The 131,038-nt window shown below is 37.5% G+C and overlaps 5 protein-coding genes across 8 annotated transcripts; all 5 read left to right on the top strand.

The window, feature by feature from the left end:
* Window positions 1-10,195: 10,195 nt before the first annotated feature.
* On the top strand, window positions 10,196-65,399 carry clip1a (CAP-GLY domain containing linker protein 1a). 3 transcript variants are annotated; one of them, XM_079608120.1, is made up of 31 exons: window positions 10,271-10,407; window positions 15,507-15,703; window positions 18,964-19,463; window positions 23,640-23,764; window positions 23,851-24,067; window positions 24,672-24,869; window positions 28,266-28,369; window positions 29,557-29,617; window positions 41,405-41,509; window positions 44,121-45,011; window positions 46,893-46,988; window positions 47,452-47,509; window positions 47,622-47,705; window positions 47,830-47,986; window positions 48,830-48,995; window positions 49,504-49,719; window positions 50,065-50,205; window positions 51,979-52,064; window positions 52,214-52,334; window positions 52,624-52,676; window positions 54,972-55,089; window positions 55,609-55,694; window positions 56,979-57,099; window positions 58,295-58,347; window positions 58,457-58,574; window positions 62,249-62,301; window positions 62,430-62,547; window positions 62,645-62,783; window positions 62,934-62,986; window positions 64,315-64,442; window positions 64,855-65,399. In XM_079608120.1, the coding sequence occupies exons 2-31, from the start codon at window positions 15,613-15,615 to the stop codon at window positions 65,078-65,080; spliced, it is 4,683 nt and encodes a 1,560-aa protein (XP_079464246.1). In that variant the 5' UTR covers window positions 10,271-10,407; window positions 15,507-15,612; the 3' UTR covers window positions 65,081-65,399. The 3 variants fall into 3 exon arrangements, with proteins under 3 accessions (XP_079464247.1, XP_079464246.1, XP_079464248.1); XM_079608121.1 differs by lacking the exon at window positions 41,405-41,509 and having other exon boundaries at window positions 10,196-10,407; XM_079608122.1 differs by lacking the exons at window positions 52,214-52,334; window positions 52,624-52,676; window positions 54,972-55,089; window positions 55,609-55,694.
* Window positions 65,400-67,531: 2,132 nt separating this feature from the next.
* On the top strand, window positions 67,532-73,601 carry cdca5 (cell division cycle associated 5). Its single transcript, XM_079605912.1, has 5 exons — window positions 67,532-67,976; window positions 68,190-68,269; window positions 70,888-70,950; window positions 71,042-71,548; window positions 72,560-73,601. The coding sequence occupies exons 1-5, from the start codon at window positions 67,922-67,924 to the stop codon at window positions 72,638-72,640; spliced, it is 786 nt and encodes a 261-aa protein (XP_079462038.1). The 5' UTR covers window positions 67,532-67,921; the 3' UTR covers window positions 72,641-73,601.
* A 2,891-nt stretch (window positions 73,602-76,492) lies between these two features.
* LOC306995092 (uncharacterized protein) lies at window positions 76,493-87,833 on the top strand. Its single transcript, XM_079606346.1, has 8 exons — window positions 76,493-76,715; window positions 77,025-77,275; window positions 78,615-81,390; window positions 81,496-81,524; window positions 81,761-81,922; window positions 83,666-83,732; window positions 83,933-84,040; window positions 85,162-87,833. The coding sequence occupies exons 2-8, from the start codon at window positions 77,160-77,162 to the stop codon at window positions 85,954-85,956; spliced, it is 4,053 nt and encodes a 1,350-aa protein (XP_079462472.1). The 5' UTR covers window positions 76,493-76,715; window positions 77,025-77,159; the 3' UTR covers window positions 85,957-87,833.
* A 3,708-nt stretch (window positions 87,834-91,541) lies between these two features.
* rom1a (retinal outer segment membrane protein 1a) lies at window positions 91,542-100,587 on the top strand. 2 transcript variants are annotated; one of them, XM_079606353.1, is made up of 5 exons: window positions 91,542-92,106; window positions 93,556-93,986; window positions 95,451-95,697; window positions 97,720-98,955; window positions 99,262-100,587. In XM_079606353.1, exons 1-4 carry the CDS (start codon window positions 91,957-91,959, stop codon window positions 97,939-97,941), a joined length of 1,050 nt encoding a protein of 349 aa, XP_079462479.1. In that variant the 5' UTR covers window positions 91,542-91,956; the 3' UTR covers window positions 97,942-98,955; window positions 99,262-100,587. The 2 variants fall into 2 exon arrangements, with proteins under 2 accessions (XP_079462479.1, XP_079462480.1); XM_079606354.1 differs by having other exon boundaries at window positions 91,558-92,106; window positions 97,720-98,711.
* Window positions 100,588-103,223: 2,636 nt separating this feature from the next.
* rps6ka4 (ribosomal protein S6 kinase, polypeptide 4) lies at window positions 103,224-129,314 on the top strand. Its single transcript, XM_079606347.1, has 18 exons — window positions 103,224-104,080; window positions 105,152-105,223; window positions 105,777-105,844; window positions 106,551-106,701; window positions 108,120-108,235; window positions 108,899-109,006; window positions 109,127-109,207; window positions 112,083-112,186; window positions 112,333-112,483; window positions 114,238-114,399; window positions 114,948-115,073; window positions 115,168-115,301; window positions 117,845-117,938; window positions 118,220-118,390; window positions 121,284-121,481; window positions 121,708-121,867; window positions 124,315-124,478; window positions 128,350-129,314. The coding sequence occupies exons 1-18, from the start codon at window positions 103,993-103,995 to the stop codon at window positions 128,560-128,562; spliced, it is 2,361 nt and encodes a 786-aa protein (XP_079462473.1). The 5' UTR covers window positions 103,224-103,992; the 3' UTR covers window positions 128,563-129,314.
* Window positions 129,315-131,038: the final 1,724 nt, after the last annotated feature.

Here is a 131,038-nt window from a genome sequence, read left to right as displayed (position 1 = left end):
GTCCAACTCCCCCGTGGTCTTCCAGGTACTTGTCAATGACATGCTGAGAGATATGGTCGATCAATTATTTATGCCTACCTGGATGACATTTTGATATTTTCTCCATCTCTCCAGGAACATGTTCAGGATGTCAGACGAGTGCTTAAAAGGAATTATGTCAAGGTGGAGAAATGCATTTTGGGGTACATCGTGTCATATGAGGAAGTGCACTTGCATTCCGACAAGGTTCAGGCTGTGGTTGATTGGCCAACTGCAGATTCCTGCAAGGCGCTACAGAGGTTTCCCAGCTTTGCCAGCTAGCCGCCCCTCTGACTGCCTTGACCTCCACCAAGACAGCGTACAGGTGTTCCAGTGCAGTCAAGACTGCATTCTCCATACTCAAAAGGTGCTTTGTTTCAGCTCCCATTCTTGTCACCCCTGATCCTTCTTGTCAATTTGTGGTTGAGGTCGACGCATCAGAGGAGGAGGTTGGCGCGGTTCTCTCCCAGCGCTCTTTGGCGGATGACGATGCATCCTTTCAGCAGCCATATCACCATGTAGCCCAAGACTGGTTGCCCACTGAGGTAAGCAGGGCTAAGCCTGGTTAGTACCTGGATGGGAGATGACCTGAGAAAACAAGGTTGCTGCTGGAAGAGGTGTTAGTGAGGCCAGCAGGGGGCGCTCACCCTGTGGTCTGTGTGGGTCCTAATTGCCCCAGTAAAGTGACGGGTAAACTACACTGACAAAGAGCAAAAATTTTGGTCATTAAAAATCCCATGGCATTTCTCGTAAAGAGTAGGGGTGTAACCCCGGTGTCCTGGCCACATTCCACTAATTGGCCTAATAATAATCCCCATCTACTGAATTGTCTCTATCACTCTCTCTCCTCTCTCCACCTGTATCTGGTGTGTGGTGAGCGCACTGGCGCCGTTGTACTGTAGCTTCTGTCGCAATCCTTCATCCCCCGATCATCGTCTGGACCGATCATAAGAACCTTGAGTACATAAGATCCGCTAAATGACTAAACTCTAGGCAGGCTCGGTGGGCACTTTTTTTCGGTCATTTCGATTTTTCTTTTTCCTAACGTCCGGGTTCTAAGAACATTAAACCCGACTCATTGTCCTGTGTTTTTGACCAATCTAAATGCCCGTTTTCTCCCGGGCCCGTCTTACCACATAAACTTGTGGTTTCGATAATGACTTGGGAGATTGAGTCGAAGGTCCGCACGGCCTTACTTGGGGTAACGCCTCCGCCTGGGTGCCCACCGGAGCGTTTATTCATGCCTGAGAGTTTACAGCCCGACGTTATTTGATGGGGTCATTGTCTTCATTTGAATGTAGTTACCAGCCACATATTTTTCAGAGTCTAGAATCCAAAGTTGCGGTTCTCTCTGCCCACGCCTTTGTCCAGACATGTCAACACACCGGCCAGACATATCCTTCTCCAGGTGGGCTTGTACACCAAGGCTCAGACAAAAACCTGGCAGGACTTTCCATAGCGCAACCTCACACAATGACCTTCTCTTGGTACCTGTAAAAGGTAAAGAAGTGAAGGTGGTATTGGATACAGGGAGTACTTACACCCTGATACAGGAGAACCTGTGAAGACAGTTGGGAGGAGAGACTTCATCGGGAACTCCAGTTTCCTCTCAAATATTAATCATGGCTGATGGAAAAGTACACCAGGCTATGCATCAGGAAACAGTCAGTTATAAGTGGCATGATAAAGTATGCAGAGTGGACACCTATATAATGAAGGATGCCCCCTGGCTTTTCCCATTATAGCTGGCTTGGAGAGCCGCTGAAACCATCGTGGACGTAGGCCAAGGCAGATATGGCCTGAAAATGGAGAGAGGTTATATATAATACCCTACACCTTACCTCCAACCTGGGAACTAACACTCACTTCTCAGAACCCTGAGGTTGATCCAGGCTGGGACTCCAACAATCAAAAGGAGTGACAGAAGCTGATGGCTACCTGGCCTTGAAACACTTCCAATGTCCTGGGTAAAACACCTGTGGAACAACATAAGATCTTTCTACCTGATGAAATGCCGATTAAATCCAGGGCATACAGGGTCTCACCTTTCAAGAAAAAGATCATTGATGAACAAGTAGACAGTGAAAAGTGACAGCATCATTGAGCTATCCTTCTCTCCATGGTCATCACCCGTAGTCCTCGTCCCCAGACGGTTCCTGCAGGTTCTGCGTGGACTATTGGAGGCTTAACAGCAAGACTATACCTGAAGCTTATCCAATGCCGCTTATTCATGACATCCTGGAATCCATGGATGGTGCCACCTGGTTAAGCACATTGGATTTGCAGTCAGGATACTGGCAGGTTGATATGGAGGAAGGGAGTAAAGAAAAAAACTCATTCATCAACAACTAGGGGCTTTTACCTTTTACCGGCATCACTGCTCCTTTAAATCACCTGAAAAAGAAGGAAGTAAAATGGGACTGGACCCTGGAATGCCAAGCGAGCCTTGATGCCATCAAACAGGTGGTGCAAGACCCACCTGTATTGATGCAGCCTGACCTCAACCAACCTTTTCAGGTGCATACTGATGCCAGTGATGTAGGACTGGGAGCTATTCTCACCCAGCAAACACGTCAGTGAATTTCAGCACCACCTGATCAACAAAACAAAAAATGGAGTTGTGTTAGAATTAGTTACAATGTGTGTGCAGAGTTCATATAATTTCAGTCATTAACCTTGAACAGACATCTTCAGTTTCATGAATTTAAATTCTAAGCATGTAGAAGAGCATGTCTAACAATTTAAAGAGGTCTGAGGTCAAGTGCTCTAAGTAGTGAACATAAAATACACTGAGAATGCTAGAAAAAAAAGAGAGTGATTCGAGTATAAGATAGGGCAAGAACACTTTGATAGACAAACAATTTAAGGAAAATAAGTAATACCTTAAGGCTATCTTTCAAGCGAATCCCTGCATAAACGCTTCCAAAGCCTCCTCCACCGAGCTTCCTGCCGATTTCATAGCGGCAGAAACTGACGTCTGTTAAAAAAAAAATAGGAGTTGACGACATGAGTAAAGACAGATATAATACCAAAAGTTTGTCTGTATTGTGTTAAGTTGGAGGCATGACAGTCAACTTACTAATAATCTCATAATCCTCCAGTTGCTTCGATTGAGGTGATACAGTGTCCCGTCGGTCCGACATGGGGGACATCATCTCTACAGTCTGATATTGCACAGACTGTAACTTGAGGGACATCATCTCTACAGTCTGATATTGCAGAGAACATTGTCACTAAATTTAGCAAAATTCTGTTTAGTTACCAAATGTTTTGACAATCACAATTACACCTATTGTGATGCAAGGTCTTTTTTTTTACATCCACCCAATCCATCCGTTTCTCTTGTGCAATTAAAATATCGTGTGCTCAATCATTTAATCGCAGCGTGAAAATTTTATACCGGCACATGCCTACACAGACTGGAATTTGAGGGACATCAATACAACAGTCAGCCACATCCAAGTCTGAAGCTGATGTGTTACTGATTGGGACTTGAGGGACATCAAAACAACAGTCAGCCACATCCAAGTCTGAAGCTGATGTGTTACTGATTGGGACTTGAGGGACATCAAAACAACAGTCAGCCACATTCAAGTCTGAAGCTGATGTGTTACTGATTGGGACTTGAGGGACATCAAAACAACAGTCAGCCACATCCAAGTCTGAAGCTGATGTGTTACTGATTGGGACTTGAGGGACATCAAAACAACAGTCAGCCACATCCAAGTCTGAAGCTGATGTGTTACTGATTGGGACTTGAGGGACATCAAAACAACAGTCAGCCACATCCAAGTCTGAAGCTGATGTGTTACTGACTGGAACTTGAGGGACATCAACACAACAGTCAGCCACATCCAAGTCTGAAGCTGATGTGTTACTGATTGGGACTTGAGGGACATCAAAACAACAGTCAGCCACATCCAAGTCTGAAGCTGATGTGTTACTGACTGGAACTTGAGGGACATCAAAACAACAGTCAGCCACATCCAAGTCTGAAGCTGATGTGTTACTGATTGGGACTTGAGGGACATCAATACAACAGTCAGCCACATCCAAGTCTGAAGCTGATGTGTTACTGATTGGGACTTGAGGGACATCAAAACAACAGTCAGCCACATCCAAGTCTGAAGCTGATGTATTACTGATTGGGACTTGAGGGACATCAAAACAACAGTCAGCCACATCCAAGCCTGGAGTTGATGTGCTACTGATTTGGACTTGGAGGACGTCCACACTGCAGTCTGCCACATCACGGACTGGAACTCGAGGGACATTGGCTCTATAGTCGGCCACATCTCGGACTGGAACTCGAGGGACATTGGCTCTATAGTCGGCCACATCTCGGACTGGAACTCGAGGGACATTGGCTCTATAGTCGGCCACATCTCGGACTGGAACTCGAGGGACATTGGCTCTATAGTCGGCCACATCACGGACCGGAACTCGAGGGACATCAATTAATTGCAGCGTGAAAATTTGATACCGGCACATGCCTACACAGACTGGAATTTGAGGGACATCAACACAACAGTCAGCCACATCCAAGCCTGGAGCTGATGTGGTACTGACTGGGACTTGTGGGACGTCCACACTGCAGTCTGACACATCACGGACTGGAACTCGAGGGACATTGGCTCTATAGTCGGCCACATCTCGGACTGGAACTCGAGGGACACTGGCTCTATAGTCGGCCACATCTCGGACTGGAACTCGAGGGACATTGGCTCTATAGTCGGCCACATCTCGGACTGGAACTCGAGGGATATTGGCTCTATAGTCGGCCACATCTCGGACTGGAACTCGAGGGATATTGGCTCTATAGTCGGCCACATCTCGGACTGGAACTCGAGGGACATTGGCTCTATAGTCGGCCACATCTCGGACTGGAACTCTATAGTCGGATGTGGCACAGACTGTAGCCTGGAGGACGTCGACACTCAAGTCAGTCGCAACACAGACTGGAGTTTGGAGGGTATTGACATTAAAGTCAGGGAAGACACAGCTCAACAAGTTGAGGACGTCGGCACCCCATTCTGGCGAATCTCCGACTAATTCCTGGAAGGCGTCATCACTCCACTCGTCATCGACTTCAGCATGACCAGGTTCCTCTGCAATGCTGAGGACTTCAGCCTCACTGGTAGGCCTACTGGGGATGACATGCTGAGGAGTCTGATCTAAAGAGGGAAATTATATCAACCAAAAGATGATTTTAATGAAATACTATTAATAAAAGATTGCATAGCCGTATACATTAGACACTAATATTACTGCAACTAAGCTTGTTGTAGATTATGAAGTGAGTTTTTTGGGGATTTCACACAGGTCTAATTTGGGCATTCCGCTTTCTCAGTTGCCGTCAGTGAGCACATGCGGGAATGTTAAATTAAAAATAGTTCAAATTTCAAAACATACACCAAAACCACATTAAGTTTCATTCAGTTGTGTGTGTAATTGTCTGATGTAATTGATGGCCAATTAATATATTAATTGGCCATCCAGATGTTGCTTGGCATCGTTCTGTGCATCGTGTGTGTCAGCTGGGCATGCACAGACAGCACGTCTTTCGCGCTTGCGTGGTTTAAAAGCATTTGCATTAAGAACGTGATTACCGTAATGTAACACCAGCCAAAGGATTACAGAAAAAAACGGATGCTGCATTAATTCCGTTAAATATTTGTAACGCCTTAAACTGAAACACACTTTAATCGCATGCGTTACCGTTGACAGCAGCACCGATGTGTTTGGACGCACTGGGAATCATGCGCAACCCCTGCAATTCTTAAACTTATGATTGGCATTTTTATTATAAATTTGTGTGCATTATTTGTTGTTGGAGACTTCCGGCGATCCGAGATTGATGGTATTTTTCTTTTCTTTTTTTAACACATTTTAGCAATTTTAAAAAATTTGATGGAGTTTTTACACGGCACCCCTGCTCTCGCCAGAAGGCACCCCGGTTGGGAAACGCTGCTTTAGGTAACCATACATGCTCAAATGTAGAATTCATTAATTTGCCATCTGATTAGCACATCTTCAATTTCAGACAATTATGAATTTGGCCTACTGGGCAAACGTCACGCAGCATAATTAATCAGTAGGCTATTATTCTTGAGAAATTTCACCTTGTTATGACTTGTAAACACAAACTGTATCTGAGGTAATACATTTTAAAGTCTGTTTAAAGGCATTTACGCATCTGTCATCAAAGGTGTGTGTAACGTAGTGTCCATTATATGCCAAGTATCATGTTACTGAATTCTCTAAGGTTTTCAATTAATGGTTGAGCATTATTATTAATTAGACTTTAAAAACAGAACTTTACATATTCTACATGTCTGGTCCTCTTTCTTACCTTGACTTGAGCTGGTCTTACTGGTGTTTGCCTTCCTCTTGCCTTTCTCTTTTTTGTGTAAATTGTCCACACTGTCAGAAACATCTACACGTTTAACAGAAGAAAATGCTGCACCCATTTTCAAATGCTAACTAACTACGCTGCGAGAAATGCCAGTAGAAAACTGTCAGCAAACTGAGCAAAGACGTAATGAAGAGAATCTGCGAAATTGTGCTTTAATTGAACAGTACGCGATTGTGGCGTCACGTTCTATGATGCATTCCAATATGGAAGGCCAAATATGGAAGGCCAAAAGGGCCAAAACGTGTGAAACTTACGCGTTAACACGCATTTACGCGTTAACACGCATTTACGTGTTAACACGCAATTTACGTGTTAACGCGTAAATTGCGTGTTAACGCGTAAATGCATTTTTGGGACATTAGCACCACCTGCTGGTTTGCTGCTCAAACACAGAGAAAGCTTGTAAATACCACTTTTTAATGTGTAATACATGTTCAACAATGTACTTTTCATCGGTTAAAACTAGGCATATACATATAAGTACAGCATATTTTAAATAAGCCTCTAAAAGTCATGCCATTTTCACAAAGTTTTGTTTGGATAATTACACATTTCCTTAACGCGTAAATGCGTGTTAACGCGTAAGTTTCACACGTTTTGGCCCTTTTGGCCTTCGATATTCCAATCTCCAATGTAGGCTCAGCGTCACTGGTCATCGTCACTCTGTGGGCGGGGCTTCTGCGTAGGCGATTTGAACTTGGAATGGATGTGGATTAAAATGCGTTTAGGAAGCCTATCTGAAATAACCCAGGTTTAATCGGATTTAATGTAAACTCTTTTTAATAATGATGTCTAGCCTGAAAAGAGACTGAGACACATATTGTATAGCAGCAGCACGATTAATCATTAAAAGATCGCGATTTCGATTCAAACAAACACGCAATTTGACTTACTATACAACATTCAGCTGTGTCTATTAAACATTTGACAAGTAATAATAGCTAACGTTATAACGTTACACGATCACAGCGAACATTTCAAATCTTCATTTGCGCTGCCGCTGATGTTATCAAAGTTATCTTGCCGTCAAACATACACCAAACCTTGTTAACTCGAGTACGTATCTGGTTTTAAATACTCGTCCGGGAGTAACATCAGCCAACCTAGAGTATGTTCACGGTTTATTACTCACAACAACAAGACATTCTCAACGAATCGACGAGTCACCATGGAAACACTCGTTAAGAAAAACAGCGCCTTTCTTTTCTTCTTCTTTTGTTTAATGCCGAATTACATATGCCTACTTAATTATATCGCCACCTATTTGGTGGTTATAATATTTTTTCAATCTTTTATTTTAATAATATTTAATCGCTGTGAATAAGAACTAGGCTATATTCTTTGTTTGATGCTAATTATATAATAAAAAGAAAGACTGCTCAACTAACATTCTGTGCTTGCAAATATAACATGGCTGTGAAGTTTATTTTTTATGTTTGGTAATTTTGCTTCCATATTGCTTGAAAGGTATAAGATATATCATGTGTTTTTATTATAGAAACACATTATGCCTAGAAAACGTCCTGTTGCGAGGAAAAAACACGTCTGAATGCAATCAACAATGTGTGAGATGATAATTATTTATACGGCTATATCTGTATAGGCCTATAAATAGGCTACAGTATAATATAAAAACATTTTACCTTGTTTTAATAGTGCTTTTTTATATATTTATATCAGCAGTCCTCAAAACAAAAAAGTATATAAAATAATAAACATCACATTTCAACCATTTTAACCATTATTTAAGAAAATGAATGAGTCAATATTATTATATATTAAACACATTATTATTAAAATTGTTGTGATTTTTAGAATGCATATTAGCTTCCCTTTCCCTCAAAACTGGATTCACCTTTAATGTTTAGTAATTGTTGATTTCCAAAAATTGTTGATTTCCCTTCACTACAGGTCATCATCCAAACATACTAGTTTTCTTTAACCTGAGGACAAATATTAAGTTTGTTTGTGTGGCCTGTTAAATTTTGCATGCATCACATTGCAGATTCTTACACAAGTGTATCTTAAATCGATCTAAAATCGCACATTATCTCCAAGCAGAGATATCAATGTTTGTGCAACACACAATTCATAAATGTTGTTCATTAACCTGTAATTTTCCCATCTTGATACTCAAGAAAAAAAAGTTGTTGAGGAAACATGAAATGTGTTTAATGTTATCATTAATAAGATTATAGAATATTTTATATGTAATACATCTGAAAATGAAAAGTCATTGAAAGAGATAAAAAAATATATATAGGTATTAATACGTACGTATATATAAAAACATTCCCAACTAGAATCCCCCCAGTGATTGATTTCTAGCCCTGGTCGTCAATAAAAAAAAGATGCTTTGGCATGCATAGGCTAATGTTATAGTTACACCATCTAGCTGGACTATCTCACACTAACCCTAACCAACTTAGAGCTCATTGGCTGAAATGCAAGCAAATCTTAAACCATGGAAACAAAATCGTTTTTTAAAGGTATCGGGGTTGATGTGAATACTTTGCTAGATAGCAGAACTGTATCGTTTGCAATTATGTCTTTGAAATACTCTGTACTCATTACTTTTTGACAGGCACAAATACATGCACTATTTTCTGGTGTCTTCTGTACAACCATTTTCAGAAACTGCCGCGCCATTGCTTATTTTTTCCACTCCATTTTACTACTGAGATATAATCTAATTATACGTTTTCCCAATCTCTGTTTGTCTTATGTTTGACTTTAAATGTCATTGTAAACTTTCAAAGTTGAAAAAAAAAAGAAAGAAAAAGATAAAGGCCCTAATCTAATTTAGTATTTTGTCAAAGGCGATTTACATTCAGAGAGTGCCTATCGCCACCTTGTGGAGCAAAATGCGGTATCCATCTTTATTAGAGCATTTGCTCTTGCTTATATTATGCTACCGAAAAAATTGATAATAGGCCTGTATTTTTGATAACTTCTAATGTTATCCTGTTATCAGATTCCAATGACTCTGGTTTATAAGCTACATCACTGAGACTTCTTGTTCTTGACTTCTTATTATTGTTAACTAAAACCATAAACATTTAATTTATTGAGATACAATATAAAGATAAACTTTATTTCAGCTATTTGCCAAGGCAACATTTCTCATTTTAGTTTAGTTTATATAAAACAAATAAACCTAAAAAATACAGAAAAAATAAATAAATAACAAAAACACAAAATTGGGCCAACTAAAACTTATTAAATATATAAATATATTAGGGCTGTCAAAAGATTAATTGCGATTAATCGCATCCAAAATAAAAGTTTGTGTTTACATAATATATGTGTGTGTACTGTGTAAAATTATTTATATATATAAAAACACACACAATCATGTATATATTTAAGAAAAATTGGTTATATTTATATATAAAATATTTATATATAATATAAATAAACGTATATACAGTATATAAATGCAAATATTTCTTAAATATATACATGAATGTGTGTGTATTTATGCATACTAATTATACACAGTACACACACATATATTATGTAAACACAAACTTTTATTTTGCATGCGATTAATCTTTTGACAGCCCTAAAATATATATAAAAACTCTCAAATAATAAAAACTTCCCCCCATTCAATTAAATAGACCACCTTACTTTGTTGTGTGGCACATTTCAACTTATTTTAGTCTTTGATTGAACAGACGTTATACACATTATGTGTAGTTTTGAATTACATACTTCTATGATGTTATTAATACTACATCTTCAGCGTGTTTAATCCTCGCGCCGACTGACCGCATCCGCCCGCCTCCCGTTGGCCACGAGTGGGCGGGGCCTAGAGAGACACGTCATTACGCTACTCGTGTCACTGCTGAAGTGGGTGCTTGAACGCACCAGGTTAAATCCTTAACCAACGCAGGCGTCAAGCTAAGTAGATTGAAGAGAATTCAGCGCGATTGGTTTTTTGATAGCGCCACGCAGCCGGGAAACAGCAGGTGAGTAACGCGATTCCTGGGTTAAGTGCTGGCTCAGTGGGTGTCGTGGATCTCGAGGAGGAGATCGCGTTTTCCATCGGAAGTTGCTAAGTCAGAATTCCCCATCTAATACATACAGGTTGCTCCTCGGCCCTCGGTAACATTACCCGTGTTTGCTATCAGCTGGTCGTTGTAAACAGAACCTGATGTTTAAATGCGTTGCTCGTAGATGTGCGCTGACTACAGCACTGCGGTGTGTTAGTGAATGCGGTTCTCTATTTTTGGTCCGATTAGTCAAGATGTGACATTGCGGAAAGTCGTCATAAGGACTAGTGAACTTTCTCCATGTTCATTGCGTACTGGAACTTGCGTGTAAGTTACTTGAAGTCATATGACCACGAAATATATCATGTTAATCTGTGTTACGTCGTGATGTTTTTTAATGGTTGCTTTATACTTTTATTGATATTTTTTTATCATGGAAAACTGACTCATTAAAGCTACTCATTTGGGCTTTAAGGTGGAAACTTTTGGTTATTCCTCGCCAAACAACCTATAGTATATATATATACATGATATTCTGTTCTTCATATTGGGTCGTTGTTGTTTTGGTTGAAATCCTAAAGCAGATTTGGTAACTTGTCAAGCTCTGTTGTAAATCGGCTCAGATTTTGAAGCCCCAGATGTGGCGCCTGAATGATTACATGCAGCACTAGATTTAATGCCATAAAAAAATCAATTCTAGTTTTTTTTAATGGTATTTTGTAAACTGCGCAGCATGACAACATGTACAAGATTGAGTTTTGTTAATGGCTATTGAAGTTGGAAACTGTTTGTCGTTGTTTCCAGTGTTTAGCATGGAGCTTGTTTTGATTGAAGAGCCAGATAGTGCGAGAGAAGCACATTTTAATGTTGTCTGTCGTCTTTTATAAAATTTAGTAGGTTTTTTAACTATTTGGATAAAAAAAAAAAGAAGTTATTATGATGTGTAAAACTCTTGTGCTGCTGTTGAGGTAATATGGTTGGGTTTAATAATTTCCCACCAAAATAATATTTCCTTCAATTGTTAATGTTATGCGGATGATGTACAAATCTATTTGCCCATCAAAACAAATGACAAAGTTTCAATTTAGCCATTGCTTTAAAAATATGGTTGGATCAGATCTTCCTCTGTCTGTAAATAAATAAGACTGAGGTTGTTGTGTTTGGTAGTCCTGGGGATTTAAGTGCCTGTGTAAATGCTCTTGGTTCTTTGTTATTGTATATTTGTCCTTATACCAAGAATCTCGGTGTAATATTTGACAGTGCTTTTATATTTGTAAAACAGATTAGTTCTGTTTTAAAAGCAAGCTGAGACTGGTGTTGACAAAAGTCAAGCCCTACCTGGCGTGCAAGGTTTTTGAATGAGTAATTCATGCTTTTATTATGTATAGACTAGACTACTGTAACGCTTTATATGTTGGATTGGATCAGTCATCTCTCCATCGTCCAGAATGCAGCAGCTCGGCTCCTAACTGGGACTGAAAAGCGTGAGCACATTACCCCAGTTTTAGCCTCGCTCCACTGCTTTCCTGTACGCTTCAGGATTGATTAAGATTTTAAATGGGTCGACACCTTCTCATGCTTCTCGATGTTGTGAGATCCAGGTTAAAAAAAATAAAGGGGACAGAGCCTTCTCAGTGGCTCCTCCTAACCTCTGGGATAGTCTAGCCGTTCATATAAGAACAGCTCGGACTGCTGACATTTTCAAGTCGTTGCTGAAGACTCTCCTCCTGTATTCCTTAGCTTTCATTTTGAGAGTTGAGTTTTGATACTGTGACATTCTCTACTGTGTTTGTTTTGTTTATTTGTTTGTGTATCCTGACATTGTTGGGCACTTTGGTCAACTATGGTTGGTTTTAAATGTGCTATACAAATAAATTTGAACTTGAACTTAGTCACTCTTAAAAAATGCTGGGTTGTTTCAACCCAATTTTGGGTCAAATATGGACAAACCCAGCCGTTGGGTTAAATTTTTACATTACATTTTTAACCCAACAGCTGGGTTTGTCCATATTTGACCCAAAATTGGGTTGAAACAATCCAGCATTTTTTAGAGTGAAATGGAAGTGTTTTTTTTGGCTTTTAGTATGCATTACAGGGTTATCTATAAGCTAGTGTGCTCCAAAATAATGAAAATTAGCAAATATAAGATAAAAAACCAAACTATCGGGATTGGCAGATATCATTCTGAATAATCGGCTATCGGTGAAGAAATTTGGTATAGCTTCATCTCAATAAGTAAAGCAAGCCTATGTTTTTGAAGTGCACTGAACAACCCATTATTTCTCATATCTCCTTGAGTTTGAGTCTCTGCATACAGCGGACAATAAACGGTGTAGTCACATTTATATATAACACTTTATGCAATACAGATTGTTTCAAAGCAGCTTAGTACAAAACAGGAAAATAACAATATTAATGTTGTAAAATGAATCAATTATGCAACAAATTCATTTTTAGCTGTAACAAAGCAGCTCTATAGAATATTGTCATTATTCATTTCAGCTCAATTTAGTTCAATGTTCTTTCAATTCAGCTCAATTACAGTGTTAATGTTGCAAAGTTAATCAATTATGGAACGAGTTGAATTCAGCTATAAGCAGTTCCACAGAAGGATATAGAGTTATTATAAATATAATTTATTATTTACTAAATGCCTCATTCTATTCTATTGTCGAATCACTTCAGTTCGTAACAGTGTTGATGTTGCAAAGTGTCAATCTCAATTCAGTTCAATGTATGTTCTCGTCCAATACTCTCAGTGCAGTTTAATCGAATAATGTTAGTGAATATTAATTGTATTTTAAAACCCAGTGTTAAAGTGTCAGAGTTAGAGTTTAAAAAAAACTATAATATTATCTGCCCACCAAAATATGAGGCAATTTTTCATGTCAGATATACCGGTATGTCCACGGTGTGAGTTCCGAATTGAGGATATGTTTCTGATCTACTGTATTGTTATATTGCTGAAATGTACAGTAGTGGTTTGGACTCGTACCTGTTTACTGATTGCGTAGCCTAACCTGTTCTTTTTGAAATAGTCAATTGAAGTAGGCAAACAAAGTGTAACTTTTGTCTTTGTTTAAATGAAAACCTTTTTGAGGTTTCATTTGTGCTGTTTTTCATGCACTCATCTGCCCTGTTTATGACACACAGTGGAGCAAAAAAGAATAATACTGTTGCTGAATACAAAAACACACAAACAGAGATCATAGGTCCCAGAAAACCTTTTTACAGATCCACAATCCATTATATACCAGCGAGAGTCTAATAATCACACAGGTGGACTTTTGCCAGTAAATGGATTAGATGGATTAGGATTAAATGCATGTCTGTGAATGTTACATTTGGTGAGATCTGAGAAAAAGTCATTTCTGGTACTTGTTAGGGATCAAATCCAATTACTTTACAATAACTGTAATCCATTACTTTGCCCCTCTGATGGTGATAAATATGGAGGACGAGTGGAAAAAGTCATGCGACTGAAACTATGGCTTTGAAAGCTCGCAGTTATCCTGGAATCACTTTGATAATGAAAACACATTTAAGTACAAGATGTGCAGTGCCAATCTACATAACATTATAATGAGAACACTATTGCAATAGATTGTTGTAAAAAATTGTTGCCCGTGTTTTTAGCATTGTTGTTACAAGAACATATCCACAATGGTCGTGAAAGACCTTTCATATTCTGACTAGCATGCTCCAGTTCATTCATTATCGTCATAATGCTCATACCCCCCCCCCCCCCCCCCCCCCCAATGAATCCAAAGCTTTATCGTTTAGCTGGGCTGTCCAGTACTTATTATATATATAAATGCCAAAAATGGCCATCCCTAATTTGAATTGTAAACATTTAATCTCACATGAAAACGTCTCATATTGGTGCTAAGACATCCAAGCAACTTTTATATTATTATTTTAATTGTAACTAATAATAATAATGTTTAAGAAATGGTTGTAATTCACTTTGTAAAAAGTAATAGCCTACTTATAATACTGATACTTATGTCGTCTGGTGGAAAACTGCAAGGAGGCCGTCACGTTTCTGTGTTTATAAACTATTTTCAGTCCGGGGGAAATAGTGTAAACCACAAAAATATTGGAAAATCCCAAATGCTGCTGCGTTCTCAAATACATGTTATAAGTGGCTCAAACTCAAGCTGCACTTCTCTAATAAATGCAGTGCAGGAAGTTAAGTTTTTTACACAGCCTTTTGTGATTTGATAATCGCACTAAGTAGAGGTATACAATATATTGAGAGAGATATATTGGCAGCCGATATATTATAATAAAAAATAATTATTATAATTGCGTCAAATTAATTTCACTGATCTGTAGTTGTTAGTATTTGTGGTCCATGTGTGGTTATCATGTCACTTTATTTTTTGGGGGTTTATCTAAATCATTCATGATGATCTGCTGTACGTTCGGCTGCAAATTGCTATAATCAATCATTGTTTAAATCAATAATCGATTAATTGTTAACCATAAACTCTTAAATCCGAAGCTACTAACTCAAAATCACGGTACTTAACCTTTCTGACTCGTCCAATTTTCAGCATCAATTTTTCATCTTGCATCAAAATCCTGTCTATTCATTGTATGCATTTTAAATATAGAGTTGGTTTCTGTGTACCTAACATAAAAAGAGTTTAATATACAGGTTTATGGCTCTAAATAACTCCGTTCTTTTTTTATAAATATAGGATTTTTAATAAATCTATATTCATTGAGTCGAATCGAAATGGAATCGGAACATCTGAATCGATACCTAGCCCTACTTTTTATATATATAATGGCCTTAAATTGAAAGAAATACTCACTGTAACAAATCTGTATAGAGTAACATCTCTGTTTCACAGCAATAAACAAAAACGGAAACCTGCTGTTACATATTGCTGATGTGTGCAGTGTGAAATAAGCTTTACACTTTCAACTATACCAACATACCAATGGAACAAAATGTGTTGCATGAACACACAGTTACTGAAATGGCAAAAAGCAAGCCACATCCCTGCACTGTTTAAAACAGGCTGACATGTTTCTCTTTTCTTTCTTTCTTTCTTTCTTTCCAGAGACATTGCTGCCCCCCTTTCTTCCTCAAATATTTTTTATTTAATTTTCAATGTTTGTTGGAGAGGAAAAGTCCAAGTTTAGACAGACGGAAATTTCAGACCTACAATGAGCACATCAAAACCCAGTGGACTCAAAGCGCCCAGCAAGATTGGTAGACCAGCCAATGCGGGCGTCACGAAGACGACGACTTCTGCTGGTAAGGGCCATCCCATTTTATCATATATAAAATTGTATACAATATAACAATATGAATAATATTATTGCAAACTTCCTAATGTAGCCCAGCAGTGAATGACTATGTTTTGATTAGGAATGTAATATTCTGCATAATATGTATTATTTTATTACAATTGGGAAAAAAGCATCTGCTAAATTAACACATGTAAATGTCATTACTCCAAAGTGCAGTGTGTTGCGTATGCCATATGCTGTGGTTATTTCCAGAAAGATCATAAGAAAAGCATCAACAAGAACAGGCAATGCCACTTGCATTTAGTTCGTCGTCCAGTTTTTTTTATAATGTGCACCACTTTAAGATTCACTTTACTTGCATGTCATTTTAAATTTAATGTAACAAAGTCTTTCAAATAAAATGAAGGCTCAAGTGTTTAAAGGGCTTTTTGAGTAAACATACGATCCTGTTAAATGTTTAGGCAATTTTTTGCCCTAAATTGGATTAAACCTTCCCCAATTTGAGCTTTTATGGATTCTAATTTAATGGTTTAATTCAATTTACATTTTTATAATCAAAAAACATGTCTTAAATTTGATTCATGAAACTTTAACACTTTACTAATTTATTAATTTTTCTTTTTGACAATAATAGGGCCCTATGAAATGTTAAATTTTTTCAGACATTCTGTGTTGTCTGAAAAAATAACAAATGCTGCACACAAATAAAGTTCCCTTGGCCTCTGGAATTAAAATAGCCGCACATCATCACACACCCTTCACCATACCTAGAGATCGGCATTAGGTACTTTCCATAAGATCATCTCTCAATGCAAATCAAACCAGCTATTAGGCGAACTGAAATAAAACCATGGCAGTCTCTAGGTATGGTGAAGGGTGTGTGATGATGTGCGGCTATTTTAATTCCAGAGGCCAAGGGAACTTTATCAGGATGCATAGTATTTAAAGCCTTTAAAAATAAAAATCTGCCTGCCTCTATGGGAATTTAACATGGGGGTGTCCTGACGTATGCACCCTGTACTTTAAGGAAGAACATTTATTTATTTACGATACATTATTCATTCACAAAGAAAATTGGTGTCCGTAAAGGTTGGAGTTTTCCTCATTTTTTAATTAAGGCATTAAGATCAATTTACAAAAGATGATTTTTTTTTATTCCTCTTTTTAGGCCCCGTTTACACGAAGGGAAGACGCAGATATTTCCCTGCGGTTTGGCCTGTCATTTACACGAAACCCCCGTTTTTATCACAGAAAACAATTATTTCTAAAAACTCCTGCCTAAGTGGAGATTTCTGAAAACGCCGGTTATATGTTGTCGTGTCAACTGGGAGAAACGGGGTTTTAGGTTCTCTCTTGTCGATTCTGAGGATTCTGATTGGCTTGCATGGCTTTATCCTTCTCCCTACACTGCCGCCCATAGGTTTGGCATAGTTATGATGGCGCTTGACGGTGTATTTATGCGGGTTGTGTGCACAATGTTATTATTGAAAACGGAGGGGGGGAAATATTCGTTTCTCTAAATACCCGGCTATGTGTAAATGTGGCCTTAGTCAACTTTAGCATGGGTGTGTTCACTTATGCTAAGCACTGTGAGTGTGTGTATGTATATATATACACACACACACACTCACACAAACACACACACACAATTTCTTCAAGTTAAACCAGACCTTTATTTTGACTTGTTGTTGTGAAGACCTTTGAGTTTTTGTGGCTGCATCCAAAATCACAAATTCTTGAGTTATTTTGAATACGTAATTACTTTTACGACCACTAATAAAGTACCTTCTATATAGTAAGAAAGAATGTAATTCTTCTTTAATTTCCCAACTGGGATCAATAAAGTACTACTACTATTAATCCGGACATACTACATTCACCATGCCATCACTATCATGTGACCAGTATCATTTGTCGCTTCAGTGTCATTCATAAATTCTCCCGTGGCCTCATGGGATAGTATGCACACTTCAGAATGTCTCGGGAAGTATTAAGCTGTCTGTGTACTTTTTGCCTACTCTTTAACCCTCTGAGGACTAAGCCCTTTTTGGTCCGTTTTCTCTATTTTTACATTTGGGCTTATGTAAACCATATGTAATGGAGATGGAACACCATGTGTTTGGTATCTATGGATTCAGAAGACCCTAAGCTAACATAATCATGCATGTAATGTGTTTATAAAGGAAGTATGAGTGAAAAATGTACAATAATCGAGAGAATTTCAAAAACGAAAATTAGATTTTTGTCATTTATTACTGAAAATCACCCCTCACACAACAATAATGAACAGTTATTGAACCAAAAAAATATTTGTCAAACCCTTTGCTTGACAGCCACTTGTAATTGTTTAATCAAATGTTTTAAGAACAATGAAATAAGGAACTTTTTTTACAAACAGTCCCAGGCGTGAAAAAGCGTCTGCTTCGAACTAAATGAGAACTGCTTGCTCTGAAGAACAGACACACTCACAACCTGGCAGATTTACTTTCCACTAACTGTTCCAGAGCTTGTTCTGCCGTAAATCTTACTGCTAGCCATCATAACAGTGCTAAAACAATACAATAATAATGCTATTTAAGTTATTCTGTCTCTCTCTTATATAGATCTCTGTGCGCTCTGTAATACTCCGCTCCGTTCGCTATCTGTCTCATTCTCCGTCCACATGACGCTGTTTGTTTGTACATGTTGAAGGCTACAGAGTCCTCTGATTGGCTAGAATACGTCATGGTAACCTTCCTCTGATTGGGTAAAAAAAAAAAAATCCTCCCAGCGGCAATTTTTCCATTGGTGGAGTTTGCCTAACAACATCGATTTCATTGGCCTTTTTATGCAGTGGTATTGCGCAACAGCGAAGTGTGTGTCTAATACAAACGGGACATCACTGTTTTCAGCGGAATCTGAGGAAGACGGCAAAAAAGACCGCACCTCTCTATCATTAATAGTTTTGAAGATAATTGCACATTTGTAAAAGTATGCCATTTTGGGCGGTACCGCCCAATTCGTCCCCAGAGGGTTAATGAGTACTGTAAAATCAGGCATACTAATCTTGTCACATATGTTTTTTCACTTACTATAAAGTAGGGAAGTTTGCGATTTCGGATGCAGCCTGTATGTGTGTGATATGACAATAGTTATTTATCAAATGAATACAAATTTGATAAAAAATCAATGTTTATAGCATGCACAGTCTACATACTACATACTGTATGCTGTAGTAGTTTGGAATTCTGAACAAAGCCTATTTTGTTTCTTCCTTTTGAACAGGTGCTTCAAAACCAACTCAAAATGACAAATACTCAGCCGAAGCCCAAGATGCAGGCGAGCAATACAAGATGGGGGACCGTGTCTGGGTTAATGGCAACAAACCAGGCGTCGTTCAGTTTTTAGGAGAGACTCAGTTTGCTCCGGGCCAATGGGCTGGCATTGTGCTTGATGAACCAATTGGGAAAAATGATGGTTCGGTGTCTGGTGTGCGCTATTTTGAGTGTGAAGCGTTAAAGGGTATTTTCACACGTCCCTCGAAGCTTTCACGCACTGAAGGTGAGGCGGATGACACAACGACGGCCCCTCCGTCTCGTGCCGGGTCACCCACTCCCTCTAATGCATCAGTATCGGCTTCAGCCCAGAAACCAGCCTCACCCACTAAAACATCTGCACCTACCTCAGATCTGGTGCGGTCCAAAAGCGAATCTGTGTCAAATCTGTCCGAGTCCGGGTCGGTCAAGAAAGGTGAACGGGAGCTGAAGATCAATGATCGAGTGCTGGTGAGTGTGTTGTGATGAGCATTATTGTGTGTCAAGTTAGGATAATTCAAGGTTCTCAAGATGGTCAGACTCGCTTTTCCATAATAGTGACTGTAAGTTGTTGTGCATTACACTGATTGCATGTATTTGGAATGAGGAATGCATGCGGACGGACATGCCAAGTTCTGAAAACTACCCTTAGTTTAACTACCCTTTAAGTTCCCTTAAAGGGGTAGAATTAGGATTTCCTGATAATTTACTTACCCCCATGTCATCCAAGATGTTTGTCTTTCTTCAGTTGAAAAGAAATTGAGGTTTTAGGAAAACATTCCATGATTATTCTCCATCAACGGAGATCAACGGGTTGAAGGTCCAAATTGCAGTTTCAATGCAGCTTCAAAGGTTCACCTTTTTTCTGTCACGGCACACTTTTGATATGTAAAAAAAATCCAACGGCACACGACTATCACATTAAGGGTGTTCTCTGTCAATTCTCTGTCTTACCCCTTCCCCTTCCCCTTAGTTTTGCACTTTCATGTGAGAGTAAGGGCTATCCCAATTCTCGTTTTGATCAAGGTCTACCACTTCTCCTTAGCCCTTCCCCTCAATCAAAACGAGAATTGGGATAGCCCTTACTCTCACGTGAACGTGCAAAACTAAGGGGAAGGGGTAAGACAGATAATAGGGATTCACCCTAAGCACTAAAATATAACAAAATTGCACAAACATGCATTGTAATGATTCAAATGGCATATAATATTTAAAGTAGACTGTACTCAGTGAAACTTGAGCTTGTTTTGATGAACACAAATATGATATCCTTTCTGGAATTGATGACAACGACACACAGAGCTCTTGGTCAACTGCTCTTAATCTTTCTCTGTTTTTGTTCTTAATATATGTCAGACTAGAAAAGCTGAGCTCACATAGGTAAGTTATGGAAAATGATAGCAAGACTGAGATGACTGGATACTCTTTGGCCGCAGTCAACCAGAAACTTTCCAAAGACAGGTCACTGAATTAAATTTTTAAACCACGGTCCTGTCTTATTTCGGCAAGTTGCTCTTGTTGCCGCAATGACAATCCATTTGCGTTGTCCATTGCAGCTGAGCTAAATGGGTCTCGCACCCAGTCAAAGGCTTCGGATGAAGTTGAGGGGAAATAATAAGAGAGAGTTTTTAGATGCTTAAAAATGACCTCACATAGGCCTCGTTTACACTGTCAGTGAAATGTGACCCAATTCTGATTTATTTTGCTAATTTGTGACACAGATCGGATGTGTTCTATGACCGTGTAAACAGGAAAAAACGCATGCATCCGGATATTTCGAGATCGGTTTCAGGCCTCGTTCATATATGGAAATAAATCAGAAATAAATCAGATATGTGCCAATGCTACTGTCATGTAAACAGGCAGATCGGATTTTCTGAGGCATTAGGAGAGAGGGGGTAAAATCTCTGCGTGGCAGGGGCAGCTGCCACTCGACCCGTCACCGTTATATGCGCCTGCCTCGGGACCTTACACAACATATAAGGTGTTTTTTAAACAAAACGCAGCGCGTATCCCCTGTAGCTAGCGGGCAAGAACGGACTGCACAATAGGTCAATATTCACCATTAACTAAACGCTTTTCACCTGCCTCACAGCTACGAGACCCTCCGACTGATGCATATGATCAAATAGACAGTTAGACATGTATCCCGCGTTTACTTTTACCTTCTATCTACCTATTTGCCACCTTACTTTCTGCCGTTTTAATCCGGAGCGCGAGTCTTGACACCTAATAAGCGTCGCTCCTGCCTCTTCTCTCACTGTTTAAATCTACCAGACAATCAATTTGATGCACGTGTGCAAACAGGCAGTAAAATACTGCTCTTATTTGCCTAGTTATCTTACGTTTTATTCACTCTTTTTGTTCATAATTTGGCTCCTACTAAGCGTCGCGCCAGACACAACCTAACGGTCACGTCTGCCTCAAGATCTCTCACTGTTTACATGTACCAGACACTCCAATTGATGCACATGTGCAAACAGACTGTAAAATACTGCTACCGTTGAAGCAATAAAGTCTGATAGTCTTCTGCACCCATCTCCTTACATAAGGTGGCGATGGCGAATAAATGGCTTTTCAAGGTCTAGTTTTTATAAAGTTGACAATCCGCAGTGCACTGTCCAGCACATCCGACAGCTCCTTTAGTAATTTCTTGACAACAAGTGCCTCGCGATGCAAAAAAACAGTGCGTGACCATGACACTTGGATTTTTCTCTTTGCCCATGCTGACGAATCCCTTCGTAGGCCTGGTCATGGATGCTGCTCTATCGGTACACACACTTACAGTTTTCCCATTTTAGTCCTTGTTCAACATATTCGGATGTCACCTGTAAATTCTCTCTTCGCAATCGCCATCCAGAAAGCGCACGTTTGCCAACAGCTGAGCCTGTCCACTTAAGTCTGTTGATTCATCAACCTGAAGTGCAAATTTTCCACTAGTAATGATTTTTTCCAGTACAAGTTCAGCGGACATATCATCAATACGTCTGGCGATTGAATTGTTTAAAATGGGCAACAGCATCTTGACCCAACATTGTTCTTCGCTTTGCGTGCCGGCAGAATTAATGACTCCGCGACTGTATGCGGCTTTATTGACTTTGCCTCAGGAAAAACTTTGAAAAAACTTTGCTAGTTTACCTCAGCAACTAGCTATAGCTTCAAGCGCTTTTTCAGACACCGTGGTACTCTTTCTCATCAATGTTTCTGTTTCTCCATTTATTCCCTCAAATGCACAGAATAGTTTCTTTTCCAATGAGTGATGGGTGTTTTGTTCGGAGATGGCATTAAAGCTTATATATTTTTTGTAAAAGGCGTTTGACTTGGTCTTTGCTAGGTTGGTACTTCCTCCTATGTCACTTGTGGTTAAAAGTGTATAAATATATGTATTTTTTTTAAAATAAAATGACAGATCGTTTTATTAGATAAGACCCTTTTTCCTCGACTGGGATCGTGTAGAGCCTTTGAAGCTGCATTGAAATTTGGACCTTCAACCCGTTGATAATCGTTGAAGTCACTATATGGAGAAAAATCCTGGAATGTTTTCCTCAAAAACCTTCATTTCTTTTTGATTGAAGAAAGAAAGACATAAACATCCTGGATGACATGGAGGGGAGTAAATTATCAGGAAATTTTCATTCTGATGTGAATTAATCCTTTAATGTAAACGGAAGCTCAAGCATGTTTGCTTGAAGTGCAAGAACCAATGAGGTTCATTCTCGTGTGTCGCACAGCACATTTGAGCACGTTTACATTAACTAAGGGTAGTTTTCAGAACTTGGCATGTCCTGCAGTGCACTATTCTCCATTTAAAACTATTTTGAACAGCATTTTACAAGTTATTTTGTACTTATTCATGCAACTTTTTTGCAAATTCATGCAAACTCATTTGTCACACCACAGGACCATTCAAAATGAACTAGTAAAGACAAAAAAAAGTTTGTAATATTTTCTTAGATGCCTGTATTTGTAATGCATTATAGGGTATTCTTAAGAAATTATAATGCATATGCAGTTCCTTATAAAAAAAAAACGTATTTTGTATCTTTAAAAAAATAATCGTGACAACTTGACTATTTGAGAGTATGATGATTTACAATTCAAGACGAGCACCATGTTATTATATCCACTTAAAGTGATAGTTTACCCATCCTTCATGTCGTTCCAAACTCGTAAGACTTTCGTTCATCTTCAGAATACAAATGAAAATCTTTTGATGAAATATGAAAGCTTTCTGTCCCTTCATTGACCGCTATGCAACTACCACTTTTTTACACTTCAAAAAGTTTATAAAGAGTTCGTAAAACTAATATCTAATTGTAGCGGTTTAGTCCAAATTTTCTGAAGAGACTCGATCGCTTTATATGATGAACCGATTTAATTCAGGCTTTTATTCACATTTAAACTTTGATCAGCGAACATAAACAGAAGCTCAGCCGAACGCGAGAACAAACCTCATTGGTTCCACATCAAGAGAACATGCTTGAGCTTCTGTTTACCACAACTGATGTGTGAGTTGATGAATGTTAATATGTGGATAAAAGCCTAGATTAAATATATGTAGTAGTGTATATGAAATAGAGTGAAGCTGCTGTTATAAATATTCCATAAGCACTGTTCAGGAATCCTGTGTATCTTCACATATTTTAGGTTGCTGGCTCGAAAGCTGGCGTAGTGCGTTTCTTAGGCGAAACCGATTTTGCCAAGGGTGAGTGGTGTGGAGTTGAGCTGGACGAGCCCTTGGGAAAGAACGATGGTGCTGTGGCTGGAACCAGGTAGTGTGTCCTGCTCTTGCATTAGTAAAGGTAGATTGTCTAGAAAGAACGTTAGGAGTTTTACATGGCTGGATTTGTGTCGTCAGGTATTTCCAGTGTCAGCCCAAGTATGGCCTCTTTGCACCAGTGCACAAGGTGACCCGTATAGGCTTTCCCTCCACTACCCCAGCGAAGGCAAAGACCACAGTGAGGAAGACGGTGACCACACCAGGAGGATTGAAACGCAGCCCTAGTGCCTCCTCCATCAGCTCCATGAGCTCGGTGGCCTCTTCTGCTAGTTGCAAGCCAAGCCGGACAGGACTGGTGAGTTACAAATACCACCTCACATGCATACCATACCTATTTTTGGTTACATATTTTGTCCCTGTTAAGCATGCTAAAGCTGTGTAATGTTTGGGATACTAACAGCACCGAAATGGAATTGAAAAATTGTTTCCCAAAATGGGTTTTGCCATCAGTTTTTATTTTATTTTTTTATTGTTTGACAAACTCAATCGATTGAGCCAGTCGACAATTCAAGTCGCTTAAACAAATAAAGCAAAGTTTTGATATCAAATTCATTGAACAATCTCAATATTTTAGTGTGCAGCATTTCAGGGAAACCATCGTACGAATGGCTTGCTTTTTACCCAATTGAGACTTGTTATAAAATGCACCAGATATAATAAGCAAGCAGAATTCAGCGTTTTTAGTTTTCTCGGATCTGCATGAACAGGGATCATTTTGATTTACGTGAAAAACACAAAGGAAAACCTTTTCCATTTCTTAGTCCATTTACTGTCGCAAATTAAGGTCATGTCTGAACAATAGACATGATGTTACCACATTACTGAGACAATATAAGTAAATGTAGGCAATACAGTATCTGATGTAGTTTTCAAGACCTTGATTGGATTTCTCTCTGAAGTTGACAGAGACGTCCACAAGGTATGCGAGGAAGATCTCTGGCACTACGGCACTACAGGAGGCCCTGAAGGAGAAACAGCAACACATCGAGCAACTCATGGCAGAACGTGACCTGGAGAGAGCTGAGGTTGCCAAGGCAACCAGCCATGTGGGCGAAGTGGAGCAGGAGCTTACGTTACTAAGAGAAGGCCAGGAGCAGGTTAGACCCAGCGATTTCTTCTTTTTTATGTATATATTGATCAATTTATTAAATAATTGATGACGGGCCATTGAATTGTGGAAAATAATGCAAACCTAAGGTGGTAATGCAGCCACAAGGCAGAGCAGGTTGTCAATGACATTTTTAGGTGCTTTATTTAAAATGGTTATTTTAAAATTAAGTTTTTGTCCTTAAAGGGTTAGTTCACCCAAAAATGAAAATAATGTCATTAATGACTCACCCTCATGTCGTTCTAAGCCCGTAAGACCTCCGTTCATCTTCGGAACACAGTTTAAGATATTTTAGATTTAGTCCGAGAGCATTCTGTCCCTCCATTGAAACTGTATATACAGTATACTGTCCATGTCCATAAAGGTAATAAAAAGATCATCAAAGTAGTCCATGTGACATCAGTGGGTTAGTTAGAAGTTTTTGAAGCATCGAAAATACTTTTTGGTCCAAAAATAACACAAAATAAGACTTTATTCCGCATTGTATTCTCTCCCGGGTCTGTTGTCAATCCTTTACAGTTACGCTGATGGCGTAAGACGCTGATGACGTGTATTTCTGGTGCGCCCGAGCTTCATTTATAGACTGAGGGAAACGCACGCTGTAAAAGTGTCTCATCCGCGACATGCACATTTACGCACTATTAAAAAAATGATATCCACGCAAACAATGTAGAATAGCTTGAATATAGCGTGCGTCTCCCTCAGACTGTAAACGAAGCTCGGGCGCACCAGATAACACGTCATCAGCGTCTTCCGTCAGCAGCGTCACTGCGGAGTCGTGAACGCAGATTCACAACAGACAAGGGAGAGAATACAATGCTGAATAAAGTCTTATTTTGTGTTTTTTTTTTGGACCAAAAAGTATTTTCGATGCTTCAAAAACTTCTAACTAACCCACTGATGTCACATGGACTACTTTGATGATCTTTTTATTACCTTTATGGACATGGCCAGTATACTGTATATACAGTTTCAATGGAGGGACAGAAAGCTCTCGGACTAAATCTAAAATATCTTAAACTGTGTTCCGAAGATGAACGGCGGTCTTACGGGCTTAGAACGACATGAGGGTGAGTCATTAATGACATTATTTTCATTTTTGGGTGAACTAACCCTTTAAAACACTCTTCTATTAGAAGTAGCTATTTTATTACGCATTTAATCTCAGGACTTAAGTGCTATTTCCAAAATGGCTATTTCCATTTTGAAATGTGAAAATGTAAATTTAACATTTCAAACGAACAAAATTTTTTTTTTTTTTTTTAATAAACCTGAATAAAACAGAAGTAAACGGTGTAACCAATGGCTAGTTGCATAAAACGCCTAGACTGGTCTTACAAGTGAGTCATCTAACTTATTTCTTTAAGACTGGTCATAACTTGAAGTCAGTTGTATAAAAACATAGGTTGGGCTAAGTAAGACTGATTATCCCTTGGTTAAATGCTGTTTAGTCAAACTAGTTTTTAAGGCACAGTCTTAATGCAGTGGATGTGTTTATGCAACTGGGTTCAACCATAGACATATCTATACATAGATGCCTCATTAATGGCTGTTTCAGTGGGCTGCGATACATAAGCCGTCCGCCATATTGGAACAGTCAAAGCCTGTCTGTAAACATTCAAGAGCAAGTTGACTGAGCGCCTGCAACCGTAGTTAGACGCATATATGAATATCTATCTCTGCAATAGACTTCAGCAGATGATTCCTCTAAAACTAACACAATAAAAAAAGATGAAGGCGTCAGCTAACACAACATCAAAAATTTAACACAGTAAAAGTAAAAACAATAAAAATTACCATTGTAAAAAACCTGTAATATTGTAACTCAATATTATATACATATATAAACAAACCAACACATTCTCACCTGTAAAAGTTTATCCCATTTGTCCGAGAGATTTAAATCTCGGTGGTTTCACAACCTGAAAATGTGCGATGTTGTGGCATCATTGATTCTTACTGTGAGTGACGACACGCTGACCCTCCAAGATGGCGGTGTTGGCGCGGTCAAATGTGGATTCTATGTATAGATTTCTTTGGGTCCAACAGTGGACTTTGGTAAATCTGTGCACACTGGAAAAAGACCAAGTAACACCATTTTCCATACAGACAGTGAGTATGACATTGAGGCAAAATTGATATAGTTTAGCATACTTTGAAACCTAGAAATGAGTGTGGACGTTCAGTGACTGCAGAACTCTTCTCTCCGCATACAATTCACACGACTTGGATCCTTCATGCACAGATGGACCATCATGCACAGAGGACACGTTTTTATGCAGGCTTTAATGCACAATTCAGAAGATGGATTTGCCAGATTTTGTGCTGTTTGTGTTAAGGGCTTATTAGATATTCAAAGGCTAATTTAAGTTATATGAATGTCTATTTTCTGAATGCTGATGGTATTTGGAAAAAAGTATTATAGCCTTTGACTTTCTGTTATTAGACAAAACTGTTATAAACTAATGAAAAGGGAAGAACGGGCACTCCTGAAGTTCTAACAAGTCTCACTTCCCTTTTTTACTTCCGCTTGACACTTGCTTTCTTTTTCTTTTTTTTTAAAGGCGTATTTGTTTTGAGATCAATATATAAAGATCATATATAAGTCTGTCTTTTAATCGACCAAAAATTGACCACATTAATTTTTACTACACTCTAAAAAATGCTGGGTTGTTTCAACCCAATTTTGGGTAAAATATGGACAAGCCCAGCCGTTGGGTTAAAAATGTAATGCAAAAATGTAACCCAACGGCTGGGTTTGTCCATATTTTACCCAAAATTGGGTTGAAACAACCCAGCATTTTTTAGAGTGTATCTATCATCTTTCATGGCCAGTAAAAAACACACAATTGACCATATTGACCACACAATAACGTTCCATTTATTTATTTGTGACCCTGGACTTTAAAATTAAGATTTATACATAATCAGAAAGCTGAATAAATAAGCTTTCCATTTATGTGTGGTTTGTTAGGATAGGACAATATTTGGCCGAGATACAACTACCGGTATTTGAAAATCTGGAATCTGAGGGTGCAAAACAATCTAAATATTGAGAAAATCACCTTTAAAGTTGTACATTTCATGTTAGTGATTGTGACTGCATCCACTCACAAAAATATATATTTTATATATTTAAGATAGGAAATTTGCTAAATATCTTCATGGATCATGATCTTTACTTAATATCCTAATGATTTTTGGCATAAAAGAAAAATTGACCATTTTGACCAATGTTTTGTTGGCTAGTGCGACTTATGACTGGTTTTGTGGTCCAGGGTCACATTTAGTCAGTCAGTTCAGTTAGTTTTTCTTACAGCTATGGATAAGATTGATGCAAGTTTTTTAATTAGATTAATGTAGTTGTTTTGAATTGTTCATGTAGTATGTGTTGGAGGTTGATGCCAAAATGGACCAGCTGCGGGCGCTCGTGGAGGCTGCTGACAGACAGAAGGTGGAACTGCTCAACCAGCTGGAGGAGGAGAAGAGGTGTAGTATTATCCAATCCACTTATGAAGATCTAATCTGAACACCCCATTATAGCAATTAGCATTTTGGGGCTTGTTATATATGTTTGCATACAGATGGCCTTAGAGCTAATAGACACAATATTCATTGATAAAGAACATTGATACCAAACCAAACTGTTTTGGTGACCTTTTGACTTCAAACAAAAAACATTTTTTTAAAATGTTTTTTAAAGACATGAGGGTGAGTAAACTAGGACTATATTTGATGACTGTAAATGATGACTGTGTTCATTTTTGGGTTAACTATCCCTTTAATTTATTGGTTTGTTGTTGGTAATTGTTCTCCACAGAAGATCATAAATTCACAATCTCTGGTAACTTTATAAACTGACATTTACTATGACAATACAAGAAGTTATTTTAAAGGGTTAGTTCACCCAAAAACGAAAATTCGTTCAGTTATTACTCTCCCTCATGTTATTCAAACCTCGTAATACTTTCGTTCATCTTCAGAACACAAATTAAGATATTTTTTATTATATCTGAGAGACTTTATTTAACTATTAATTTTCTTCTGTGTGGGCCTCTGAGTGAGTTCATGTAGTGTAACAGCGCAGCGCTTCTGTGTTGTACGTCATAACCATAGACTGTAAAAAAAATAGAGCGGAGGCTCACTATTGGCCGACGCTGGTCACGTGTGTGATGCTGGCCAATAGTTGAATAAAGTTGTTGTTTTTGTTTGTTTTTGCACACAAAACTATTCTCGTTGCTTGATAAACATATGGTTGAGCCACTGTAGTCACTTGGACTGTTTTAAACATCATCTTTACAAACTTTATGGGCCGGCAAGTTTGGATCCCATGGAAGCCTACGGATCTAGCTCTCAGATTTAATCAAAAATATCTTAATTTGTTTTCCGAATATGAACGAAAGTCTGACGGGTTTGGAACAACACGAGGATGAGTAATTACTGACAGAATTTACATTTTTGGGTGAACTTACCCTTTAAGGTTATTATTACTGACATCTGGTCCCTTTTACTTCGGTTATAGTTTGTATATGCGGTCTGTTATTGTCCCTCATATTTGTTTTCTTAATTTTTTTTTCTTGCCCTTCAATGAAACAAAAAACTTACAATACAACTTGCGTAAGAACATAAAATGTAAATACAAGCTGAAAATGATAAAGAATTATTGTCCCAAACAGGAAGGTGGAGGACCTGCAATTTCGGGTGGAGGAAGCTTGCATTACCAAAGGAGATTTGGAGGTATTTTAAGATTTATGATTTTTTGCTCTACATGTCTTAGATGATTCTTAGCTGAATTCAGAGAACACAAACTTCAAAGCTGCAGGTTTGCGTGCTGTGGGGAAACAGATTTTTCACATTTTGAAATGTATTCATGTCAATTTTTTATATATATTATTCATTTGAAAACAGAAGCCCTAGAGTGTGACATCTTGTTTAAAGCCCCCCGCCCCATTTCCTCCTCGTCACATGATCCTTCAGAATTTGAAAAATTATCAGTTTCCACAAAAAATATTAAGTGTCAAAAACTATTATTAAAATATTAAGTGTTTTCAACATTGATAACAATAAGAACCATTATTAATAATTGAGCATCAATAATAATTGACTATATATAATTGAACAGCAAATCAGCATATAACAATAATTCCTGAAGGATCATGTGACACTGAAGACTGAAGTAATGATGCTGAAAATTCAGTTTTAAAGGACAAGTTCGGTATTTTACACTTAAAGCCCTGTTTACAGATCGTATCTGATGAAATAGAACGGTTAAGATAAAAATTTGGACACATGCTGCTGTCCCGAGAACATTCAATACAAGTCAATGGAGTTGGACAAAAACTACGATAAAACCTGTTGGAAAGCATCTTTTTCAGCGATTTTTGAGTGCGCATATCAGTCAACATCCCTGACCACTCGGTGAGTTTCACGTCTTTGTAAACGAAAGTTTAATGTGTTTTTAGGAAGGAATCTTCCAGTGCACATAGAACAACCATTGTGGGGGTGGGGGGCGGAAGCTAAATAAACCTAAAATTCTCGGGACAGGAGCATGTGTCCAAATTCTAAATCTTAACCGTTCTATTTCATCAGATACGATCTGTAAACAGGGCTTTAAGTGTAAAATACCGAACTTGTCCTTTAACATCAGGAATAAATTGAATAAATAGATTAAAATAGAAAAAAGTGATTTGCATTGTAAAAGTATTTCACACTCTTTTCAGTAATTTGAATTGCTGTATTTTTTTTATCAAATACTGTAAATGCAGCCTTGGTGACTTTCAAAAACATAAAGTAGTAGTAGTGTATGTGTCACGTGAGAAGTACACAGTCCACTACACCACAGGACTGACAGTAGCTGCCTAGTTTTGATTGATCAACTATTCCCTGATTTGGATTTTGAGCCACATTAAGATGAGTCCATAATGACGTTACCATAACGAGAAAGTTCTTGAATTAGACCAGAGTATTGTGATGATAAAGTGCTTTGTCCCAAGTTAACCTATACATGCATTTAAATATGTAGTCGTACACTTAAGCACCACATTGCTTTGTCTCAAATACTGTAAAAATTCTACAATTTGTTGGTTTCAGTCATGAAAGTGTACCTGTTCAAATTTAGGTGTCTAAATTGGTGCTTCCTAAGGGTCCCCCCCCCCCCCTCATGTCGTTCAAAACCCTTAAGACTTTCGTTCATCTTTGGATCACAAATGAAGATCTTTTTAATGAAATATGAGAGATTTATCTAGTTGCGTAGCTGTCAATGGAGGGACAGAAAGCTCTCCGATTTCATTAAAAAGATCTTCATTTGTGTTCTGAAGATGAACAAAAGTCTTACGGGTTTGGGACGACATGAGGGTGAGGAATGTGTGGGTGAATTAATTCACCCTTTAAATTGTTCTGATGGACCACTAAATATAACCAAGCACTCACCTCATCTGCAGTTTTGTCATGTGTGGTTTATTTATAACAAATGTCATGCGGATGATACCCAACATACTAAATGAAGTGAATAGCTAAACCGTTATCAAAATGGCACAAAGAAAATATGTATTTTAGTTTATACGATGGTTTTGACTTGTCCTCGTCTTGTTTTCTCTTGTCCTGTTTGGGATGTTCTTTTGATATGTGTTTCCAGCCTTCATTATCATTCATTTGACTTGAGTTGTTTTCATGTCCTGACCTACTTATTCAAAAATAGCTTTTAGACTTTTAATCCACTCAAGCACTCACTTTTGGCAAATGATTAAAAAAACACAAATAAAACATGCAAAGCAGCAACCTAGACAAGGACTTTTAGTGCAGATGCTTACATACTTGAACAAATTCCTCATCTTTATCTGTTCTTGAGTCCCTTAAAATCAGAAGTGTGACATTTAAAGACAAGTGTAGATTTTGTATGATGGAAAAATTGTATAGGGTTAGTTATTGTATAGTAGTTTTTTTTTTTATATAACATCAAAGCCAGGGGCCAGTTGCATAAACTTAGCCGTCAGTGTCTTAAAATCAGTCAGTCAGTCAAGGAACGGTTGGTTAGTCTTACGTTAGACTTACTTTTTGGTTAAGAAAAGTTATAAACTGTCTTAAAGAAAAAAGTTTGACTAACTTGTAAGACTAGTCTAAGCTCTGGTCATCCAAAAAAAATAAAAGAATTCTATCCATTATGTACAGTGCATTCAAAAAGTATTCATGCCCCTCCTTTTTTCCCCGCTCAGTTGCATCCTTTTTCTCTGGATCATCTTTGAGATTTACATTTATGCATTTGGCTGCTTTTAACATTTTATACATTTGATCAGTTCTTGTTATGGAAATCGAACCTATGACCTTGCCGTTGCTAGCGTCATGCTCATCTGTTTGAGCTACAAGAAAGCCAAAGATGTTTCTATACTTTGATTGGTGTAAATCTGTGGCAAGTTTCAATTGATTGGCCATGATTTGGAAACAAACACCTGTCTGGTTCCAAAGCCATGAGGTCAAAGGATCTTGACTTAACGATTGAGTTGTCTCGTGTGATTTTGTTTAATGCTTCAAAGATCCTGAACATAATAAGCATCGATGCTCCCTGGTTTTCACGGTGCATTGTGGGACTATTTAGGGAGCGAACGTTGAAACTGAAGTGCACAAGGATTTTGCGATTAAGTTTAAAATGGCCGACACATTGATCAGTGCCTTGACTACTAAACTAGGGAGCTGATTGAGACGCACCCTTTTACTGACTGAGACAGATCAGACATGCAATTATTTGTTATATTTAACAAATAATCCACAATACCCCTCACCCAACAAGCAAACTATGTGTAAAGTTTCTGTAAACGACTCCCAAAACTGCAAATGGAGAACTAGACCTCATCAAGAAGAATCATCAAGATAAGATGGTTTTACAACTTTAAGGAATTAAGACCGTTTTACTCACTTCACTTTGAAAGACTGTTAAACTCTTTCTAATTCTATCTATAAAATGACTTGATGTATAAACATGCATCCAATTTTCCTTTCTCATGATTTTCGTTTTACATTGTTTTGTGTATGCATCAATTCAAACTCATTTGAAGGAATTGTTCAGAATTGCACACTGTAGTTAACCAAGATCACATGTATAGGATGTTGGGTATCTATGAACTGCAATTGTAATTCATTTACATTACATTTAGCTAACTCTGTAACATATTAGTATTATAAGAATCTTAAAAGTTTCTTTTCTTAACACCCAATCCAATTTCATATGCAAAACACCCTGCTAGAAGACAAAGGATCGTAAAATTCCTCTCCGAAAATACGACTCCTTATTGGCTCACTGACATCTTGAGTGTGTGACGTCCTCACATGTGGTCACCGATCACAAAGGGGATTCTGGGAAATTCTGATGTGAAGATGACGCTGAGCTAGAAGTCTTTTAAGGACCCCTAAGTTTGTGCCAGGTTACGGCCTTGTCTTTTCATTCATCAGAGATCCTCATTTTGGTTCTCTCTCATCAAGACAACTTCAGCAAAGATCAGCTGGAGCCTCATCAAATTGCATCAGATTCAAATGAGCGAGACATGCAAGTATCAAACTTAGTCTCATTATTTGATATGTTAAGTATCCCTTACCCCTTTGAATGAAGGGTGTGTTTGAACTAAGAAACTGATGGTTTGCTCAAGGCTGTTGATCTGCTGAATTTGTGATAACTTTTTTGCTTTCCTGTATTCTGCTTCTGCTCTATTTCCATTGATAAACTGTATGCATGAATGTGTGTGTGTGTGTTAGATTTGTTAAAGTGTGTACATTATCACACATAAGGTTAATATGTGGTCAGCCTAATACACACGGTCAACCTAAAAGTGTGAATTTGATAATTCTGGTCTGAATTGGATGCGACATGCAATACGCATGTAGGTTGCTGGCTTCTAAATGCAGATAAAGCAATAGCTTGAATTGACACCTCTAATGTAATTAAGGCCCTGTTTACAACTGGTATTAAGATGTGTTTTGGTCATTTGGATCACAAGTAGAGGAGGGAGACACAATGTTTACACCTGGTGTTTTAATCCGTCTCTTTTGTCCACTTTCAACCACTTCTGTCCTGATTACTTTGAAGGGAGGGTTTATGGGCATGGATATGTAAATTGTTTTGTCAGATCATTTAATCTAATGAACCAAAAAATGCCAGCAGCCATATCACCCTGTAGCCCAAGACTGGTTGCCCACTGAAGCTAAGCAGGGCTGAGCCTGGTTAGTACTTGGATGGGAGACCTTCTGGGAAAACCAGGTTGCTGCTGGAAGAGGTGTTAGTGAGACCAGTAGGGGGTACTCACCCTGTGGTCTGTGTGGGTCCTAACGCACAAGTATAGTGACGGGGACACTATACTGTCAAAGAGCGCCGTCCTTCGGATGAGACGTTAAACCGAGGTCCTGACTCTGTGGTCACAAAAATCCCAGGATGTCTTTCGAAACGAGTAGGGGTGTAACCCCGGCATCCTGGCCAAATTTGCCCAGTGGCCTCTGTCCATCATGGCCTCCTAATCATCCCCATATACTGATTGGCTTCATCACTCTGTCTCCTCTCCACCAGTGAGCTGGTGTGTGGTGGGAGTTCTGGCGCAATATGGCTGCCGTCGCATCATCCAAGTGGATGCTGCACATTGGTGGTGGTTGAGGAGATTCCCCCCTTCTATATAGCGCTTTGAGTGCAGAGAAAAGCGCTATATAAATGTAATTAATTATTATTATTATTATTATTATAAAAAAGCAATTTATATATGAACATATGGAGGCGACGGAAAAACATATGGTGGACATCAGCTTTAGTTTCTGCTCTGACAGCCGCAAGACCACGCCGAACGCTGTGAGTGTGTTAGAAATCAGGAATGGTGAGAGAACATTGAGCTTGGTACATTTTTCGTCTTCAAAGTCAAACCAAGCTTAGGTCTTCAGCCAACAAAGTTTAAATCCCTTCTTGCTAGCTCGCTTCCCATAATGGTTACGCATTAGGTCAGTAGGCGGAGAGTAGACGGTCTATTGTGGCTGTTTGAACGCATTCGACCGCATGAGCATCTGCACCACGAAAGCAGTCCGGTTGAATGAGTTTTCAACGACCTCTGGGAGTGGTTATAAGTGGACAAGCTCAAAACGTTTTAGACGCCATTTGCACCTGTATTTAGCATCGTCCACTTGTGATCCAATCAACCAAAATGCATCTTAATAGTAAGTGTAAACAGGCCATAAGAGTCTTAATGCAGGTCAGCATATGTTTAAATGGTATCAGTGGTTAAGGTTAATCTGATCTTAGTGAAGAAACCCTAATATCAGTGTTAAAGCGCAATTCTGTTCTGACAAAAGGAATCTCAGCTCAGCGGCTTGTATAAACTTTACCAGAAGGAATTATTCTGCTTTGGATGATTAAATCCCCATTGCAGAGTTTCTTAATCTGTTCAGTAGGTACAGTGTAATATAGAAGGTAGATTTGAACAATGTTCCTCATTCTACATCATAAAGGCCTTCTAAATTATGGTTAGATCGATGCCATTCATTTAAATTTTGACTGCATATCTACAAGAATATCTACCTGGTTATAACGATTGTTTCACTTGTCAAAAACTGTGTAAAACTGTGCCTGATTATTTGTGTGTAAGGGACGTAACTGTGTATGCTTAAGCAAGTGTTAAATAATAGTAAAGCCTTGTAACTGCTCCTGGCTTAAACAAGTACCAGAAAACCAAAAGCATTAGTACAATTTGGATTTTACCAAATGTAAGAACAAAGGCGTGCATTTCTGAAAGTGGCACATGTTAATGGACTGTGTGTGTGCCTTATTTGAAAGCACTCCTTCACTTAAGCTAAGCTACTTAGTGGTCCTAAGACATAAGCCTAACTATTAGCATTGTATGCTTAACTTTAAATGCAGCGTGTGTGAATGCAGTGTGAAGTGAATAACCATCTCCTCTCAACCTACTCCCTGGTTTCTGATTTTCTCTTTTCTTATATTTAATTAATCTCAGCTAATTTTCAGTGTAACCTTTTTAGGTGCATTCCTTCCTGAATGCTAGTTACTCAATTATACATTCAATTAAATTGAAACTGGATGTTTAATAGCACCCTGGTCTACTACCTAACACTAACTTAACAGTTGAGAACCAATAGTGCCAATTTCAGATTATTCCCCTGTTGTATTAATTGTATTCAGCTATTTTTTATTTATTTGCGGTTTTTATTTTTACCCCTCTTGTTCTATGGTTTCATTGTCTTATTGAACCTAAAAAGGAACTAGACATACTTTCCTTCTTGATTTGGTTTATTTGCAGCAGTTGCTCCAATTTTATGACCCTGCTACACAAGCAATCTAAATGATTGCTAAGGCATACCTAAAATTTTGAGCACCACTAATAAACACAATCTGAATAGGAAAGCTTTCCATTTCCTCTTGTTTTCTCTTCTTCGTTTCCTCAGAGACCAAGCCTTTGTTGAACCATCAGTAAGTTCAGTGTTTTAATTTGACAATAAGAACAGTCTTAAGTCAATAATTAAACCCCTGCTTTACACCTCTTTCAGCAAATCTATTCAGATTCACACAAATCTTAGCATCCTGCTATCCACAGCTAAGATAATAATATTTGAGTACGCTCTTCACTTGTTAACCACACCTGATAAAACTTAGCTGTGCATTATACGCCTACAGTGCTTAGCATAAGTGAACACACCCATGCTAAAGTTGACTTAAAAGGGGAATAAAAAAAATCATCTTTTGGAAATTGATCTTCATTCCTTAATTTAAAAAATTAGGACTTTAATTCTCTTTTGGGATTAAAATAGCCGCACATCATCACACACCCTTCACCATACCTAGAGATTGGCATTAGGTACTTTCCATAAGATCATCTCTCAATGCAAATCAAACCAGCTATTAGGCTAACTGAAATAAAACCATGCCAATCTCTAGGTATGGTGAAGGGTGTGTGATGTCACATCTGGAATCTATTTTAATACCAGAGGCCAAGGGAACTTTATCAGGATGGATAGTATCCTGGATCCATGAAATAACTGGCTTTTAAAAATAAAAATCTGCCTGCCTCTATGGGAATTTAACATAGGGGTGTCCTGACTTATGCACCCTGTATTTTAAGGAAGAACATTATTTATTTACGATACATTATTCATTCACAAAGAAAATTGGTGTCCTTAAAGGTTGGAGTTTTCCTATTTTTTTTTTTTTAATTAAGGCATTAAGATCAATTTCTGAAAGATGATCTTTTTTATTCCTCTTTTTAGTCAAGTTTAGCATGGGTGTGTTCACTTATGCTAAGCACTGTAGCTGCCCCACTACACTTTTGCTCAGTCTGTTTGGTCTTGCATTAGTCTCTTGCCCCTTACTCTCACCACAAGTGTGCCAGAATATCACAGGTGCTCAACCTAACTGTCCAGACGGGAGAATTGGAGGCCTGGCAAGGCATTGTGAGGAACATCCTTCTTCCCAGGTGTGCTGACGACCCACAGCACCAGAGCCAAAAGCAACTGGACAACGAGGGAACGGGACTACTGACACACGACCCAAGTGAGGGTTACAACCACACAGAGCTGACCAAGGTTATCATCTCCTTAGCCCACAACCTCATGGATCTGAAACAGGGGGTAAACAACCTCATGCAACAGATCACAGAGTCCCGCAAGGAGCTGTCACATGCTCAAAGACAAACAGACCAGCTAGAGATCGAGGCTCAGGCCAGACACAAGGACCTTGACGAAATCAAAATACTGCAAAAGACTCTGACAACTGCTGAACAACGAGATCAGCTGGAAAAAGCACTTTTTCACAAAGAGTCACTGTGTTAAAAACAACAAATTCTGAACTCTTGGACAAAGACGCCAGAATTGGTGCTTGTGAAAGTCACCTGAAAACATCCAGAGCTAGAATTGAAGCTCTGACGCAGAAGATGGACAACAGTGAAGACGAACTTGACATGCTCCAAAGAGAACTGAGACACTCTTAACTGGTGCAAAAGGAGTCAAATCTGTCGAGACATCTCATTCCCCCACATGCGATCAGCAGAGCAAACTCCCCTAACTAAGACACATAGGTGGGGGGTGTGTTTCCTGAAAGCCTCAACAACCACCAGAGAAATAGGATTAATTCAGAGGAACCCTGAAACGGCACTTGGCGTGTCCTTCATATACCTCAACAAATTTGGCTAGAAATGTCTACTCTACTCTACACCAACTTCTGCAGGAGACCATGATGTCCACAAACACACCATTGACTTCCACCTGCAAATGATGGCCAACTTGACCGCCCGAGACACATTCTGTCTGCTTTATCCCAAGATGTCAAAGTTTCTGAGGAACATCCACAATTCCCAGCAGACACCAGAAGGCACACAGGATTACTACAACGCAAAGTCCTTCAATAAAAAGCTACAAGAGCTTCCAGTCAGCAGAGGATGGAACCGTCACTATGGTACAGATCGACCGCTGGGAGAAGCAATTAAAGAGACCAAATTCTTCTGGAAAAATACCCTAGAAATCCCACTGGATATCCAGCAGCAGTCGACAGCAACATCCACCTCAACACTCTTCAAACAGGTACAAATGGGAGGCTGCACGAAGACGGCCAGACCTGCCTCCACCCGAGTTACAGGAGCAAGAGAGCTCCTTGAACAGAAGGACTACTGGGATGAAATAACTTCTGAATCCTGGCAGGACGACAGGTGACAATGTCTCGACACCTGTAGCACAGCCTGGACACCTGAACCTTGCGACAGCCTACACCATAACCTGAGAACAGCATCAACCACGACTGTGGGAGGCACGAATGACCAGAGGGCCCACCAGATGCCTGGCCAATGTTCCTGCTCCTTTGCCATTGCTCGCTGTTGTCTATAGTTCAGACAACAATGTGCGAAAGGGGGGAATGTAGTGACTGAGACAGATCAGACACACAATGATTTGTTATATTTAACTAATAATCTACAATACCCCTCACCCAACAAGTAAACTATGTGTAAAGACTACTCCTAAAACTGTAAATGGAAAACCAGGCCTCTGGTTACCATTGCAACAAAGACAAATCATCAAGATAAGATGGTTTTACAACTTAAAAGAGTTTAGAGAGAGTTTCACTCACTTAACCTTTAAAGACAAGTAAACCCTTTCTAACTCTATATATTCTATATATAAAATTACTTGATGTATAAACGTGTATTCAGTTTTCCTATCTCATGATTTTCCTTTTATATTGTTTTGCGTATGCATCAATACTAACTAATTTGAAGGTATTATTCACAATTGCACACTGTTGTTAATGTTAATTAAGTACATGTATAGCATGTTCATATTTATTTATTTACCTCACAGTTTGCTAACTCGGTTACATATTAGTATTAGAAGAATCTTAAAAGTTTCTTCTCTTAACACCCAATCTAATTTCATATGAAAACACCCTGTTAGAAGACAAAGGATCATAAAGTTTCCCTTGTAAAATACAACTCCTAATTGGCTCACATCCTCACATGTGAAAAAAAAAAAAAAAAAGATCTCGGTGATTCTGGGAAATTCTGATGTGAAGATGACGCTGAGCTAGAAGTCTTTTAAGGACCCCTAAGTTTGTGCCAGGTTACGGCCTTGTCTTTTCATTCATCAGAGATCCTCATTTTGGTTCTCTCTCATCAAGACAACTTCAGCAAAGATCAGCTGGAGCCTCATCAAATTGCATCAGGACACATTATTCAATTTTTACTCCGACATGTGTATCAAACTTAGTCTCATTATTTGATATGTTAAGTATCCCTTATCCCTTTGAAAGAAGGGTGTGTTAGAACTAAGAAACTCATGGTTTACTCAAAGCTGTTGATCTGCTGAATTTGTGCTCACTTTTTGCTTTCCTGTATTTTGCTTCAGCTCTATTTCCATTGCTAAACTGTAAGCATGAATGTGTATGCTAGATTAGTCTAAGTGTTTAGTCTATTTAATAAAGTCTTCTTGTCACACATAAAGTTGTTTGTGGTTCATGCTTGTATACTGGAGTCCCTGATCTTGCAGATGTTGGCTACATGCTCTGAGTAGTACTGTACAGTAAGAAGTTATTTCCAATACCCCGGCCCGGAAATGAACATTTCTTAAAATGACAAAAAAAAATGAACATGAGTGTTCGCTGGGTGAACAGGGCTGCATTTCCCAAAAGCGTTGTAAGTGTAATTTGATCTCTACGATCAACTTAGGCTTATGATGCTTTGGGGAAACGCAGCCCTGGTTAGTTCTTTGTTGTATTAATTCTGCTACATACAAGTTATTCCTACAGCTGATCTAAATATTTATAATTAGTTATAGTTCATTCATATTTCCTTTTGAACTATTTTGCTACACCCTGGATTTTGTTGCAGCACAGATCTCAGGAAGGCCATTCAAAATAACCTGATGGTCATTCTGATTGAGCTTTGGCTTGTGGAGAGATACTAGAAAGACTGCTGGGAATTAGCACAAAAAAAAAAGTAGCTCTTTATTTTACAGTCCTGTTCCCCATACTATGTACTTATTATAGTAATTGCAATAACTATGTACTTATTCTGAACCTACCCTTAAACCTAACCTGAACCCATGTAGTTACCTTATATTACCCTGTACTTCCTTAGGTAAGTACAATGTAAGTACATGTACTGTAAAATAAAGTGCAAAAAAAACACCTAAGTTTCTGTGATCTGATGAACCTCAGTTCTAAACATCATGTCTGGAGGAAAACAGGCTTTGCTTTGTGCCTATTGGTGAATGGAGTGTAGATTAATGTGAAACAAATTAAGACTTTTTAGCATAAGGCTGCAACACCACAATGTTAAAAAATGAAGGGGCTTGAGTACTTTCTGAATGTATTGTATATAAACACAGTTGTAGCAAAAATTGTTTCACTGTTCTAAATTAACAAAGGTCAGTTGTTATAGAAGTGAATTTATATTAAAATTGAAGTAGAAAGCTAAATTACCAACTTTTTTGAAGCCCACACAATTGTACATGGTGTTATTTTTATTTTTTTTAATAGTCTTGATTTTTTTTTTATGGAAAGAAATTATGAATTATTCTGAAGATGCCATAAGTCACTCACTTACCTACGTGAAGGTCTCGTTTTTTTTCCGTTTTTTTTCTTCTGAGATTATCATAATTAAGTTTCATTTGATTTAGTGCTTAGTTATTACTGGAATAACTAAGTTATCAGATTTTCCTCCCCCCATTGTTCCTTTGCTTTTTGTTGTGGTCAAAATACCATTTTTGTTACTCTTCCTAACCCTCAGTCACTATAATACTGCATGGCGTTCAGTTTCTGGTGTTTTTATTAATGTGGCCGCCATCAGCATGTCCTTAAGCATTGACCAGAGCTCTGCTGCAAAGTTTCCTCACACTTTCCTCGGCTGTGGCATTGATCTGACTTGCATTCATCACAACACCATCCTCCTTTTTTTTCTGCGTTACATTTCCACAACTTTCCTCCTCACCCCTCGTCTTTCTGCATCAGGCTGGCATGTGATGGTGGCACTGGTTGTGTTTCTTCCTCTCCCCTTTCTGTACTAACAGACGCAGACGCAGCTGGAGCATGCCCTCCTTAAGGAGCTTGAACAGAGTCTTCTCTTTGAAAAGACCAAAGCTGACAAACTTCAGCGGGAGTTAGAAGACTCTAGGGTAATGGAGCTTCACCTGGGCTACGGGTCGAGGATCACTGAAGATATGTCACAGGAGCGACAGTGCTCACTCACTCAAAAAAATATTTAGGTCTAAATTTAAGATGTATGGATTTAAATGGCATATAAAATTCCCATCTCTACACATATAGATGGAAAACATCTATTAACTAAAACTCTTAATGTTGATTCATATTCGTCAGTCATACATACAGTGCGTTGCATAAGTGAACACACCCATGCTAAAGTTGACTAAAAAGAGGAATAAAAAAATCATCTTTTGGAAATTGATCTTAATGCCTTAATTATAAAAATGAGGAAAACTCCAACCTTTAAGGACACCAATTTTCTTTGTGAATGAATAATGTATCATAAATAAATAAATGTTCTTCCTTAAAATACCTAGAGATTGGCATGGTTAGCCTAATAATGGTTTGATTTGCATTGAGAGATGATCTTATGGAAAGTGCCCCATGCCAATCTCTAGGTATGGTGAAGGGTGTGTGATGATGTGCGGCTATTTTAATACCAGAGGCCAAGGGAACTTTACCAGGATGCATAGTATCCTGGATCCATGAAATAACTGGCCTTTAAAAATCAAAATCTGCCTGCCTCTATGGGAGTTAAACATAGGGGTGTCCTGACGTATGCACCCTGTATATTAAGGAAGAACATTTATTTATTTACGATACATTATTCATTCACAAAGAAAATTGGTGCCCTTAAAGGTTGGAGTTTTCCTCATTTTTTAAATTAAGGCATTACGATCAATTTCCAAAAGATGATTTTTTATCCCTGTTTTTAGTCAACTTTAGCATGGGTGTGTTCATTTATGCTAAGCACTGTAAATGAAACGTAATAAATCTGAATGTGTTTTAAATACACAATAACCAGATTTATATATTTCAATTTTCAATCGCATTTTTCATATTGCTTATTCCATAGCTAGCCACATTTTAACCATGTTCAAACTTTTTAACTGAATACATTTTATTTTCACAATGAACATATTTATGCTGATTCTAATTAATTAAAATTAGATGCAAGTAGTTAAACTATGGTATGATTTTTTTGAGTGCAGAAATCTTACCCGTTTCTTGTTCATGTATGACTGACAGATATCACAATAAGTGTATTATTTTAATAAACTGTTAATACTGTGTAATCCAAATGGACTGGAATTTTTATATGCAATTCAAAAAATAAATCTTAAATTTAGGCCTAAACGTTTTTTTGAGTGCCTCAGCGAAGAAGTATTTTCCCCCATCTCAGGGTGTTGCAGGGATCTTCACTGCATGTTGTTCAATTATTCCAATTAATAATTAATTTGATGAATGATTACTAACACACACTAAAATATCCCATTGCTCCAATTTCATTGTGCTGTCTTAATATACATACATGTATAGGAGAACACAAATTCGTTTTTATATCAGGGTTCCCACAGTTATAGAAAACAAGAAAAAAAATCAGGGGATTTTAAAATTGTCCCATGAAAATGAGCACAAACTTAGAAAGTTGGCTAGGGAATATACTTTGTTGTATTTGTTTCTCTGCTCTAAAATGTTTCATATTGCTATTAGGGAGTGGTTGTGTAGATCCGATTGTTAAAGAAATAAAAACTGGCATACAAATAGAAATCAGCCCAACAATGTCTAAAAAAAGAATAATAAAAAAGTCCTTGATCCTGCAACCATCAACTGACAAGCTCCTGAAAATCAATTTAAGTGTGGGAACCCTGTTAGATGATTCATTTTGGGGTTAGTGGTTGTTCCCATTCTTGTAAAGACTTTATCCCATCCCATTCAATCCCAGATTTCTTGTTTCAATGATTTGTAGTTAGTCCTACAGCTTAAGACCGTGACACACCAAGCCTGATGGCAAGCCAAAGTTGGGCCGTTGTTAAGTGTTTGTCAGCTCAGCTTTTGTGGTGTGTTTTGCACCGTCGGCACAGGTCAGACTCTGGAAGCTTTTTGGCCAATTGAGCATGTTGAATCAGCGTCTGGCAGTCGGTGAAAGATATCACTCTGATTGGCTCTTCAGTTATCGAACGTGCATTAAAAAAAGTGATTCAAGCCAGCAAACAATGAAGTCAAGAGAGCACACACAGAAGGCTCTTCTAATTTTACATGTTCATCTTATCTGAGCATTCGAATACAGGAAAATTTTCATAACGACATTTCCATTTGGAAGGAAGAAAGTGATCAACATGTTCATGTTCACAATGGTAAGCACATGTTGTTTAGTTTCCTAGTTTCGGTTTTCTTTTTTGAATGACGAATACGGACTCCTGCCACCTACTGGTATAAACCGTTTTTCCCTCTTACGCAAGCACAGAAAGCACGCGCTGGTTGGCCGTTGGCTGTAGTCTTTGCGATTGTGTTCAAGTGCAACCTTTTGGCACAGAATTGGTGACGCAATGCATCAACACAGTTTGCTTTTATCACCACTAGTTCTTTGATGTCGGTTTGGTGTGTCATGGCCTTTAGGTGAACTTCATTTCTATGAAAATCTTTTAAACCTGAAAAGATGATCATATTCATACCGTCAAATAAGTTCTCAATTATCCATCCAGCATGTATAGTTCAATAAAAAACTATTTTTCCTTTTAGGTGGCCACAGTATCTGAGAAGTCTCGTATCTTGGAGTTGGAGCGAGATCTTGCGTTGAGGGATAAGGAGGTTGCTGCCCTTCGTAAACCATTGGAAGCTGTGCCGGGGCAGGATGGGTTTCCCGACTCTATCGTGGCATCACTCCAGGAGGAGCTCTGTTCCCTCCGTACACAGCTGGCCGCTCAGAGCGACAGTCACCAAGCAGAGCTGTCATCCTTGCGTGAGATGCTTGAGTCTCGAGAGAAAGCACACGGCGAGTCCTTGTCACAGCTCCAGTCAGCCTCAGGTCACTTGTCGAAGGATAATGAGAAGCTTTTAGGTCAGCTGGCAAAATCTGAGGAAGAGAACTCAAAAATCATTGAGCAGTGGCGTGCTAAACTAGTATCAGCAGAGGCCTCGCACCAGCAAGCCTTGGAGGAGCTCAAAGCCTCCCGTGAGGCGGGGGAAGCCGAGCTACGTAACGCTCTGGGACAGTTGAAATCGACACATAAACTTGAGCTTGAGGAGCTCACTAACAAGCATGCTTCTGAAGCCATGGGGAGCACGAGTGAAGCCAAAGAACACAAGGCTCAACTCCTGAGAGTCACTGAAGAGAACGAGCGACTGATCGAAACGCTACGCACCAATGTGGAGAAGGCGGAGGAGCAGCACCTGGTGGAAATGGAGGATGTCTTGGGAAAACTTCACAGTGCTGAGATCAGGGTGAAAGAGCTGGAGGACACCGGAGCTAAGTTAGCTCTGCAGTTTCGTGAAAAGGAGCAAGAAGCTTCGGAGCAAAACACAGCCCTTCAGACTCTGCAGTCACAGCACAGTCAAGGAAACCAAGAGATGGAAAGGTTATTGACCAATATAGAAGAGGCAAAAAGTAAAGCCAGATCTCAGGAAGAAAAGGTAGGCCTTCATGTCCATTTATCCCACGATTACAGGACCGCACTATACACAGTGTGCATGTAGAACATATATAACAGGGAATTTAAAACTTGACCACTGAACCTCTCACCTAAACTTTTCGGGTTTAATTTGGGATTTTATTTAGGAATGATAGGTTTTTGGGTACTTGGTCATGCCCACAATTTTTATGACCCTGTTATAGCCGTTCAAATACTAAAGTTCAAAAAATTTTGATAATTATTGGTCTGGAATCCAGAGATTTGTACTACACTGGTTTTGTTGACGTTGATTGAAAAACCTAGTACTGGATTATAAAAGTATTTTTTTTTAAAGTAATCTCAAATATTTAACAAACGTTTTGATTGGCAGCAGTGGTTCTTGAGGCAAAGTTGTTCAGAATGAGGAGATATAAAATAAATTTTGTGTGTATTAGTGAAACATACAGGCCGTTTTCTTTCATTTTTTTCACATATCTTTGGAATCGATCTGCCTCTGTTAACCTTGTCTAATGGTTAAGGGTCAGTTATTGGATACATTTGATAAGTCATTCTCTTCTTACCTTTCATTCACGGGGATCGGTGCAAGGTGGAATTTACAACCAAACGGTTTGCTAGTTTTCTAGACATTATTCTGGTTAGTTAGCTACTATCAAGCACATCCTGCTCTCCATTTTCTCATTCATTCACTTTTCATTCATCATCCATCATCCATTAATTTATCGCGCTAATGTGTGAAAAACTTTGCGATAAAGAATAACAACAAATAAGTAATAGAGCAAATTCTCTTTCTTTTGACACATTATATCTTCGCATGGAAACTAGGGCTGTCAAGCTCAGTGATAAAAGATGTCTCGTATGCTTAAGTCGTCTGAAGCCATACAGTAGTTATATAGGAGAAACAGACAGAAATATTTCCGTCCGCCATAGTTCTTACATTTTCATTTCAGTTTGCAGACATTCAAGGTGCATTGAGCCAGAATGGACATCAGTACTGTCAAATGTGACCCTGGACCACAAAACCAGTCACAAGTTGCACGTGTATATTTGTAGTCAACAAAACACTGTATGGATCAAAATTATCGATTTTTCATTTATGCCAAAACTCATTAGGATATTAAGTAAAGATCATGATCCATGAAGATATTTTTTAAATTTCTTACCTTAAATATATCAAAATTTTATTTTTGTGAGTGGATCACGAACACAAATGCACAACTTTAAAGGCGATTTTCTTAATATTTAGATTTTTTTTGCACCCTCAGATTCCAGATTTTCTAATAGTTGTATCTCAGCCAAATATTACCCTATCCTAACAAACCATACAGCAATGGAAAGCTTATTTATTCAGCTTTCAGATTATATATACATCTCAATATAAGAAAATTGACACATAAGACTGGTTTTGTGATCCAGGGTCACAAATGACAAAAAAAGTTAGCAATCAACCAGGTTTTGCTAAGACCTGCAGTAAAAAGTGCAATACATTCATTCATTTTTATTGTTTGACCATTTCATGTGTGCATTGTGAATAATAGGGCTGCATGATTAAACTAAATAAAACTGAAATCGCAATATGGTTTAGTGCGATTAAATCAAAAGGCTGCAATTTAATGAAATTAATATATTTGCTGCGTGTTCCAGAGTGAAGTGCAGCACTTTGAAAACCGTTATCATTCCCAAAACCATGCAGCCCTAGTGCATAATATATCCATGTTAACATTACCAGTGTTCTGAGATTTTGTTTTCCATAATAGTTCCTTTTGTTAAGTTCCACTTTCTATAACTGGCACTGTGGCACGTCTTTGTGAGTTTTTGTGTGTGACATTACTCATGTTTTGTCCCCTATCATTTCCCTTCATGATGGCGGTACACCTTACTTTAGGTCATTGGGTTGAACTCAGAACTAGAGGTTAAACAGCAAGAGCTGAATGGCCTGTTGCAGGAAAAGAGCACTTTGGAGCAAGAAGTTAGTGTGCTGGTAAGTAACTCTATGGAAATTTGACTAGCGAAAGTACAAGTTAAAAGCATCTCATGAGAAAAATACTTCAGCAAAAGCACTAAAGTAACTGAAAATAAAAGTACTTAAAGGTATAGTTCATCCAAAAATGAATATTCTTTCATCATTCACAATGAAAGTCAGTGGGGTCCAAACAACATTGGACATTTCAGAATGTCTTCTTTTATGATCTTCAGAAGAAAGCAAGTCCTACAGATTTGTAACAACATTAGTGTGAGCAAATGATGACAGAATTTTACATTTTTGAGCATGTGAACGGGATAAATAATGACACAGCTGGTTATAGTCTGGTTGAGTGGATTTGGTCTATGTTTATCTTTATATAGGAGTTTAAGTCAGTAACCACCTTGACTGATACAGTGAGTGAGTGAATGTCCAACTATGGTGGCCCACCAAGAATTAATTCACATTCTTCATTTTTTAGAAACAGAATCTTGAAAAAACATCTAATGACCAAGCCAAATCTTCTCAGACTAATCAAGGTATGTATATGCACATATTACTCTATTGTACAAAGTTAGACCTTACCATATGTAAGACTTTATAAAGCTCAATGAAGTTTACACTCAGTGTGATGATTATTGTCTATCTCAGAGTTACGCGAGGAGCTCAGGAATAAAGATGAACAATGCACATCTCTTTCTGCTGAATTACAGGATATAAAGAGTCAATTTGCTGGTCAGTACCAAGTTCATCAATTAATACATGAATCAAAGGACTCTGAACTAATTAAAATGTCATGTTTTTATTTGTTGTTTACGGTATGTATTTATGTATGATTGCTATCTTGTTTCATCTGAAGGTTTACAGAGAAATTTGAAAGCAAACGAAGAAAGGTGTCTGCAGCTGACCAAAGACAAGACTAAACTTGAAAATGACATTATGGACATGTCAAAGTCATCAGGAGACAGTTCTGCTGTAATAACAAAGCTGAATGAGGAAATCAACCGGAAAGAGAGGTGTGCTTTAATGTATTTTATGAAACTGCTTAGAAAACAAAACCATGTAGAAAGTAAACGGTTTAAGTTTTAAAGTGCCCATATTATGCTTTTTCGGATATTACCTTTCATGTAGTGTGTAATATAACTGTTTGTGAATGAAAAAGGTCTTTAAGATCAAAGTGTAGATAAATGGAGTTAATGTCTCCCAAAAGAGAACACTGTGTGGGTCAAAATTATCGATTTTTCTTTTATGCCAAAAATCATTAGGATATTAAGTGAAGATCATGATCCATGAAGATATTTTGTAAATTTCTTACCTTAAATATATATAAAAAGTATTTTTGTGAGTGAATGTAGCACAATCGCAAACACAAATGCACTACTTTAAAGGCGATTTTCTCAATATTTTGATTTTTTTGCACCCTCAGATTCCAGATTTATCCCAACAAACCATACATCAATGGAAAGTTTATTTATTCAGCTTTCAGATTATGTATGATTTCCATAACTACTAGAACTGCCAATTCTGAACTGCCTTAAACGTGTCATTAGTAATTCTAGTCTCACTGACTGCATGAACCTATGTAGGTTTGTAACACATTTGCATAATGCCAGCCTATGGTCTTCATTGTAAAACATGACTTCAAGGGGCTTATTGTTTTTATAAAACAGTTACTCCATAAAAACATTCATTTGAATATGTATTTAATTCATAAAATAAACACCAGCAACAAAAAAAAATAAATAACGCATTATAACACATTTATTCCTCCGCCAAGCAACACATGCAGCAACAAAGAATCACAAACGGCAGTCCTTATTTGAGGAAATCGTACCTAATTTACAAATATCTAATTTCAGGACGCTAGAGGAGCTTCAGAACCAGCTTGCAGAGGAGCGGGAGAAGGCAGCTCAGGCTGAGGAGACTCGTTCTCAAGCACAAGTCCAGGCTGAGAAGGAAGGCAAAATCCTCACGCAGAGACACGAAGCAGAACTTTCTAACCTACAGGAGAAGATTAAGCTTTTGGTGAGAACCTTTGAACTTTCAATCGCACCTGTATTGCTACCAATTGACCTATGGCTAAGCCACGCTCCCTCCACTCGCTCGGTCAAACAGTCAACACTCGGTCACAGTAGGAGACATTTCACAGGAGGCAATGGATGATTTTTGGAGACAGAAAGATTACGGTATATAATATATATCATCTCGAAGTCACCAAAAGGGCCTTAACTATGCATTCTATTGTGGTGTTTGTGATGGTCAGAGATCCAGTTTGATCGTTTAGATCACTCTAACTAAAGTTAAAAAAAGTGAAATCATAATCAACCACCCCTTTAAAATATGCAAAAAAAAATTATGGAAAAACGTTTCTATTTTTAGTACATTGTGTAAATGTGCCCTAAGTGTAATGATTTAACACTTTCAACATTATAAAAATCATTACTTTTCGACCAAGTCCCCCTTCTCACTGTTCTTGGACACCGAGTCTCTAATATAACTTGAAAATTGCCTTTTCCCCCCCATGACTCCTCAGGAGAAGAGTGCTGAAGACAATCAGGCTAAAGCCAAAGACATGAATGCATCGGGAGAGAAAGCGCTTGCAGATGCTGTGGAACGCCATTCAAAAGAAATGCAGAAATTACACAGCGAGTTTGAAAAAGTACAACAGGAGCTCTGTGTGTCTCGGGATGAAAGCCTAGAGCTGAGGAAGCAGATTGAAGAGTTGATAACCCTCAAAGAAAAAGCTGCGGTAAGACCATGGGGCTATTTTTGCTGCTTTATTGATGCACTGGGTTGTAAGTATAGGTCTGAAAAACATTTCTACATTTATAACTTGTTTTAAAAAATAAATAATAATAATTATTTTATTGAATGATTTGTTAAAAATAATAATCTATTCCGTTCCTATAAGCGGAGTCATGATGCTTTGACACTTAAACATTGTATGTAGCAGTCATTTCACTCCCACTGCTTTAAAAAACATTTCCAATTGTGCAGTCCTGGGTTAACATTGATTTAAACTATTAAAACGTTTTTTGTTAATTGAAATAAAGCTGCTTCTGTAACTTTGCCCCCACTGCTAATTTTTCCTTAGGCCTCAGAGAAAGCAGAACAGACTGCACAGGCCTCGGTGGAGCATTTGACCCAGGAGAACCTTCAACTTCAGAAAGACAAGTCTGAGAATGAGGCTCAGGTGACGCAGCTCAAAAACTTAATGCAAGAAATGCAGGGCAAGGTGAGTGCATGCCGAGGACTTATTCCAAACGTTATTACATTCAGCACCTTTGTTATATCAAGGGTAAATCCTGTCACCTCTGTGAGTTTTCTAGTCATTGGTAAGAGGATTGTGACCAGGGCTTGACATTAACTTTTTTGGTTTTCCAAAGTTATAAGCCACTCAGCATTTTCACTTGCCACAATTTTGACATCAATACCATGGGGAAAAACTGCCATATATATATTTTGTATTTTATCTCATAATTTGACAGCATGGATATTAGTCTGCAGTCACTTTAAGACCTGATGCACAGAGCCTTTACTGTTACAACGTGTCCTAACCAAACACGATGCGATAAGATCCAGCGACAAATAATTTGTCTGTCCACACTAGACGCGACGCGACTGCGAGATGTGTACAAATCAATCAAACCCCACAGCCAATCAGAACAGTGTGTGGGCGGGCTCTCGAGTCAGGTGTACAGCACCAGAGAGTAATCTTGACGGCAATCGCAAGAAAATGGATAAGTAGCTACATAATCAAATTCACAAATAGGCCTATTACACCATTTAACAGTATTCAAATACATAGGCTATTGAGTTACTAAAACAATCTTTGTTTCTTTACAGTTTGAACGTTCTTGTTTCCATTTGTTTAATTTCAAGATCTGAGGTGAATTTTCCATTGTTGCTTACAGCTACAAAGCTGGAGCACTAAATGATATTCAAAGTCACATTACACGCTTTTAACATTAAATAAAGCACATAAACAGTGCCTGAGATTATCATTGCCACACTTTGTGTTTGTTGTTCCAGCGCGACGTCGTAGAAAAATAGAAACAGCTTCTAAAATAGAATCGTCGCGGTGTCGCTATCGCGGATGGTTAGGATAAAAACTCTGATTAACATGGAAAAGATATCTTTTATCGTGTGTAGTTAGGACACGGTGTTACACATGCGTTTTCTTTCTCAAATGTTTGTTCACTCAGAATAAAACTGACCGTGTTTACGTGAATACTCGCCAAGACTGGCATTTTGACTGTGCTTTGGATTGTTTAAGCACAATAAGCAGTGACAAATAACTAAATTTAATATTGAGAGGCGGATTTGTGGTCACATTTCGGGTGTCAAGTCAAGTCACCTTTATTTATATATAGTGCTTTTTACAATACAGATTGTATCAAAGCAGCTTTACAGTGATAACATGAATATAAATAATACAACAAAGTTTGTTTCTAGAAGAAAATTGCATCATCGTCCACCTTAAGTAAGGCAGATCAATAATATTGTTGAATAATAAATGTCCCCAACTAAGCAAGCCAAAATCCAAGGCAAACTAGGGTGTGAGCATAAAAACTGCGGGAATGACTAAAATGATGCGTAATACGTGCAATCCCACGCTGAAGTTAAAGCCCTGTAACAGCAACAGAATTCATCCAGAGCGTGAAGGGAGTGAAGGGAGGCGGGTTTGTGTGTCAATCGCTGTCGGAGAGATAAGAGTGTGAGAAAGCGTAGCTGGTATCGTGTATCTATTCTGTGCAAAATGAGTACTGGAAGTGTTTTAGATATTTCAGGATCGAAAAATCAATACTTTTGACAACACTATATTGCAGTTAGTTTGTTAGTTAAGAGGCCTTTTTAAAAGACTAAAATTGAAAAATGATCATTATATAAAATTCAACCCACCAAAGTGGCTAGTAGGAGTGACTGCGTTACACGCCACTGCTTAAATCACTGATATTTACTAGTGCTTGTTTTAAGTTGCTCATGGTTTTCTCTGTACTTTTTGCAGCTGGATGCTTTAACAAAGCAGAACTCCGAGTATCAAGAGAATGTGAGTTCTGACAGTCAGAAGATCAGCAGCCTCAGTAAAGAGATGTGAGTGTCTTTACCATTTATCCACACTGCAATTCTTTATCAGTTGAAATTGTGTAGTTTGAGTCATTTCTGTGTGATATTACTTCTAATAATAGGCCAAATAAGTTTGTGTGTCTCTGTTGCGTAAACAAATGCTGGTTGTGTTTCAGTGAGGAGTTAAAACAAGAAATCACTGAAAAAACCCAGACAGTGGATGCTCTGAAAAATGAGAAGGAAAAGCTAACCGTGGACCTTGCCAGCAGCCACGAAGACAGTACTATTCTACTAAATGTATGTTAACCAAATGACATGTAATATTTTACTCCTTTATATTGCACTAGGAATTTTTTATTTGGCTTTTCAATCATATTTAAGTGACAAAAAAGTTGACCAACAGTTTATGTACATTTTATTGTAAAGCTTTGTAGTTTGTTGGCAAAGTATTTTTATACCTAACCTAACAATAACTTGAATATAATTTTGTGCTACTCTACTAGCCAATATGTACTATTAATATTATACTAGTATGTACTATTTTGTGAGAAGTAAATTAATTCTCTTCACTGTCATCTTAACGCAGCTCAAAAAGGAGTGTGACAGTCTCAATGATCAGTTGAAGGAGATGAAAAAGAGGTAAGGAACTTTTCCTAGTTGTCAAGTTTATGTATAAGTGATGAAAAGTTTGTTGGCTTGTTTGCGTGACCGTGAGAGTAGATGAACTGATCTCTCCGACCGATTCACCAGCGTTATTTGTGAAAGAGAGCCGTCCATGCAAGAGATCCGCTTCTTGTTTATTCTTTAGCATTAAGAGAGGAAATAATACTACAAATAAACATTTCTAAACTTTTATGTTAAAATGCCCCTGTTGTTATTTTAAAGGTTCCTAGTTTTCATCGGACAATAGGTTTACATGCATCCAAGATCAAAAACATTTGAATCTTCTTATAATATCTTCTGCAGCGTCAACTCTTCTCTCACAGTGTCTGAAACAGTTCGTTCAAGGATTCTGTTTCTCTAAACCCCGCCTTTTCTGTGAGTTTCCTCTGCTCTGATTGGTCGTATGGCCCGGTCTGTTATGATTGGTCTATTGCTTACAGGAAACCAAACCACCATTAGCATATCTAAATTTCAGCTCTGTATCTTCCTCAGGACTTGTACACACAGTGATATGAATAGTAACGATTGCGTCGGTTTTACCGCATCAGTTCCTCATCTTTTGGAAGTGCATGCAAAGTGGATTTTTTTGCAGTGCAGAAAACGCTGTCTTCTCAGCATGTCAACAACACAAATCAAACTCTTCCAGTCTCAGCTGCAACTACATTGTTTGAGGGTCAAAGTAGACGTTGTTCGCGGGCAGCTAATGAAGACTGTAGGCTGGCATTATGCAAATGTGTTACAAATAGTAGATTGGAGCAGGAAGTAATGCTGGAATTACTGACGACTCATTTCTGGCAGTTCAGAATCGCTTCTTTCTTTTGGGAGACATTAACTCCAATTATCTACACTTTGATCTGTGAAACTTTGCAGACCTTTTACATTCACAAACAGCTCTATTACACACTAATATCTGAAAAGCATAATTAAGGCACTTTAATATACTGTAATACCCTATTTATTATATTTATAGCACTTTATAGATACGCCAGGCGTTTTTTTTTTAATTATTATCCCAATTAAGTCCTACACCCTGAAATGCCATAAAGGGATTGTTATAATTTACTCACCCTCGTGTCAAACTTTTTTGTTTTTTTGTGTACAATACAGAAGGGGATGTTTAGCAGACAAGCTGCTCTTTTTAATACAGTGAAATAATACAGGGAACAGGAACTTTCAAACTCTAGATAGAATTTAAAGCGGTGGTATAATGCCATTTTCACAAGATGTAAAATAAATCTCTGATGTCCCCAGAGTGTGTATGTGAAGTTTTAGCTCAAAATACCCCACAGATATTTTTATATAGCATGTTAAAGTCGTCATTTTTTGAGGGTGAGCAAAAACGCACCGTTTTGTGTCTGTTCCTTTAAATGCAAATGAGCTGCTGCTCCCGGCACAGGGGGCGGAGCTTCAACAGCTTGCACTCACACAGAGTCAATGATGGAGAGACTCAAGAAGAAGTGACAACATGTAGAAGCAACAGGACATTTCTGAATGCGGTTAGTTGATGAATTTATGTAGCTTATGTGTAGTTATCTCTTCTAGTTATTGATTAGCATATTCTGTCTTGATAATCTATAAATCGTGTTCCGGGGGCGGGTTTATGTAAATTCTAGTGTTGGTGATGTCACTAACCCGGGAGGAATGTCGTGTTAGTCTCTCCCCTGTGAAGGATCCCTTTACCACTCTACAGATAAAGCGTTGTCGGGATAATTTCGGTTTCGCGTATCTACCCCGAAGTGATAAAATTCTGTATCAAAATGTTTAAGGCCAGACAAGTATTTTAAGGCTTGGTTTGTAGGGAATTACAAACCTGCGCACATATATTCAAATGCGCATAACTATAGAATTAATTCTTGATTCGCACGTGAGTGTCATCAGCGTTTCTCACAGGTTCGCGTTTAAAGTCTGTGTAGAGATAGCGGTGTCGTCTTAGCGGCCTCTAATTTAATAACTAATGATCCTTGCGACGGAAGTGAATCAATCAAAACTAACTTTAGCTGGAAAATATCTCCATTCGCTTTGAACTTTGAGCGTTGTAACTGCAGATGTTGTTTATGCTCAAACAGCAACATTACACACTAACTAAAGTTAGAAAAGTGAAATCATACTCAACCACCCATTTAAAAAGCACCATAAAAGTTGTCCATACACTCTTAAAAATAAAGGTTCCAAAAAAACTTCCAAAATGTGTGAATATAAAGACCATTTTGTGCAATGGAAAGGTTCCGTGGATGTTAAATGCACACATTATAGAACCTCTCTTCTGTACAGGGAAAACACTTCAAGAAGTGAATCCGAAAAGGAGAAAGCAGCACTCCAGCAATCTCTCCAAACACAGAGTGCCTTGGTCTCAGAAAAGGACAAAGCATTAGACTCTCTGAGAAATGAGGTATTGCGACTGTTTATATAATAACCAAAATACATGTTTACATGAGACTGTTGTGATAAAATAGTTACTCATCTTAAATGTGCAGTATTATGCATTCAACCATGCAAAGCTAGTAACCCTACAAGTAAGGATACTAGCAACAGACTGTCTACATGGGTACACATTCACACAGAAATTGTCAGTAATGCATAACCAGAAGTTCATCCATCTATAAAGTAAAGGATTTTTAGACATGTTTACAGCCCAAATAGCACACTGTTACTGAATAATTCATGTAAATGTGTTAACAAAAATATTTCTGATTTTAAACCTGCAGAATGGCTTGAATTTCCATTATTTTGGAGGAGTCAATATTATTTCTGTGTTATCTGGCAATGTTATGTAAAGATGTGTGCAAAATTATTCATAACTTATTAGTGCCTGCTTCAGGTTGTCCTTCTTCTATGTTGTGTATATTTTTTTAGATGATCAGAAGATGGCCAACAAATTTCTAAATGGTTTTCTCTGTACTTTTTGCAGCTGGATGCTTTAACAAAGCAGAACTCCGAGTATCAAGAGAATGTGAGTTCTGACGGTCAGAAGATCAGCAGCCTCAGTAAAGAGATGTGAGTGTCTTTACCATTTATCCACACTGCAATTCTTTGTTTTGTTTTTAGAATTGTGAAATTTTAGTCATTTTTCGTTGATATTTAGTCTCTAGACTAACCCACAAGTTTGTGTTAATGGGTGAAGATCCTTCTTTATTCCCTTTATGCAGGAGTCCAATATCGCTGAAGCATATTTTTAAGCATATTTTTGGACTATGATGGTTTGAACTCTAGGACTCTTTACTTTTCGGTTGATTCTTATAAGATTTTTAAGTGAGACCAGTTTTTTAAAAAAGATTGTTTTAAATTAAAGATAAACTTGTATATAAAAAAATTAATATATATAGTTTATGCCACACTTTTGGGTCCAGTTCTCACTATTAACTAACTATTAACTTAGTTAGTTAATAGTTAGTTAATAACTTTTGCCTCAATAAACTCCCAATAACTGCTTATTAATAGTTATTAAGGTAGTTGTTAAGTTTAGGTATAGGAATGTTTAACATGGTCATGCATAATAAGACATTAATATGTGCTTTATAAGTACTAATAAACAGCCAATATTCTAGTAATATGCATGCTAATACAAAACTTGTTAATAGTGAGAATTGAACCCTAAACTAATGTGTTACCATTATTTATTTATTACTTTTTCTATTTTTCTCACCATAAATATAGCTGTGCTAGCTGGCGTAATGCTAAATTATGAACAACTAATAATCCTTGATAGTTATCTTTTATATTCATAACAAGTTTTCACTCAGTTTTAAGTCTTATCTCAATCTTTTACTGGTATTTCATTGACTTTTTTCAATTCAACCATGTATAAAACTAGGGGAGGAAAAGGATTATGAACTTTAATAACCAATTATAATCATTACAATAATTAAAAATACAATTCTTCACATATATTTTAAGGTAAACTTTTATCTATCTCCAGCACAGATGCTTTAGAAATATATTCTAATGCATATTTTTTTTCCCCGTCCAGATTTCACAGTTAAATATTTGCACCCCTTTATAATGGTCAGTGTGAACCACATCCTCGACTAAACTCATGTCACCATACATGTAGTATTGAATTATTCTTGTTTGCATATATAGCCTAATTCATAGATGTCACACTCATAACGTACTGAGCAGTTTACACCCATTTACATGTGCACTACGGCTTTCTAGGAAAGCTTAGAGAATCGGTGACAACTGCTTTTATGTATAGTTGTTTTTAGAAGTGGTGTAAGAATCCTTCACACGGTTTTATGTGTCTCTGTGTTGTTTGAACAAATGCTGGTTGTGTTTCAGTGAGGAGTTAAAACAAGCAGCTGCTGAAAAAACCCAGGCAGTGGATGCTCTGAGAAATGAGAAGGAAAAGCTAACCGTGGACCTTGCCAGCAGCCACAAAGACAGTACCGTTCTACTAAATGTATGTTCACTGTATAATGTGTGTCAATTCATTGATTTGATTGAAGTATTCAGTGTCCAGGGGCCTCATTTATAAAACTGTGCGTACCCCAGAACCTGCGCAGAATTCACTTTATAAATCCCAGTCAGCGGAAGATTGAGCGCACGCGTCTCCTCGCCGAAATAACCATATATGGAGCTTACAAAGCATAGTTTTACTATGCATATCCTCATCTGCATATCATTTGCATATGATTTTTCATCCACGTGATAACACGTTTAACGGTACAAGACATTAGGAAAATATGAAATACAGATGTGCCGTCACATTACATTTATAAAAATCATTTAGTAGCCTATCCTTGCCTTGATTTTGAATAAATAAATCAAATGGTTTAAAGTACATTTCAGAGAAAGTTTTTCTCAATCTTTTCCACTGGCCAAATAGTATTATATTTGCATAATCTTCTATTATCATGATAAGCAATCTCTGTAGTTAAAACATAAAAACACAGCATGCCAGAGGAAAAGTGTTCAAAAGCATTGCATCCACGACAAATATTTATATTTATTGAATATAAGAAAAGTTTGAACTTCTCAGTAAATTTAATTTACCGGTATGTGTTTAACTCCATTAATGAGAATGGCATATTTAATCTAAATGTTTATATCATTCTTTTATTTAAACTGTTATTGTGAACATGCACTGTATTTATGATTAGGACTCATAATGAAGCTTTACTTCATCTGCCGTTAGATATGCGTCAGTTTCACTAAACGGCCCAAGTGATAGGCTTGGTGAGTGAAATTATATTTGTATAATCTTTCTGTATATGTCTAATTTTCTTTAGATTTTCTGTCTAAAAGTGACCAAAAATACATTTAACTCCAGTTCACCATCAGTGTCGCCAAACTGCTCCGTCTCCAAAACGTTTGTACGCATGGGTCAGAGTTTGCGTGCAGGTGCGCACATTTTCCCGTCAAGTGTGTTTTTATAATCACAACTTATGCGTGGGAAGTGGCGTACGCCTCTCTCCTGTTTTGTGCGTACGCATCGGTTATAAACGAGGCCCCAGATCATTGAGCTGAATTCATTTTAATGCTGATGTTGTGCATGTTTAAAGTTATGCCTTAAATCATTTTTATACTATGTTGTGGTGATTTAATGTGCAAATTTTAGAGCTAAAAGCCCTAAATGTTATTCACTCATAATGCAGCTCAAAAAGGAGTGTGACAACCTCAATGATCAGTTGAAGGAGATGAAAATGAGGTAAGGAAACAGACAACTTGTTTGTAATGGTGTCATGTATAGAGAGACTTTGTTTCAACCCCCGTATGAATGCCGAATGCACACATCATACAACCTCTCTTCTGCACAGGGAAAGCACTTTAACAAGTGAATCTGAAAAGGAGAAAGCAGCACTCCAGCAATCTCTCCAAACACAGAGTGCCTTGATCTCAGAAAAGGACAAAGAATTAGACTCTCTGAGAAATGAGGTATCACGACTGTTTACATAATCTTTAAATGATATTTGAGAAGAATTGTCACATTACACAGTGGTTATCCCAGTTTGAGAACATATTTTAACATCTAAAGTAAATTAATTTGGTGCTTTATGCAATCAAGAGCTTGGTTTAATGTAATGGATAGAAATTATGAAGGGGTCCAAGCTTTATTATATAAGCAATAGTATTTACAAAGTGCTGGAATCCTGTTGTATTTTCTTATTTGGGGTTTAAGCATGAACCATGAAACCCTATTCTGTTTGCTCAATTTATTATTATTATTAGCAGCCAAGAACCAAAGTCTTGTTATTGTTAGTTTCCTCCTCGCATTTGAGTCTATAGCAGTCCATAGAACCGCTTGCTTGAAAGTTATGAAATTTAGAGGACAGTCTGAACATTAACCACATCAAATTTAGATTCTCTAACTTAAAACCTCTAGTGCCACCAATTGCCAATATATTCACATCTATCTTCTGATTTTCAGAAAAAACTACTTTTTAAAACAATAATCAAACCAGATCATGTTAAGAGCATGTCGACAAACCGTTATGGAGTTAAAGTTGATTATTAAACCATTCTCAAATAACATGCAAATGAATTTGACGACATTTCTTCTACAGTATGTCTGTATTTATACCTAACTTAGTGTGTGTTATGACAACCATGACCTGAGGGTTATGGAAAGTTATCTAAATAATTTTGATTGGTCGAAGTGTTGTGAAGATACGAGCAAATTAAATCTTCAGGCGATGCCCATTTTGTCTAATTTACGTATATCTGGAGAATGCAATGTCCAAACTAAACAACACATGATGCACATAGACATCAGGAGATTCTGAGGACACGTGTGAAGTTTCTTCAAATTAGGCCGATATATTTGTGGGTGTGATCTATAATTAATAATTATAAATGACTATTATATATTTTGTGAATGGAATGTCCAAACTTCACCAAATGTGGTGCACATGTCCAACAGGACAGTCTGAGGAAACATGCATATTGTGATTGACAGATGAGTTCTGCAATACTAATGTTGATGGCTAATCAATCTTTTTAGGTCTAATTTTTATCATCAGTTTGAATGGCTGAATTTTTCATGATTTCCTTTTTTCAACTATCATGTATTTTTTAAACATCAAACCCAAACTCTCAGTATCTGGTGGAGATTCAAGATTCAAGTTGACTTTGCAGTAAAAACACATAATATTTGGAAAGATGCAAGGAAATCACGAGTATCACCTGTTTGTTCATATTAACTTTTAGTGCTTGGACCCCGCTAATTGCTGCTTGTGGCTATATTTCAAATATATAATAGTTATAGTAGTAAATATGTTGTTGTAGGCTTCCTCAAATATTTGGTTTATACGTAGGATTACGTTTTAAGCAACACCGTTTTAAGTATCTTAAATATTTAGTAGTGCGCAAGTTTTAACTTGCCGCTCACGTATACCATGGTCTGTAGAAAAGCGAAATCTGAAATCAAGCTTTTTATTAATAATAATAATAATACCTTTTATTTATGGGCGCCTTTCAAGGCACTCAAGGACACCTTACAATATAGAACAAAGCAATAAATATAAAACACACAAACAGATCGATGCAATCACATCATACACATCATACAGTCATTTAATTAAAAGCTATTCTAAAAAGATAGGTTTTTATCTGAACTTTAAAACAGGAAATTGAATCCATTTGGCGAATGTGCAAGGGTAGTGCATTCCACAGCTTAGGCGCCACACAACTAAAAGCTCTACCACCAAAGGAACTCATCCTGAAGTTTGGCACAGACAATAAGTCTGCCGAAGATGATCTCAAAGATCTAAGAGGTGTATACAAATGAAGAAGATCTGTAAGATATTGAGGAGCCAGATTATGAAGTGCTTTAAATGTAAGGAGTAATATTTTATAATGTACACGAAAATGAACAGGAAGCCAATGTAGATGGTAAAGAATTGGAGTTATGTGTTCAAAAGTACGTGTACGAGTTACAATTCTGGCTGCTGAATTCTGTATTAACTGTAGTCTGTGAAGTTGTTTTTTCGGAATCTCACATAGAAGGGAATTACAATAATCCAGCCTAGATGTAACCAATGCATGAATGAGAACTTCAGTACAGTGTTGAGAAAGTGAAGAGCGAAGTCTTGTAATATTACGTAAATGAAAAGATGCAGTACGTGAAATATTATTGATGTGGGAACTAAAAGAAAGCAAACCATCAAAAATAACGCCAAGACTTTTCACCTGGCTAGGGAAGTTAACTGGGCAATTATCAACGAGCAAGGGGAAAGATTGAGCTTTAGATAAAACAGACCTAGATCCAACAAGAAGGGATTCAGTTTTACCTGTATTTAACTTTAAAAAATTATTAGTCATCCATATATTAACATCCTGCAAGCATTTAGTAAGGTTCGAAGGGGGATGAGAAGCATTTGGTCTTGTGGATATGTATACTTGTGTGTCGTCGGCGTAGAAATGAAAATAAAAACCATAGAAACGAAAAATATAACCGAGGGGCAGGATATAAATAATAAATAAAAGCGGACCCAAAACAGACCTCTGCGGAACGCCGTGAGTGACCGAGACAGGCTCTGATTGAGCAGTCTTAATCATCACAAACTGTTTTCTGTCACATAAATAAGACGAAAACCAAAGTAAAACATTATTAGCTACTCCAATGCAGGCCAGTCTTTCGAGTAATACTGAATGACTAATAGTGTCAAAAGCAGCACTAATATCTAAGAGAATAAGAATAGACAGGAAACCAGAATCAGCAGCCAAGAGAAGATCATTTGTAACCTTGACCAAAGCTGTTTCTGTACTATGATTGGATCTAAAACCCGATTGAAAATGCTCATAAATGTCGTTATCTTGCAGATGTGATTCTAGTTGAGTTGCTACTGTTCTTTCAAGGATTTTTGATATAAAAGGCAGGTTAGAAATGGGCCTATAATTATTTAGATCATTAGGATCAGCACCAGGTTTTTTGAGAATTGGAGAGATAGAAGCCATTTTTAATGATGAAGGAACAGTAGCAGAAGATAATGAAGAACTTACTATAGCTGTAATAATAGGAGAGATCGAATAAGTACAAGACTTAACCAAAACAGTAGGTAAAGGATCGAGTGAGCAAGTAGAAGACTTAGACTTTGAGATCAACTTAGTGATGGAATCAACTGAAGGCAGCTCAAAGTTAGAGAAAGTTTTAGCAGGGGCAAAAATATGATTATGTCCAATTTGATAATCACTAGACATTAAGTCAGAATTAAGTAGTTCTTGATGAATATTGTCAATCTTAGATCTAAAAAAATTGGAAACAGATACACATTGATTGGGTATTACTTATACCTGATTTCAACTGAGGCATTTATGACACTGCACAGGATAATTTTGCTATAATATTGCTTAAATATGATTTTAATTTTTTTCCATGCCAGTTTATTTGTATTAATTTTCAGATAAATTCACCCTGAAATTGCTCATAATAGCAAAACAAGTTTACATGTCTAAGTGTGTGTTACTTGGGCAGAAAAAGCTGATAAAGTGCACCAGACTTTATAATAAGTAAAAAAAAAATATATATGTTTAAAGAAGCTGAAAATGCTAAATGATTTTGTCTTTTTATTTTGCATAAATATAATATTTGCTTTTCACTCTAAATGCAGCTCAAAAAGGAGCGTGACAGCCTCAACAGTCAACTGAAGAAGATAAAAATGAGGTAAGCAAGTACATGAAATGTACAGCAATTAGAAGTCCTTGCTTCATTGTTTTAATATAGACATTCTGACCCTATATTGCCGTTTTAGTGAATGCAGAATGCACACATACAATCTGTCTTCTGCACAGGGAAAGCACTTTAACAAAAGAGACAGAAAAGGAGAAGGAAGCACTTCAGCAATCTCTCCAAACACAGAGTGCCTTGGTCTCAGGAAAGGACAAAGAATTAGACTCTCTGAGAAATGAGGTAACGTCCTTTTGGTTTAGGTTTAGAGTATGTGTGTGCAAATGTCAGTTTTGCTCAATATTGTGTGTGTGTGTGTGTGTGTGGTTCTTGCAAGCAGATAGCAGGTCTGCGTGACACGACACAGACGCTTCAGTCCAATCTGAAATCCCACAAGAGTGAGAACACTCAGCTGCAGGAGCGACTGAAGGCTCTCGAGGGGAGTCTAGCTGACGCTCAGGTCACCGGCTCCGGCTCAGGTACCACTCCACACATAGTTGTTTTAAACCAGCATGTTTCTATTAAATCAGTTAAAAATAAATATCACGGGTTAAATGTCAAATTCAATTCAGTGAGACAATAGATTGTGTTTAATGTACATGATCATGTGTGTTTTACATTCCAACTAGATGATTCTGTCTTAAAAACATGGAGGGAGGCGAAGGAGAATGCTGAGCACCAGGTATGCAGACTGGACCTATCACACATAAAAGACATGATTATATTGACATACTGCTCTTTTGGCCCACTGACCTACAAGAGTGAGCATTGTTTAGGCAAACAATGAAAGTGTGAAAGGCTTGTGGCCTCTAGGGAAAGTTAAAGGTCTAGCGCCCCTAGTGGCCAAAAGTTCCGCGGTGTGCCTTTAAAGTTGTTCTGTTCCTAGAAATTACAGTAGCACCTCACTGCAATACACGAGATCCAGGGGGCAGAGTTGGATCCAGATCTAAGGGGTGGAGATTGGTAGGTTTACGGGTGGGTTTAGGGATCAGGGCGTGGAGATTAGTAGATTTAGGTTTAGTTCAGGGGTGCCCAATCCTGCTCCTGCCGATCGACTGTCCTGCACAGTTCATCTCCAACCCTAATCAAACACACCTGAAGCAACCAATTAAGGTATTCAGGATCACTTGAAAATTAAAGGCAGGTGTGTTTGATTAGGGTTGGAGATGAACTGTGCAGGACAGTCGATCGGCAGAAGCAGGATTGGGCACCCCTGGTTTAGGTATATGTAAGGTGGGAGGAGTTGGACCTGGATCCAACTCCTCCCCCTGGGTTTCGTGTTCTGCAGTGAGAACCATCTCAGAAATGAGTTATACAGTTTTTTTGTTGTTGTTGTTTGTAGGCATTTCACACACTTGTTGCATTAACCATGTGTAATATTATTTATATAATCTATTAATTCTTGATTAAAAGTTGCACAATTAAATTCAGGGTCCCTACGCAGTTTAGAAAAGCATGGAATTTGATTTGAGTCATTTACAGGTCTGAAAAAAATATGGAAAATTGAAACTGAACGGAAATTTTTTTTTGTTTCCAGACTATTTCCCCTATTCAGTTTTCTGAAATATAAAATTAAGACAAAAAAAAAATCATACAAGCAGAGTGATTTTATGGCAAAACTTTAGTGATCGTGATTGTCGAACACAACTGAACTTTGTTGAATCAAAGTTTGGATCAAACCATGAAAATTCACGAAAGTGGTCATCTTGTCAGAATCTTGTTGTCTGTTTGTCATTTAAATTTTTGGACTCTCAAAATTATTTGACGGGCTGATGTTAATTTTTTCCATGCTTAGTAAAAAACAAACAAAAACACTAGGTACTTGCATTACTAGTAATTTACGGATATCTAAAAATCCTACAAATAGAAATCTAATGTGAACAAGTTGGCATTGCAATATTACATTTCAACAATGATATCAGAATAGATGCCATAATATAATCTCTAAAAGCAACTTCTCTGGGTTTATTGAATCGTGCTAATTGACTTTGCTGATTTCTTTTGGGAAAGGTTGAATTCCTGAACACGGTTATTGTGGAACTGCAGCGGAAGAACGAAGACCTAAAATCTAAACTAGAGAAGATGGCCGAAGCAGCGCTCAATGGAAACGGTGCAACCGAGATAGACACTCATAACAGGTGCTTTTTGATCCCAGTATCCCAGCATACAACCCCAAGACTCACTCATTTAATCTTCAAACACAGCAAACGTCTCAGTTAACTTAATAATTACTATAATATATGCTGGTTTTATATTAGTTGACTAACATACAGATTTTGTAGTTCTTCAAACAAAAAGGTAATTGTGTGTACATAAATTTATAGAGGCATATACACATAAAAAGTGTTACTTTAAGGTTTATTACTTAATTCTCATATTGATTTGAATTGGATTATTTCAGCTTGGGTTAGTCATGTTTAACCGTGTTAATTTTATCATGTTGATATGCAAATAAAATGTTGTTGTACACAAGTAGGCCTATACTGGGCTAAAAAAGCTGTTATTAATTAATGTTACACAGTGTATAAGAGCCTTGTCTTTTCTACCTAGTCACGCTGAGACGGCGAAAAAGAAACCCCCTCCCCGTCTCTTCTGTGACATATGCGACTGCTTCGACCAACACGACACCGAAGACTGTCCCACGCAGGACCAGATGCTAGATTCCCCCCCGCACACCACCTACCACGGCAGTCCCAGCGATGAACGGCCTTACTGTGACATCTGTGAGGCCTTCGGCCACTGGACAGAGTCCTGCAACGACGATCAGACTTTCTAGGGTTTTGCTCCCATGATCCCGCAGCATTTATACTTGCAATACTATGCCTTGAATCAAACAGTGCACAAAAGACTATTGTGAGTTTGTGTGGTTTTTCACTTGTGTGTTTACCACCATATAAGCCTAAAACCTTTCAGTCACTTTAAAGCAAGCATCAATAGTTTACTCAGTGGCAATTTTACCTGCCTTGATTGCACTGAGTGACTGTTCGGAGGAAAGAGGACCTTGGAAGTATCTTGTAGTAAATGCTCATTGTTTTTATGGTTAACCAGGAAATGTGGAATTGAGGTTCTCTCTTTAAAGGGTTAGTTCACCCAAATATTACAGTTCTGTCAGTAATTATTCACCCTCATGTTGTTCCAACCCCGTAAGACTTTCGTTCATCTTCGGAACACAAATTAAGATATTTTTTATTAAATCTGAGAGCTGGCTCACTCCTCCATAGGCTTCTATGGGCCAGAAAGTTAGTAAAGACATTGTTAAAATAGTCCAAGTGACTAAAGTGGCTCAACTTTAAGTTTATCAAGCGACGAGAATACTTTTTGTGTGAAAAAACAAAACAAAAAAAATAACTTTATTCAACCATCTCTTCTCTTCCATGTCATTTTCCTAAGATGTTGACGTAGTGGCCAGCATCACACACATGGCCAGCGTCGCCCAATAGTGAGCCTACGTTCTGACGTAGCGCTGCACCGTTACACTACGACAAGTAAAAAGTATTCTCGTCGCTTGATAAACTTAAGGTTGAGCCACTGTAGTCACTTGGACAAGTTTAACGATGTCTTTACTAACTTTTCTGGGCCGGCAAGTTTCAATCCCATAGAAGCCTATGGAGGAGTGGGACCACTCTCGGATTTAATAAAAAAATATTCTAATTTGTGTTCCGAAGATGAACGAAAGTCTTACAGTGTTGGAACAACATGAGAGTGAGAAATTTCTGACAGAATTAAACATTTTGGGTGAACTAACCTTTTAAAGGTCTGTGGGTTCAGGTGTTTGAACTTCAGTGCTGACCTCTAGTGGAAGGGAGGCTTGACTTCTCAACAGCCTTTCACACGCCACAGAGTTTGGATAATGTAAGAGAAGTAATAATATAAAGAGTAAGTTATTCTAGGATTGTGAAAATTGTATTATTTCTCATAAAAAAAACAACGAGTAAATGTGTTTGTTTGTTTCAATTACTTATCTTTCAGGATGACTGTTAGGAAAACGTTCGCCCCAAAAATAATTGTGAAAAAAAAAACAAGTAACCATCATCTTACTGTTTTGTTACTTTATTATAAGTTGTGGAGATCTGGAATGTATGAAGGGGGGGCTGTTTTCAGTAAAGTCAGCATGTTTCCCTGGTTGTTTGCGAGACATTTATTTGTATAAAGGTCAAATGGCGAAAATCGAATTGAAAAAGACTTCATAAAATATATTTTAAGTGCAAAAAACAACAACTGTCTTGTTATATGTTAATTCGAATGTGCTGCTCTAAAATCTATGGCCCTGAAGAACTTCCTGAACTGTCTGTAGAAACCGTAGGGCTATTTGGCTCTTCTCAAAGCCAGACATGTTTTTCAAAATGAAACTGCCTGATAAACGAAGCAGTAAATCACAATAAACATCCTTTTCAAATAAAATTGTCTGATGTTGTCAATCTTAAGTGAACAGTTTTTTTGTTTTTATGTACTTCACTGCACACTGTAAAGATAAAGTACCCCTTCATCGACACTCAACTATAACTTACAATATTATACTGAATATCATTTAGCAACATCGATTATATTTATGTCACTAATGTTATTATTTAAAAAAAAAGTTTGCTGTTATTTACAATGAATCAAAATCATGATTGCATTTTCGGTTTATAGTTTTAAATGAAATTTTACTAATAATTTTAAAGTTCTGACTAGAATTCATTCCATAAATCTTTGTTTAGCAATTTAGGTTTTTTTTCTTGTCATAGATCAGTCATTGACACTATATCTATATATATGGAAGCTTATTTCCCCCCACACAATAAATAAAAGATAATTCAGACTTTTTTTCAGAAGTGAAAAAAGTGAAGTCCAATTCTGAGGAAAACAAACTTTGAATTTTCCCCTCAGAATTGCACATTTATCTTACAATTTTGACTTTAAATCTCAATTGCAACTTTATATCAGAAAATCTGACTTTATAAATAACTCAACTTTACAACACGGCTAAATAATATATTTTAAAAAGAATTAATACCACCTATTTATCTTCAGAATAAATTAGATGGAAACATAGCAAAGGGATATAACCAAGAAATAAATGTTAATATCAAAGGAAACATGTTCCCTGCACTCTATTCAGAGTTCACGTTCTGCATGTTACTTTTATACATTTTTCAGCGATATTACTTGGGCCCGTTTTCATATGTATGACAGGAAGTAACACTTCAATTAATTATATTTAATATATACTTTACAGTCTAACAGTATCAACCAAAAACTTCCTAATATTTGAGCGCCCCCCAAAGGAAGACACGCTGACACGCTTTAACCAACCGGAAGTAGTTGTTTAGCCCCACCCCCTTGCATCCGCCATGTCCTGCTACTACATGGGAAGGCGGGCGAATTTGAAAGAAGAGCAGAATCGTTTATATCCAAAGAGACGGATTTTTTTTATTACGTGTTTTTGTTTGATATTATCGCATATAACACAGTCAGATATCGACTAGTGTACGTAAAACACAGGCACAGCTCTGTTTGCATACATGCAGCATTGCTGTTGTTGTGGTTGTCGCATTTTAAGTTTCTCGTGTGTTGTTTATAGTGTTAGCTTAACGTTGCTACTGCTTTAGTGTCGGGATCTGGATTGTTTTGCAAGATGAGCAACAAAATTACGCGATTAACGTCGAGGAAAAGCAGCGATCAACTCAGAAGTGAGTGTTAACTTATTTAACATTAACTTATTTATGTAACGTTAGTGTTTACGAGCATGATATTTAGTCTTTTAACAGCTAAGTTACTGTCTTATGCTACCGAATGCTCGTATGGGAGAAATAGTGCATGGGAGTGAAAGTTAAAATGGCTTTATGATACTAAAATGTTGTACTTTGTGTTAGTAAATCACAAATATTGTTGCTTGTGCTCAGAGTCAAATGGAAAGAGTCCAGTACGAAGGAGGTCCTGCAGATTGTCTGCAAATGATGAAAATCTGGCCTGTAAAGTTGTGGTGAGTTCACCTCCCTGTCTCTCTCTTGAAACCAACACGGAAGGGACTTAAACTGCAATTCAATTCACAGTCTATGTGAGTTCACTAGAAAGTACTCGGACAAAACGTCTATAGGACTGCTAAAATGTGTAATATGTTGTCAAATATTTATTAAAAAAATATTTGACATTTTCTTCTCACCAGAAGTTACACGGAACAGAAATGTCGTGATAAAAGATAGTTCACCCAAAAATGAAAGTTGTCATCATTTACTCACCCCCATGCTGTTCCAAAGCTGTATGAGTTTTTCTTCTGCTGAACATAGGATAGATATTCTGAAGAGTTAACCAAACAGTTGATAGGCCCCATAGACTTCCATATTATGGAGAAATAAAATATCATGGGAGTCAATGGGTCTGTTTTTTCAACATTCTTTAAAATATAATATTTTATGTTCAACAGAAGCAATAAATTTATACAGCTTTGGAACAACTTTAGTGATTTTTTTGGACGAACTATCCCTTTAAAGGTAGGGTAGGCAAAACAAATAACGTGTACAGCAGGGAGGAAACAAAAGTGTCAGGAGAGACCGCATAAAACAGCCTCATGTCTCAAAGCACATAATAATGAACATAAACAACTTAAATAGCACTGACCTCTACCACCTGACAGCTGCAGATTCATTGTGGCGTTTATAGTGTTCCCATTGATGAAACGCATAAATTCAAGTCACGAACCGCTCTGAGTATAACATCACTGGTTTCCATCTTTTCCTAATGACAGTAGTTATGGTGTGAACGCAGCATGAGCTGGTTGTTTTGGCTCAGGAGGAACTGTATAAGGCTGCTGTTTGTTTTTTTGGCAGTCTGTGACTGCAAAACTCTGCACTGCATAAAATGCGCTGATGACGTGTGATGTCTGCGCTAGCAGGTGTGCGAAGGTATGAAAATACATCAGTTGACAGGCAGGTATAATTTGATCCCAAAGTAATGATTGGACAAACATTTTATGGACCTACACAGATGATATACATATACAGTCGTGCTCAAAAGTTTACATACACCTTTGCAGAATCTGCAAAATGTTAAATATCTTAACAAAATAAGAGGGATCATACAAACTGCATGTTTAGTTTTTTTTATTTAGAAAAAAAAGCATTTTTTATCTACTTTATATCAGACCATCTGACTTTATAACTCAAAATTGAGAGTTTATGTCACGAGGAATTCTGAGGGAAAAGTCAAAACAATTGAAAAACCCACTTATTGATGCATATGAATTACGGTAATTATGATTCAAAATAAATTGTAAAAAAAATTATGATGAATATATTTTAAAAAGTATTGTCTGTTCTGAATTCATGGTGACATTTACCTGTCCTACCTCAGCTAGTGTTAATAAAAAAAAGTTTACATATAGTTGTGAAGACAAAAATATTATATATTTAATATACACATTGATTTAATTCTGGATTACTGTTTTGTTACTTTTCCTGTTTGGCTGCAGTCGACGGTTTAATAGGTATTGAAGAAATAAGTCTCACTGAATTAAATGTAAATCTTGAAATTGATTTAGTTTTTCTTCCCATGTTAGTCATTATTATTAACCTGACGAGTCCCTTTTCCTGGCTTATTGTGATTAACAACACTCTAACGTTTCAATAACTTTAAGTACAGTGAAGTTAAAGAAGTGTCACACTTTAGAAAATCGATATTTGAGATTTGTGAATTGATGCGAATCGGTAGAAGATAGAATTGTGATTCAAATGTGAATAGTTTTTTTTTCTCCCCCACCCCTAGTAAATAATGTACATTTTAGATGCTCTCACTACATTAGTATTGTTTGTTTTCACGTCTATTCAAATGCAAGTAAATGTATGTGTGGTAGAACCACATAATATAGTTAAAGTAATTGTGTGCACATCCCACCTTCTGGCAGGTGCAGGACAAAAGAAACTAATGAAGTGAAAAAAAGGTAATGTCCGCAACACTGCTCTTTGCTCCCATATTTAATAAAAAATGCAACGTTTCGACCCTGCTGGATCTTCTTCAGGCAAAAAAGGCTTTTTTTTCAGAATTTTTTTGCCTGAAGAAGACACAGCATGATCGAAATGTTGCATTTTTTATTAAATATGGGAGCAAAGAGCAGTGTTGCGGACATTACCTTTTTTTCAGAACCACATAATATACATAAATACAAGTTTAGGGTTAGGATAGAAAGCTTTATCTAATTAAACAACTTAAATGACAATGAATGAAGAAAGAACTATTTCTACACTGTAAAAAAATATTTTCATGATTTATCAACTTTTTTATCTTTTGTCAAATCACCTTCGATAACTAACGTGTGAAGAAGATTACATATTATTTTGAGTTTCTGTTTATTAAACCATTCTTCTTCATTGTATTAACTCACATTTTTAATTACAAGGAACTCAAAATGTTAAGGCGACAAGGTAACTTGCTTTTTTAAGTTAAACCAACATTTTTTACAGTGTAGTCTACAGAGTCTATTATTGAGATGACACTTACAAATGAAGAGTTTGTAATTATTTACAAGTACTTTATCACTGTATACTTATTATAAAGTGTTACTGCAACAGTTAACTTAGATGTGTAATAATGTCTTTCACTTTTAAGGCTCCCCCAGTGGCAGTGAAACGCTCGATCACTGTTAGGAAGATCGCACCCAGGAAAACTCAGGTAATTCTGACAATCCCAATATCATGCTTTTTTTTTTTTTTTTAACTGTACCACCAATATATAATGTTATCATATGGAAATGTTCTTCAAGGCCCCGTCTGACAGTAACAAGGAGAATGTGGAACATTCGTCTGAAGTGCCAACAAAGCTCTCCAAAGTCTTGACATCGTCCCCAGCTGTAGCAACCGCTCTCAAGACCGTGGTCCTCTCGCCCATCATGCCTCCTTCCTCTCCGTCATCTCAGCCCAAAGAATCACAGCAGGACCCCGTCTGGTCCCAAAAAGTGCGGCGCTCCTACAGTCGCCTGAGTGTGGGGGACAAGTCCTTTGAAAGCCCCAAAGGCCAGCCTGCACCTCCCTCTTCTCCCAAGAACAGAGACACCCTGTTTGGTTTCGAGAGGCTGCAGACACCAGAGGTGATGCGTAAAACTGAGAGATCTCGAGTAGTTCCTTTAGGCTCTGCGTCCTTCTCCGTGGGGTCTTTCAACGCCTCCGCTGCGGAGGACAGTGCGTCACACCCTCCCGAAGTGGATCCAAACATCCCTGGTGTTTGTCTGGGGAAGAAGACCACCAGGAGGAAGCGTGTTCAACAGATAAAGGTGAGAGCGAGTCGGGGAAGGATTACATTTCTGCCATGGAATCAAAATATAAAGAAGCTTGTTGTGACTTTTTGTCCTGTTTAAACTGAGAATTGACCGTTCGCAAAGACCCGCCCCCATTAGTTACTGTCGCTATGTCTGACAAGCTACGCCGCTCTCACGCCACATCATCTCACGCAGTTAAAAATACATCGCGGAGCAGAGACACTGACCACAGCTGACAGACAGGACAGACCAGCTTACTTTTTGGTTATTTTTAATATTAAAAATATTAAATAAAGTCTCACCTTCAAAATTTGGTTATTTTTAAAAAGAAATGTAAAAATATTTTTGAATATTTTTTTTATACCGTTGTATAATATTTAATATTTTATATTTAAATAATGTTTATTTGATGCTATAAATGAACTAGAAGGAAGAGATGATCGGTTCACGAGCAGATTTAACTGAGGCTCTACAGCGATCTGTCAGACACATTAAAGAGACACAAAACGGTATTTATTGTTTAAATTTCTTTAAAAAATCACCAAAGTTGAGACTTTGTTTCATATAAAAAGTAACCTGGTCTGTCCTGTCTGTCAGTGTGTTGTCAGTGTCCTCTCTGCTTCCATGATGTATTTTTAACTGTGTGAGAACATGGTGTGGCGTGAGAGAGGCGTGGCTTGTCGGACATAGCAACAGTAACTAAAGGCGGCGGGTCTTTGCGAACGGTCAATTACTGTGGTGTAAACAAACAACAACAAAAAACAGAATTGCAAGTTGTCTCAGAATTCTGAGAAAAAAGTTAGAATCATGAGATATAAACTTGCAATTGTGAGAAGAAAAAAGTTTTATCTTTTTATTCAGTGGCAGAAACGAGCTTTCGTATGATGTAAAACATTTCAATCAATTTAAAGGTGAAGTGTGTAATTTCTGCTTCAACAAATTAAGTTGCGTTTTTTAAATTAAGTTTATTAAACGCTTCTTATTTATTCACTTTGGTCTGTTTTAACGTTCTTCCTTCTCTTCCAGATGTCAGAGTTGGATTTTCTTGCCGCAAAGTTGAATGCAGAGTTTGAGGAAGCGGAAAGTTTTAATCTGTTTGTTGAATGAAATTTTAAAAAGAGCTTCACGCGCTCTGGACATTTTCAGGACTCGTCATATTTTAAGTATCTTTCATTACGCTTGCTGCCATATGTTTGTTCCTGCTCGCAAAATCTTGATGGGATAACTAAAGCATGTTTTAAAAGATCAAACAAATGTAGTTTTGTTTTTATATAATTAGATTATTTCACAATGCTACAGTCATCATTCAGAGATTTCACCATTAAAACACATTGTTGAAGGTGGTCTGTATTTCACTTTCTCATATTACATGGATCAGTTGGTTAAAATAATTCAGCCCGTTGCAGGTCTCTTTCCTTAAACATGCGTTAATGTATTTCATCACTACACAACTGTAGTGGCCTTATGTTTTAATAAATAGCATTTTGGAGGAGTAAGATTGTCAAATTAAATTTTTTTATAGTAAACAGTTTTTCCTCTGATCCTTTGGCGGCAGAAGGGATGATCACTGGTACGTTGTCATACTCTTCTCATATTACATTTATATTCATAAATTATGTCTGGCCTCATTTACTTTGAGACTTTAATAGACTTTAAATTCTAGATTAGTTGAGCTATAGATATTTTAAATGTTTTTAGATGTACATAGGAACCTACACCAGTGGAAAACAGTCCCGAGTTCTGCGAGCAATCTTTGCTTCATGTGCCTCACCACTAGAGAGCACTTGATCATCGATGTGTTCATCTGTTCATCTATTGTTCTAACATGGTTTCAGAGCGTTTGTGCGGTATGTCGGAGGTTCTGTACATTAATCAGTCTGTCCATCTATCAATATCATAACCTGACGGCTCTGTAACATGCAGCTGCGGTGGATCAGTGTCTGTGTGAGGACAGATCTGATGACATTCATATTTGTTTAAAATAAATGTTGTCTTATTTAATCTTTTGTTGTCTGATCTTTTATGTAATGAGAGGGAAATAAATGAGGCTTATACTTGTGAGACCATCACACAGTTTGGTTACACTTTATTTCGATATTCCACTTTAGACATTCTAATAACTATAAATTACTACATGTCAACTATATCTTTAATTAATCTGCAACTATATGTCAACTAGCTCACAGTAGCATATTGGTAGACGTTAGGTTCAGGTTAGAATAAGTTGACATAGTTGCAAAGTTACTTAGCTAGTAGTGTCGAAATAGTGTTACTCAAAGTTTTATTGTGCAATCTATCCAGCAACTGAACATGTGACTCACTTTGTGACTCACTTTGACCACATGGATATCTTGTTTAGTGTGAATCTCTTCATCTAGCCTGGGCTGTTAAAAGGATTGTTCACCCAAAAGCGAAATTTGAAGCATGCATGAGTTTCTTTCTTCTGTCGAAACTCAAAAGAAGATATTGTGAAGAGTGTTGGTAACCAAACAGTTTCTGGTCCCCATTGACTTCCATAGTAGGAAAACAAAAATACTATGGAAGTCAACGGGGCCAGACTACTGTTCTTCAAAATATCATCTGTTTGATTTCAACAGAGAAATGAAACTCATACAGGTTTGGAACAACTTTACTAACTTGTAACCTTACTACATTTTGCACTACATTTGCACTTTGTAAATAGATTTTCTATTGTGTTATTGACTGTATGTTTGTTTATTTCCTTTGTGGTCTTGCTTTTGTCGCACTGCTTTGTCTTGGCCAGGTCGCAGTTGTAAATGAGAACTTGAGTTGAGACCTACCTGGTTAAATAAAGGTGAAATAAATAAAAAATAATGGGATGAGTAAATGCTGACATAATACAAATTTTTTGGGTGAACTATCCTTTTAAGCAATAATGGGGTGAATACTTGTCAATGAGGTGTGTGTGTTATATACACGCACGCACACGTGTGTATTTTAATAGAATAATGTAACTTAACATTACAGAATTTCTTTTGTACTGCTAAATCTAATTTGGCTGTACAACAATAATCAATGAGAAGTGAATATTTCCTGAAGACATTCTGGCAATGAAGTCATTGTCCTTCTGTGCGTTCTGCTGTTATATAATAAGAGGAAGATGAAATGATCGTCCTTGTCTGGCCTTCACTCAGCGCTCAGCTGTGTTTGGGTCTGTGTCCATTTGTTTTTTCTGAAGGGTAAATCTCATTGCGGTTTGACATTGATTATGATTGGGTGCCTGACCAGTGTTACACAATTTATCATTGATTGTCTCTAGCACGGAATGGAATGAACGAATAGGAAACGCATCATACCGGCAAACACTGGAGATCTGCTCATACGCTTATAATAGGATTTTATAATTTCCTATGATGCTGGCTTGTATTTAAGCAAAAATTATGTTTTTGGCTCTTGTGAATATGGTCATCACAGTTGAATATTGTCTTTAATATTGTCAAAACTGCACTGAATTTTTTTTAGGATAGACTTTGAAACAATTTTCACCCACAAATAATTACAAAGAAACGGCTAGAAATACATTAAACATGACTTTTTGGAGTAGAAAGAAACTTATTCCAGTAATGTTTTATTTACAACTTTTGAAAAAAAAAAAATATATATATATATTTAAAGTATTTTAGCATTAAAACAGCAAAAAGGTACAAGAGGTTGCACTATTTTAGGATTACAGTCTTCAAATAAATGGCATTGTTTGATATGGTCTCTATATTGTTTTGCAACAAATAATTAGTAGAATCATAAATTACATTTAAAATGTTTTTCGATGATGCAGTTTAATGAAACTTTAGAAAGTGCCAGAGCGGCTCTGATAAATAAACTGAAGTTCAGGTCAAATTTGCTCTCTGGTCCTCTTAACAGACATCGTCAGGTATTGAGAAAGAAGAAAGCTAGAGATTCTCTGAGATTAACGTATCCAAATTTTAGCCACTGCTCAGGAAAGACAAAACCAAGAAACTCAATGAGGATTTGCAATAGTGGAATTTTGTCCTTTTTACACTTTATTTGTTCGTGTCCCTGAGACGCAACAAAATTCATGCAAAATGCATTTCATACCTAAAGCAATAGGGCAAGTCTTGATGATATTTACATGTAGCTTTTTTTTTTCCTGTGAGATTTTTTAACATTCAGTCTATATGCTTTAAAGGTTGATTACCGGTATTTTTATTTATATGAGAATGGCTGAGTAATATGAAGTAGTACCATCTGTGTATATTTGTTATACACACTGAACTTTTGTGAAGTTATGTATTCATCTTTTTTTCTGAATCATATTTAGCTTCATCAATGTTTTTGACATGTATGACTTCAGTGAAGTGACTGATGTCTCACATTGTTAAATCTTGGCATGGATGGTGAGGGAAAACATGTGCCTGTGAACGTGTGTTATGTTTAATGTTGTAAATTTAAATTGATTCTCAATGATTCCATCCTCATCTCTGTTGCATTAACATATGCATCAATAGTGATGACAGATACAAGCCCAGGCCTGAAGCAAAGGAGACTATGAACCATAGAGCGAAGCAAAAAGTACTACGTCAGGTTACTAATTTATCAACGTTTTATTTAAATGACCTAACAACCATATACAAGGTCAAATCAAAAGATGAACTCCTTTAAAAAAAAAAAAAAAAACATTTATAAATAATATCTAAGGACCTAAAAAAAGTTTTTTTTTAATAACATCATGCATGCAGCTTATTAAATCTGATGCCCCAATAATGATAATAATAAAGTAGCCACTGCCTATAATGGAAAATAATCTCCCCTTCAAGAGTTATTTTAGCTTTAAATTGATGCTGTTACCATTGTTGCACAAATTTGCCACGGGCACTTCAGACAGTGATAGGAATTATTGACATCTGGTGCTCACACTGTTCTGACGGCTGCTGGAAAATCAGCCATGTCAGATAAAGGGGCAGGACAGACATGGATAGAAAAGTTGTGAAGATAGCAGAGCTCTCATCATCTCTCCCGAACCCTTCAAACACGCAGCATTTGTTTTAGTGTGGCTTATAATAGGCATTTTTTAGGCACGTATTTTTTTTTCCCCCTTTGGAATTAAGTATTGCAATTGTGCTTTTAAATTACTATTACACAATACTTATTTTAATAGATCCCTTGAGGAAGTCTGGCTTCGTTTCTCTGTAACCATTTTATGGTAAGATAACTTTTTTTTTTTTTTTACAGTTTTTTTGTACAGTTTATTTGACTCTAAGTATTTAACAATTTTAAAAAAATCCTGTTTATTTGTCTTAGATCAAGTATATTTTATATTAACACTTTTGTTTAGATGATCTAAATGTCAATGCATAAAACGTCAGTTATTTAGATGTTCTAATAGGTTTAATTGTCAGCCATGCTTTACCATGTGCACAACAATTGTCTTTTTGTTACTGATTTTTTTTTTTTACATTTTAAATTACTAGCCCTCTTATACCTCTAACATATCTATTATATATTCCCACAGTTCTTCCCATTACACTGAGAGGCAGAGGACGCTTTGTTGCTCTGGAATCAAGGAAATTGCAACAGTCTCTTTTACACTCAAGAACTATTCAATTCAGTTCCATTATCTTTCTGAGAAAAAGCAAGAACATAGGCAATGGCTCATCATCAGATACATCACAGTCAACACCATCAGCATCCTCACCGTGAGCGTCGGCACTCATCTCATCGCCACCATGGTGCGCACCTTCCAGAGGAACATGAGGAGAAGAGGTGATAGATTTACACGTATTTGTAATAAAAGCATTTATGTAATTAAAAAAAAAGGTAATTTAAACATAAATATATAAATATGCATAATGTATATAGACATGGGGGTTGCATTTATCTTAAAGCACAACGTTGTATTACTGTAAAAATGCAGATATAAATATTTTTCTAAATATTTTTATTCCATGTGTACCCCTGGCATTAAGATTCATTTTGGTCGATCGGATCACGGGTGGATGACTCTTAATGTGGGGCCAGTCGTGGCCTAATGGTTAGAGAGTCAGACTGGTAACCCGAAGGTTGCGGGTTCGATTCTCAATACCGGCAGGAAATGACTAAGTTGCCCTTGAGCAAGACATCTAACCCCCAATCACTCTCTGGGCTCCGCAGTGAATGGCTGACACTGCTCCGGGTGTGTGTGTGTCCATGTGTGTGTTCTCCTCTAGTGTTTCCTACTCAATGTGTGTGCACTAACTAGGATGGGTTAAATGCAGAGGTCAAATTTTGAGTATGGGTTACCAAACTTGGCCTTCACGTCACTTCACTTAAAACTAAAAAGTTTTGAGCTTGTCCACTTTCGACCACTTCCAGAGGTCGTCAAAATCATATTTGACTGGACTGCTTTCATACTGTAAACGCTCATGTGGTCTAATGCGTTCAAATAGCCGCAAACAAACCTCTCCTACTGATCTACTGTGTAAACTTTATGGGAAACGCGCTAGCCAGCCTGGATTTAAACTTTTTTGGCTGAAGATCCAAGTTTGGTTTGAAGACAAAAAACATGCCAAGCACAATGTTCTCTCAACATTCCTGATTTGTAACACACACTTACAGCGTTCGGCGTGGTCTTGCGGCTGTCAGAGCATGAACGAAAGCTGAAGCTCTCCGTATGTTTTTCCGTCGTCTCCGGTCGTGTTCATATGTAAATTTCACAAACTTATTATGTCTATTAGATTGAAAGATAAAAAAATAAAAAAACTACACAATTACCCACCCATAGAGCCTTTCCTTGAAGAAATCAAGACAGAAGTTGTTCAAAGTGGACAAAAGAGACGGATTAAAATCCCAGGTTTAAACGCTGTGTGTCTCCCTCATCTACATGTGATCCGATTGACCAAAACACATCTTAATACCAGGTGTAAACAGGGCCAAAATGCAAGTATTGTCTCCTGAATGGTTGATAGGCTATTCAAGAAACATGGTTTTGAGGTATCATTGTGTAAAGCAAAAATGTGGGATGAGTTTATACATAAATAAGTTGTGAGTTTTGAATAAACAGTAGTAATTGTGATTCCTGCCTTAGTAAGAGCTACTAATTATATTTTTTCACTTTCATCTATAGTGCCTCAGAATGCAGCAGTGGTCATCTCATTCATGAGCATTATAACCATCATCACTCCCAAGCTAAAAGCCATCATCATCACCATCGCCATTATCAACAACCTCAAGATAAACATCACACACCGAAAAAGAAAACTCACTCTAAAGCTTCAGTGACTTCCTCAAACTCTTCTGGGTCTTCCTCTAGTTCAAAGTCTTCATCAAGCTCATCCAGTTCCGATTCCTCTTCTTCTGATTCATCTTCCTCCTCCAATTCCTCTTCATCTTCATCCTCCAAATCATATTTGTCCAATTCTAGTTTTTCGTCTTCCTCTTCCTCTGATTCTTCTTGGTCATCTGAAGCCAGTCCGGAAAAAGCCCCATCGGCTTCTGAGTCCAAACGAGCAATTAAACGTCCACAGCACTCACAATCATGTATGGATATCAGCAGAGGACGGAGAGCCTTTGAGGATGATGGGGATGATGAGGATGATGCAGATACAATGCCTTTATTGGAAGCTAATGGACAAAAGAAGTCGTCTACAAGCATGGAAAAGAACTTGACAGTCAAAGAAAAAGGTGGAGGGACTGCCAAGAAGGCAACGTATTCCCGAGAACAGAATGAAAAGGGAAATAAGGGGCAAGAACATAATCATGCTAAAGCGGCTGCAAACATAAGAAAGACCAAGTCTATGGAGGTTCTGTCCAGGCGAGTGGACAATGCTGGAGACGTGGATGAGAAAGAGCGGGAGAAAAGGAAACAAGAGGCCCATAAGACCTTTGTGAGGGAGAAGATAAAGTTTTCTGCCTTTTTGAATGAAATCACAAGGCAGGTGCTTAGCCCATTAAGACTTACTTCCCTTGGGGTAACAGATGTTCATAGACCCTCGAGCCCTGGGCAGACTTCAACGTCTCCAAAGGCATTGTCCCCAAAGCCTGAACATAAAAGTGAAAAGAAGTCAACAATTACTAGAAGCCGGCCGGGAAGCAGTGCTAGCTCCATAACTTCAATTGCTCATTCCCATGTTAGCAAACGCTCGCAATCCAGTAAGCACTCCCGTTCCAAACGTCACTCGCATTCAAGCAAGACCTCCCGCTCCAACAAGCAGCCTTATACTGAAAGGGACCTCATCAATCAACAACAGCATCAGGCTGTTCCCAGGCGTCGTCATGACAGTGCAAGAAGTGATACAAGCAATACTAGCTCTTCCTCAAAATGTCTTTCATCTGGGACTGAACGTGGTCACAAAGGTCAGAAGCAGCACCAAACTGCCCCCAAAGAGAAACATTTCAATTCATCGAATCATCGAAATTCACAGCACAAATCACACCACCATCACAATGAAGATTATCATACCCCACCTTCATGTCCTTGTTCTCCAGAATCAGAAAACCCCCATCGTCATTCCCATCAAAAATCTCATCACCGTCATTCCCATCAAGAACCTCATCACCGTCATGCCCATCCAGAACCTCATCACCATCACTCACCATCGTCATCTCATCAGCCCCATGGATCTCATCATAGCTCATCACCACACCATCATTCTCCTTCAGATTCCCATCATCCTCCTTCAGATTCTCATCATCATTCACCCTCTCCATCACAATACCATCATGGAGCTCACGGTCACCGCAGCTCAACGCACTCATCTAAGTCAGGGACTCACCATCATCTTTCCCATCCAGAAGCTCATCCTTCTCACAAAGAATCACACCACCACAGCCACCATCAACATTCACCTTCACCACCACATCCCAACCAAGGAAGTCACAGCACTTCAGTTTCAGAACCTTCCCACCATCATTCCCGTTCAAAATCACAGCACTATTATTCGCCTCCTCCTCCTCCTCTCCACCACCATGGAGAGCATGGTAGTACATCTCATCTTTCTACTGATTCAGACACTCACCACCAGTCTGATGTGAAATTGCAACACCATCATTCCGACCATGAGTCCTCTCATCCCAAATCTCACCATCATCATTCCCATCCTAATCACTCATCCAACACCATCCAACACCATCACACCTCTGATTCTCACACTGAAACTCGCCAACACACTCATTCTCAAAATGCATCCCCTACACCCGAACACCATTATCATTCTTCTCATACTGACTCTCACCATAGTCCTCATCAACATCACCATCACTTATCTGACAGTTATCCAAAAGGCCCTGCTCACTCTAATTCAGCCCATCATTATGAAAATCGTCCTAACTCACATTCAGAATCCCAAGATCACAGCGCATCACATCCTAAAGGACACCTTTCCCGTTTAGAACTCCACCAACACAGTGATCATGATCCTCCGGTATCTCACCCACACCATTTCCACTCAGGAAGTCATGACAAACCCCCAGTTGAACCTGATCATTACCATCACCACAAACCTCAAGAATCCCACCATTATTCCCATTCAAATTCCCATCACCATTCCAATCCAGAATCAAACCATCCTCAGCATCATGAGCATTCAGAATCTCATCATCGTTCCCAACCAGAATCCCACCATCATCATTCCCAAGATCACCACCATTACCATGACAACCCGGAATCGCAGAATCAGCATTCCAATACTGAACATCAGCACTTTGATTCTGAATCGAACCACTATCATTCCCACTTCAAAGAGGATCATCACAATGATGATCACCCGAGTCATCTTCGCCACTCTCCAGTTGGCCAGCGGTCCACTTCTCCTCATTCTAACAAGTCAGATTCATCCGCTAGCTCCACTGTCCAGGACGACCAATCCACAGTGAGCTACCAAGAGTCATCCTCATTCCTAAAAGTGAGTATTTTTTTCTTTAGTGTTAAAGTAGAATGGAAACATACATATTTTATAGCACTTGTTGTTGGGTTTTCCACATTTGCAACCGATTTCACCTTTGCATAGGAAAAGGACTCAGAATTGGAGAAATTAATGTGAGTCCATTGTTTACTTTTGCATTCTTGTTTTGCATGCGGCCTGCTAAACTTTGGGTCTGGAAATTGCTTTTCAGCTTTGTTTGGACGGTAGTGAAACAATTTGCTTTAAGACACACTCACATGTAAATGATCCCCTCCTGGCATGCCATCACTCATAGAAGCGCTGTGTCTCTTACAGTCTATATGTGATTATATAATATTCATGGAGGTGTCTGTCTGTCGATTCAATCTAGGATGTTACAGGAGCAGAATGAGGTTCTCCACCACAGCTTGCTGCAGACCACTGTGCGGATGGAATGTATGGGATCGGAATTCAAAACTGGCCACCAGCTCATTGAATCTGAGTTACAAAGAACTCGCATAGAGCTAAACAGCTTATTGGAGCGGTTCACAAGGTGAGACACAAGACTCAATTGTACTATGCTTTATAGCACATTCTATTCTATTCTATTCTATTCTATTCTATTATATTCGATTCTATTCTATTCTATTCTATTCCATTCTATTCTATTCTATTCTATTCTATTCTATTCTATTTTATTCTATTGGATTAATGTATAATGCATAATGCACGTAAAATGGACCAGTCCAAAAAAAGCAGTTTTTAGCATGATTTGACCTCAAACTTTCAGTCAGGGTTTGTGGTCTGGACACACACTACATCATCACATTTATTTATTTTGCATACTCATTTTTCATACACAACAGATGTATTTTTTTATAAGAGGATATATGAGACATGACATAATTTTTTTTATGCATTTAACAATTAATGTGTTGTTTTAGTTTTTGATAGTTTTATAAGATTTGCTCCAACAAGAGAATCAGCCCTGCAGGTTTCTCTAATATTTTCATCTGAGCAAACCCAAACTACCCGTGTGAAAAATAAGTGTGCTTAATGTGTGTTCATCAGATTTTAAATAATAAAATCATATAATATTAATTAAAAGGCCAATTGAGTGTACTTAAAAATAGTACACTTTCATGATTTCGATATTATAAATCATTATGTTTTAATTATCTTTTGTCATTCAAAAGAAGTACACTCATTTTAATGTGTTGATTAAAGCATATGTAAAGTACTTGATTACAATTTAAATTGTAGTGTGGTACTTAATAATACAAGTAAATATATTTTCATTGTACTAAATTACAACTTCAGCATTACAAGTGTATAACTAAATATATTTAAATACATGATGATACAATATTCTACAAGAAATTGCATAAAATTATGCATTAGTTTAGCATAAATGCTTGTAAAATACATTTGGCAGTACACTTCAACCATATTTCAATATAAAGATGTACTTAAGTCCCACTTAAGTGGGTCAGAAAAAACACTTTAAAGTTCCACTAATTCCATTTAACATAACTTTGAACTATAATACATATTTTTATAAATATGTAAATAATTAGTAGCTAAATAATGAATCAATTAACATGCTATTAAAGGGTAAGTTCACAAATTAAAATTCTGTCAGTAATTACTCACCCTCGTGTTGTTCCAACCCCGTAAGACTTTCGTTCATCTTCGGAACTCAAATTAAAATATGTTTTATGAAATCTGAGAGCTGTCTCACTCCTTCATAGGCTGCTAGGTAATTGCATCTGCCAGCCCAGAAAAGTTAGTAAAGACATTGTTAAAATAATCCAAGCGACGAGAAAACTTTTTTACTCTTTAGAACCATTTTAAACACTACATCAAGACCCATCTGCATCATCTTCTCAGTGAACTCACGTCAGAAGCCTGTCAGAAGCGTAATTTTTGTTTTGTTTTTGCGCACAAAAAGCATTCTCGTCGCTTGATAAACTTAAGGTTGAGCCACTGTAGTCACTTGGACTATTTTAATGATGTCTTTACTAACTTTTCTGGGCCGGCAGATGCAATTACCTAGCAGCCTATGAATAAAGGAGTGAGACAGCTCTCAGATTTCATAAAAAAAAAAATCTTAATTTGTGTTCCCAAGATGAACAAAAGTCTTACGGGGTTGGAACAACATGAGGATGAGTAATTACAGACAGAATTTTCATGTTTGGGTGAACTAACCCTTTAAGTGTCTGAAAACTTTGCATTACAGTTCTTGTTATTCTGTTAAAGTGTATTAGGGTAAGGACATGTCTTTCTCTTTCATCAGACTTCAGGACAACTACTCTTGCACACAACAAACCAACCACCTTCTGGAGAAAAAACTGCATTGTGTGGTAAAGCGCAGTTTAATTCTTCAATCGTAGTTAGTAGTTCCACCCTAAGGAATTAAGTAGGCTACATTCATTTTAATTCACAATCTCATAATAGAAATAAACCATTGATTTACACAAGCACTATCAAATTCAAAACAACTTGTATTTGTATTAAATGTGACTGTATTGTTACATCTGTCTGTCTTGTTACTTCAATCTAGGCACAGAATATGGATGGAGAGCGTGAGCGACTGAACCAGCGAATCTCTGAGCTCACAGATCAACTGTCTGTGGCAAAAACGACCATCCAAAGTCTAGAGACCATTAATGTGAGAGTTTGATTTTGTTATTTTTATAATAAGTAATGTTTATATTGACATTGTTACATGCAACATGTTGAATATTTACGATTTGCGATCGAGGTGGCTCCGATGTTCTTCCGAGCGGGTTTGGTCACTCTTAACACACCTCACACCACAGGAAAATCTGATAAGATAATCTGTAGAACCATCAAGGTAATCGGAACTTAATTTAGGATTGTCGGAAGGGGAGAAATCGGCTCAAATATCTTGTGGTGTGTCCCCAGCATTAGGGACCAAGATGTGAATGAATGATTAGCTCTTTTGAACTGAAAAATGCTATTAAAAGTTGATTACCTTTGATGGTATCAGTTCCAAACTTTGGAATCGATTCTTGATTCCTAACGCCTTCACCTGCTGGGGCAACACTAAAAGATTTTTTTAAATCTTATAAGATTTTCAAAATGTGAGAGACCACAAACATGATGATAAGAAATCATAGATTTAACCGTTTTGTTCCTCTAGTGTGTGGAGTGCCGGGATGTGATCAGGAAAGAACACCACACACTGACAGAATCCATTCACAAACACGGTAAAATCTCGTTAAATCTCTCATTAAAGGAAGAAAAATGTTTAGATGAAGTCATTGAGACGCTGTGAACATGGACTTTACATGTTACAGCGCGAGTGGTGAGTCTTCCGTCAGCTCGCTTTCTGATTGGATATTGTTTCGTTTCACGTGATAATCTCCAGAGCGTGCGTACGTTCCCCCACACAACAGGATTTCTGATCATAAATATTCAACATGTCGGATATTTACATTCGAGATCGAGGCGTTCTTCCGAGCAGGTTCAGTCACTCTTAACACACCTCAGGAAAATCTGATAAAATAATCTGTAGAGCCATCAAGATAATCGGGACTTTATCTAGGATTGTCGAAAGGGAGAAATCGGTCCAAAATCGGCCAGAATATCTTGTAGTTTGTACCAAGCATTAATTATTTTTTAAATCGATTCCCAGCCCTACCGTTATAATACATTAATTCTTATGTACAATAATTACGGTACTTCATGGTTATTCCAAATATGCCTCTAATCAGAATTATTTTCCTTAATTTAATGACGTTCCTATACCCTTCCTTTATACTATAGGTGACATCAATGCTACAGGACGCCCTGGTGAAACATTTGAAGTCTGACGATCCCCTTACTCCACTTCCAGTCGCACCACCTCCAGCTCAGTTCATGGATAGTGACCGTTACGACAAAGTCTCAATGCATGGCGACGACCAATCGCTGGGAACACTCCCAGAGGAGGAGGAATCTGATTGGTCAGAAATGGGAGAGGAGGCACAGATCTGCGTCTTGAGGGGTTCGCAGGGAAATCACGGAAACGCATCGTATTACCAATGGCAGCAGAGGCAAGGCGGTTGGGAGGGGGTGAACCAATATTCAAAGGGAAATGTGGATACGGAGAGTGAATCTGGGGGTGAGGAGAGCAAATGTCATCAACCTCCTCACGGCCTACAGATACCACATCTCAAGTTCACCGTTCACCCCGAAACCTTACCGATTCCTATCGCCGATGTAAGCCTGGCCTGCTTCGATCAGGGTCCTGATGATCCAGATTGCGATGGCTACCACATCACAGATGTACGTAATCTGGGCTCTCCCATTCGTGTACTCTCTGCTAGTCTGGAAGAGATCCACTCCATAGGGATTCTGAAGCAGCAAGAGCAGCAGCAGGATCATCATAAGTCCATGATGGACCTCCACCAATCACAAGTTTGCACCAGGCAAGTGTTGTACGAGGACGAGATTGAATGTGATTGGAGAGAAGGGAACAGCCATGGTGCTGGAGAGCATATAAATGGGATGGTTGGTCTGGAGTCTGCTCAAAAAATGCTCAACCACTATATTCATGATGGAGAGAGTACACACTTGTGATTAAAGGGACATTTTAAAATGGCGAATACTTATTATGCATCTATTATTATAGTACTTGTGGTGGAAAATATTTGTGACAAAGTTTGAGTGACACTTTGGCAACATAATAAGCTGGAATTTGGGTTGAGATTTAGTGAAGTCTTAAAGGGGCTATACGTAGAATTCAGAAACCCTTGTTATTAGCGAGAGCGACACCGGTGGCCGTTAAGTGGACAGCAGCCAGCAACTTATTGCTTGTGCACACGTAACGGGAGAAGAGATTGAACGTGATTTACTCACAGTGAAGTTCTTTTTCGTTCTTCGCTTAATAGCAAAAACAACTTGTAAATACATTCGCAGCGATATACTGTTAACAAACATCCACGCTGCTGATTAATTTAGACGAATATGTAAATATGTGCTGCGCACTTTCCTCTCAAAAACAAAAATGACAAAACAGCAGTTAAGAAAGCATTTGATCATAGCAATGTGGATCTGTTTGCACCAGCTCTGCATTTCACAGATAGATATGGTAATGATTTATTATTTTACCTTTAAGGTTATGATTGATTATAAAGTATATTTGAGACTACGGACTTTATAGATCTGGTTATGTGAGACTATAGTTTGAATGAATCCCCTTTCTTTGCATGAAACATTGATATTTCAGTACAGAATGCCTCTTTCATCATTTTTTCCTGAACATTGTATAAGCATTCATTGAATGGAAGAGCGGCTCAGGAGCGCACGTAAACGCTACATCCTTTAAATTTTCTTCACATAAAAATTAATATACAACTTCTCGTCAAGCTGTTCACTTGGCAATAAAAAAAAGTGATTAATACGTCATTGTTTTTGGCTACTGTATATAGCATTTTGCTAATAGTTAATACTATTACCCCACCCCCCACTCCCCCAGTAGCATTTCAGTAGCATTAATATCTCATTAGAGAAGTAAATGGGTTGCGGATGCTATTTCATGACGACTTTATAGATTGTTTCTGTAGTTTTAGATCATAGTGAAAGTTATTTCACCACTGAAAGATTCGCATTGATCGGGTTTTCCATCTTGATTTTGTCTGCTGTTGACGTATTCACCCGTAGAAAACGCTTGATGCCACAAGATGATCTCACATTGTTTTCTTGATTCTAGTCAGACGTGTAGTTCTTGGGTTTGGTATTTATTAAGACAAAAATCTTTAAGCTGAAATAATTTAAGCTGTAAAGCCTGCTCAGTAGATATTATTCATATTTACTCAATATTTATTTGCATTTTTAATGTTTTGTTTGAGTGCATGTGCTTATGCATTTGTAATTATTCTTATACTCTTACTTCTGAAGCTTTATTTGTGTCTGATAACCATAGCAGCAACTTGAAGAGGTATAAATAGGTTAAAAAAACATTGATTGATTAAAGGAGGAGTGAATAAAGAGTGAAAACCCAAGGTAAAGGGAGTCGTGTCTTTAAGACTATACTTCACTTACAGTTTTTTTAAAACGCAAAAGGTTATTCTATTTTTTTCCATGCAATATTTTTCATTCCAAATGTTATTCCATTAGAACAATTAAACATCAATTCTAAATGTAATGCATGTTGTTTGTGTCAATATAATAGAACATTAAAGAATAAGAACATTGTGTTTGTTTGTAGAAGAAAAAAACTATGTTGCACTAGACTGTCATTTTGCTTTTGTTTAAATAGTATGAAACGGTGCACCCGCTTCTATAAACACAGTAATGCATCATCCTATATTGCCTTTCTGTTGCAGTTTGTATTAATGTCTATAACTATGCTGATATAAATAAATGAAAGTAGAACAAATATCAATGTTGGAAGCCTCTTACATTCATTGTAGTGTGTATTGTATTCAGTTTTATTAAATCATTTAATACAATTGCACCTGAATTCCTATAACTAAAGACCTGACAAAAAAGACACAGTGAAAGATACATCCATAAATAATAGAGAAGAAAGTTGAACTGCATATTATAAATTATTATATACTGTACATGAGTAGTCTTTGGTTACTATTTTTTTTTTTAGCTAATTTTATAATATTTTTATATTACCCTTCAGTGTAAAATAAAAAGCATGATTAAAAGATTAAAAATATTTCATGTAGTCTCCCAATTAATATGAATGTCATGCCACAATAGCATGCCACACCACCACCAATCATTGAATAATTAAAATTCCCCAAAGTATTTCATGTCAACTGACTAATTAGTTCAGTAATTTTAAGAATTAAGCTGGAATTAGATATGAATTAAAGAACTGAAATCAAATCAAAAGCTAAGGACATCTCAGCAAAGTTCAAGAACGTTATTTTACATCCATGTAAGCACATCACGGTAACACATAAGGTCTCATTTATTAACATTATTTAATGCATTAACTAACATAAACTAACACTGAGTATATTTTTACAGAATTTATTACCCTTTGTTACCCAGTGGGCATTTGATGTCATTTTAACATACATCAACATTGATGTCAAAATTACGTCATGAAATGGGTCAAAAATGAAAGTCATATTGACGTCAAAGTGTCGATGTCAATTTGATGTCAAGATTTTGACCTCTGCTGATGTCATTTTGATGTTATTTTGATGTAATGCTTTGTTAGTATTTGATGTCAATGCTACATCTATTTGACGTCAGGATGTCATGATATTGATGTCATTTTAATGCTATTTTGATATCATTCAATATCAAGCTTCGATATCAGATTAAATTGACCTTTTATAGTATATGCAATTATAGTGTCTGCTGTCATTTTAAACGTGAACTAAATGTAAACATGCTAGGATTTAAATAAATAAAAACACATGCAAAATACATAGACCTAGGCCTACAACTTTCAGCATCATTCAGGCTAGGTCTTTTAGATGTTGAAAATGAGTCGCATTGATTTACAATGAGTAATAAATATACTTTTTCAAACATTGTTTTGACATACATTTCACATCAATTTGACGTCTTATTTCCTGACATCAAATCAACATCGATTTAATGTCAATGATATTAACCTGAGATGTAGGGACCAGAAAAAACATGTCAGATTGATAGGGCCTTTGTTGGGCCTCTTTACAACCACAAGGAAATAATTACAAAATATAATGAAAATATGCATATTCATGCATGTCATACATGGTAGTCAAAATCTTGACTATTTGTTGATGTCAAATTGACATCAAGGTGCCCGCTGGGTAATGTTAAGTGAAAAAATTCACAGTACATAAACTAATGTTTACAGATAAAACTTTTGATTTTAAAAATGAATTAGTAAATGTTTTAATTATCACTAGCTACTATTGATAAATGCTTTTGAAGTATTGTTTATTGTTAGTTCATGGTCACCTCACGGTAAGAGGGTCCCGGCAGAGCCGCAGTTTGCATGTTCTCGCCGTGTCAGCGAGTGTTTCCTCCGGGTCCTCTAGTTTCCTCCCACAAACCAAAGACATGCAGGATAGGTGAATTGGAGAGACACAAACTGCCTGAAGGTGTGAATGGAAGTGTGTGGTGTGTGAGCCCTGGAATGGCCTGGCCCCCTGCCCTGTCCAAAGTGTTTCCCCGCTTGTAAACAATATTTCAGTCATGACACTAGAGGGCGCAAGCTGATATTGCATCATTACAGCACGGCACAAGCTTGGCCTCTGCTGATCCTGCAGTCAATGAGATTGCTTGCTCAGCATTTAAATAGTCTGGTTCATTGTTTGTTGTAGGCTAGTCCTGCTTTATCTGAACCCCTCCACCTCCCCCAGCTCCACCTGTCTAGATCTGCTCGGGATTTATCCTGCAGCAGCATATCTTACATGCTCACAGCAGCGTGTCTGTGTATATATAGCAGAAGCAAGTCCATACTTGCTCTGTAGCTGCCATGTTAACATGCTATGGGCCAGATTAACTAACAGCTTAGTTAATAAAAAATACTGATAAAATTTACAAAAGACAGACAAAAGGGCACACAGACAAAAAAGGCATTTTTTTGCGGCTGACTAATAATTAATTTGTTACATTTATATAGCGCTTTTATAGGTACTCAAAGTGCTTTACCTATGGAAGGGGGAATCTCCTCAACCACCACCAATGTGCAGCATCACCTGATGATGCGACGGCAGCCATATTGCGCCAGAACGCCCACAACCAGCTTACTGGTGGAGAGGAGACAGTGATGAAGCCAATCAGCATATGAGGATGATTGGGAGGTCAGGATGCCAGGGTTAAACCCCTACTCTTTTTCCAAAGGACATCCTGGGATTTTTAATTTACATTTATGCATTTGGCAGACGCTTTTATCCAAAGCGATTTACATTCTTATCAGTTCTCGCTTTCCCTGGGAAACGAACCCATGAACTTGGCGTTGCAAGCACCAATGCTCTACTGTTTGAGCTACAGGAAAGTTACTGAGCTACAGGAAAGTTGACCACAGAGATTCAGGACCTCGGTTTAACGTCTCATCTGAAGGACGGCGCTCTTTGTCAGTATAGTGTCCCTGTCACTACACTGGGGCGTTAGGACCCACACAGACCACAGGGTGAGCGCCCCCTACTGGCCTCACTAACACCTCTTCCAGCAGCAACCTAGTTTTCTCAGGTCACCCATCCAGGTACAGACCAGGCTCAGCCCTGCTTAGCTTCAGTGGGCAACCAGTCTTGGGCTACAGGGTGATATGGCTGCTGGCATAACTTTTGTAGGAGTTTCCCTTTCAGATGCAAAATTTATGGGAGGAATGTATTTAAATGAATCATGCAAGGTGATTTAATGGTTTGCGCCATTACTTACTGCCCAAAAAAAGCACGTCTTAAACCAGACGCTATAACTGATAGATTGCGTTGGTCACTATGGAAATGATCCATGCAGATACATCGGTGTTCTTTAATTTGTCAGTAATTCACGCGCAGAACTTCTACTCCCATCTTTTATGGTTTAGCTCTCTCCCGCTAATTTGCCCTATTTAGTCAATCCGGCCCTAAAACTGTTCAGAGTTGTCACGATTGAAATATTTTTTTATTGTAAATAAATTCGGTTCATAAAAGTTTTTGAATCCTTAATTTTTTAAGAGAAGTGAAGTTTGCTGATGCGTAACGTCCTGCTATCCTTCCCACAAATAGTTAGGGCAGAGCAGAAAATTGACGAAGACCGTTAATATGTGAATTACAGTTTTTTCTTTCAATCTAAATGGGTGTTTTTGTTTTTATATTTCAGCACAAGAACAGGATCTTGCCTTTGGTTGCTCTCATACCGCCTATACACAGCGAATCTTCACCTCTAACTGAGAGACACTCTAGAAATAGTCTGAAATTTAAAAGAAGGCAAAGGTCCTAATCATTTGTCTACAAAACACAGCTCCACATGCAGTCAAAATCTAACACCCATCAACTTTAAAGACAGCTTTAACCACAATGGCTGCCTTCTTTCTTCACGGCTGGCTGTCATAGCCCGTCCAATCTCTTCCTTGTCGTTATTCATCATCTTTATCCTCTACACATATCTGACGCAATGCTTGATGCATGGCTTGCTTTGCTGAGCAGACAGTGGCCTTGTTTCCCATTGGAGAGGGCCATTGTAATAGGATAGTTTATGGATTACAGGTAAGACGCACAAGACCTCTCTAACTTTGGCCAAATCCAGTGTGTCTCACCCAAGCATGGGCATGGAGGTGGAAGGGCACCACTGTCACCACTGAGTGGGCATCGCTACGGGGGGATCACCACACAAAAATCTGGACTGACATTTGCTAACGGATTAAGTGACACCGACATACAGAATAGCGTCTGCGTTGTTTGGATGAAATTGAATTGATCTTATATTCTAACAAACGAAGTGTAACGGATTGCACAACGTTTTCTTTGTTTCTTTTTCTTTCCCGCTAAATTTGAACCTCCAGCATCTCCAGCCGGATTCTCAGGACCTCTTTCAAAGAGTTCCCATTTTGACAACGTTTGAACAGTTTTGTATTTTTTCACACTCTTCTAGTCTTCCCTTTTTCTCAAGTTTACATCATAATACTCTTTCACAATGGTTGTGGGTAAGATGAAGTTCACTTTTCAGAAAAGGGTGAAGTTGGCCCAGGGTTTGTGGCTGCTCGCATGGGTGTCAACTCTGGGTGGAGCGGTTACCTTCACTTTAGGATGCTTCCTAAAGACTGAGCTTCGAAGGAGGGGAGAGGTATCCATTTAACCCTCATATGTTCCATTTGCTTGATGTTTTTGCTAATAATTCCATATATTATGCAATAAATCATTTTTAAATTTTTGTAAAATTGCTTTAAAAAGCTTAAAAATTGCCATTGACGATCTAAATGTTAGCAAATGAACTTTTTGTGCAAAGTTTTTTTTTTTTTTTTTTTTGTAGTGGCCTTGATTTAGTTTATGGAAGTTTATATAATCTCTATTGTAAATTAACAAAGGTCTTAATAATTAATAAATAACTATGTTAAGGGCTCAAATGATTCAGAAATATCTGGCATGGATTAACCCAAGTGAATATAAATATTATCTAAGCCGGTCATAATTGGCTTAAGGAACTGTCCTTTGCAAATGAGCTCTTTAACCGTCTAGATGGGTCATAATCAACCTGCTGATAAAGAGTGACATCTGTCCACACACACACACACACACACACACACACACACACACACACACACACACACACACACACACACACACACACACACACACACACACACACACACACACACACACACTTTTTTGCATGTTTTGCTTTATATATTGAATGAAAAACCATTCCATAAATGAGAATGATAATACTATGTGTAATAAAAAGAAAATTCTGATTTATATATATTTTTTTTCTTTAAAGAAAGCAAGGAAAAAGTTACTAATTGGTTTACAACAGTACCAATGGATTATAAAATTCACTCCAATCTCACCGTAAACATAATGGAAAACAAAGCCACAACTTAGTGCTTTTTAATGTATCAACCAAAAGCTTTCTCTTATTCTCAAAACTGTATATATACCAATATACTTGGCTAATTTAGGGGTTATTCTACACTGATTTATATCTACTCTAATAAAAAATTAGTCACTCTCCAAAGATTGTTTAAAGGGATAGTTCATTCAAAAATAAAAATTATGTAATTAATTATTCACCATCATGTCGTTCCAAACCCGTAAGACTTTCGTTCATCTTCGGAAATTTATACAAATTAAGATATTTTTTATTAAATCTGAGAGATTTCTGTCCCTCCATTGACAGATACAACTACCACTTTGACGCTTCAAAACGTTTATAAAGATATCGTAAAACTATATATAAAGCGATCGAGTCTCTTTAGAAAATTTGGACTAAACCGCTCAATTCGCATGGATTAGTTTTACAATCTCTTAATAAACTTTTTGAAGCATCAAAGTGGTAGTTGCGTATCTGTCAATGGAGGGACAGAAAGCTCTCCGATTTTATTAAAAAGCTCTTCATTTGTGTTCCGAAGATGAACGCAAGTCTTACGGGTTTCGAATGACATGAGGATGAATAATTAATGACAGATTTTGATTTTTTAGTGAACTAACCCTTTAAGCAAACTCAATATACAAAGTAAGTACAATGCAATCTGAGCTCAAAATGGACTGACATCAACATCCTCCTGTCCTTTAGGTGATGGACAACACCGACATCCACTGTGTGCCCAACACCTTGTTGATTGTAGGTCTGGCTTCAATGGGCATCAATTATTTTGCCAGTCGAATCTGCCAGGACGCCCTAGATGCGGGGCGTTTCCCACAATGGAAGACCTTCCTGAAGCCCTACTATGGATGCTCGATATTCTTCACCACCCTCATGCTGTTTTCAGTCATCTTGAGTTACGCCATGATGGGCAGCCTAGAGTCCTCGCTGAAAATCGGCTTGAAGAACGGCATTCGCTTCTACAAAGACACCGACACCCCTGGCCGCTGCTACCAGAAGCAGACCATCGATCGCCTTCAGATGGAGTTCCAGTGCTGTGGAAACAGCGACTACAGGGACTGGTTTGAGGTGCAGTGGATCAGCAACCGTTACCTGGATTTCAGCTCCAAGGAAGTTAAAGAGTGAGTCAAAGGAAATGTCAATTCAAAGTTTTAAAGGGATACAGCAGTTCATCCAAGAATTAAAATTCGGACATTTTTTACACAACTTCATGTCATTCCAATTTCTGCAGAACACAAAAGAACATATTTTGAAGAATGTTTCAACTATTTTTGTCCATGCAATGATTTTGGGGTCCAAAACAACAGTGCACCCATTGATTTCTATTGCATGGGCATTATCCAAGAATCTTCCTTAGTGTTCCACAGAATAAAGAGTTGCATACAGGTTTAGAATGACATGGAGGTAGGCAAATGATGACAGAATTTACATTTTTGCGTAAACTATCCCTTTATTTGGTATTTGGGTAAATGGTATTGAGCATTTTTGGGTAAACCATCTCTGCGCTTACTCTGCATAGGACACCCATGTGAACTTGAGGAGAACTTCAGACTTTATACTGAACTTCCACAAAAATTGAGACCAAAATGGCTTAGAAATGTGAAATTAGTTCTGAAAAATTGGTAGCACTTTATTTTACAGTCCTGTTCCCCATGTACATGTACTTATAGTAATAACAATAACTGGATAATAACTACGTACTAACCCTGAACCTATCTCTAAACCTAACCTTAACCCATGTAGTTACCTCAGGGCCTGTTTACTCCTGGTCACTTCATGTGTTTTCTAAGATCAGTTAGCTATCCGATGGTGAAAAGCCACTTCAGGAGGTTTTCTGAGACGCACTCCAGACGAAACTGGACAATAAGTAATGCATCTGGTTGTTGAAACCACATATGTAAATTGTACTCCTACCAACAATGCTAAAAAAATTAATGCGTGAGAGTGTGTTATTAGGCTATATGACATAGCCATGCTATCAAGACAAAGGTGCAAACTTGAACTCAGACATTCATGTGTCTGTTAGTAAATGTACAGTCACATTAGCGAAATATGTCAGCAAAAAGGTCCATTGTTTATTGTCAATAGTGTAGTGATGTAGCTCACACAAAAGTCACTTTCAAACCAAGCACACTCTAAAAAATGCTGGGTTGTTTCAACCCAATTTTGGGTCAAATATGGACAAACCCAAAGTTGGGTTAAAAATTTAATTTAAAAATTCAACCCAACGGCTGGGTTTGTCCATATTTTACCCAAAATTGTGTTGAAACAACCCAGCATTTTTTTAGAGTGCAGTTTTCTATTGGTCAATGTGGTCCATGTGACCAACTTGAACTGCAAAATCTGTGTGGGAGATTCGCAATTGCATGTATTACTATTGAAATGACCGCATTTCGCCAGTGAAAATGTTAAATGTGACCGCACTGTATAAATTCAACAATATTTTGCGCAAGTACAAGTGAGGAAAATTTTAAGTTAAGATATTTTTTGGGAACTATTGGTATTTTAGAACTATATCATATGACCTGGCGTAACAGTTAATAATAACTCAATGCTCTTTTCTTCCATTTTCTTCAATCCTCTAGCCGCATTAAGAGCAATGTGGATGGCCGTTACTTGGTTGACGGCGTGCCCTTCAGTTGCTGCAACCCTAGTTCTCCCAGACCCTGTATCCAATACAAAATCACCAACAACTCGGCCCACTACAACTACGAGCATGAGACCGATGAACTCAACCTCTTCAATCGTGGTTGCAGGGAAGCCCTGGTCAACTATTACATGGGTCTGATGAACACCATTGGAGCTGCAGTTCTGTCTGTCTTTATGATTCAGGTACATTGTCACAGGTTTGCATGTACGTAATGGCCCTAAATTAGGGTAGACACCATATTTATTTAAACATAAATTAAAATGAGAGGGATTCGTCAGTTTGATGGCAGAAGGTCTGCAGCTTTCATTGGCCAAGGACCAACCAAGAGGCCGTCTGACTGACATGTAAAGCAACCAATCACAGTTCGTTTTGTTCAGGGCCATGTTTAGGTCGTAAAAATGTAAAGTCGATGTCCCAACAATAACAGACCGCCGTGTAAAAAGTATGCCGTCAACTTAGTTGATTTTGATAAGTGCTCATTGTCACAGTTGTAAACACGGGGGTTTGGCATCACGAAGGTTTTGTTTCCAGGTGGAACGTTAAAGAACGCGAGACGCATGTCTACCGGAAATCCTGTAGAATTCAACCAATCAAATGACGACTTTGAAACTTCCAATTTTGTGTGCCATATGCATCAGACGCCCAGCCAACAGTGCGTGGGCATGACATCTAGGCTGAGACTAGCGAGGGTTAGACATACCAATGAATTCAATGGATTCTAGTATTGTTTATGAAAGAATAGGAAATATTGAATCTTTCCAAGAAATTTCCAAGATACAAAGTAACAAAAAAAACTCATATATAGCGTGAGTTTTGAAAACCAACCCTTCAACCACCTTTCAAGACAATATACAGTAACCCACTGAATGGACATTGAACAGATCACCACTTCGTTTTCATTCGGATTAAAAATCAAATATGCTGTCTAGGCTAACTAATACCAGTTGGTTTGTGGACAAGGTTTTGCCAATTTCAATTCCCAGTTTAGTTTAATTAAATTTCTTTATAAACTACCCATATGCTACAAAAGCTAAATTTAGTAACACTTTACAATAAGGAACTGTTGGTTAAAAAATTTGAACTATACACTAGTTAACGAACCAACAATAAAAAAGTTCTAAAGCATTTGTTAATCTTAGTTAATGTTAAGTTCAACATTAAAATTGTATCTGTTAATATTATTTAATGTAACAGAGATGACCTAACAATGAACATAAGTATTTTTATTAACTAATGGGCCCTTATTGTAAAGTGTTACCATAACTTCATACATCACCTCGGTTGATATGAATAAGTTCTGTCTTGCAGTAATTCATTGCAGTGCATTCATTACAGTAACTGATATGCATTTGTGATAACTGGGCTACCAAGTGTGGCAAAAAAGGGCAAATTTCAGTAGGCCTACATATACTGTTGGTAGGTTAGTAGCCTATAGAATTTCAGATTGAACACAATATGACAAATAAACACCCAGAAATTCTTTGGTAATAAATGTGTTTTTAAAGGGGTCATCAGATGCAAAATTCACATTTATATGGTGTTTGCATATAAATGTGTCTTTGCAGTTTGTGGACACAACCACCATACAATGAAAAAAATCCATTCACTCCATTTTTTTCTTTTTCTTTTTTGTCCTCAAAAAGTCTAAACAATCTCGATTTTCTGAGCACTATGTCATAATGCTCATGCTCCGCCCACTATCACTGACCCGTATTAGCATATTAGCATGTGGTATCTGCCCTCAGCCATTCGACACCCCCCCATGGAAGAGAGGGGTAAACATTATCTGACAGGAAGCAGAATCCAGAAGTACTTCAGATGCAATAGCTCATGACATGCTTGGTGGAACCTCTTTGAGTGAAGCTTCCAAAGAACCTAGATTGAGTTTTTGTACTGATCAAAAGTACAGGGGTAGCAGTTGCTCATTATCATTTAAAGAGACATGCAGCGTAACAGGTCACTGTGAGCAAAGCTGTTTTTGAGGAGGTAAAAAGGGAGTTGTTTTACACAACCATTGAGGAATTTTAACCAAAGTATATTACAAACTTTACATGAACACCCTGAAGAATCATACCAACTTGTGGAAAATGGGCATCTGATGACCCCTTTAAGTTAATATTTTATAACCTTTATCTTCTACCATAGCTGTATACTAACCAGCCATTTCTACCCATTTTTCCATATCAATGGCATCTGGCCTACAGAGCTCAGTGTTGGCCAGTGTGCGCCTCCTGCAGACGTCTATGGAGGCCGTGGCTGGACAGGAGAATGTGGAGATCGATACCGAAGGCTACTTGCTTGAGAAAGGAGTGAAGGAGACCATCATGGAGTATTTGGATCCTTTGCTGAAGCTCCTGTTGCTGAACCAGGTAACCCCTCCTGAAGCCCAAGCCGAAGCAGGGGCGTCCGGAACGACCACCAGCTAAAGAGTCAGATTCATCTGACCACTGAAATCTGTCCAGCTGGAGCCTGAGGGTGCTGACAGCTAATCAATCAATTAATTAATGTTTTGGTATTTTTTATATATATCCGTTTTATTGACCTAAACACACATCTCAAAGAGTTGCATTAATACTCTTAAATGGCTGCTTCTGAAATAAATGAACAGCATCAAAATTTCACCCAATTTGGTGAGAAGTCTTTTGAATGATGAATGATTACACTGTAAATTTTGCCTCACTCTAATGTTTTATTAGCTTGGGGTGAGTAAACGTCTGTTCATTCCTGTCAGGAGAAACCTGGTGCAGCTCTGCCTGGGAAATTACTTGCAATGTGCTTAAATTTCCACCATGAATGGTTGAATATTTAAGAGTGACTGAGCAGTTGTCTTAACTGAAAGTTATATTACATTCTTTTCCCATTTACAAAATCATACACCTAAAAGAGGCTGATTCAGTAATATACTCCTGCGACCATATGGATGTTTGTAAATCATTGTAAACGGGAATAACCGAAACATGCAAAACAATGCCCTTGTGAAAAAGAAATGAGCACTTGTACTTCAAATCTTAAAAGCACATTTAAAAAAAAGTATGTGCATGTAATATAACACTAATTAAATAAAAGGCCACTTAAGTACTCTTAAAGAGAGTACACTTTCAAGTACACTAAGTTATATTTGTCAAAATAAAATGTTTTGCTTTAAAGAAGTACACTTATTTTGACGTGTTAACTAACATACTAGATCACATGTGAAGTACTTTATTATAATTTTAACTGTTGTGTTATTCGATATTACATTTAAATAAATATTTTTAAATATACTAAATTGCAACTTGTATATCTAAATACATGACATACACATTTCAATAGAAATTACATTAAAGCATATTTTAGTTTACCATTCGACAGCACTTTCAAAAACAACAGAAGTAATTATGAAATTACATAAAGATGCAAGTCCCACTTAAATGGGTGAAGTTTAACTATAAATTTAAACGGTAACACTTTACAATAAGGTTCATTAGTTAACATTAGTTAACTACATTAGTTAACATTAACTAATAATGAACTGCACTTATACAGCATTTATTCATCTTTGTTAATGTTAATTTCGACATTTACTAATACTTTATTAAAATCTTGTTAACATTAGTTAATGCACTGTGAACTAACATGAACAAACACTGAACAGCTTTATTCATATTAACTAACATTAACAAAGATTCATAAATACTGTAACAAATGTATTGTTCACGTTAGTTAATACATTAAATAATGTTTAATAAATGAACCTTATTGTAAAGTGTTACCATTTAAACTAAATACATTTGTATTTAATTGTGTATAACATTAAATTAAATATCTGAAAACATTAAATTCAACTTGCACTTGATCATATTATTTCATTGATAAGTACTCCTGTTAAAAATATGCTAAAAGTAGGCTACTTCTTTTTCACAAGGGTAAGCTCCTTCTAACAATAGTAGATACACAATACCCATGCCACGATAAAGCTTTCTCTTCCAAAACAAATTTTGTTCTAACCAGCCAACAACCTTGAGAAACGATTGAACACATTGATACTAGGTTTCTATTTCTTTGGCTTCACACTGGGTAGCCCCGCCCACAGTGAAATCTCACTGGCCTAAAATCTCGAGAGGTGCTCACTGCAAAGCCAAGTCCAGCTGGACAGTCCAACCACACCCTAACCCTACCCATAACCCTATCACTAAACATAACTCCACCCATTAGGTGCACAGAGCTGCAGCTGGAGGTCAAGCTCCACCCATTAAGTCCAGAGGGGAGGAGCTAACATCATTTGGCATTGCAGTGAGCACCTAGAAATCTCCACATTGCTGATAAAGGGGCCGTTTACACGACACCATGTTCAACTACAAATGGGAAACTTTTTATGTGTTTTGAACGTTTATTTACACGACAATGGCGATTTGGGAGACTGGACGCAACGCAAACCTGTGAAAAAACAGGATTCAAAGTGCAAGTTTTGAAAACGATACTATTCGTTTCTGTTTCTAAACTACAAATATGTGAATTTGTGAAAACACTGACATCATGCGCATGCGTTTTACGTGTTCAGTCTATAGGGACGTAGTGTTTATTTACAAAGTGACATCGCCAACTACTGGCCTAGCAGCAGAACACAGCGTTTTTAATCGTTTTCGCAGATCCGTGTGAACGGGGATTGTTTTGACAACTTTGTCGCCTGTAGGTGAAAAATGCAAAGGAAAAATGTTTCTGTTTTTAGTACATCGGTGTCGTGTGAACGTACCCTAATAAATATGTTCTGATGGTTTTGATTGTGTTGTATTTTCGCTTGCAATGTGGATAAGCAAATTATTTGATGCTGGAAATGATTAATGCAATTACAATAAATGTGAAATAAATTATTATTTAAAATCTAAAGACAATTTCGATTTTTTTTTTCTCATTCAGTGCTAATTGCATGTTGTAAACATAAATACTTAAATAATTTTTGGTTTTGCATACAGCATGGAATTAAATGCATTGTAAGTGTTAAAAGATGGTGTAGATGATGCTCAATGCTCTGCTATGAAACACTGTACTGCAAACTACTGTCAGGTCTAATAAAATCTGACATTTTGAACTGCTTTGTTGAGTAGTGATGTTTTGTGGAAATAGATGCATACCCCCATACTTCTGTCTTTTTATCGATTCTTTCTTTCAAACTTTCACAGGTACACATTAACATGGCGCATTTATGCATACAATAAGCAAGCAGAAAGATCTGCACAATCACATGAGCCGGGTAGACACGCACCCACTTTCTCAAGTAGCCTACATAAGTAGCTGGATGTCCGAGGCAGGGGCAGGATAATGAAAGATGATGGTTGATGACAGTATACAGTGAAAGCCCAGTGTGTCCTTTATCCTTTAACCTGCCCTAATCTGTTAATACACAAACTGCTGCACCAGCACTCACACACACTGCATCCGATTATAACTAACACCAGGAGGGAAGATGCATGTCCAAACTCCAATTCATGTCAATCCATTTAGCCTATATACAGTATATACATATTATACAACTAACTATACTACTATAAATGTACTATATATATATATATATATATATATATATATATAATGTAGTATACAACTAGCATTCGACTACAAGTTTTGAATAATTAGTTTTTTTTAATGTTTTTGAAAGAAGACTCTTATGCTCACTGCTTTTGAAAAACACAGTTTAAAAATATTTAATATATTTTAAAATGTAATGTATTTGTCCTCAAATAAATGCATAAGAGAATTCTTTTAAAGACATAAAAAAATCTAATTTTCCCAAACGGTATATAGAAAGATTTAAAACAACAACAAAAATGTGTGTATGCATGAACCCAGGGCCTAAAATTAACACTCGTCAAGCACCAAATGCGAGTAAAAATCGGTGTTTGTGAGTTTATGAAACGGTTAATAGCCAGTTGGCCGGTAACATTTTTATAAATCTAATTCTAACAATGCAAATATGAGAACATGAACATGAATAAGCGTAAGCAATGCTCGTGACAATTGACAGGCCAGTGCTGCAACGTCACGAAAGTTTAAGCCTGGCCAATTTAAATATTCAAGCGCAAGAAAATGTGAAAGCGAACTCTATTCGTTAGACGCGCACTGTGCAAATATCCAACGCGTGCGCCCAGAAATCTGCATCTCAGACAGCGCATGAATACTAAAGTGAGTTCTCTTTCACGTCTTCTTGCTCTTGAACAGACATATTCAAACTAAATTATGTCAAAATTCCCGTCTTGGCAAGTATCATTGTAAACATAACATGGTCAGTTATGTCTTAAGTGAATGTAAATAAAACGTGTGTGTAACAGTATATTGGATCTGTGCATTAGCTCTTAAAGCGACAGCAATATTCCGGCTGCTGTCTCTGTTTTTACTGTTAATCAAACAACAAAAGACAAAGAACAATCACTCATTGCTCTTGACTGAATCCCTTTTGTAACTTTAATAAAAAATATTTATGGCTGATACATTTTCTTAAGTCACCAGCCATTGGCAGATTTGGCAAAAAGTTCGCTTTAGGCCCTGCATGAACCTCTTATATCCACCTTATTTTTCAATGCGGAAGTAAAGTGTTTTCTGTGAATGTGCAAGACTTTTGATTTAGCCACTATATGGAAATAATGTTAAGAATATTTCAAAGTGCAGTAAATTGTAAAACTATTTGTGCTAAAAACCATTGTGTTTATAATTAAGGTAATATGGTAAGAAATACCAGTTTGCAATATCAAGCAGCATAACGAGCTGTTTTTGTACAGCTAAAAATAACTGGAAGCGAATGACACAGGAAGCCGCACAAATGGCCGCGCCCGCACTTACCTGAAAAATAAGGTGAATAGCAAGGCATGTTGGCACACTTTAGGGTAAGTTGTCATAATGGAACAGAGGAATCATTCAAAACATAATGTCTTTTAAATATATTATAATACAAATAAATTGTTTTGTATTTCATAATCTGTTTTTCAAATAGCCTATAATATATTTAAAGATATTTTTTTTAGATAGTTTTGAAGTAAGCTATTCCTATTACTGTCAAGTTTCCTTTGTGACAACTTACCCCATATTGTGTGCCAATATGCCTTGCTAAGTGTTATGCTTATGCATACAAGCATTTTTTTTTATTAACCTCTCTCATCTGTCAGCTATAACAAGCTTAATCTAAACTAAATGCAATCCAAATGATAACCGCTCAAAATCGACCTTCCACATGACATAGAATGTAACAACTTGAGATCCAAAAAGGGTGTGCAAGATAAAGTGTCGTTAGTGGGAGAGGCTGTCCTTTATTACGGGAGTTGGCAAGTTGGATTGCACCAGCTTTTCTCTTTCACCACCTACACACAGAGAACCAACCGGAACCAACCCACCCAACCCAACCACACATCTCTGAAGCCGATTCCAATAGCGGCACTTGCCATCGGAAAGTCAGAATCATTCTAGCGAATCGGTTCGTTCGAACAGTTAATTTTAATGAACCAGTTCAGAAAGTGATTCTTTCGAGTCATAGTACAGAAGGGTTCCCTTTGTGTTTACGTCATGTTTTGTAACGAAATAAATATGAACAAATAATGCACATCTCTTCTTATGTTTCCATCCTCAAGAAAATGAACACAGTCAAGTTTAGAATTCGAGTGATTTAAGAGGTGAATCGGTTCGACAAAATCAATAAAAAGAACCGGTTCATAACAACAATTGGTTCGCGAATCAGACAGCCGCACTACTTCGGCTTCCGTAGCTGAAATGGTCCTTACTACACTTTCTTCCAGGAATTTATCGTTCAATTAATTTCCTTTCCACAACAAACGCATATTTTAACGCGAGTCAGGCATAACTACACCCGAAAGGAAGGAGCAAAGGACTTAAATACGTTTGTTCAGCTTTCGTTAATCCGCTGTTAAGGACATTTTTTAACGTGATCTGTCACCGTTGATAGTTAGCACGTACGCTACCAGAGTATAACTCGTTAGCGGAGCAAATATCGCTTTATTTGATTGGGGTTTAAGCTAAAACAGCGGTAACGAGATCAGCTGAAATGTAAACACTCGCACAGCGATCTTCACTGCGGTTGCAGACGAGCTCACGACAGTTGCGTCGAAGTTGGAAATACGGAAATAACAGCCATTTATGGCCCACATAATAATCAATTAACTGCATTTCAAGTGTTGAATATACCGTGTTTCGTCGCCTTGTTTTGAAAGATATTAAACTATATCGCTGTGCCCGCGCGCCTATCAAAAGTGGAGATTAATATTTAGGTCGTGCATGAAGATTAGTGTTCACAGCAGGATGTCAAAGGGATTTGTGAGCTGAGATAATAACAAAAAACAAAAACATGTCATTCACCCTGTCATAAATTGCAAAGTTTCGTTTTATAACAGAAACCCGTCGACTTCTGCTGTACATAATATAGATGTTTGTGCATTGGAAGAGTGGGCTGTCAAAATCACTTTACTGATCAAATACTGTTAGAAGTCAGAGCCATCATGTCGGGAGACAGTAGTGGCAGCGGTGAGGACTCCGACCGGGAAACCAGCAGTAAAGTTTGCACCGTTAAACTCGAGATCACGAATGGTAGGTGACTGCATTCATTTAACCTGGTGTGTGTTTTGATATCTTTACAAAAAGTGGTGGTAGCATGCTGATGCTAAAAACACGGTACTTTTATGTGTACCATGGTATTTAAAGGGATAGTTCACCCATAAATGAAAATTCTGTCATTAATTATCCACCCTCATTTCGTTCCAAACCTGTAAGACTTTCGTTCCAAACCTGTAAGACTTTCGTTCCAAACCTGTAAGACTTTCGTTCCAAACCTGTAAGACTTTCGTTCCAAACCTGTAAGACTTTCGTTCCAAACCTGTAAGACTTTCGTTCATCTTCGGAACACAAATGAAGATCTTTTTGATGAAATATGAGAGCTTTCTGTCCCTCCATTGACAGCTACGCAACATCGACTTTGACACTTTAAAAAGTTAATAAAGAGATCGTAAAACTATTCCATATTGAGCGGTTTAGTCCAAATTTTCTGAAGAGACTCGCTTTATATGATGAACAGATTGAATTTAGGCTTTTATTCAGATTTAAACATGTATCAACGTACACATTAGTTGTGGTAAATGTAAGGTCAAGCATATTCACTTGACGTTCGAGAACCAATGAGGTTAATTCTTGTTACACTTCTGTTTATGTTTGCTGATCAATTTTTAAATGTGAATAAAATGTAACATGTCTAATCTCTTCATCATATAAAGTGATCGTGTGTCTTCAGTATCAAACCACTCAATTCATATGGATGAGTTTTACGATCTCTTCAAAGTAGTTGTGTCAATGGAGGGACAGAAACTCTCAGATTTCATCAAAAAGATCTTCATTTGTGTTCCGAAGATGAACGAACGTCTTACAGGTTGAGTTAGTGAGTAATTAATGACGGAATTTTAAAGTCTTTAAAGAGTTGTCCATCTCATGTTTTCAGTCATTTATGTTATCGGCCATACGTAAAAATGGAATCGGTCAGATGTTTACAGTATATCATTGCATCTACATGCACTCACTGTATAACATTTATTCAAATATGTATGTGGGGGGATTTAAAGAGTCGAGGGCAAGATTTGTTGTGTAAATCCACTGTTTGTCTCTTCCCAGCAAACCTCACAGGATACACTGAGAAAGTTGGCATGGAGAACTTTGAACTTCTCAAAGTGCTTGGCACTGGAGGTGAGCGCAGTGCACTGTCCTGTCCTATCCCGTAACTGATTTGTCCATCCCGTAAAGGTCATTGGGAATGTTTATACTTGGACAAAGTGATTATGAATGATGGCCATGAGGTTGAATTATGGAGTGTATCTATCACATATTTTATACATAAATTAGCAGCAAAATATATGTTGATATTCACTTTTATATCTCCGACATTTATTTTTCACTGCAAATGAGCCAAACACATTTTTTTCAGTCATTCAGTGTAATAATCAACTAGAGACTCCACACATGTGATCAGACCTAGCATACGCCTGAACACATTGTGCATCTTTAATGCTGGCTTATTAACAACAAATGAATTACAGGAAGCATTTAAGTAATTTTTGTAGAATTCACAATACATTTTTCTACCACAGTCTGATTGGCAGATGCAGGGACTCTTAGGGGCTTTTCAAACGTTGTTTGTTTGAGTGCAGAAATTACCCAGAAGCTGAGGTTTTGTTTAATACACATTGGGTGAGCTATCCCTTTAAATAGCTACATCTATGCTTTTCCTTCTCTTTATCAGCTTACGGGAAAGTATTCCTTGTCAGAAAAATCAGTGGCCATGATAAAGACAAACTCTACGCCATGAAGGTTTGTACTGTCTATTATCACACATTAATTTTTGCTTGTCCTTCAATTAGTAAAAACATACAAAAATATGCTCTGAGAGTTATAATGTGCTCAATAGGTTTACATATTATTTAATTTTTTTATTAAGGGGCATAAAAAAATACAGATATCTTTAAATAATTCAAACATATCATAAAAATAATTACTCTGCTGGAACATAATTGGCCATTATGTTAGTTTATACAGCTGTCACTTTGTCTAGCGTTACAGCAGATTTGAATGAAATCACCATTTTGGTAACACTTTACAATAAGGTTAATTTAGTTAACATGAACTAAGTATGAACAATACTAATACAGCATTAATTAATCTTAGTTAATGTTAATTTCAACATTTACTAATACATTACTAAAATCAAAAGTTGTATTTGTTAGTTAATGCACTGCGAACTAACATAAAACATCAATTTTGATGATTTTTTATTAACAAACATTAATAAATACTGTAACAAATGTATTGCTAATTGTTAGTTCATGTTAGTTATTACATTAACTAATGTTAACAAATGAGACATTATTTTTGTTGTTGTTGTGTTCTTCACATGCTTATTATCAACTAAAACTATAAAAAAAAACATTTTTATTACACAAAATAAAATAAAGTATAAAAACCTTTTTTATTGTCTCATTCTTATTATGAAATGATGTTATGATCTTTCCCCCTGCAGGTTCTGAAGAAAGCAGCCATTGTTCAGAAGGCAAAGACCGCTGAGCACACCAGAACAGAGCGGCAGGTGCTGGAACACATCCGCCAGTCCCCCTTTCTGGTCACCCTCCATTACGCCTTTCAGACGCAAAGCAAACTGCATCTCATACTAGGTAAGCACAGGAGTGTGCTATCCAAATAACGCGTTACCCAGCATTAATATGCAATTTGACTGACCTTTTACATAGACATGACTGGTATATTTCACAATTAATCACAAAGAAACAATGAATTTTACATGATTCATTTTTAAGTAGAAAGACTGAATTAATATATTCTTGTAAAACGTACTCCCAAAATATGCATGTTTTATTCACAAGTTGTAAAATTATTTTGTGTATCGCCTTTTTTTTTTTTTTTTTTACAATGCAGTAAAATTTGTGCTCTCAAATCGATTAATCACATCTAACATAAAAGTTTATAAATATATTAATATAGTGTTAATATATATTGATATAACACAGTAGTGTGTGATGTAAACTGTGATGTAAAATTACTCCTCCCAATTGGTCATTCCACTCACCTCTGACTTCTAGCTATTTATAAACTAACATAAAAGTTTATAAATATATTAATATTAAGTTTATATATATATATATATATATATATATACACTAGTGCGTTAATAACGCGTTAACGCAAAATCATATTAACGGCACTCATTTTTTTAATGCGTGATTAACGCAGCACGTATTTTTTGTTTGACCCGTGGCCCAACCCCTATTTGTAGAAATGGAGATACACAGTGTTGCCGTTTTATTGAGAATTTAGCTTCATCAAAATGGGCACAGAGAGAGACAAACTAATGTAATAATAAATAATAATTAGCATTTTCAGAAGAGCTGCCCTGTCATGCTCAAAAATCTAAACATGTTTGTTTTAGTAAATTGCTCAGTGCAAAGAAAGAGAAGTAATGGGAACCTGGTGTTTCTTTGTTCTTTCTTCATGTGTCTAATAGACATGGACAAGTTCTTTGAAAATCATCTATGACCTTTGAAACATGTCTCGTCTTCATGCTCTGTGTTGACTATGGTTTCAATAATAAACATACATTTGCATAAAGCATCTATATTTATCCATGTCCATAATGATTAGAGTATTACAAACTTGAAAAGTATTAAATTAAGAACAAATAAAAAATGCGATTAATCGCGAGTTAACACTTGACAATCATGTGATTAATCCTGATTATTTTTTAATCGATTGACAGCCCTAATATATACATATACAAACTTTTTTATGTTAGATAGGATTAATCACTTGACAGCACAAATTACTATTAATCACATAAAAGTATAAATATATACATTTTATATATATTTAATATATTTTTATATATATGGGGTGTAGTCTTCAAGCTTTCAGCAATAATAACTGTGTTGTTATATATGCTGTTACTGTGATGGAAAATTACTCATCCCCAATGATTTAAGACATTGGTCATTCCACCCACCTCTGACTTCTAGCTATTTGTCCGTTAGTAAGTTGATGTTGTTTGGACAATTTTGTGAGTGTGTGTTTGTTTCGCAAGACTATGTGAGTGGAGGAGAGATGTTTACGCACCTGTATCAGAGAGATCATTTCTCCGAGGATGAGGTGAGGATCTACGTGGGGGAAATTATTCTGGCCCTGGAGCACCTGCACAAGGTACTACTACTAGCTACTGTAGTGTCTTCTGTACATATTTTTTTTTTTTTGATAAATATTACAGGGTTCGTAGGAGGTGCTTAAAGTGCTTGAAGTACTTGAATTTGACGGTTTGAGATTTAAGACCTGGAAAACCCTTGAAAACAGCAATATTTATGAAAAGGAACTTGAAAAGTGCTTGAATTTGAAAGACAATATATGTGAAATTAGTGTTTAATTTAATTCATAAAACAATCTTTTCACATAAAATTAACGCTGCAACCCGTCTGATCTGATTTTTTTTAGAATTGGAGAGATAAAGATATTGTTTGCTAAATGCGATCTCTGATTGAAGTCCTTGAAAACCAAAACAATTGTGCTTTAAAAGTCCTTGTAGGTTCTTGAATTTCATTTTACAGTATCTGTACGAACCCTGATATTAGATACACACTTACAGATATACAAGTTGGTGAAGTTAAAATCACTTAATGCAGCTAATTCAATTTTATCAATACTTTTCATTTGTAATAATTGTTTTGTAGAAATATTTTATGATACATTTTTTTTAGATCAAACTTTGAAATTGTGTTGGCTATAAAAAAGGGATTATGGTGATATTTTTATGGAGACTGTTAACAGATTATCAGGTTTTTCTAAGAACCTTATTTGGTTTTGTGTTTCCAGCTTGGCATTGTGTACCGGGACATTAAGCTGGAGAACATCTTGTTGGACAGTGATGGTCATGTGGTTCTGACAGACTTTGGGCTGAGTAAGGAGTTTCTGGAAGAGGAGGTGGGGAAATAAAAACGAATAAATAATAACTGTAGTTTATATTTTTTTCTCTGATTGTATCCATATTGTCTTGTGACCCAGTGTGCAGTTGTCATGCTGATATGCTTTGTTCATGTGTAGAAAGAGAGGACGTACTCATTCTGTGGCACTATAGAGTACATGGCACCAGAGATTATCAGAGGGAAATCTGGACATGGCAAGGTGAGAGAAAATTATCTGACTAATCTCACAAAAGCATGTAACATTTAGAATCGAAAGGGAAAAAAGAGAGATATAATTGCACAAAGAAAACTTTTTTGGGGGGTGAAATAATTTTCTTTATAATTAAGCAATTTTCTAAATAAAAGTTGTTGCACTTTATTTTACGCAACAAATGCGCACCTAGATGTACTTACAGTTCAATAAAGTACAGGGTAATCTAGGGTAACTACATGGGTTAAGGTTGGTTTACGGTTAGTACCTAGTTATTGTAAATACTACCATAAGTACATATGGGGATCATGACAGTAAAATAAAGTGCTACCAAAATATTAGAAATGTAACCAGTTTGTTTTTGGCTTTTTGAGTTGTATTTCTCATTCACTGGATTGCGAATTTAACTTACCGGTATCCGTAAAATTGGAATATGGCATAAAACATTTGCGAATAAATCACAGTTTTCATCCATCCATGTGTTCAAATTGTCACCTGGGAAACAGGTACAAAATATCTGTAATTAAAATGGAAGTTCCTGCAGTCGGGGAAGCCACTGTGGCTCTATTTTCCCACGTCGTAAATGTCTGGCGAGTTTGCAGATGAAAACCTACGGTAGTGTTTGTAAATGCATTCATGAGAGACACTTCTGGGAGGTCATTATACCAAATCATTCTGATGATGACAGACTTTGAAACTGATCCGCTGGTTAGTTCAGTTATCCAATCACATGCTCTGTCAAGGCAAAGTCACGTGAGTTTTTTGTTTGTTTTGCATCGAGGGATTTATTTGATAAATGTGTTTCCATTGTAGTTTATGTGCATGTCGTCATATCGGATAAAGATGTATCCACAACATTTGAACGCAAAAGTTTTTTATGTGCATTTTTAGAATTTATGTGCATCTTGGCATTTCCATCAAACGTTTTTTTTTAAAATGCGATATCTAGGGCTGCACGATTCTTGCTAAAATGTGAATCACGATTTTTCTCAATGGGAATTGAGATCACGATTCTCTTACACGATTCTCATTTTTTTCAACCAAAATTTATTTCACTCAAGTACAAAAACAACAAAAAAACAGGACATTCAGTATAATAAAGTGCAGGTCTGCAGGAGTAACAAACAGTCGTCTCTACTCTCTTTTCTTTATTTTAGACCCCTTAAAGAAAATAATTAGTTCATATTATGGGCTCATCTAGGATTTTTAGTATCATAATGATTAGGCTAATAAATGCATGCACAATTATCCGTGAACTTTTTTTTTTGAACAAATGCCTTTCAACGTGTGTGCAAAATTCAGAATTAAATTAATGTGCAGAAATTTGTACAAATAGAGAGTAGGCTATGTAGGCCTACTATAGGCCTACTGTTGTAGCCATTAAAAAAAGCACGTTTCATGTTTGTTAAAATATTATAATGTTATTTTTTTTTTCATTTATGTTGATTTATGAAAAGTGAACAGCACGACCGAGTAAGATAGATGCGCAATATGAGACATGGAGCGGGTCAGACATGATTTTGACCGTTGAAGTTGTTATAGAAAGCCTTTCTTTAAAGTGAATTTCGTTTTGTAGAAATTGTATCTTAATTTTAATAAATTTTTCATCAACCAATTGCCTGTATTTAATGAATAGGCCGACGAAACAAATATAACGGAAGCGCACGCGCGCTCACTTGCGCACGTGAACTAGAGCACATCCTAACTTAACGAAACTCAGTGTATGCCTCACACAGACATGACAAATACATCAAATACACAAAGCTTGAAATATCTTTAAACGAAATAATTCAAAACGAAAAAAGAAAAAGGCTACTCTCTGATTATGTAATCCATTATTAGGCTTATTTATGTGCATTTCTCTCTATAAGCGCGTTCACACGGAGATGGCGATCGTCAACTTCATCTTGGCAGCCGAGTCGACACTTTTAGAGAAAACACTTGTTTAATAATAAAAATCAATACACGTGTCACCGGATTTACAGATGCACGCACACATATTATTTCGAAATAACGAGATATTGTGTTGAAATAACATTATTATTAATAATAGTACATCTTTTAGAATAGGCCTATTTGATTGAATGCTGAATGTTGCGCTTGTTCAATTTAATACAATTAACTTTAATTGTGATCATTAACATAACTGAATATTAAATATTTAGTGACCAAGTTTTGCGCAGCTCCCCGTCAATGATCTAGCAGCACCCACTCAGCACATGCTGTCCCTGCAGAGAAGCTACGTAGGCAGTGTAATTTTTTTTTTTTTGTGAATCGCCATCATTAAGAAATGAGATCGCATTTATGTTTGAATCGAGATCGTGATTTTTTTCCGATTAATCGTGCAGCCCTAGCGATATCCCATAATGCACATAAAAATAGGTGTATGGAAACATTGTTATTATTTACATAAATTGTTATTATTCACCTACAAATGTCTTAATTATATTCTGCTTCTGCACATTAAGGTGTGATGGAAGAATGTATTTGTACAATAACTTTTAAATAATATATATCTCTCTTTCCATGTTATAGCTATAAAATCAAGTATTACAAATTTAGGTACATTTAGGTAGATAACTTTTGCATTACTGTAATGAGAATTTGTGGGTAAAATTAGTTACTTTTTTAACAAAATGACCACACAAACTTTGTGTTTGGCAAAAACTTTGTAATTCAACCTGGGGATTTTTACTTGGGTGGTGTGAGAAAAACACAGACAATCTGGATTCAGACGGCAATAAAATCACCTAAAATCCTGTTGTATTGACCTAACGTGCCCATGAGAAACATTTACCATCTTAATGGGGCTATTGACAGGCTTTCGAGAGATTCTCCACCTTTTGATTGATGACATGATAATTCCTTCTTCCCCTTTCTGTAGTCAGTGGATTGGTGGAGTTTGGGGATTCTGATGTTTGAGCTGTTGACGGGAGCGTCTCCGTTTACTCTGGAAGGAGAGAGAAATTCCCAGAGTGAGGTGTCCAAGTGAGTCTCGCCCGCAAACCTCCAGTGATCCCAATGATTTTCTCCACACGTCCTTATACACACAGTGTTTGAACTCCCAGTGATATGTTATGATTGCATCTCGTAAGTTATTTACCAGAATTAAAGTAGCTTTCTGTGTCTGGCAGACGCATCCTGCGCTGTGAGCCTCCGTTCCCCTCGATCATTGGGCCCTTGGCTCAGGATCTCCTGCGAAAGTTACTTGTGAAAGACCCTCATAAGAGATTGGGCTCTGGTCCCAGAGGAGCCGAGGATATCAAGTGTCATCCTTTCTTCAAGGTTATTTTTTTGTTTTTCAGCTGTTTTTATTCCTCACATTTGATCTCTGTGTTTAATGTGGTTGTAATCTTTTAATTAGTGATGCACCAAAAATGTGAAAATCAATGTTCAGTTTCGTCCGAAAGAGTTTTGGAGGGCCCAGATCATTGACCGAGACTGTGACATTTATTTAGCACTTATCTGATGGCGCAGTTTGACTGTGTTCATGTCTATTTAAAGAGTTAGTTCACCCAAAAATGGAAAATTCTGTCATTAGTTTCTCACCCTCATGTCGTTCCAACTCTGTAAGACTTTCGTTCATCTTTAGAACACAAATGAAGATGTTTTTGATGAAATCTGAGAGCTTTCTGTCCCTCCAATGACAGCTACGCAACTACGTAAATAAAAGTATATGTGAATAAAAGCCTAATTTAAATCTGTTCATCATATAAAGCAATCGTGTCTCTTCCGAAAATTTGGACTAAACCGCTCAATTCGTATGGATTAGTTTTACGATCTCTTTATGAACTTTTTGAAGCGTCAAAATAGTAGTTGCGTAGCTGTCAACGGAGGGACAGAAAACTTTCAGATTTCATCAAAAAGATCTTCATTTGTGTTTTGAAGATGACTGAAAGTCTTACAGGTTTGGAACGAAATGAGGGCGAGTAAATATTGACAGAATTTTATTTTAATAATTTAATAATTTCTCCATCCTTGTCTCAGCTTTTCTCTATTTCTCTTTAGTAGTTGTGTTAGCAACCCATTTTACTTTTGATTTTTTTTTAGGAAAAATGTAGGACTGGCTTTTTTTTTTTTATCAGGGATTGATTAGTTCGTGAATGATAGTTATTATAGGTGGTTCTAGGGAGGGGTTGAAAAACCAAAGGGCTTGGTGATGTCTGAAAAGAAAAGTCATTCCAGAGACAGAGCAAATTATTATATTTTGATTAATGATTGGAAAGGTAAACAATAAGAGATAAGATAAACGGGGTGCAGTTAAGATAATTGCATTCATATCTGCCTCCATTCTGGTATGCTTCTCTCACTTTTTTACAATCCAGTCACCAACCAATGGATACAATTAAGTCCTGTTTTTTCCCCCTCATTCAGTTAGCAGTAAAACAAACCTTGTGGTGTAAAAATGTTTAAATGAGCACGCCGACTTTTTGGGACTTTAGTTTATTCACCGTATCCCCCAGAGTTAGATAAGTCCATACATACCCTTTTCATCTCCGTGCGTGTCGTAACTCTGTCTGATGTATCCCTCCACAGAAGTAGCAGTGCTTCGCCTTCTGAGAATATAGTTCCTAGTATGTATACGGTTAGAAGATGGCTGTGTCTCATGTGACCTTGTTATTTGTACACGCTGACTATACAAATCACAACATGTAAATAGGAAAATGTTGGGGTTATTTTGTCACTTATTGGGAGCAGTATGCTAGCTGGAGCCATTTACCTCCAGTCTTTGTGCTAAGCTAGGCTAGTGGTGTGTGCGTCAGACAGTTAAGGCACGCACGGATATGAAAAGGGTATATATGGACTTATTTAACTCTGGGGGATACAGTGAATGTTAAAGTCCCAAAAAGTCGGTGTGTTCCTTTAACACCTTTAGTTCCTTTTTTTTTTTTTTAATCTTAAACAAACAAACTGGTACTTGATACTTCATTATCTAATACAGTGACCTTCATACGTACATATTTAAGTGGCTTAAGTGTCCACATACTTTTTGGTGTCACTGTAGATTGTCACAAACCTCAACTGGTTGGTCTCTCTAGGGGTTAAACTGGTCGGACTTGGCAGAGAAAAAGGTTCAGAGCCCATTCCGACCAGAACTACGTAATGAGTTGGATGTGGGCAACTTTGCAGAGGAGTTTACAGGAATGGATCCGGTCTATTCCCCTGCCAGCACACCACCTAGTACAGACCGTCTGTTTCAGGTACTCGCGCACGCACACAAACACACCCGTCCCTGCGTCCCTTTCATAGAGATGCATACAATACATTAAACCTGGTTTCCTGCCACAGCCCTCCATTATTAATAGCAACAGATAGTGTAACTGTACACATAGAGTTTCAGTTCGGTAACTTTATACCTAGTCTCCTTGATCAAGTCACAACACACACTTTTCAACACCTTCTCTGCCATGTTATACTCTGTTCCATGATGTTCTTTTGTTCAGCTTTAACTGTTGAAACATACAGCTTGAACCAAACCAGACCAGTCAAACCAGCCAAACACCAGCTTTACCAGGCTGGGAGACCAGCTAGACCAGTTTAAAGAAATAAGTCACCCAAAAGTGACAAATCTTTACTTGCTCAACTTGTCATTCCAAATCTTTTTATGCTGAACTTTTTTTTTAAGGAGTAGAATATTCTGCCAGAATATCTAAAACCAACAAACCACTTAGGCTGGTTCAACCTGTTTTTTTTTTTTTACTGTTGCTAAATCAATCTCTGTAGTGATCCAATCTCTTCTTTCTCTCAGGGCTACTCCTTTGTGGCTCCTTCTATCTTGTTCAATAAGAATGTGGTTATGGCGGATGTTCTGGACTCTCATGTGAATGTTGACCGGCCCGGTTCTGCTATAGTCCAGCGCAGTTCTATGCTAAAGGTACACAGCTGCCTGTTTAAAAAAAAAAAAAAAAAAAAAAAAATTATTTTGCGGTGGGGAACATTAAAACATTGTTTCTTCTGTCTTTTTGCAGGACTCTCAGTTCTTTCAGCATTATGAGCTGTGCCTGCTGGGGGCGCCACTGGGCGAGGGCAGTTTTTCTGTCTGCAGGAAGTGCAGACACAGGCAGAGTGGCCAGGAATACGCTGTGAAAATCATCAGCCGAAGGTAGAGACATTAAACCAGATTTGTTCATTGCCAAAGCACATTAAAAATCACATGCTTTATATCATCACTTGAGGTTTTAAAGTCATTACTTGAGGTTTCCTACGTATGAATTAACAAAGGTATGCATCAGGAGAAAACAAACACAATGTTCTAAAAATATATGTTCGTTTAGTAGATAAGTAATTCAAAACGACTGAACAAATTCAACCTTTAACCTTTAATGTAAAACACTATCTAAAAGGTTTTGGTACTAGTGGTGTTTGATATTGAGAACATTTTCTGGGATTTTGTAGATAACGATAATTCAAGTCAAGTCAAGAATATTTGTATAGCGCTTTTCACAATACAGATTGTATCAAAGCAGCTTCACAGTATTAAATTAAAATAATAATAAAACGTCTATGTTTGGTAATGCTAATCAATAGTAATATTGATTGATTCATTAAATTGAATATCCCCAACTGAGCAAGCCAAAGGCAACAGTGGCAAGGAAACGAAAAACTCCATCAGGTGACCTAATGGAGAAAAAAAAAACCTTGGGAGAACCCAGGCTCAGTCGGGGGCCAGTTCTCCTCTGGCGGTTATGAACTAGAGGCCGGATTTAACTGTAAGATTAAAACATTTATATGAATGCCTGGTTAAAGAGATGCGTCTTTAATCTAGTTTTGAACTGGGAGAGCGACTCTGAGCAACGAACCGTATCAGGAAGGCTATTCCAGAGTTTTGGAGCTAAATGTGAGAATGCTCTCCCTCCTTTGGTGGACTTAGATATCCTAGGTATAACCAAAAGCCTCGAATTTAGCGATCTTAAAGAGCGCGATGGATTATAGGGCGATAGAAGATCCGTTAAATAAACTGGAGCTAAGCCGTTTAGGGCTTTATAAGTCAGTAACAATACTTTATAATTAATACGGAACTTTATAGGTAACCAGTGTAGAGATGATAAGATCGGTGTTATATGATCATATTTTCTTGATCTGGTAAGAACTCTAGCGGCTGCATTTTGGACTAACTGTAGCTTGTTTATTGAGGATGCAGGACAACCAGCTAATAGAGCATTACAGTAATCTAGTCTCGAGGTCATGAATGCATGAACTAACTTTTCTGCATCAGAAACTGATAGCATATTACGTATTACGTTTAATTCTATAATATTTTGCTGAGTGTGTTTTTGTGCTGGTATCTTGGCTTATTTAGGCCGTTCATGAATAATTGTTTCTAAACTTTATGACGTATCAATCATCTTTTGTCAAATTCTTACATTTCATCATTAAATTAAATTAGAATAATACAACGTTATAGGGCTTCATTACATGTATTTAGTACATTTGCTCATCTATGCATTTAATATGGCTCAGAGGTGGCATATACACACACATTTGCTCTGCAATTACAATTGCGTAAATAATACTTTTAGATTTAAATTGTAAAAAATTAAAATTTGAATATTGAAACAAAATGTTTTTAAATATGAAACTAGGGGTGGGCGATATGATCTTATTTCATGATATGACATTTTATTTCACGATAACGATGTATATAACAATATAGTTATTTTGTGTTATGTCATCTAATTTAAAAATAAGAAAAAAGCTAATTTCGAACAATAGGACAAATATAATTTAACAAAAATATGAATTGAATAAATGAAGGTTTTCAGGTACAGTAGGCTTATTTAACATGTAGTTAGAATTAGTACAGAACTTTAATATTATATTGCATAGTTTTCACTGTATGCGGGTCAATGACATGGTGTGCATATTTTTGTGTCCAAGTGCATTATTTCCTGACTAAACAATTTGATAAATTCATGACATAGGTTTTATAGAATAAATTGATATATGTTTGAATTATTTTTTAGGAAATCTAAATAATACATATTATTTTATGTTTTGTTATCTTAAATTTCCAAAATGTCTTGTAGTGAAACTGTCCGAACAAATAAACAGACTAAGAAAACTATTTAAAATGGTGTCCTGATAATGAAAATTTAGAACTAAATACTATTGCATCATTTTATGTTTGAAACCTTTCATATAAATAAATGGTATAAATATCAGTAATTTTAAAGCTGTTTAGATAATTGAATAGCAAAATCTTTAACAAAATAGACAATTTATACCATAGTAGTGGCATATATTGTTATACTGTCCAGCCCAATATGAAACTAAAACCACCAGTAGGTGGTGGAAAGTCCCTGTCTTAATGAGTGAGCCATTGAATCATTCATTCAAATGATTCGTTCAGAACGGCAGAAACTAAACTAAAGTGTCTTTGTTAATGGGTTAATGAATCATTCACTCAAATAATTCATTAAAAAAGCTGATTAATTCAGTAATGAAACATGGGTGTTTGTTGCTCTAAGATGCGCAAAATAATTTCTGCTGCCATTTTAACTGCATTAGGCTAATAGGCTACATCATGCAGTGAAAGGAGTGTTTTTGTAAAGTGAGTGACATACTTGATAATGTCAGTTCGCACATCAACAATTACGATATTATCGTTGACGATTCCCTACTCACAGAGTCTTTCTGTCATTGTAGGATGGAGGCCATGACTCAGAGAGAGGTCGCAGCACTACGCCAGTGTGAATCTCACCCGAACATCGTCACACTCCACGAGGTCTATACCGATCAGGTATGTTTTTGCACCACACCTAGCTATCAATAAAAATTAAAAAAAAAAGCTAATTATAATGTTTTAGACTAATCATAACCATAGCCTTAAAAAACATTCAAGTTTTTTAAATTAAAATTAGTACTTTATGAATCTTTTTTTGCCTTTCATACCTGGTCACATATATAATACATTTTAGTCCTCTTGTATTGCTTCTTATTTTATTTAATTTTTTATACTCCATCCCTTTATGTTACTACATTTATTTTTCATCCCCATTTTCTCCGTTCCATCTCTCCCAGTACCATACGTACCTGGTCATGGAGCTGTTGCGTGGCGGCGAGCTGTTGGACCGAATAAGGAAAAAGAAGATGTTTGCAGAATGGGAGGCCAGTCAGCTGATGAAGAGCCTGGTGTCAGCGGTCAGCTACATGCATGAGGCTGGAGTCGTACACCGAGACCTCAAACCAGAGGTAGAGAGATACAGAGCGAAATGATTACAGATGTTACTGATTTTTATAAGGGGAAAGGGAATTAGCAACACCCTTGTAACCAGGGTTTGAAATTAACTTTACCCATATTTTCCGGACTATAAGTCGCTCCGGAGTCAAAAAATAGGTCATGAAGAGGAAAAACACATATATAAGTCGCACTGGACTGTAAGTCGCATTTATTTAGAAATTTATTTCACAAAATCCAAGACCAAGAACAGACATTTAATCTGGAAAGGCAAGTTATTCAGCTACACAATAGCACACAGAACAACAGGCTGAATAGGTGTCCGGTGTGTTAACGTAACACATTAACAGTTATTCAGCTACACAATAGCATGAAGAACATATACCTGGGAGGCTGAATAGGCTAAATTAACATTAGCCAGCAAGTCCAACAAGTTACCGGTAAGCAAAGACCAAGCTCCAGCAATCTCATTCCACAACACTGAATCCATTGAGTTCTTCCTCGTGTCGCTTCTGAACAACTCCGCTAACTAGAGCGCCCTCTCGCGGCTGTAGACGGTAATGTTTTCTCTTGGTTCATCTCAGTCAGTATGAATTCATTTTGATATATAAGTCGCACCTGACTATAGGTGACAGGACCAGCCAAACTATGAAAAAAAGTGTGCCTTATAGCCCGGAAAATACGGTATATATATATTTGGATTTCATACATGAATTTCTTATTCAAACTAAATCCTGTCATCCAGCCATCTCCTCCCTTCCTCTTTCATCCTCCTCACCAAAAATGTGTTTTAGGTGGACAGATCAATACAGTACAAAGAACATCAAAATAGGATGTTGGAAAATAATAATGTATTTTTCCGGTAACCAAATGTTTTTTAATCTTCGCTATTACTTCAATGCAAATGAACAAGCGCAACGTTATTTGTTGCGTATTTGTTGCATGTTCAAGTAAGACGTAGATATGCACAGATTCTGTTTTTAATATATCATGATGACTCACAAGTAGAGTATTTACGCTAAATCTGCGCAGATTTCCCCAACATAATAAATAACACGCCAAATTGGCTAGTGATTTGACAGCGTTACACGCCACAGTTGATTTTTACCTGCATTTGGCAAGTTGTCGGGAGTTAATTTCAAACCCTGCTTGTAACCACTCGAAAAAAACGACTCTAAACACCCAATCATTGTGTCAGTCACGTCAAGCACCACTCACACTTTCAGTAAATGTAAAATCTAGGAAGATTATGATGGATAAGTGGAACAGATCAGCACAGAGAGGAGTAAATAAAGTTTTGATTGAGCTGAAAAACAAAAATAAAATGTATTTAATAATCTATTAATTAATCAAATTTAGTTGTATATCAAATTAAACTAGTATATAAATATTTGAATTGCACACAATGCAGTTTTTATGATATTATTCATTGCAGATTTATTCAAACAAATTAAATAATGAAGACAACAGGTTAAGTAAAAATATAATATGTAATGTAGCGCATATATTGCTCTTAAATTCATTGAATGGTTTATCTGATGTGAATGTAATGTTATGTGACATTGTTTGCAAGATTGACATCTTTCCCCGGTTAAAACACCGATTGAACGATTACACGAGACATTATACATTTTAGTAAGTTGTAACGTTTCTTTTCAACATATCTTCTGATGCTCATCATATTAATTTCGTGCTGTGACTAGTATTAAAGTTGAAGAGATGATCGGTTCACGACTCATTAAAGAGCATCAAAATGACATGCATTTTTTTTTTTCATAATTTGAAAGCTGAGACTGTTTCACATCAAAATAACTAATTAAACATCACCATGTCAGTCTATGATTTTGGCCCTCCAAAACTATTTTGTCCGAAACTGTATATATTTATATATATCACTAATACTAATGTTGTCGTGATACTCGCATGTATAACTTCAATACAATACCTTCCCATTACAAATCTAGTAAAATGCTGTAATCATCTGTCCACACAAAAATGTTGGCGATTATGCGAATGTGGGAAAAAATAAAGCACAACTGGTGCATGTGTCCCAAATGCACATTAAACTCACAGCATATGCAGAAAATGGGCTCAGCTGCATTTACTGTGAACCGAGCTGCAAACACCAGATCATGAGCTTATTTAATTAAAACACACACTGCGGTTTGAGAGAGAAGAGAGAGAGTGTAAAAGCTCAGCTGGTATCAGTTTATCAATAAACGAGTAAAAAATTAATATTGAAACAGTGTCGATTGTTGAGAATCGATATGCATCAACAAATGTGTAGATTTGTTGAGGTTTGAACAATAGAACAGCGAACAGATAAATGAGACGCAAGGATGGATGGACTAACATAGAATGAAGAAATGAGCAGCCTTAGTGCCTTTTTTAATCAATTCTTTCTCTAAACGTATAAAAGGATGCTGTCAAGCGTTGAGGAAAGCATTATGCTGGCATCTGTCGCAGTGCTAACTGGCCGTGCTTTAGTCGGAGTCTCGTTCAGATCTCCCGTCAGCTGTGTGATCATCACTCATAGTTAGCTTGATTTGACTTCTGTGGTGTTATGTATTCAGCGTTCACTCTCTGCTCAGCTATCCATGTGCTGATTTCGTCTTCGCGCTGTGGAATTTTAATGCGCCGTCCACATCTGACGACTGTCGACATTAATCTTCATCAGTGGGATTTTTTTTCCTAAATGAGATCTTTCAGCCATCACTTAGATCAAACGCCTCACAATATGATGCGCATTGCACGTTTCAATACATTGCGATGCATCATAATTGGATCAACAGTGCCGAAACATGCACATGAAGTCAAATGACTGTAACAGAACCTCTTGTGGTTTATCGTGTTAATGCATAGCAGTGTGTCACGTATTGTCTCTCTCTTTTTCTCCTCCCCTGGCAGAACGTGCTGTTTGCTGATGAGTCGGATGACTCCGTGTTGAAGTTGATTGATTTTGGTTTTGCGCGGTTGTTTCCAGCGGGGAGCGGGAGTGCCCCCCTGCAGACCCCCTGCTTCACCCTGCAGTACGCCGCGCCTGAGCTCTTCCACAGCTCGGGATATGACCAGGCGTGCGACCTCTGGAGCCTCGGGGTGATTTTGGTAGGTGTGAGTGTTTATATGTATTGCCTGGGCTGCCATATTGTTTTAGTCAGGGGAGAGGTCAGTGTCGGGGAATGTTACGTTATGCTAAATTGATTAAATAGAGAAATTTAACACATTATTGTATTTGAAAATTTTGCTCTGGTATTTTGATAAATTCCCAAAAATGTAACGATACATGCTGATATTATTAATATATTTTTTTCTTCTGTTTTTTCTTCTCCAGTACACCATGCTCTCTGGTCAAGTTCCATTCCAGAGTGAGAAAAAAGGCATGACATCGTCGCATGCAGCTGACATCATGCACAAGATCAAAGAAGGAGATTTCTCATTGGATGGAGAAGCCTGGAAGGGTGTGTCCGAAGAGGCCAAAGATCTAGTGAGAGGTACTTATAGTGAAAGAATCAAAACTTGGGTGGTAAAAAAAATGTTTTGTTAAAGGATGACTTTATTATTAATAATATTGAACACCTGGATTCATTTGAGTTTGGTTTGTTTTAGAGATGCACCGATTACAATTTTCTAGGCCGATTCCGATTTCTCATTGAGTTTGACCTGCCGATGCCGATTTCATTTTTTCTAACCACTTTACAGCACACACAAATATTTATTTTCTATATATATATTTTTTAAAACACCATATACTTTTACCCAAACTGAATAATAAAAACAAACATTTATATTTACAATATAAATATACATTTTCTATACATATTTTTGAGCCTTCATTTTCTTTTCTGACATAGCTACTCCAGTTCTTGTTAAAAGAACATGCAAAATGCAAATTCTGTGCATTTTGGGCACTTTTTGTGTGAATCATATTTATTTTGTCCATCAAAAGTTTGCTTTCACTTTATTTGAGCGTGAGCAGTGCAGCAAAAATAGACTCGGTGCCGAAACCCCTGCTTCACTGCTGTTCACGCGACACTCCTGATCACATGAAAATCGGCCAATTCCGGTCACCAGCCGATCAATCGGTGCATCTCTAGTTTGTTTGAATGATGTGGGTCTTGTTTTACAAACTAGGGTACACATCCACAAACCATTCCTCAGTCTACATAAAAAAAGTGGTCTGGGGTACAGTTTGTATATTATTAGTGATAGAGTATAAATAAGTAGTGTCATCAGCATAAAAATGATAGGACAAACCATGTGCCTGTGTCCCAGTGATATAGTGTATATGGGGAAGAGGAGAGGTCCAAGAACCGATCCCTGAGGAACTCCTGTAACAGTATATGTGCTTTGTATAACTCCCGCCTCCCACCCCCCGCCCACCGCCGGCCACCTTGAAAGACCTCATATTATGTCTATGGAAAGTCCCCATAAAACATAGAAACCCAATGTGTGTGTGTGTGTGTGTGTGTGTGCGCGCGCCCACACTCACTTTCCTGACAAGCTGGACTGACACTGCAAGCCGAGTGGAAGGATAAACCTTTGTAGTGCATTTGCAGTAGATGCACTGAGGCGCAACAGTGAGGCACACAACATTATCCATTTTGCCGCCTTCTCCTGCATTGTTGTTACCTAGCAACAGAAGTAAACAGATTCCATTTTGATGATACAAATGTAGTGCAGTTCTGACCCCAAAAGTACAGGTGTGCTTATTTAAATAATATGAATAAATTCATATTTATTTTAACAATAGGAAAACAATATCCTATTTATCACTTGAATACATTTATATATCCTACCTAAAAATAGGAAAATTGACAAGCTGTAGTTCAAATGGTTTTCTGTCTTGCTTCTCATCTTACATGGATGTCATTTTAAAAATGAGCTGAAATAAGTTAACACAACCTCTTTACAAGGTAAACATTTGACCCAACTGCTTGTTCAACTAGTAAAATGATTAGTTGCATAATAATAATAATAATAATAATAGCCTATTTTAAAAGTTTTTATTTTATTTTATTATTACTCTAAACAGTTTCCAGCATTTCAAAAGTGTACAAAATAACTTTTAGATTGATCATTTCTTGCAAACTCTGAAATGTGGATACAGACGGCAATTAAATTCACACACGACCTTGGCGTTTGTTAAAAACATTTGCGCAGGTGGTGGGAAAAAAACACTGACATTCTGGATTCAGATGGCAATAAAATCACAGACTAGCCCCTGTAAATTTGGAAATTACCTAATGTTTAAAACGATAACTGTCTGACTATAGCTATAGATTCCCTTTAGTTTTTTTCTTCTTTTTTTCTCAGTCCTGTAGCCTGTTTTGTCTCAGTGCTCCAAAATCAGTCGGCAGTTTCTGAGATTGGCTATTATCCTTCCCTACACAGAAAATCCATTTGAATAACCTGAATGTGTGCCATTTAAATCAGGTTTAAGATTAGGGTCCAATTGCGATTTCACTCAGAAAAGCCCTTACTACAGGATCTTCTAGTTTATGAAGTCTTGTGTAAAATTGTTTGTGATCATCCATAGTTACTGAACTGCAATCTTTATGGGTTTAGAGCACCGAGACATGTGAAATTTACTTGCGCTCACCCAATACTTGGAGCCTCTATTGATTACGGCCTGAAATAGCTGTGAAATACGTTTTAATACCTTTATACCACTCCAAAGCTTTCGATGAGTGATTCCTGACCCAGCCATCAGAGACCCGCAGGCACTCGAACGCATTTCAGTCCAATTTCAGCACAAGTGCTTGTTATTATAGCTGTCATTTGATCATCTAGATTGAGATGGATGAGGTTCAGTGCCCTGGTGGAAGGAAAGAGTGTGATGGTCCCTGAGGATGGTGGTTTAGTGGCTGAAGGATCCTTATATTGGCAGCCCCCAAATTAGCTTCCATCTCAAGTTTTATCTCCCTCTTCATCTTCACAGGTTTGTTAACCGTAGATCCTGAGCGACGGCTGAAGCTCTCGGCTCTGAAAGAGAACGCCTGGCTTCAGGGAGGTGGCGTCATGTCCTCCACCCCGCTCTGCACCCCTGATGTTCTGGAGTCCACCGGCCCGACTGTCCGTACCTATGTCAATGCCACCTACAAGGTCGAGTGTTTAAATTTTTGTCTTCTGTATTGAGTGGTGATGCACCAGAGCAAAATTCTTGTCATGAGGAATGTTATATGTTATGTAAAGTTAATAGCGGTACCAAATGGAATAACAAAAATAATGTTTGCTTTTATTATTTCTGATGTTGGTACATCCTTTCCTTGCCCAGCATAAGGCCGTGTGTCCACCAAAGCGTTTTTAGCCGGCTGAAAATGGCTAGCTGTGGGCGCTTGAGAGCGTTTTGGCCATAGATATATATAATAAAGGCTAGATGTCTCGTCCGCGCTGCTGGCCAATGGAGGTCGACGTCCGCACCTGGCGGCCATCTTGTCACAGTCAGCTCGCTCACTCATAACATTGTGTTTTAATGGTGCATGTACTTTTTAAATAACCATAACTTGCTAAATTTTCTACCGATTTTCAAAAGGGTTGGTTTGTTATAAACGTCAGAGATGTAGTTGTAGACACTGCATTCTTATGAATAATTATAATATTATATATTTCAACATGTTCAAGCAGCCAGAATTATAGCCACATTAATAACGTTTGTAAGAAACCAAACCGTTTGTAAATCCGTCAAGATTTCAGCGAGATAATAGTATTTGTGTTCGTGCAGATCACTCACCTTACATCAGGTACCACAGAGCCCGCCAGAAAGCTTGCCTGTGACAAGATGGCCACCGGGTGATGACGTTAGAGAAGACATCTAGCCTTTATTATGTACAGTATATCTATGGTTTTGGCAGTGCAGCGTTTTTTCAGTTGACGTTTCGTTGCTATGATACAGAATATTCGCGGCACAGTTTACTTGTTCTGTTAGCTCTGCTGGTTGATGTCGTTGTACAGAAAGAATGTTGTGACAGTTGGTTGATGTGGTATTAGTCCCGCCCCTCCTCCACTGTGATTGGTCGGTTGGGTAAAAAGTGACAGTGACTTCAACTCACGGCGACCTGTAAAAAACGCCTAGCATTCAGCGTCTCGTTACGCTCATGGCGTTTTAAAAACGCAGCGCTCCCATTGAAAAAATTTGAAAAAATACACCAGCCGCGTGAAAAACCCCGCTTTGGTGACAGTGACACACGGCCTAAGGGAGATTAACCAGTTCATCTACATCTTACCTACATACAGTACAAAATACATTGATAAGACTTTTGTTTATCTTTGAAACTCAAATGATATTTGAGTGCACTTTTTGAATAAAGTGCATCTATTATGCTTATATGATATATTAAAGGTTTCTCCTACAATAGGTTTACATACAAAAAAGGTAAAAAAAAACAAAAAAACAGTTAAAGGAACACTTCACCCATTTGCATTAGACTTTGTATCTTTAGAAACCCAGTCACATTTTCGAATGGTCATGGTTTATTCCCTTATTTTCCCCTGAGATGGGAGAAATAAGGATTTAAGTGTTCCACTTCCTGCTTTTTATGACGCAAAAATCGTCAATTTGCGTCATAAAAAGCAGGAAGTCAAATTTCTTTGAATAAGGGTAAGACTACAAACACTAGCTCATCATTTATCCAGTAGAAGGCGCTGTTCCGCATGTTTTCAACCCGCCCATAGAGGGATCTCACTCACAGAATGTACATAGTGTCAGCCATTCTTTATTTGCAAGCTAAGCTAACAGTTTCTTATTCTGTGGAGAAAGCTGAGTAGTAGCGGTGACCATCCTCTTTTTCACGGACATGTCCGGCCGTCGAGATCGTCCAAAATGTCCAAGATTCGGCTTTTGCTTTCTGCAGTCGCATTCATAGTTTACATGCACACCTTTTATTTCAATCTAACTGAATTCATTCCGATTGGTGAATCTGAATGTAGTGTTTACATGAACGCTAAACAAGTGATCGTTTGATGTGCGTTTTAACATTGCTAGGAAAATTCCCGCTCCTCCGTGAGAGATACGAGATACGAGACCGGTGCGTCTCACAGGCGCCGGCGCCGCTCATCAGTAATCACGCCACCGGGCTCGCATCGTTCTCCGCGGCCGTCAGTCTCGTTCCTGCTCGTCACAGTAAACATGAGGAATGGCAACTGAAGAACGCAAAAGCCGAATCCTGGACATTTTGGGCGACATCAAAATACTGGGCAGACTCACGGAGACTCACTAGTAGCATAGCCTTGTTGTTTACTGCGATCTCTTACCGGTAGGCGTGGCCTCCTAGGGCAGCGAAGCAAGTGCATTCTGGGAGTTGTTGTCTTTCATCCCCATAAGCCAAAAATACATTTTCTGGCTTTTCTCAGTCTAGAAGGCTCCAAATTCAAAAATAATTTCACATTTCTTCTACATAAATGGCCCATTTTAAATACACATTCATCTTTCCAGTTCCTTTAAAGTCATCCTGTGGTGAAAATCAAGCTTTTAATGTTGTTTATGTCTGTGGTGTTTTAAATACGCTTAAGACAAAGCATGTGCAAATTCAGTCAACACCATTGCGGAGTATTTTCTCCTTAAAACTGCTGTGAACCAAAGACAGTCTCAAAGTAGACGTTGGCGGGCAGCCAATTAAGACCGTAGGCTATTGGGATTAGACTTTACTTTTAATTCTCAGATCAAAGTAATGCGATTAAGCTCATAATCGTAGTAACCACACTCACATTAAACTATGTGCCGTATGATGATTTTAGTCAATATCAATACGTCCTTAGAAATTGTTTTGCATTTGATTGAAAGTAGATTCACACTGGTAGTTTAGTTCGGAACGGGGCAAGGTTCGCATGAAAAATGGCTAATGTGAACGCTGTCATGTGGACCCGGGTGCGCACTAGGGTACCGAACCCGAGACTACCTGGAGGAGATGGTCTGAGTTCGGTTGCTCCCGAACCATGCCGCGGTCCGCGGTTCGCATGAATGTGAAAGCAACACGGACTCGGGTGCACACTTGTTCTGGAAGTAAAGTGACTTGCTTTACTTCTAGCATGCGTTTTAGCTGATTATGATGTATTTAGTTAAATAAAACGCATGTAAGGGATGATAGTGTTGATGATTTACCTTGGATACGAGTGAGACTGAGCCTGCAGTGTATTCGCTCATAGCCCGTGGCAACAAATTTGGAAATCCACTGTCTCCTCAAAAGAGTATGTTTGCAAGCAGCAGAAGACCACCTTATGACACACACACACACACACACACACACACACACACACACACACACACACACACACACACACACACACACACACACACACACACACACACACACAGTAAACCTGTGTTGTTCACTCAGCTGCGCATAATAGCACTGGATTAATAAAAAGGACAATATTGACTCGCGTTCTGTCTCTATCATGCGCCGTGCATGTTTGCGATGGCGTAAGATGCACACAAACGCACCAGGGTTCGATAGAATCAAGTTGAGTGTGAAATCAGACCAACGCTGCGGGGGGAGCCGGGAACAATCGCGCTCGGGCTCGGACCGCAGCAAACGAGCCCAGTGTGAAAGCCCCCTAAAAACAGTGGCCAGTAACATGCCTACTGCACGTGTCCATCATTTGTGCTGAGGGGTATGCGAATAATGGCGGTAAAAATAACCACAATTCTTAACATAATCAGAGTAGTGAAAATTACATGTAGACAGGAGAGAAAAGTTCTGCTCGTGTCATGTAAACATCTTAGTCATTTCTCTGATTATTAGAAATAATCACATTATTGGTGCGCATGCACTTTGATCCTTAAATCTTTGCAGAACTTTTACATTCACAAACGGCTACATTACACACGTAAAATGTAATATTCGAAAATGCATAATAGAGGCACTTTAATGACACCTGAGATGTTTCTGTCCCTCTCACCTGGAGTTTTCTTGACTCTCCTGTTTAGCCACTCACCAAAAACACTTTGCCTCATGATATCTCTTTGCTCCCACAGGCATTTAACCGGGGGAAGCGTGAGGGGTTTTTCCTCAAGAGCGTCGACAACGCGCCGCTAGCCAAACGTCGGAAGATGAAAATGACCAGTACCGGTGTGGAGACGAGACGCAGCTCATCCTCTTCCTCAACTTCCTCCTCTTCCTCATCCGCTTCCCATTCCAAGACGCAGAATAGCCAATCTCTGAATCCCCACGAGGGTCCTAAACTGTGACAGCTCCCGTTGCTCTGATGTGGTGAGAGAATGTGTTGCAAAGGCTTTGCAGGATGAAAAAGACCTGTAGAAAAGACTAAGCGAAATAATATAACATTGATATGCCGACAAATTCAACTCTTGAGGAGTAAAACCCTGTGCTGGCAAGATCAATATTTTCAAGTCATTTGGAGGAAAAGAGGATTTTTAATCACAGCGACTCTCTGTAAACACGATGCCAAGGAAATGATCTACATTATAAAGGAAACTCGGATGGGGTTTCCATTGCAATTTTTTTTCTTCGTGATTTGAGGAGATTATTAGACATGTAAAAAAATGAATGTAATAATGCTATGTCATGTGGTGGGCATCCACTTGCATTTAGAGAGTTCTTTAAGCGCAAAGACGATTGAAACGCGTGAAACTGAGATCAGGGAAAGATGTAATGTTAGGGAATAGTGGTCAAGAAAGCCGCAAGAGAGCAAAGCCATATGTGAGAATTAGAGTGGATTTTAATGATCCACCGAGCAAAGCTTTATGAGAATCGTGTACAGGCCATTTACATATCACTACTTTCAGAAGTTTTCTCGATGTTTGCATGGTATAGTATTTTAAACAGTTTTACATTTTTAGAAACCTATGAAGTCAGATCATACTAAGTCACTGAATCACCAGTTACAATACATTGTATTTTTGTCAAGGAAATTGATCAGGATATTTTCTCCTACCCACACTTTTGGGTGAATCTCAAAGAAATGTCTACTCAAAATCACAAGAAAAAATTATATAGAAAGAAAATATATTATATTATATTATATTATATGGACCATTAAATGATGGTTAACCACAATTCCCTCTTCCAAATTGTGCAAAAAAATCTTCTTTACTTGTATGCAGTAATGATTTAAAAAAAAAAAAATTAAAATCAGAAATTGTGTACAGATGCAACCATGTGTAGTTAAAAATGTGAAAAAATTATTAAACTTACATTTTTCATATATTAATTTTGCCACTATGGCAATAAAACGAGTACTATAATTTGTTTTCATTTTTTTAATGCAAAATAATTTCTCTTTTGGTGTTTTTGATGTGAAATATACTTAGACGTTTCTTGACGGTTTCTGTGAGATTCACCTTTTCCTGCCTTGTGTGTTTTTATTGCTAGTTATCACGTGAAGTGTGTAGAGATCACTTTATATACCATCACTAACTTATCCCGGGTTTACACAATATTTTTGTCTGTTACGATAGTCACTGTGGCAGATTTGGACTCCTAAATTCTTGTTGTGGAAAAGAAACATGTCAGACTACACGTTGCTTCTCGACCAATCATTGCATGCCGTCCTTAACAACGTTTGATGATAGAGAAGGCGGAACTAGTGACTGACTTCAGGAAATTAGTGTAAACAAATACACTCATATCTATCGAAATAAATGCTGGCAGCGTCCGAAATTGCTTACTGTCTTGAGTAGGTAAAAGTAATTACTTCACGACTGCTCAAAAAGTATGTTCTATATACTGTAGTGTGGATGTAATCTGGATGTACTACATTCACCATGTTGTCATTATCATGTGACCTACCAGCATCAGTTTGGTCACTTTACTGCCATTCACAAATCCTCTCCCGTGGCCTCATGGGATAGTAAAGTGTCCATTGGATGCACACTCACCGGAAGTAGTAGATCATCTGTGTCACATACTTCTTTTTGCCTACTATATAGTAGGGAAGTTTGCGATTTCAGATGCGAAGCAGTGTTTTAGCTTAAAGGGGTCATGAACTGGCTTTGTAAAAATGTTTATATTGTTGTCAGAGGTCAACTTATGACGTTCGCTTGGTTTTTACATTAAAAAACATCTAAATTAATAAGTAATCGGCTATTTTCTACCCTGGTTTTGAGGCTAGCTCCTGAAACGCTCGGTTTTTATGGGCGTGTGCATTGAAGACTCGGAAGTAAATGCCCACTGCTATGATTGGATAACAGTTTTGCATATTATAATGAGTTTCATGTAATGCGTGTGTCGGTGGGCGGGGCTAAACATGCAGTGTTGAAGTAGGTGTGGATCTTCTGCGGAGGCGGGGTTTGATACCCTGTGACGTCATAGATCCCCACTTTGAAAAACCTGTCGTTCGCTGAGCCTGCGGTCAATACAAGATTTTATTGGACTAATAAGGAAGTTTTCAGTTCTGAAACTTACAGGATATTCATATAGTATGATGACCTCTTACAGGTGAAACTCGAAAAATTTGAATATCTTGCAAAAGTTCATTTATTTCAGTAATTCAACTTAAAAGGTGAAACTAATATATTATATAGACTCATTACATACAAAGTGAGATATGTCAAGCCTTTATTTGTTATAATTTTGATGATTATGACTTAGTTTATGAAAACCTTTTCACAATATTCTAAATTTGAATTTGGGGTTTTCATAAGCTGTAAGCCATAATCAAAATTATAACAAATAAAGGCTTGACATATCTCACTTTGTATGTAA

The sequence above is a fragment of the Phoxinus phoxinus genome (assembly GCF_949152265.1).
Source record: "Phoxinus phoxinus genome assembly, chromosome: 3".
NCBI lineage: Eukaryota > Metazoa > Chordata > Actinopteri > Cypriniformes > Leuciscidae > Phoxinus > Phoxinus phoxinus.
Note: the sequence above shows the minus strand (reverse complement) of the source record. Positions and strands in the feature narration are given on the sequence as shown.

Excerpts from the sequence above, each read along its gene's own strand:
- clip1a (XM_079608120.1), top strand. The coding sequence starts at position 15,613 with ATGAGCACATCAAAACCCAGTGGACTCAAAGCGCCCAGCAAGATTGGT. Across the intron at positions 28,370-29,556 it reads CAGCTGGAGGAGGAGAAGAG|GAAGGTGGAGGACCTGCAAT; the intron begins GTGTAGTATTAT and ends TGTCCCAAACAG. Across the intron at positions 41,510-44,120 it reads GGGAGTTAGAAGACTCTAGG|GTGGCCACAGTATCTGAGAA; the intron begins GTAATGGAGCTT and ends TTTTCCTTTTAG.
- cdca5 (XM_079605912.1), top strand. The coding sequence starts at position 67,922 with ATGAGCAACAAAATTACGCGATTAACGTCGAGGAAAAGCAGCGATCAA. Across the intron at positions 68,270-70,887 it reads ATCTGGCCTGTAAAGTTGTG|GCTCCCCCAGTGGCAGTGAA; the intron begins GTGAGTTCACCT and ends TTCACTTTTAAG. Across the intron at positions 71,549-72,559 it reads AGCGTGTTCAACAGATAAAG|ATGTCAGAGTTGGATTTTCT; the intron begins GTGAGAGCGAGT and ends CTTCTCTTCCAG.
- LOC306995092 (XM_079606346.1), top strand. The coding sequence starts at position 77,160 with ATGGCTCATCATCAGATACATCACAGTCAACACCATCAGCATCCTCAC. Across the intron at positions 81,391-81,495 it reads AGTCATCCTCATTCCTAAAA|GAAAAGGACTCAGAATTGGA; the intron begins GTGAGTATTTTT and ends ACCTTTGCATAG. Across the intron at positions 84,041-85,161 it reads AAAGTCTAGAGACCATTAAT|GTGACATCAATGCTACAGGA; the intron begins GTGAGAGTTTGA and ends TTTATACTATAG.
- rom1a (XM_079606353.1), top strand. The coding sequence starts at position 91,957 with ATGGTTGTGGGTAAGATGAAGTTCACTTTTCAGAAAAGGGTGAAGTTG. Across the intron at positions 93,987-95,450 it reads AGCTCCAAGGAAGTTAAAGA|CCGCATTAAGAGCAATGTGG; the intron begins GTGAGTCAAAGG and ends TCAATCCTCTAG. Across the intron at positions 95,698-97,719 it reads TGTCTGTCTTTATGATTCAG|AGCTCAGTGTTGGCCAGTGT; the intron begins GTACATTGTCAC and ends TCTGGCCTACAG.
- rps6ka4 (XM_079606347.1), top strand. The coding sequence starts at position 103,993 with ATGTCGGGAGACAGTAGTGGCAGCGGTGAGGACTCCGACCGGGAAACC. Across the intron at positions 104,081-105,151 it reads TAAACTCGAGATCACGAATG|CAAACCTCACAGGATACACT; the intron begins GTAGGTGACTGC and ends GTCTCTTCCCAG. Across the intron at positions 121,868-124,314 it reads GGCCAAAGATCTAGTGAGAG|GTTTGTTAACCGTAGATCCT; the intron begins GTACTTATAGTG and ends TCATCTTCACAG.